General features: G+C 39.2%; 1 protein-coding gene and 3 long non-coding RNA genes across 11 annotated transcripts; 2 read left to right on the plus strand and 2 right to left on the minus strand.

Annotated features, from left to right (window-relative positions):
* Positions 1-42,235: 42,235 nt before the first annotated feature.
* On the minus strand, positions 42,236-43,079 carry LOC148855003 (uncharacterized). Its single transcript, XR_016112570.1, has 2 exons — positions 42,545-43,079; positions 42,236-42,452 (listed from the first exon to the last, which is right to left on the minus strand). It is a non-coding gene; the product is annotated as an uncharacterized LOC148855003 (long non-coding RNA).
* A 1,793-nt stretch (positions 43,080-44,872) lies between these two features.
* LOC148855004 (uncharacterized) lies at positions 44,873-45,845 on the plus strand. Its single transcript, XR_016112372.1, has 2 exons — positions 44,873-45,419; positions 45,514-45,845. It is a non-coding gene; the product is annotated as an uncharacterized LOC148855004 (long non-coding RNA).
* Positions 45,846-65,419: 19,574 nt separating this feature from the next.
* On the minus strand, positions 65,420-75,653 carry LOC148855005 (uncharacterized). 8 transcript variants are annotated; one of them, XM_088983020.1, is made up of 14 exons: positions 75,337-75,653; positions 75,042-75,251; positions 74,871-74,924; positions 74,675-74,776; positions 74,294-74,593; positions 74,097-74,202; positions 73,783-74,023; positions 73,647-73,701; positions 70,187-70,300; positions 69,754-69,967; positions 69,259-69,354; positions 69,062-69,129; positions 68,725-68,823; positions 65,420-65,762 (listed from the first exon to the last, which is right to left on the minus strand). In XM_088983020.1, the coding sequence occupies exons 1-5, from the start codon at positions 75,541-75,543 to the stop codon at positions 74,534-74,536; spliced, it is 633 nt and encodes a 210-aa protein (XP_088839146.1). In that variant the 5' UTR covers positions 75,544-75,653; the 3' UTR covers positions 65,420-65,762; positions 68,725-68,823; positions 69,062-69,129; positions 69,259-69,354; positions 69,754-69,967; positions 70,187-70,300; positions 73,647-73,701; positions 73,783-74,023; positions 74,097-74,202; positions 74,294-74,533. The 8 variants fall into 8 exon arrangements, with proteins under 8 accessions (XP_088839146.1, XP_088839147.1, XP_088839143.1 ...); XM_088983021.1 differs by having other exon boundaries at positions 73,634-73,701; XM_088983017.1 differs by having other exon boundaries at positions 74,106-74,202; positions 74,871-74,963.
* A 696-nt stretch (positions 75,654-76,349) lies between these two features.
* Positions 76,350-111,144, plus strand: LOC148855006 (uncharacterized). Its single transcript, XR_016095088.1, has 3 exons — positions 76,350-76,572; positions 77,011-77,121; positions 110,725-111,144. It is a non-coding gene; the product is annotated as an uncharacterized LOC148855006 (long non-coding RNA).
* Positions 111,145-133,268: the final 22,124 nt, after the last annotated feature.

Consider the following 133,268-nt stretch of genomic DNA (forward strand, 5'->3'; position numbering starts at 1 on the left):
GTGGGTCCCGGGTCTAAAAATGATATCACGTACGGATACACGTCATAAGTTAAATGATTAATTCATTAATAATGCACTACACAACAAAACCCCGTCATCACCGTCTTAATCTCTGATGCCGGCCTTGATTATTCACATTTCACAACCCCCGGTCCGAGGATGATTTTTAAATTTGATTAATATCATCATCACTTTTATGATACGGGTTGTCGGTTCGGTTGCTGATACATGTGTCCCGCACTTGACAGACCCGTACCCTGCAACGATGGCCCTGCGATAGCGGCGGTTATACTTGCCGTTAGAGGGCCTGAAGTAACGGAATTCAGTTATAAGGGATTTATTTTCAAGGAACAAGGTATCTTCGAATCATCTACGCAACATGCACTCTTAGTCTTCGTTTTTCTTTTGCTTCTTGGACACAATACTGACTTAAGCATCGGAGCGTTCCCACCGGAAAACCCCCCGGGAGTTCTTTCTCTTTCCTCTCGTCTCAGGTACCTCTCAGGAGCCACGCGAGCACCAGCTAAGAGTGGCCGGATTGCGCTACATCATTTGGCATCGTATGTGGGAAACGCTTCAAAAGGCCTTTCTCTCTAAACTCTTTTAGTTTTTTTCTTCCTTGAAACAATCCAACGCTCATGGCTTCCTCTAGCAACGTCGGATGAAGCATGAAAATGGATAACTCCAGGGAACAACCCCAGCTTCTTACTGTCTGTATACAGTTCACCGTCCCCCTCTCAGTGGACGAAATCCCTAGCTTGAATGTGCCTCTCACATTGGCACCTGTCATCGCCCCACTCCCTGCTACAGCCAGAGCGACGTTCACCGAACCTTTGGTCGTGCACCCAACGGCCAGCCCAAACCAACTAGAGGACTTAATGTAGTGCATGCGGGCCATGCAGGCCCAAATGCAACAGTTCCAGCAACTTTAGCTCTATCAACAACACATACTGCACCAGGTCTCCCAGTATCAATATCAGCAGCAATTCCCCCAACTACCTCAACCTCAACTTCAGTAGCCGCAGTTCCCGCCTTGGCACCCAGCCTCGCAGCAAGCTAAGTCTCGCCGCCAGGACAAGCGCCCCTTTGGCCAAGGAGAGGTCCCCCAAAATCTCCCAAAACACTAGACCTCCCTTGCGGCAAACGGGAGAGACTGACTACCCTGATCTCGCCGCGGGCGAATAGGTCAGGAGGACCCCAGCTTGCCAGGTCTACATCACCTCGGCAGTCAAAGTTTGGAACCCATATCCTTGAAAACCGGTTCGAGATCCTGGCAATAGACTCCAAGCAAGACCCCTCTGTCCACAGCCATCACCAGCAGACCGGGCTACTTCCTGTGCAAACCATTCCGAGCAACGCAAAGGTGAGTAGCACGAACGTCGAGCCCACCAAGAGGTAGAGACGCCGCCGCCGAACTCACCAATCTGTCACCCACGATTTTCCCGAGCTCATGGGCAAAGAAGAGGTAAGCTCGGCCGAGGTCAAAGCTCCCCTCCTCTCGGCTCCATCCCCCCTGTCTTACGAACTCCTGGCAGTCCCAATGCCTAAAGACTTCAAGCTCCCCCCTCTTGACAAGTATGACGGGTTGTTTGACCCGAATGATCATGTAGATGCCTTTCAGTCACAGATGCACCTGGCAAGAGCCAGTGAGTCGTGCATGTGCGTGACCTTTTCCACTACTTTTAGAGGAGCAACCCGCACGTGGTACTGGAATTTGACACCTGGGTCGATAAGAAGTTGGGCGCAGTTCGCACAAACCTTCACGTCCCACTTCGTCACCAGCAAACGGTGCCCGCGAACTAAAGAAAGCCTCTTAAACATAGTGTAGAGAGAGGGAGAGTCCATCCAGAGCTATATCAAGCGGTTCAACGATGCTTGTATGCAGATACCGCACCTGGACCCCGCCGTACGCCTTGCAGCAGCCAAGAAGGATGTGATACAAAGAATTGAAATGGCATATGGTTGTCAACCAACCAGCGACCATAACTGAGTTTCTGAAACTTGTAAACAGGTTCATAGCCACCGAAGAGGAGATCAACCAAAAGGGCTAGGGCGTGCCCGAAAAAAGAAAGAGGGAAGGAGAGATTTCCAGTCAAGGAGACAACCGAAAGAAAAAGGACATAGCTCAGGGGGCAAGGCCGGGTTAATTATTCCAACCTCCTGTAGCGGACCGAGCTTATTACACCCCACTGAATGCGAAGCGGACTGAAATCCTGATGCCGATCAAGGACGCCCCGTACGTGAAGTGGCCACCCCGTCTGAGGGGGAATCCCAATGAAAGAAATAAGAATCTGTGTTGTAGTTTTCACAAAGATCATGGTCACAGTACCGAGAGTTGTAAAAACCTCCGCGACGAGATAGAGGAGCTCATCCATTGCGGGTATCTAAGAAACTTTGTACCAAATAATAATAATAATAGTAATAAAACAGGTTGGCAAGGGAGTAGCAGGCCAGCCGAACAACCGCAGAGGCAGCCTCTGGAGGAGAGGCCAGTTCAGGGGACCATCCACATGATAATGGGAGATTCGATCGTTGCGGGTTGCACTTCAGTAGTAGCTTAGACGTTGGTTCGTGAGGCCACTCGGGAGGAGCAGAAACCCCAAAAGCGGCCAAGGACATAAGAGCCAATTTTCTTCACAGAAGATGATGCGTGAGGGATCCACTATCCCCACGACAACGCGATCGTAATAAAGCTAAGAATCAATGACTTCGAGGTCAGACGCGTATTCGTCGACTCAGGCAACTCAGTCGACATCCTCTTCAAAGCCGTGTTTGACCAGCTTTAGTTGCAGAGAGGCGACCTGAGACCTACAAACACTCCTTTGGTAGGATTCAATGGAGAAAAAGTCCGACCCCTTGGGAAAATAACAGTACCTGTGGAAGTCGACACATGGCCTTGCATGGTCAGGTTCAAGCACGACTTCCTGGTGGTCGCGACCCCCTCCCCCTACAATGCCATAATAGGTCGACCAATCACCCATGTCCTACGGGCGGTGGTCTCCACTTACCATTTGGCATGAAGTTTCCAGCAAACTTCGGTGTGGGGGTAGCGCGGGGCGACTAGCTCGAGTCCTGCAAGTGCTATGTCGCCGCCCTAAAGGGAAAGACCAAGGTAGTCGACGACCTTGAATTGGAGCGACCTACGAAGCAAGGCGAAGAACGGGCCGTGGCCATAGAAGAAACTATCGCAATCCCAACCTCAGTGGCAGACTTAGCTCGGATGCTTCAAATCGGTGCTTCCGTCCAAGAACCTTACGATCCGAACTGGTCAGCTTCTTACTTCAAAATTTAGATGTTTTTGCATGGTCCGCGGTAAAGATGCCCGGTATAGGCCCCGGACTCATAACTCACAATCTGAATACTGATCCTATAGTTAGACTCGTTAAACAGAAGAAACACAACCTAGCACCGGAGCGGTGGAAAGTGATCGACGAGGAGGTCGAAAAGCTCATCGCAGCTGACTTCATACGAGAAGTCCACTACCCGAGCTGGGTAGCCAACCCTGTCCTAGTAAAGAAGGCCAACAGCAAGTGGTGCATGTGCGTCGACTACACCGACCTGAACCGGGCTTGGCCAAAAGATTGCTTCCCGCTCCCCAGAATTGACCGCTTGGTGGATGCGACCTCAGGGCATGAGTTGCTAAGTTTCTTGGATGCCTATTTGGGCTACAACCAGATCAAGATAGACCCGGTGGACGAAGAAAAGACTGCCTTCATCACGGAATTTGGCCTATATTGTTACAAGGTTATGCCCTTCGGGTTGAAAAACGCAGGGACAACCTTTCAAAGGCTTGTAAATAAGTTGTTTGCGTCGTTAATCGGTAGAAAAGTAGAATGCTATGTAGACGACATGGTCGTCAAAACTCAATTCTCACATGAATTAATACAAGATTTGCATTTTGTTTTTGAAATTCTGCATAAGTTTAATATGAGACTGAACCCAAACAAGTGTGTTTTCAGCATGACCTCGGGCAAGTTCCTAGGATACATCATTAACCAGCGCGGCTTTGAGGCAACCCAAATAAGATTAAGGCCATCTTAGATATGAGACCACCCTGGAAGTTGAAGGAGGTTCAGAGGTTAAATGGCCGCATAGCCGTCCTGAGCCACTTCATGTCCAAATCGGTAGACCATTGTCTGCCGTTCTTTAAGGCAATCAAAAGCAAAGGATTCGAGTGGACCCAAGACTGTCAGCTTGCGTTTGACAAGCTCAAGAAATACCTCGCTAGTGTGCTACCCTTAACCCGGCCCGAGGAGGGCGATGTTTTAGGACTGTACCTCTCAGCGAGCGACAAAGTGGTCATTTCGGTACTAATAAAGGAAGTAGATCGGGTCCAACGACCCATTTATTATATTAGTAAAGTGTTGGAGGGAGCAGAAATGAGATACCCAGAGATGGAAAAGCTAGCATACGCACTGATAATCACAACTTGGAAGCTCTGCTCGTACTTCCAAGCTCATACTGTGATCATCCTCATCGACAAACCTCTGAGGCAAGTATTGCTTAAGCCCGAGGTCTCTGGTCGGTTGACGAAGTGGGTCATTGAGCTTAGCGAGTACGACCTCCAGTACAAGCTGCAAACTACCATTAAGGCCCAAACCTTAGCAGATCTCATAGCCAAATGCACATTCAACTCCGAAGTCCCCAGGCTGGTTGAGCACGAGGCTCCCAGCTCAGGTGAACCCGAAGCTCCCAGGCCGGTCGAGTCCGAACCCCGTGAAGTAGCAGCCAGTGTGGCATCTCTCCTAGCTCAGCCAACCGCGAGCTGGGATGAGGAGCCCTGGATCCTTCATGTAGATGGCTCATCGAACCAACATGGCAGTGGAGCCGAAATAGTTCTACATGGTCCAAGCGGCACGAAACTGGAATACGCGCTACGCTTTGAGTTCGCAACGTCTAACAATGAAGTAGAGTACGAGAAATTGATAGTTGGACTAGCCCTAGCTAGAGAAGTAAAAGCAAAGCACATTGTTATCTGTAGCGACTCCCAGCTCGTGGTTAACCAGGTCACCGGCGAGTATGAAGCTCACAAGCCAACCTTGAGCAAAGTTAGAGAGGCCCTGCTTGACTTCCAGTCACACTTCATTAGAAAGATCCCTAGGTCGGAGAAACGCTGAGGCTATCGCCCTGTCCAAGTTATCCACCACTAGCGACACCACCATGAGAACCGTGTACATAGAGGACCTGTCTCAGCCTAGCATTCTCAGGGGAGCAGAGGAGGCCGCTCTCATCATTCAAGCAGAGCCGAGTTGGATTGACCCGCTCTCGAGCTTCTTGCTACACGGGACTCTCCCTACAGATCACAATGCAGTCAGAAGGGTGCAGCGCTAGGCAGCCAAATACGTCATGATAAACGAGCGACTGTATAGGAGATCCTACACGCTCCCCTATCTGCGTTGCTTGTAGCCTACCGAAGCCGAGCTCGTACTCCGCGACACTCATGAGGGGTTGTGCGGCGGGCACTTCGGGGGCAGGGCCCTTGCCCAGAAAGCACTTCAACAAGGGTATTATTGGCCAACAATGAAGGCAGACGCCATTAAACTCATTAGAAAATGTGACAAATGCCAGAGACATGCCAATATTCACCACCAACCCACTGCCGACCTCAAGTATCTCACCAGCCCGTGGCCCTTTGCACAGTGGGGCATCAATCTACTCGGGCCATTCCTGCTAGCAACGGGTGGAAGGAAGTTCTTAGTGGTAGCAATGGACTATTTTACCAAGTGGGTAGAAGCCGAACCCCTCGTATCAATCACAACCCGAAATGTCCAAAACTTCTTTTGGAAAAACATCGTATGCCACTTCGGATTACCTCAGGTATTGATTTTCGACAATGACAAACAGTTCGAAGACATCAAATTCTAAGACTGGTGCTAAGACATGGGAATCCGATAGAACTTATTTCAATCGCACACCCTCAAGCAAACGGTCAGGTAGAAGTAACGAATAGAGCCATCCTCTGTGGATTAAGGCACAATTGGACCAAGCTAAAGGATTGTGGGTAGATGAACTACCCAGTGTTTTATGGGCATACCGGACCATGGAGAAGACCGCCACGGTAGAAACATCCTTCAATCTCACCTACGATACCGAAGTAGTAATCCTTATAGAGATCGAAGTGCCTACGCTGCGGCTAGAAGCATACAGTGATCAAACGAACGAAGATGAGCTACGCACCAACCTTGATCCACTCGACGAAGTAAGGGACCTCGCATACATCAGGACCGCAACCTACCAACAGAGAGTAGCTCGGTACTATAATGCCAGGGTCAAGAGGCGAAACCTCTGTGTTGGTGACCTGGTCCTTCGTAAAGTTATGGTACCTGAGCCCGGCACTGGCAAGCTCGGGTCCAATTAGGAAGGTCCCTACCGAGTGAAGCAAGTGCTCGGGGAATGAACGTACAAGCTCGAGACCCTCGAAGGGAAACAAGTACCTCGAGCATGGGATATTATCAACTTAAGACAATACTATCTGTAGCAACGGAGTAGGCAATGAGCCGCTCCCAAAGCCCAAGGGCAAAAATGTTGAGCTAACATGACCTCGGCACAATAAGACCCGGTCGCCTTTGAGGCATGAGTAAACCTCAAAAATAGACTATAAGTCACCCCCAGAGCCTAAGGGCAAAGGATGCCGAGCTGACATGACCTTGGCACAACAGGACCTAGCCGCCTCTATGGCATGGGTAGACTCCGAGAGTGGGCCACAAGCCACTCCTCTAGCCTAAGGGATAGAACGCCGAGATAATGAAAAGACCTCGACAACATACAATATCTAGTTTTCTCATCGGCATAGTCTAAATGCTTGCAATACCTGAGGCACAGACACTTCGGCCAGGAACCCTGCGATGGATAGCCCGCCTTGGCATGCAACAAGTTAAACCTGTAAGAGACAACCAATGCCAACTTAACCCGGGTGCAGACAGGTCGGGCATGTACCCTACTATGTCACTCACCTTGGTGTACACAAGGCTACCCCTACTAAGTGTCAAAATACAGTTCGGGACCACGATGGTTGAGGAACCCACACTCCGGGAATCAGCCTAGTAGCCTAACAGTTCAGAGTAAGACAACCACTTCAACAAGATGGAATGCACAAAATTCTTGGCAAAAAGAAAGAAAAAATCTCTTCATTACGGGAAGTTTGGTACACAAATTTCATTAAGAATGTCTTGATTACAAGGGATATTAAGTTTACGAATACAGGGAGTAAACTACTTCAGGAGCTCATTGCCTCTGTTAGGGACCTCCTTGGGGGCAGTAACTGGGCCAGCATCCTCTGCTTCATCTTCAGCACCCCCGTCTTTAGAATCTGGATCATCTCTCGACTGACGCACGATGTCGTCAGTGATCCATGAAGTGGTGATGGCGCTCGTATCCAGGTCGGGATAGAGGTGCCTGATCAGCCACCGACTGAGCTTGAAGCCCTTACGGTAGGCCTCCATCATCACGTCGTCGAACCTTGAAAAGTTGGCGTACTCAATGATGGCTTGAGTCTTGGCCTCCTCGAGAGCACCCTCGAAGATTGCAGTCTTCTCTCTTATGTCCTCCTGGAGGTACCCCACTTCATGCTCTAGCTTCCCCTTCGCCTCCTTGAAGCCTTGCACCTCGAGCTTCAAGGCATCTCCGCCTCCATGGGACCTGCGGTGAAACACAAAATCAGCAACCCGAAGCAAACATATAAACAAAAAGTCGAAGTGGGGAAAACCTACCCGGGCTCAAGCTCGCCTGGACGAGCTTCTCCTCAGAAGTGAAGTCTATATAATTCAACCCGAGCTGAGCCAGTGACTGGAGCACCTTCTTGGTCTTCACGTCTAGGATGACACCAGAGTCTTGAACGACTATCCTTCAATCGGTGGGGAAGGGCCACCCCGCACTGCTCCGGACTACGAAGTAGTCCCGCTTCCAAGCTGGGACTTTGCTTGGGAGCTTGTGCATGAGTTTGAAACCCGGGCGGGGGACAGGTAATAGGACCGTCTATGCCCGGGGAGAGCTCCCGAAGCACCCTTCTTTATAGCCAAAATTGTACTGAGAACATCTAAATCTATAGAGAGGGAGCGATCAAAGCAAAGAGAGATGGACCCCACCACATTCCGTATGGAGTTTGGGTGGAGTTGGTCCAGGGTGATGTTGAAGTGTACCAACACCTCAACGATCAGAGGGTGAAGAGGAATTCGAAGCCCGGCTATCAGTTGTTCCCTAAAGATCACGATCTTGTCGGGACCATGCTCCCATGGGAAGTTGCCGGTGGGAAGGCTATATGAGTATTCCTTAGGGAGGCGGAACCTCTGTATGAGGTACTGAAGCCTCTACAAAGTCATTATGGAAAGCCTGAACTGATCTGGTTCCTGACCTCGGTGGGAGATGGACGCCAGATGACCCGAAGCCACCTGTACTTCGGATGGTTGGGCAGCAGAGAAGACACCCCGAGCCGAGATACCTACCTCGGGCTCGTCGATAGGACTATCTACACTAGATGACATAGCGAACTAAAAGGAAGAAACAAATTGAAAAGGGGAAGGAAGCTCGGGGAGACTCACCAAAGGAAACGCGATCGAACTGGGAGAACAGGACGAAGTAGAAGACCCGAGCTAAGAGACCTCCGACGCGAGCTCAAACGATAATGACGAGAGCTTGGTGGCGAAGGAAAATGGCCAAGGGTCCCCCTATTTATAGCCAAGGCTGTGGGTTCCTCGAGGCAAAAATGGTTGAGCGTGTTTTTGACGTCCGCGAACTCCACGCGTAACCCAGACGCGGCTCGAGTCTTTTCTGATTAAACCAGGTGCTAGACCGGTCCAGCTGGACGGAGCACGCGACAAAGCGGCATGAATACCGATGCAAAATCCACCCGACGTGTCATGACCTCCCCACGCCGGGTCACCGCCGGTAGCGCAGGGAGTGGGGGGAAATTGATGGAGGGTGATTTGGCCCGACCTCGCAGCATGGGTACACGTGGGCGTGACCTTGCTCAAACAGTGACTCAGCATGATAGAGCAATGAGCGTGAGCACAACTCGGAGGGAAAGTCCCATAGAGTTCAGCTCGAAAACTCGGCAGGTAAACTACTCGCTGGAAGCTGCCTTCCCCGCACCTCCTCCCCGGGGTTAAGGCACTTCAGGAGGTCCTGAGTTCGGGGCGCCCTGACCCCTTTAAGACCCGAGCTCCTTCCAATGGACCTCGGGCCACTCCTAGGCAAGAACATACCGATCCTTCTTCGGACACCTCGAGGCACAGACACCTCGGGTCTGCTAGCTCGGCATAACTGGCTACAGGTAGCCTGTCACTCAAAGGGCAATCCGACTCAGGGTAATTCGTGGGAGGGTAGTTCGGTATACCACATGAGGGCTTCCTGCTTGACCGCCGTACCCGAAAAATCTGTGGACAGCAAGCATGTCCCTCGCGCTGCGCTTGCCACCTTTAGAAAGGTGTCCCACACACTGCAACGACGGCCCCGCGTGTGCCACCTCAGTCTTGCCTGTAACGGCTGTGGCAGACTGGCAGCGGTGGTTATACCTGCCCTGTCAAAAGTCAGAGGGCCTAAAGCAATGGAATTCAGTTATAAGGGGCTTATCCTCAAGCAACCTGCACTCTTAGCTTTCGTTTTCCTTTTGCTTCTTGCACACAATACTGACTTAAGCATCGGAGCATTCCCGCCAAACCCCCCCCGGGAGTTTTTCTTCTTTCCTCTCGTCTCAAATACTTCTCAGGAGCCACGCGAGCGCCAGTTAAGAATGACCGGATTGCACTGAGGATAAACATAAATTTTTTGATACCAAGCCAAAGCCCAAAGGGTATGTATTTTATGTTTAATTAGTCTTTGTAATATCATGATGCCAATACTTTCTTTGAATTGGTCTCACATCTTAAACAATTATCCCAAAATTTTAGTCCATTTGTCTTTGTCTTACCATTATCTTTTTCACATGCACATGCAGTGACAAATCCACATGCCATGTTCGGGATTAGATCCGGTCACATGAAACAAGGGCACTCCAGTAATGCAGATTTGATTTAATTCCGTCACTGACCTCGTTGTGCTTCATTTTAAGGGAGTTGGTGCAGATGTGCTTTGGAGACTGGAGAGCACATGAAATCGGATTTAACTCTACGGATTCATATCAACCGATCCAAGCAATGACAGATGAGGAACTTAAGGATCCTAAGGATTGGAAGAGTACTGTGTTAATTGTTTTTCGAGTCCTAACTCCTAACCGATAAAGACACAAGGGTAGTGAGCATGAAGGAATATAATTTAAAGAAAGCATGGAATCTCAAGAGTACTAGCTAGAAGTATTTATTAATTTCGGAGTTTGTTGGAGACAATATTGGCTAGATTTAAATCTTTGGCTCAAAAAGAAACGGTGATGAAGGTCCTTGGAGCTTCCATGATGATTTGATTATTTTGGAGCGTTTTGAAGCAAACAAATCACCAGAACTCTATCGCTTGGGTCACGTAGATCTTTGGTTTTGAATCTTTCGTATTCATTAGGAATACCCGAGGAAGTTGATCCTTATGAATTAGTAAGGGCTTGGCCGTTTTCTCTTAACTCTTATTTCTTAAGAAGATTTTTTTTTTTATTATTTTATAAGAGAATTGTTTGTTCTTTTCTTTTTATCTCTTAAACTGCAATCATTCGATATTTTGTTTTCCAGCGATACTCTCAAAAAGATTAACAAAACTTTCATATATGGGGTTAAAATAGATATTTTATAATTTTCAGGATTCAGAACAACATTCTCTGCATTTATTAATACCAATATTGTAATTATTACATTTTCGGATGTCAGATTTTAGACTTCAAATTTAACGATAAGGATTCACGGTACTAATATACCAATATACCTCTTAATGTAAACATACATAAATGTTCATCAACCTTTGGTATATATCTAAAGCCCCATACACCCATATGAATAACCAAGCCATATGGATTTCAATTCGTTTTGAACGTCTTCCTCGATTCTGCCATCTTTATAGACATATGGGGCATACAATTGAAGCGTGCTCACTTCGTTTCGACAATGAAGATCATATAAGCAGCAACTCTTACCCAGATTTCATCACTAAGATGAAAGTGTTCCTTCTTCCTCATCAGGCTAACCTGGCATTCCAGGAGATAACGATATTTTCTTTCTTTCAGAAACTCATTGTAAAGCTGATAAAGCTTCATCTATTTTAAATATATAAATTTCAAAATTACCATTATTTTGTTGTTGATAGTATGGGTAGAGTTGGTGGTTTATGGCTTGGTTGGGATCGATGCTTCAATTTCACTTCAAGTAGTGCATCACACTTGTAATATTATTATACATATGGCTGACATTCTGAACACTCCTCATTTTATTTGGACCTTAATTTGTGCTTATGGTCACCCAGTCACAAGCTTGAGACAACCAATCCTTGATGAGATCTCATCTTTGATTAAGAATAGGGGTGTCAATTGGACTGGATTTGGTCCAATCTGGTTCAGTTCAATGTGAGTCTATTACAAATGAATCTGGTCTAATTCAGTCTAATGAATATTTTGGACCATTTCGGATTGGTTCAGAGACTGTTCAATCTATTTAAATTTTTGTTAATTTTGATTGGTTTCAATTCAAACCTGATTCATTGATACCTATGTTCTTATCTTCTATGGACCAGATATTGGCTCAATCCAATATAAATTCATTATGAACGGATCAGGTCCAATCCAATATATCATATTGATCTGTCCAATCCATTCAAATTTAATATATCTTATTGGTCCATCCAATCGGTCCAAATGAATTTTGATTTATACCGAGTCGAACCCAAAACCGATTCATTGACACCCCTAATCAATAATGCCAATCACCTTGTTTTATTTGTTGGGGACTTTAATGCACTGTTGAATAATAATGAAATGGATGGAGGATGTTCTGTACGTGCTTCCCAGTCCCGAGGTCTCCATCTCCGAGACAGAGTGTTGACATCGTTGAGGGTGCTTGGATGGCCCATTTAGCAGTGAAATGTTCACAAATAAGATTAGAATTAAAGTTTCATTCACTTCTTTGTTGTTGTTGCCTTTTTTATTTTTATTTATTTTTTTTACTTTTTGTCATACATATGCTTGTTCCTGTAGAACCCCTAGGTTTTTTAAGAAGATTACCTCTCTATTCAAATCCACACTATCTATTCCTTCACCCTATCTACTCATTTTATCACTGTTTTCAAAATCGGACCTGAAAAACTGGGAATCGGTCATTTTTTCTCCAAAATTATTTTTTTTCTTAAAATCGTTGATTTTAGTCAGTAAATCGCTGAACTGGTTGGTTAATCATTCGAACCATTTAAACCATTTGAACCGTTCGAACGGTTTTGACCATTTTTTAATTTTTTAATTTTTTATTTTTTTGTCAAAACAAGCCGGCCATTCAGATTGAACAGTCAGACCGTTCGAACCAATAACCGGACCCTGACCAAATGGCATGAAAAACAATTCGTTTTCTTCCATGGATCGTCTTTGTTTTTATTAGTTTAACTTTGTATTCCAAATACATTACTCTAGTTGGCAACTTCCCTCCATGCAAGTTCTCTGTTTTTTTTGGCAACTTCCCTCTTAAATGAAGCAAGTCCCCAATTTTTTGGTAACTTCCTCTTATATCAGAATTTTTTGGCAACTTTTCTGTAATATTGTAACGTGATTTTTTGAGAGGGAGATGATGTGGTCCAATGGGAGAGGGAGGACATGAATGAAGTGGCAAGCTAATGGCATTTTGAGGAAATAGAAAGTGAATGAATTAGAAGCTAGGATTGGGGTAACGGTTAGGGGGAGAGAAAGAGATGCCTATAGCCAAGGGGATTAAATATGCTTTAAAAGAGGAAATTCTGCGGAGTGTTGAGAAAAGTAATGAATGATTTTGGGAGTGATAATTTTTGGACAAAAAAAAAAAGGGGAGATTGCCATGCTAGGTGGCAATTTCTAATGCTTCTATAGGGAATCTTGCACCCCCTCTAAAATTGTTCCCTTGGGGTAATGGAGCACAAAGAGGCTATTTGACATTGCATAACATTAATTTAGTATATATATAGATTAGTGTGCCACTTTGCAATGCACGGGAAAAAGATGTTTGGTTTTATTGTGTTTAAAACTTATTGCTCTATGGGGCTACACAAACTAAGGGTATGGATGCCAATTTTCCCCATCTTCGTCGAGTATCTGGCCTCCCTAACTAGGCAGGGATAGGGATGGAGACTACCTTAACGGGGACTAGACCTGTTCATGGGCCGGGCTTTTACTCTTCGCAAATAGGATTTTGTTAGGCTTGAGCCTGAGCTTGGCCCGACCAATGGGCCAAAAACTTAGGCCCAAGCCTGGCCCTAATAAAAAGCCCGAAGCCCTGGCTTGAGCCCGAGCCCGAACCCGACCTAACAAAAAGATAGGTCGGTGCTTGTGTTTGTGTTCGGCGCTGGTGCCTGTGTTCGCCGCCTGGCAAACAATAAGAGAGGAATAGAACAAAAGGGCAAAGAGAAAAGACTCACCACCGGTGCCTGAGAGAGAGAGAGAGAGAGGGCTCACCAGCCACCACCGGAGTTCACTGATTACGCCGATGAGAGTGTTCCCTGTCGGGCAAGACAATAGTTAAATAGTAGGGGTATAGTTAGTTAATTTGCTAAACCATAAGGGTAGTTTAAGAAATTTGCCCTTAGTTTAACTTATTAGTTTAACCACCTTTTTTGGTTTTTAAATGGTTTATATGTCTGGTAATATAGATTAAGAGGTGTTTTTATGAGGAATTTTAGGTGGGAGAGATAGTTTAGGAGAAATTTTAGGAGGGAATTGGCTAAGTGTTCGGAAACATGAGAGAGAAAGAGACAAGAGAGAGAGAGAGAGAGAGAGAGAGAGAGAGAGAGAGAGAGAGAGATTTTAAGAAAAGATTAGTGGGTTTTCTTCCTAAATTAATGGAGCTAAAAAGGGAGATTGCCATGCCATGTGGCAATTCCATGGGCTTCTACAGAAAATCTTACACCTCCTCTATATTTTCTTGGTTCGAGTAATGGGGCAAAGAGAAGTCATCTGACGTGGCAAGCTCTACTTTAGTGTGTGTGTGTGTGTGTGTGGCGTAGATTGATCTACAAGATTTAAACATGAATGAAAAAAAATGCAATATATCCCAGTTGAATCCACACCATAATATGGACTAAGGGTTGACATGAATCAAAATTTTCATGAGTTATTCAATCTTAGCTTATGAAAAGTTCGATTCTACTTTATCTAAACTGAGTTTCAAATTGAGCTCAAGCTATATAGACTCATTTGCTAATCTAGTGAAGCTCAAGCCCAATGAAACTTGACTTTTGAGGCTTGCTAGCTTAATCAAGTTTATATATATATATACACATACATGTATGTATATATTATCTTTTATATGTATAATAATAAATGATTTTTATAATTATTAATTAATTTTTATATGTATATTTTTTATTTTTATAGGGACCTTGACTCACAATCAAGCTTGAGCCAAATTGAGCACCAACATATGAGCTTTTTAAGTCAAGCCAAATTCGAGCTCAAGTCTCTAATTTGAACTCGAGTCTTTTTTTTTTTTTTTTTGGTATTTGTGAGCCAAGCATGAATAATCAAATATTCAGCTCGGTTTGGCTCTATGGACTGAATTGGTCTATACTCACGAACACAGTATTGAACAACCTCTTAATGTTTTGCAACTGGACTAAACTGGAGAGTTGATTGGGTCATCTATGACAAACTAGAACTGGACCCACACAGACTATAGATGGAAACTGTTGAGTTTAGTTAAAATATGATTGAATTGTAGTTTACCAGAAATGTTTCATTTGTAAAACTGACTGAATTGAACTAAGGGTGAGCAAATGGGTAGGTTCTACCTAGACCGAATGGAACCGACCTTGAACCAGCCTTGAACCATTTCTACCCAATCTATTACAGGGTCTGGTTTCAAATTCTTGGAATCAACCTCCACCTAGGCCGGTTCCAGGGTCTAGGGGTTTACCCTACCCAAACCAGCCTTGGTTGGCCTTGGTGGAACTGACCTTGTTGGAACTTGCCTTGGAATAGAACTTACCTTGAAATAAATCCAAGAATACTTTTGGGGATGTGAAGATTTGAACTCAAACATTTATGGTTAGAAAGGCCATGGTCTCACTTGACCATTGTGTTACTTAAGTGATTTGATCATTTGTTTTCATTTTAATATTTGAATGTGTATAATAAGTAGTCTAAAAGGTAATATTTACAAAACTTAAATTTAATTTATGAGTATTTACGTATTAAGTTATCCAATTAAATCAATAAAGATAATATAGGTTTTAAAGTATATATATTATATTTATTAAAAATCAAGTTTTTAAAGAACATGCTTTTTTTTTTGTGAATGGGGAAGAGTAAAGAAAGTACGGGTTCCATGGGTAGACCCTGAAACCACAAAGGCTAGAACCACTCCTGGAACCGACCTTCATAGGGTAGGTTCCGATTCCAAAAACATGAAACCAACCCCTACAAGGTAGGTTCCAAGTTCTGCCATGGAACCAAACCAAACCGGCCCATGCTCACCCCGAAACTGAACAATCTATAAAAATTCTACCAAAAAAAAAAAACATAAAAACCCTTTTCTGTTAAATATGTGGTCTAGGTTTTAAGAACATTGTTCAACATTCCAACTTGGTATTATCACTCACTGCAGTCTACAGAACCACACCATAGCCAAACGTGGTGGATGGGTGGTTTGCTACAATTGATTAATAAGCCTAGATTGAAATTTCAATGGGCGACCTGGACCAGTAACAGGCTTATAGCCATAAGCGTATTAATTAGGAACTAGCGGAGGGCCCCTGCTTCATAGTGCTGGAATGGAACAGTCGACCCGTTGACTTAGTACTTGGTCAAAAACCGTTAAATCGGTCAATGATCCATTGACTTGAGCAGTCAAACCATTGACCCGTTGATCCGTTCAATGATTTTTGGCTGTTTTTTTTTATTTATTTTTAATCGAGAACCATCCAAGTAATCGGTTTCATTTTATCCTAATCTCAGTCCCTAGCCAAAAATCATTGAATCGGTCAATGACCCATTGACCCGGGTGGTCGAACCGTTGATCCATTCAATGGTTTTTGATTGTTTTTTATTTTTTTTAATTTTTATTATCAAAATGGGCCATCCATTCGAAGTGAACAGTTGAACCATTGACCCGAAAACCGATGACCAGAACGGTTCCATTTTCAAGTTATATGAGTCACACGCTCGAATGACATAACACATATGGTATTGCTTAATGGACCTCACACTCTCAATTTTTTGCTTGTAATTTTTGTTGTAAGAATGAGTCATCCTTTTTTTAATTGGGAACTGTCCAAGCAACTAGTTCCATTTTACCTCAATCCCAGTCCCTGGCCAAAGACCATTGAATTGATCAACAACCCATTGATTTGAGTGGTCGAACCGTCAACCCGTTGACCCACTCAATGGTTTTTGGCTTTTTTTATATTTTTTTAATTTTTGTTGTCAGAACGGATCATCAGTTTGAACTCAACGGTCAAATCGTCAACCCAAAAACCGGTGGCCAAAACGATTCCATTTTTGGGTCATATGAGTCACACGCTTGAATGATATAACATGTATGATACTACTCAATGGACCTCACACACTCAATATTTTGTTTGTAATTTTTATTGTCAAAATGGGTCGTCCGTTCGAACCGGACGATCGAACCGTCGACCTAAAAACCAGTGACCAGAATGGTTCCATAAAATTTTGCTTATAATTTTTTGCTGTCAGAACAGGCCACCCATTCAAACCGAACGGTCAAACCGTCAATCCAAAAATCGGTGGGCAGAACGGTTTCATTTTCGGGTAATATGAGTCACATGCTCGAATGACTTAACACGTATGATACTACTTAATGGACCTCACAAACTCAATTTTTTGCCTATAATTTTTGTTGTCAGAACAGACTGTCTGTTCGAACCGGATGATCGAACCGTCCACCCAAAAACCGGTGGCCAGAATGGTTTCGTAATTTTTGCTTGTAATTTTTGTTGTCAGAACGGGTCATCCGTTCGAACCGGACGGTCGAACCGTATGTTGTCAAAACATTATTAACAACATTTATCAATAATAGTAAGTAATTATACTATTTAATTAAATAATCATTAATGATAGTTTTAATAATATCATTTAGTTATTTTTAATATAACAATAATTATTAAATTTATGAATATGATTTATTAACAATATTCATTAAATTAATAATTACCAAAATTAAATTAAATTAACGGTATTTATCAGTAATAGTCAATAATTATAATGTTTTATTAAATAATCAATAACAATACGTTTAATAACATTTTTAATTATTTTTAATATAACAATAATTACTAAATTTATTAACAGTATTTATAATTTTAATTTAAAGTAAAATTAAAGTAAATATCTTTTTATTAATAATATTTATAATAACAGTAATTATTAATTATAATCACTAATTATATATTTATTAAATTACTATAATAATCAGTAATTATTAAAACTGGGTTACTAAATTTATTAACAGTATTTTTTATTAATAATATTTATAATTTTAATTTAAAATAAAATTGAAGTAAATATCTAATTATTAACAATATATAACAGTATTTATTAATAATATTTATATTATTACAATAATTATAATTATTATTATCTATAAGAAAATGGGTGATCGTACGTAGAATCTATTCATACGAGTAAATGGGTGGTCGTACGCTTGTATGAGATGAACTCATGGTTGTAGACGGCCTACGGCTTGGATTAGATAAGATTGGATCAGTTCCATTGGCCCAATCCATATTGCATCCAAAGGCGCAGCATATCATTTTTCCCAATTATATTTATCTATTTATATATATTAAAATAAGGAAGTGTATGCTTTTTTTTTTTGAATTTTTAATTTTTTGATCCATATTATTTTTACAAATAATCAATAAATATTCTAATTCCTCTCTATTCTCTCATCCAACAGTATTTTCAAAAAATGAATTTATTATTTTTTGTTAAATTATCTCTAATTCCAATTTATCTTCTCTCTTCACTAGAGCCTCACTAACATGAGGATCAACCCAATTAATTATATAGTTCTATAGATTATTTCCATTACAGGTTAATATTTACCCATTTGAAGAAAAATGAGGATCAGCCCAATCACCCTTACAAGTAACTTTTTTTGAGTATTTGTAAAAATACTAATCTAATTAGTTAATTAATAATAGCATAATTAAGTCATTAATTACATAATCCTCAAATTAGTTAACTTCAAAAATAAATAAGTTTTAACTCATTTATTTCATTGACTTACTTAAAGTCGTTAGCTTAATTAATTAACTTCTTTATCTTAATTAAACTGAATTAATTAATTAGTTATTAGTTAACTTTGTATATGCCTAACCTATACAGGGTTGTTTAAAAAGTTTTAGTTAACTAACTTTTATTAATTAAAGTAGGAAATTATGAATTAAGGTTCTTATTTCCATTAATTAACTTAACAGAATTAGTTAACTTAGAAAACAATTATATAATCAAAAAGTTTCATTAAATAATAAGATACTTATATAATTAGTTGACCAATTAATTAATAACATAATAAATTAGTTAACTAATTAAGTTAATAATGTAATAAAAATTATAGATAAAATAATATGAATTAATAAAAATTAGTTTAATAATTTTTTATTTGAAAATAAATTTAATACAAATTAATACATGTTTACTGATAAAGTTAATACAAAATAATACATGTTTACTGATAAAATAACAAATAAGTAAGAAAATTTTAGTTGCAAAATTAAATCTTATAGTTTGATATCCATTTCAATTTCATTTAAAAAAAAAACAAAATGATACTACAAATTTCTTGATAAAATTAACATAATTATTAGTTTTGAACTTAGTTATTATTAATTTAAAATCTCCTAGTCCATTTTAAAATGCCAAAAATGAATACTAAATAAAAATTTCATAATAGTTAAAACAATTTAATAAAAAATAAAAACTAATACAATTAGGAATGTCACATGCTTCATTTTCAGGTGCAATTTGGGTGGATTCATTCGGGTTGAGGGTCAATTCATGCCCAACCCTAACTCTCAAATGTCAAGCTCATGTTTGGCCCAATTCAAGGTTAAGCTTGAGCTTACCAACCCAAGCCTGACCCGAGCTTAACTCAACATCTCTGGTTGGGCTTGGGCATGTTGAGTTTTTTTGCCCAATTTTTAAGTTTAGAATAGATTGATAATATATAGATATGTTTATCATAAAATGTTGGGTGGCCTCAAATCTGGCCAGGCTGAGCTCAGGCTACCCAAGGCTTCAACGGAAATCGAATTTGAATTTAGGTTAAGCCAAAGTTTTTTGGCCCAAGCCCAATTTAAAGTTCAAAAACTTAAGCCCAACCTATATAAAAACTTTGATTGAACCAGATTAGACTTAGGTTGAACCCACTCAAATTGTACCCCTATCTCCTTTTACCTCAAATTCTTTTAAGAAATCCAATGCAACATATACCAGACCATAAAAAGAATGGATCCAGTACCAACTATTACTGGAATTATGACACAAAATCCAGCACACTCCGTTAGAAATAGGTCCAACCAAGGATTATTCTTATGATAAAATCAGCCTAAATGGACTTTCTGATGCACAAAGCTATCAAGTATACAGACTCAAAGGCTTCACTTGTTTCTGGGGGTGCAAAAGTTTCTATACGTGTAAACAGTAAGCACCAGAAATCTCACTCTCTGTTGCACGACAAAATAATCAGTGGTTGGAAATATAAATAAAGATAGTCAAATGGAATGGAATTCAGTTAAACGGAGCTTTCAAGCGTCACCAAGAATTGAAATGTCTACAAACACAAAGAGAAAGCCGAGTCACACATTCTTCCAACTGAAAGGCCTTATCCATTCACTTTTGCCACTATGACACGTGGCAAATCTTTCTTCATAGTTAGCCTCTTATCCAAGCATCAAATCCAATATCAACTCATTCCCATCCACACCTTACGTTGCAAAAGTGTCCGGTCCAAGTCTGACAACACTGGGCCCAAAGCACTATTTGGGTATAAAGTGCTAAAGGAATACATGTCCACTCCCCAACCTGGGCAGTCAGTCCCATACCCATCTTTGTTTTGTAGTTTTCTCCAAAGGAGATTAGCAGTTCAAAGCACAATTTTTTACTCTAAAAAACCCCACTAGGGAGGAGGACTGGTTTTGGCCATGTGGCAAGTGCTTTTAGGCTGAAATTGAGCCCATGGACAAGGGATAATGAGAGGAATGTATTGTGGGCCCTCAAATATTATTCTCAGTTTGAAAATTCCTGTGTCAATTTGGGTCATTCATTGACTACAACGTCCCAATTAGTATATCCATTGCTGATTATTCTTAGAATGCCAATGCCAAGCAGATTTATTTTTTTTATCCTTCACTTTGTCATTGAAAAACTCATTCAAAATGGAGAAAAATGGAGAAATACTTTCCTGCAACAAGGACATTAACATATAGTAGATATGAGCTATATAGCCTAATGTCATTTTACTTTATAAGTCTAAAATTGAAAATCAATCATGATTTGCCATAGGAATTAACATGATGAGGTTGTACTTCTCCTTTCTTCTCATGCGTTTGTACTTAAGCCATAACCATACTATATATTACAAGGTAGCCAGGGGTGGGGCATGGCAGTAGGGTGTCAATGATATTCAAAAATATTTGAGATTTGTCGTAATTGAATTAAATTCGGATAATTCGAATATTATAATAGGCCAAGTTTAGATATAAAATCTGATTTGATCCAATAAATTGATTGACTATTTAATTCTTATATATAATATATAATATAGAAATTATAAGAATAATTTATATAATTTATATAAATAAAATAATCATTTTATATATTTATTAATTATCTAAAATTCTAAATTAATTAATGGATTGTGATGGAGCGCGATCCGGCTGGTCTTACCTGTCCGCTGCCTTGCTTCTAAACGGGGTAGCAGGGAACCTAAAACGGAAGAGATGGGAAAGCTCCAGGGGGAACCCGGTGTAGAGGCTCCGAAGCTCAAGTTAGAATCCTTCAAAAGCAAGGCAATACCAGATAGCGCAAAGTTTGCATACCTCCGTTGTCGGGGGGCAGGGGGCTCTTATAGTCACTTCGTGTACTTGTCCCGAGGCCCTTGTCAGATCGGGTATGATTACCCTTGTGCTTGTCAACTCGGCCGTCGTCCTTTCTGCTGAGACAGAACCGTCACTGCCTAACTGTCTAACTGGAGATGGCAGCGTCAGTGGCGGTGGCAGGTGGCCGTTTAGAGTGCTGCTGCCAAACGTCAGATCCCAAGTCAGTTAGGCGTGGCGCCCTCGGGCACGGACTTCCCTAAAGTCAGGCATGGTACGACTTGTTTGGCTTTGGTGCCCAGAAGATGATGCGAAGTGCTGAGCGAGGTGGTCTTGAGCTCGGAGGTATCCCGAACTGTTACAAGGTGGGTCAGTTCGGCGAAGTGTATCCCGAGCTGTTACAAGGTGGGTCAGTTCGGCGAAGTCTATCCCGAGCTGTTACAAGGTGGGTCAATTCGGCGAAGTCTATCCCGAGCTGTTACAAGGTAGCAGTTCGGCGAAGTCTATCCCGAGCTGTTACAAGGTGGGTCAGTTTGGTGAAGTGTTCTCCGGTCTTTTCGAAACCGGCGGTGTGTCCCCTTGTTCCCGCCTAGGCTTGGCCCCTTTTGTCGAGATGTCGTTTCTGCCACATGTCACATAATGAAGAGGTCGGGCCAAATCTTCCTTCATCAATTGCCCCCCACTCCTTGCGCCGATGGTCTTGCCATGGTGCGGGGAGTTTTCGCGAGGTAGCTGGTGGATTTGTCCCATCCTTCAAACCTTCACTGTACGAGACGCTTTTGCTAGGGTTCTTTCAGTTTCCGAGGAGGCTGGGAACGTGCTTGCTCAAGAACGCTGGTGGTTTGTGACCGCGCGTTTTAAATTTCAAACCAACTCGCGCCGCTAGGACGTGACAGCAGGTCATTTCAAAAAGGCACGCCACTGCTGTACGTGCGCGGTCGACTATCAGGGAGACGTGCGGCACGTCAGTTTCGAAAAGACACATGTCGAAGTGACGTCGGTTTCAGAAGACATGCTGACATTTCGCTTTTCTCGAAAAGACGTGCGCCCGTCACGTCTCGACCTTAAGGGTTGTGCGGTTGGTAAGAACGTGGGCCGTTGGATCGTCTCCGGTCTGCACGGTCGATTCTTGGTTACTGTAGATATAAATAGTGGGGGACCCTGGTTGTTTGTCACTTCTACGGTTTGTCTATTGAGTTCGCGTCCAACCCTTCAGCTCGCGTCCAAGTCTTTTCCAGCTCGCGTCAAGGCTGGTTATACAGTTCACAGTTCTTTGGTATTTCTTCAAACCTTCCGGTGAGTACTTTCTTGAATTCTTTTCCCTAATGTCTAGCTTTGATAGCTCAGACGATTCTTCGAGTAGGGCCGATGTAGGTTCCACCAACCGAGCCGTGTCCCCAGACTGCCTCAGTGATCCTGAGGTGGAGTTTGAGGACTACGAACCAGCAGGTCGAGTCGCTTCGGGCAATTTGGCGTCTACCTCCCGCTGAGGTCGGATGCTAGACCGGTTTGGCCCTTCGACCATGACGCCTGAAGGGCTTCAATCCATACTTCTGTTTTACAATCTTCCTGGGGGGTACACATACTTTATTCCTTCGGGTAGCTTTCCTTGGGAACACGGTCCCGACGAGATCGTGATTTTTTGAGAGCAGCTTGCTGCAGGGTTGCGACTTCCTTTCCATCCCCTTCTCGTCGAAGTCATAAACCACTTTGGTGTCACCATTGGCCAGCTTCATCCGAACTCTATTCGGAACCTGGTGGGGACAATTTCCCTTTTTTGCGAGCAGAACTTTCCCTTAGACTTAGAGATATTCTCCTCTATCTTGATGCTCAAGAGACAGGCGGGTTCTCTTCCTGGGGGGAGAAGGGCGTATTACCTTTCTCCTCGCCAGGGTTTCAAGCTTCTGCACGATCTTCCTAATAAGGTCCCGGCTTGGAAGCGGGACTACTTCGGCGTGCGAAGTGCACAAGGATGGCCCTTTCAGACCGGGTGGGGTGAGGCCGCTCCCGATTTAGGCGTAACTCTTGATAAAGAGACGGTGAAGGGTCTCCGGCAATGGGCACGGCAAGGCTTAAAGTGCCACCACTACTTAACGGAGGCTAAGCTTTTTGCAGCCGGCCTGAGTTCGGGTAGGTTTCTGGCTATGCGGCTTTTTTTTTTTTTTGATGTCGAACTCGTTTCTGTAGGTGTGATGGATGCGGAGAGAACTCGTGGGGGGCGTTTGTTCCAAGGTATGAAGAGGAGGAAGCGGGTCGCCAAGCGAACTCGTAACGAGCTGCCCCTGGATGAAGAGCCCCAAGCTCCAGACCATACGCCAGAGGATCTGCCCAGGGAGCCCGAAGTGACTCCACCGGTGCATGAGACTGCTGGGGCGCCTTACGCTGAAACCACTCATACGGGCGCTCCTGCGTACTCAAGTGCTCCTGCTCACTCTAGGTCTGCTCATATGCGGGCTGGGCCCTCAGGCTCGGGGGCTCAAGGGGAGTTTAGGAGTGTGTTGACGCCGAACTACGCTCTTCAGAAGAGTAGGGACGCTACTTTCCCCGAGGAGGTCGCAGCGTGGACCGATCTTCCCTTGAATCAGGTCGCTTGCCGCGCCGTAACACATGCCATGGTGGTAAGTTATTGTCTTCCTTTTTTATTCTGTTGCTTCTGCTGTCATTTTGCTCACTTGTTTCTTTTGGTAGGTGAATTCTTCGATTCATGCCTTGGCGGCCCAAGTGGAGAGGAGCTCGCGATAGGCGCGAGCTGCTGAGGCTGCAGCTCATGCAACTGAAGAAGCCTTCCGTGCTGCAGAGGCAAATACCCGGGCTGCTGAGGCGGCTGCTTATGCTGCTGAAAAGGCTGCTCGCGTCGCGGCGGCCAGACAGGCGAGGTCTCAGCGTGACGCCGAGGCCATGGGGGTAGTTGTCAAGCATATGGCGGACTTGAAGTTGGATTTGCAGCATCAAGTCGAGTATCTTCAGGAGGACATTAGGGAGAGAACACAGATTTTTTCCCAAGGCATTGAAGACGCCAAGAAGAAGGCAGTTGAAGACTACATTGCCTCCTCGCGTTTTGACGATCTGATGGTGGACTCTTACAGGAGGGGGTTCAAGTTGAGCCGGTGGATGATCCGGAATACATACCCCGACCTCGATGTAAGTGCCATAACCACTTCGCGTATAACTCAGGAGATGGCCAACGCTGCCGATGGCGAGCCGGACTCTGAAGGAGAGGCAGGGCCTTCGGGTGTTGTTGAAGTGCCTTCCAATGGCGAAGAAGTGGCTCCGGGCATGTAAATTTATTTATTTATTTATTTATTTATTTATTTTTTTGCCAGTGTACTGTTTCTTGCAATGGAGTGTCTTTTTCCCCTTGCTCATCTTCCCGAGCTGTTTCTTTGCCGGGTTTTTAAATTTCCGTGGCCTTTTATGCCGCGAACTGATTTTTGCCGAGCTGATAATGTGTTGAAGTTCCTCGGCTTGCCTTGTGGCACGGCCTGATTTCGTCCACTTCGCTAGGTGGTTTATAGGTAGTATCGCCTCAAGTTCACGATGTTCCACGTTCGGGGTACTCGTTTGCCTTCCAAGATTTCGAGTTCGTATGTAACTTGGTATCCTCGAACTGTTTGCCATTGTCGGAGATTAGAACCCGAGGTAATCCGAACCGACATACTATGTTCTTCCAAAAGAAGTTCTGTATGTTTCGGGCCGTAACAGTTGCCAGAGGTTCGGCTTCTATCCACTTCGTAAAGTAATCTACTGCAACAACTAAGAATTTTTTTCCGCCTGTTGCTGGCGGGAATGGCCCTAGGAGGTCGATGCCCCATTGTGCAAAGGGCCACGGGCTGGCGAGGTATTTGAGGTCGGAGGCAGGTTGATGGTGGATGTTAGCGTGCTTCTGACACTTGTCGCATTTTCTGACGAGCTCGACAGCTTCTGCCTTCATCGTTGGTAGTAGTATCCTTGTCGAAGTGCCTTTTGGGCGAGTGCTCTGCCCCCCAAGTGTCCGCCGCACAGGCCTTCATGAGTGTCGCGGAGTACAAGCTCGGCTTCGGTAGGTCGCAGGCACCGCAAATAGGGGAGCGTGTACGACCGTCGGTATAACCGTTCGTCTATTATGACATATTTGGCCGCCTGGCGCTGCACCCTCTTGGCCGCATTGCATTCTGCAGGGAGGGTTCTGTCTATCAGGAAGCTCGCGAGTGGATCGATCCAGCTCGGCTCTGCTTCCGAGATGGGAGCAACCTCCTCTGTCCCCTCGAGAATACTAGGCTGAGGTAAGTCCTCTATATACACAGTTCTCATATTGTTGTGACTCGTGCTGGCTAACCGAGACAGGGCGCGGCCTCAGTGTTTTCGGAGCTCGGGATTTTCCTGATGATGTGTGACCGGAAGTTGAGCAGGGCTTCTTTTACTTTGGCCAAATATGCGATCATGGAGAGATCGCGTGCTTCGTATTCGCCGGTAACTTGGTTTACCACGAGGTGAGAATCGCTGCAGATGACCAAGTGTTTTGCCTTAACCTTTCGCGCTAGGTCCAGCCCTGCGATCAGTGCTTCATACTCTGCCTCGTTGTTGGATGCCGCGAACTCAAAGCGTAGTGCGTACTCTACTTTTGTGTCGCTCAGGCCGCACAAGACTATTCCAGCTCCGTTGTCTTGCCGGTTCGAGGAACCATCCACGTTAAGGATCCAGGGCTCCTCATCCCAATTCGCTCCTCGCCTGATCAGGAGAGATGCCACACTGGGTGCTACTTCACGAGGTTCGAACTCTATGGGCTCAGGAGCTCTGGTTTCGCCGCAAATGGGGACCTCGGGCTCGACCTGTGGGGTTTCGTGGCTGAAAGTTCACTCGGCGATGAAATCTGCCAAAGCTTGGGCCTTGATAGCGGTTCTCGGTTTGTACTGGAGGTCGTACTCGCTGAGTTCGATGGCTCATTTCGTCAGTCGACCGGAGACTTCGGGTTTGAGTAAAACTTGTCTAAGAGGTTTGTCAGTTAGGACGATGACGGTGTGAGCCTGGAAGTACGGGCGGAGTTTCCGAGCTGCTATTACTAGGGCATATGCTAATTTTTCTATCTCCGGGTACCTTGCCTCTGCTCCCTGCAAAATTTTACTAACATAATATATGGGTCGTTGGACCCGGTCTGTTTCCTTTATTAGTACCGAACTGACCGCCTCGTCGCTTGCCGAGAGGTACAGTTGTAAGACCTCACCCACCTCGGGCCGGGCTAAGGTTGGCACACTAGCGAGGTAACCTTTTAGTTCGTCGAACGCGAACTGGCAGTCCTGGGTCCATTCGAACCCTTTGCCTTTGACTGCCTTGAAGAAGGGTAGGCAGTGGTCTGCTGACTTAGATAAGAAGCGACTTATAGCGGCTATGCGGCCGTTTAGCCACTGTGGGGTCCAACCGCGGTATTTGCAAGCATGCTTCGTTGAACCGCTTGATGTAGCCCCGAATAGATTCTCCTTCTCTTTGGACCACTCCGAAGATGCTTTCCTCTGTTCTGGGGCACCGTCGGCTGGTGACGAAGTGTGTGGTGAAGACTTGCACGAACTGGGCCCAGCACTTTATCGACCCGGGGGCCAGGTTCCTGTACCAAGTGTGGGCTACCCCCCTGAGGGTGGTGGTAAAGGCCACGCACATGCACGATTCGCTAGCCCTGGCGAGGTGCATTTGCGACTGAAAGGCGTCAACGTGATCGTTGGGGTCGAAGGACCCGTCGTACTTGTCTAGAGGTGGGAGCTTGAAGTCTCTGGGTAAGGGGACCGCCAGGAGTTCCGATGCGAGGGGGGAAGGAACGGAGAGAGCCGGGGTAGCCCCTACCTCGTCCGAGCTCGTGGCTTTGCCTCTGAATTCCGACAAGGCGCGGGTGGCGGTTTGGCGACTTCGCCGGCGCCTTCACCGTTGAGCGGGCCTTGTGCTGGCGCTGCTGGCCTCCGTGTTACTAAGCTCGATGGGCCCAGAGTGCTAGTAGTCTGCCACCAGGGCGCTGAATCGGTTTTCGGTGAGCGGGAGCTCGGGCTTGGAGCGCCGGGGTGCCGACCTCGCGGGCGAGGTTCTTGACCCACCCGCGGGTTGCGAGCCGGGGATGACATTTTTCTCTCTTCGGCCTGGGGACGAGGCCTGGCTGTTGGGGTGGTTCTGGGGCCGGGAGGCCTTCGCCTGGCGGGGGCGCCCATCCTGCGGGGAGGCCTTGACCGGCCTAGGAGCGGGGTGGCGAGGTGGAAGTAGTGGTTGGTTCAGTGGCAGTTGGGGGAACTACTGTTGATAGTGATAATGGGAGATGTTGTGCAGCACTTGGTGCTGGTGAAGCTGGTGTTGCTAGAACTGTTGCATTTGGGCTTGCATTGCCCGCATGCACTGCATCAGGTCCTCCAATCGGTCTTGGCTAGCTGCCAGGGGGACGGCAGTTGGTTCAGTGAAGGTTGTCTCAATGCGGAGAGGAAAGGGGACGTTTGTGGTAGGAGGGTTTACGGGTGCCACTGCTTGTGGCGTGTTTAGGATGGTGATCCCATCCGCCGAAAGGGGGATGGTGAACTGTCCAACTTACACTACGGGGACCTGAAGTTGCTCCCCGGTGGCGTTTGTCTCCGTGCCACGTCCGGTGTTGCTGGAGGAGGCCATGAGTGTTGGGTTTTTTGAAGAAAAAAGGGGGTATCGAAGTTTGGAGGGAGGCTTTTTGAAGCGTTTTCCCACAGACGGCGCCAATTGATGGAGCGCGATCCGGCTGGTCTTAGCTGTCCGCTGCCTTGCTTCTAAACGGGGTAGCAGGGAACCTGAAACGGAAGAGATGGGAAAGCTCCGGGGGGAACCCGGTGTAGAGGCTCCGAAGCTCAAGTTAGAATCCTTCAAAAGCAAGGTAATACCAGATAGCGCAAAGTTTGCATACCTCCGTTGTCGGGGGACAGGGGGCTCTTATAGTCACTTCGTGTACTCGTTCCGAGGCCCTTGTCAGATCGGGTATGATTACCCTTGTGCTTGTCAACTTGGCCGTCGTCCTTTCTGCTGAGACAGAACCGTCACTGCCTAACCGTCTAACTGGAGATGGCGGCATCAGTGGCGGTGGCAGGTGGCCGTTTAGAGTGCTGCTGCCAAATGTTAGATCCCAAGTCAGTTAGGCGTGGCGCCCTCGGGCACGGACTTCCCTAGTGTTAGGCATGGTACGACTTGTTTGGCTTTGGTGCCTAGAAGATGATGCGAAGTGCTGAGCGAGGCGGTCTTGAGCTCGGAGGTATCCCGAACTGTTACAAGGTGGGTCAGTTCGGCGAAGTGTATCCCGAGCTGTTACAAGGTGGGTCAGTTCGGCGAAGTTTATCCCGAGCTGTTACAAGGTGGGTCAGTTCGGCGAAGTCTATCCCGAGCTGTTACAAGGTGGCAGTTCGGCGAAATCTATCCCGAGCTGTTACAAGGTGGATCAGTTCAGCGAAGTGTTCTCCGGTCTTTTCAAAACCGACGATGTGTCCCCTTGTTTCCGCCTAGGCTTGGCCCCTTTTGCCGAACTGTCGTTTCTGCCACGTGTCACATAATGAAGAAGTCGGGCCAAATCTTCCTTCATCAGATCGAATGTAAATCAAATCCAATATTTAAATAATCAATCGAATTCAAATTCGAACATCAATTTTTAATATCATCGGATATTTTGAACTAGTGCAAGTGAAAGCTTCCCTAAACGCCTCGCCCCTTGCATTTCCTTGCAACCATAGCTGGTGTGAAAAACCAGCAAAGACAGGTAGGGACTTCACATTGATTCCTCATGATAGCAGTGTGGGTCCAGATGTGGTTTCCTTTTATTTCCTTTTAGCAAATCTGGTACACACATAATCTGGTGTACAATAATCGTCTAACATCCAAATCCACGTAGGGCAACATGGAAATCCAATTGACATATGGATCATCATTACGAGAGTGCCTTCATCATAACAGCAATGAAGTGCAATCCCAAGTTACCAAAGAAAATAGCTTCTGGTTTCTTGCATTTTGGAGAAGCCTTTTTTTTTTTTTTAAAGAAAAAACCCATGAAAGTGTTACACTTATCTAATAAACACTTATTTAAAAGACCATTTTGAAAGGAACCCTCCAGCACAGCCAAAAAAGTAATTTATTCCAATGATTCCATTTAATTTATATTTCGTAACATCTTACTATATCCAATTGTAAAAAAATATAAGGCAAATGACAAACAACAAATTAGATGGCTAGAAGTTTGCCCTAATAAATCCATAATTTCCTCTTAAATATTTTTTAACCCTTTTTGACCCTCTCTAATAAAATATATGTATAAATCAGATGCATGGGTTAAGGGCCAAATTGATGTCAAAACCCAAATTTGTCAACTCAAACCTAACCACATTTATATGCATTGAGTGAATTAAATCAAAGTCCCAGGACAAAAGTACTTTTCTGGTTAATCTATTATTTAGAAAATTAATATATGCACAACTAAATGATGCATACCTAGAAACTAGATATGTATCCAACTAAGCATATTATTGAATAACAATAAACATGTATGCGCATAATAATTGAATATTTTACACTTGTTTTAAATGTGTAAAAAGAACCTTCTAGAATGAGAGGGTAAAATGGAAAAATCACAACAACCTAGGAAACTTCGGGAATGTGCACCCTACTTTTTACCCATTTCAAGGGATTTTTGGAATCCATCATCCATCCCTGAATTGCCATTGCCATTCTCCATCTGCCACTCTTTCATCTCATTGTCGGAATTCCATCTCTGGTAAACCACATTAGTATGATCCCTCGCTAAAGGGTATTTAGGCAACCTCTCCGAGGGTCCAACTACTCTATTTTCCTCGCTTCCTTTTCCCTTTTAGTCTGCAAGTCGAACCAATCCCTTACACCTTAGAGTATTGACCACTACTAGTCCACCGCCTTACAGGTAAGTTCCATTCATTTAGATAAATATCTAAAGTAGATTACTTACGAATGCGGTTTACCGGTTTAGATAAATATCTAAAGTAGATATTTAGATAAATATATCCGAGGGTCCAACTACTCAAGTTATTTGACAATTGTCTAAAACTTTTTTGTTAGTGTTGGTGGAAAGGAAGAAAAAGAAAAAGGGAGAGGGAGAGGGTAAAATTGGATTTTAAAAAGTTATATGTTACATGTATATGAAATATCAATGAATACTATCATAAGAATAGAGCTAGTCAATTTATAAAAATAGTAGAGATAGTGTTAGATAATAGTCATATTTAGTTAATTAGCTAAACCGTAAGCGTAGTTTAAATAAACTAAACCGTAAGGGTAGTTTAAAAAATTACCATTGATTTATATGATTTCAACTGTTTTAAGGAGATAAATAGTTTTCACTTCACCTCAAAATTCCCTTGTTTTATAGGTTAATTGGTGATGTGACATGTCTACTTACAAATTATCATCCTAGAAAAGGTAAAAAGTGGTATTGAAATTCTTGATATGCAAATTTTAAGTAGCAAGAGTATTGATATACATTGAACTAAGGTTTTTAAAATAAGACCTGACAAGGAGCGGTTTTGGATCCGGTTCTCAGGTCTAACAGTATGACCATTTAGTACAAATGACTGGCCCACTCAAACAAAAAAATAAAAATTTAAAAAAATTAAAAACAAAAAAACGGCCAAAAACCATTCTCGGGTCAAACGGTTTGGTGGTTCAATCACTCAAGTTAGTAATTCGTTGACTAAATCAACGGTGTTTGGCCAAAAAATGATTTTGGGATTAAATGAAACTGATTCCCGATATTCCTAATCTGATCATCCGATCCGATTTGCTTTTTCTAACAATGGAAATAAATTGCATTTTTTCTAATCTGATCATCCGATCTGATCAATGCTTTTTCTAACAATTGCATTGAACCTTTATTCGGTAAGAATACATCATTGTACTAAAAATGGAAATAAATTTGCTTTTTCTAACAATTTTGAATTCAAAATTAGAGTAAAATTTACTTCCAAAAATACAAATAAACTTTGCACTCAAAATGTATAATACAAAACCGAACCAAATTTGCTTCTAAATTTCTTGATCAAATTAATTTACATGTACGTCGAGGGCGGAGCCAAGTTATTGGGTCGTGGGGTTCTTTGGCCTCCCACACTTTACTCATCTCTAGGCTGGGACTTGAGAGCTAGTTTTCTTGTTAAAGAATATATATATATATATATCCAGTTGCTTGGAAAACTTTATAAGATTAAGGCGTTGTTTGTTTTTTTGATAACTAATTCGTCAGTCGTCAGCACGAGAGTCTGAGTTCATTGTTTTGGTATTAGTCGTAACTTCATATCCGAGGAATCTTGCGGAGCTTCAGAGCCTTCAAACACTCGCAGCTACAATCAACTGAGAGGCCAGATTCCCCAAACAGTCGGAACTCTCCCTTCGTTATCCAATGTTTTTCTCTATCACAACCATCTGTCTGGTCCAGTTCCTCCGTTCTTATCACGAGCCTTAACCTACCTCGACCTCAAGCACAACGACCTCTCCGGCATTCTCTCACCTTCGTCCCTGCCTCCATCGCTCTATTACCTGGCAATGTCGTACAACCATCTCACAGGACCGGTCGACCGGCTACTGTTACGGCTCAATCGGTTGAATTACCTGAACCTAAGCATGAACCAGTTTACGAGCATTATCCCGGGCAATCTCTTCTCATTTCCCATCACAAACCTTCAGCTACAAACAAACCTTCAGGTCATAATACGGATGGCTAGCCAGAGCCTTGGCTACCCCCAATAGAAGTAGTAAAAGAATGAGAAATGAGAGAGGGCTATTTTAATAAAAACTGGAAAGGATTGAGGAAGAAGATGAATAATGTTCGAGCAGTTGCTATTAGTAAAAATAAATATATATTAATTCGTAAAAGGGTAAAATAGGTGTTTTGAAAAAAATATCTCTTTATCGTTTTCTGGCTTAGTTTTGACAAAAAAAAAAGGTATTTGTTAAAACTATAAAAAATAGAGGAGAGATTTTTGCTAAAATAAAATTATAAAAGAAATTTTTATGATTGTCAAAAACTTCAAAAGAGATATTTGTATTGTACCCTAAAAAAACATTTTTTAAAACAAGAAACGGGTTGATTAAACCTAAAATCTATAGTTAAAATTTTGCTAGAGAAATCAAGCGTATGAAACCCATGTAGAACCCACGTGATTGGATAGATAATGATTAATGAAGTATAAAAGGATTCCAATTTCAGGGTCTTATCATTTCAATGGTCAATTGCGTTCCCATTTTCTTCTTTTGGTAAAGTTTTTCTTTTCAATTCCATTAATATGTTTTGAACAAATATGAACTTCTTTAATTAAAATATCAATGCCCTAGTAGAAAGTGGAGATGGATAAGGATGCAAATGGATTTGATCAATGATTCGATCCAATCTTGTTTGATTGATTGAATATGAATCACTCTTGATCGGATCTTCAAATTGGATAATAGGATTTGATCGAAAATCGAATAGAATTTGGATCACCCTTACTCAATCTGAAAAGATCTGATCTTATATATTATATATTTATAAATATAAATATATTTGTATATAGTACATTATATGTTATTTATTTATTTATAAATATATTTTATGTATTATATTTTTAAAAATTTACTAAATTATATATATATTTTTTTATAAAAAACATGTATATATATGATGAAAATAATTAAAAATAATTATATTTTTTGTTTTTATTTTATTTAAATTAATATATTTTATTTTTTATAATTTATTAATATTTAAAGAATACAAGTTAAATCAGATAAGATCTCAAGATCCCATTTAACAATAGAATTCGAATTCAACATAAACAATGTCAAATTGAATACAAATATACCTGATTCGAATGGACCCGATCCATTTGCATCCACTGAGATGGAGCCATGGAGGCATCAACTTGACAAAGAAGATGCCCACAAATGCCGCTCATTCACTAATTTTAATGCTTCTTTTTATTATGGTTTGAGTGACTAATTGTTCCAGCCTCGTTGGATGTGCAAATTAGGAATAAATTGATCAATGCATCACAAAATCATTGTTGGTCCTGATGATATACTAACAAGGCAACTACTTTCTTAAAAAATAAAAAGTGGTATTTCTCTAAGTAAACTGACGGGTGATGAACAAATTCTTCTGAACATTGAAAATTTTATTTATTTATTTATTCCTGTAAACAGTGTTACAGCGCACTCCATGAAAATTAAAAGCAAGAAATATACTTCTTACCGACATTAAGATGCTATGATTCAGGGGAGAGGCTCACATTGCAGCACAACACTTGAAAAAGGACAATCACAAATGAAGTTGTTCCCTTGTCTTCATGTCTGTGCATTTCACTCTATTTCTCTTTCTTTCTCTTTTCTCTTGTACCTGCATGTTGTACATTTGCATGTGCCATTCAATTAGTATCAAACAAATGGAAGAGAAGATGCTTCATTAACAACTGTACTCACCAACCATTACAGAGGGACCACCAACCAAAATGATTCAAACCCAGAAAACAGAGTATCCACTAACCACCGGTAGTGGTGGTGGTGGTGGGGGGGGGGGGTTCTAAAATTTACATGTTTTTATTTATTTTTTAATTCAACAGGAGTGTCAATGGATCGGGTTTAGATTGGATCCATCCAAATCAAAATCAATTTGAAGGACCAATAAGACCATATTGAATTGGACCAGTCTAGACTTAATGGTCGAAATTGGATTAGATTGGATTTGGTCCATTGGTAATGTATTTGTATTTGACTAGGCTGTATTGAATCAATATTCAGTCCATTGACATAAGATAAGAGTATAGGTATCAATGAACCAAAATTGGGTTGGACCCAATCTAAATATATATTAGAAAGCCCTTGTCCTACCTATATGGGGTCAGCTACTTGAATAATGTTTCATCAATCTCTTTTTAAGTGTCACATCCATCTGCCCTTGCATTCCATTCTCCATTTGATATTACTAGTAATTTGGCATATGCGTTGCACATGAGAAATTTTTCTTCATATCAATTAATTGAATTTTAAATATATGATAGTTAAAGATAGAAACTGAAAATTAATAAAAATAACAATATGATTAAAAATAAACTTAAATGCTTGTAGCAAATGTTTACATGCATTGCACATGAAATTTTTAAATTACAAACAATTATTATTATTATTATTATTATTATTATTATTATTATTATTATTATTATTATTAAATTTGCTTTTCGTTGCTATCAAACTATCATAAATAAAAATAATTTTTATTTTAACAAGCATTTTATTTAATATGATGTAACATTAGAAATGTTCCAAAATGTTTTATTTCAATTATGATATCATGAGTTTCTTTAAAAAGTTTGATCGTTGACCCACCATCTAGATAAGAAAATAGATTAATTTGCTTTGGGTTTAGTTTTAAATTATATATTTCATCTACAATAGATAAATAATTTTTACTTCTTACACTTAATTTTTGTTTGAAATAATTAATTATTTTTTGTATCATATATTTTATTTATTTTAAATTTTTATTATTTAATTGTGGCATTATTTATTAACCAATTTGACCCTAAATGGTTAAATTGCTTACCCACCACTGAGAGGAAAGAAAATGGTTTTATTTTCAAACTATTTTTCAAAATATTTATATTTATACTATTAAAATTAATGTTGTGGATTTAATTAATAAAATTTAATGGTGAAAAAAGTATATCTTAAATACAGCATTTAATAAGAGAATATACCTTAGATATGAGATTTAATGAGAAAATAGAAAAATAGTTTTATTTCCAATTGGTCTTAAATCTTACATTCCATTTTCATCATTAATAAAAAAACATTTCTTATTGTCATACTTATTAGTGTTTAATATGTCGAATATATGATGTTAAAAATGATCCCTTTTTTAATATTTATATTTTTTTGCATTTTATCTATTTTTAAATTTTATTATTTAATTGTGTCAACATGAGTTGGCCCATTTGACCCAAAATGGTTTAATTTCTTACCACTACCTAGATGAAAACACTATTTTTTTCTAGATAGATTTTAAAAGTACAAGTTTGTATGTTATTGGAATTATTAATTTATTATATATAGATTTAATTAATAGAATTTAATGATGAGAATAAACAAAAATGCCTTAAATGTTGAGATTTAATGAGAAATAATTGAATGCATTGACTATCTTAAAATTACCAATTTTCAACTCATTTAATATCAGTAACCAATTACCCTATCAGTAACCAATTACCCTCCAAAAATTTTCTGGTTTATGTATAAATCATCACCCCTAGCTACCAACAGTGATGGTAGCTTGATATTATAAAACAATGCATCTATACTTTTGAGATAGGTTTACCAATCAATCAAGTAGAGAGATAACCCTATGTATTTGTACCACTTATAAGGAGGCATTCTATTTTTGGATTTTGAGAGGGGGAAAGCTGGTAAATGGGATTTTGATTTTCATTTACCAAGAAATCCATATTCTTTTTTTAGACTTATGTGGGGACTAGGGAAAGTTTATTTTCCTAGGCATCCCATCTACTAGGTGGGTAAATAGGCCTATCAATGATACCTATAGACCTGTGACCCGATACGATATCCAAGTCGATAATCCTAGATTCGAATGAGGTAAATGTCATCATGGTTTTCAAAACTGGGACTAGTTCCATATTTTCCCAAAACCAATTTTTTGCCAAAAATCGTTGATTTTGGCTAGCAAACTACTAACCCAGGCGATTAACCGTTCGAACGGTTTTGACCTTTTTATTTTTTTAATTTTTTTTGTATTTTTGTCAGGACTGGATGACCGTTCGGTTCGAACGGTTAGATCGTTTGACTTCAGAACTGGACCCCTGACTAATTCGTTCTTCGGGTTGATTTTTAAAACCTTGAGTGTCATATCAGATTGGATTTGAATGGCAAAAGTAGAATCCGATTAAAGATCGGGTTGAACTTGGACTCACTCCCATATGATTCGATAAAAGCCCAAGTCCGATATATTTATAAATATAAATAATTTTATATTATATACTTATATAAATTTATGGAATAGATAAAATTTCTTAGGGGTAAATGAGGAAATCTATTCCTTAAACCCCTAGTCAATGAACCCTAAAATCCTAAACCCTCAGTCGACATTTTCTTCTCACTTCTCCTCTCTTGTTGTTGCCTAATTCACCTTTCCATTTGCTAAGTTGTTGTCATTCTCTCCTTTTTCAACTCTCACTCTCTGCAACAACCAAGTCATCGTCGCTGTTTTTTTCTCACCTAGGTTTTCTTCTTGGCCATAGAGTTTTCATGCACCAATTTCTTCTTGACCATAGGTTTTCATTTGATCTGAATAAATTATAGATTATTTCCTTTTTTTTGAAATAAAAATTTAAATTTTACAAATTACATAATTGTTTCAAAACTTCTAATTAAAAAATATTGATTATAGATTTTGTTTTAATAATATTACATTCGGCAATTGTAACCATTCAACTACTAAAATATGTACCTTTAGTCAAAGTTGGATAAAAATATGAAATCTGAAAAATCCGATTGGATTCAAACTCGGCTTCCCTACACATAATCCGATTGGATTTCAAATCGAAGTCGAATGCAACCAACAACATGTTGAATTGAACTCTGATTTAGATGAATCCAATCCTAGTCCGATCCAATGATAGACCTATGGGTAAATAACTTTTCCACCTTGGGGAAAGTTGTCAACACTTGAATGGGACAAAAATGCCCCTTTTAATAATTGATTTTTGCAGCTGAAATAGTCATTGCCTTATGAACATGGGAAATAAAAGAACACGGGTAAATGCACTTACCCTGTGAAATACTTACCTAGATAAGTGCATTTATCCGAGTAAGTAACATACCAAAAATCAAATGGGACCTTAGAGAAATCATGTAGCTAATTTGGCAAATGATTTGTACACCATCCAGATAAGTTTTGTCTTGGGTTTTGACCAAAAAAAATCTATAAATAGAAGCTTCATTTTAACCCACCTTTTATTACACGCCTTCATCAGTGGGCCATAAAAATTTAATCAGAATATTTTTATAATGATAGTGCTTGTAAATAATTATTTAAATATTTTAATTTTTAACTTTAAAACAATGAATTAAGACATTTAAAGAAAAATAATAAAAGAATCTTTCAAAATCTAAATGTCTTTAAATTCATAGGATTTTATTGACTTCCTCAACTCCTGAATTTTTATTGATTTGTACATATATAACAGTTGAGGAAATCCATCAAAGTTCAAAGGGGAAAGGGTGGAAAAACCATAAATTTCCCTAAATTTTATTCCACGTACCTTTATATTACTTTTATTTTTACCCACTAGTACTAAAAAGATATTTATATCTGAAGTCAGCTTTCGTAATATTTGATCAAAACATTAGCCTCAGTGTAACAGATAATCTATTCTTGAAATTCCCCAATAATTCACATGGTTGATCCAAATCTCCTTAATGGAAAACTTATCTATCGTGGTGGTTGGAGGAAGAGCACCTCAATGGAAAGATATAAAGAAAGGGAATTATTAGCCAAGTTGCAATTTAGCGTCTATTAGGAACCGTTGCTATTGCTCCAGAAAATGGTGCCACAACAGTGCTATGTAGAAAAATACATTGATGCAAAAAATAGTCATTTATTTGGAACAGTTTTTCCATATAAAATTGTGATTTAAGCCACACTTTGAGAATCAGGAAGGCATGGCTTGAAACAACGCCAAATTTGGCATTTCCTAGAATTGCAGCTCATTGCTAGCAATAAGGCAGTGATGTGGCAGTGGATAATGAATAGAAGTGAAGAAAACATTTCCTGGAGCATTAGTACCAAATAGAAAATTGTGCTCTAAGCCACACATCAACAACACGGTTTTCTCAGAAAACAATGCTGCAACTGCAGCATTGATGCCAAACATATACTTAGTTTTGAGTTCAAATGGAGCACCCATATTCTTCTTCTAGTGGTTATCTCAACAATGCATTTTTGTTGGTCAACATTAGGATTTGCTTCTTGATTGGGATTCAATACCCAACAGGAATGCACCTTGGAGAGTAAATACAAAAGATATACTATATTCACTTCACAATTTGTACTTATACACCCCAAGGTCAATTTCCTTTGGGCCGGGATGAGTAACTAGGAGATCTAGAGTTTATTGATATATACTTAATCTTTAGCATTTGGATTTGAAAGAATTTTTTCTCTCAATTTGGAAGGAGCAATATGTAAAGTGAAAAACCTTATATTTTATATTATTTTTGTAATGTATATTTGTATTTGTACTCTTTCCAAATCTAAAGGGTGCAAATACAAATATATTCAATGCAAATAAAACATTTAAAAACACAAATATGGACTATAAACAATGTTTTGAACCGTAAGTATTTGTATTTGCATTCTTTCCAAATTGATCCATAAATTCACTTAATGCTTGCCACAATGACACACATATTATGTAGCAAAACCTTTAACTTGTTGAACAATTGACAAAAATACTTCAAACAAAGGTTGATATTAATATTCTGTAAAAATGCTGCAAACAAAACCATTAAGGCTTAGTTTGAAAGGAGTATAAATACAAATATGTAGAGTGTAAAACCTTGTACTTAGTATTATTTTGTATGCATTTGCACTGTACATATTTGTATTTGTACTCCTTCCAAACTAAGAATAAAGGTTTTGCTTATATCATTGTCAACATGTAAAAAATTGGATGGACTCTCGAGTCCAAAGGCATCGGATCCAGAGCGATTGATATACCCATTGTGTATTTGTCATTGGCAAGGATAATTAGGCAATTTTTTTTTTCAGAATTAAAGTTATATATGGCATGTTATGTTCATCAGTTCATAATCAATCTTTGGGTCTAAGAATTTAGACAAGAAAACATGTATTTTTTTTTTTATATTTTTCTTCAAATTCATACCATATAATATTGATACCTTCCTTGGTTCCATTTTGAAAACTTAACCCATCTATTTTCCTTACTTCCCACATTTAACTCATATATTTTCCTCATTTCCCACTCTCTTCTTCATTTATTTTTTATCCTCCATTTATTTTCATATTCTTGCAATGTACTCATCTCTCTTCCTCCACATCTTACAGTGGCATACAACTAGAAAGTGATAATAAATGATGTGTATATCAATGCACACTAGATCTACTAGTTTCCTCTTTCCAAGAGGTTCACATTAATTTTGGATTTTTGGTGTACCAACTACAAATTGTTAAGTAAATGTAGTACTCCCAGTACATTTCTATTTGAGCAACGAATCCCATTGATATATAATCAGGAAAAAGGTACCAATGATGTCCAATAAAAATGTATTGGTTGAGATTCTTTATTGGTATAAAAAGTCTACTACTGAAATAAATAATATTCTCTTGAAAGAAGTTTACTGGACTCAGAAATCTAGAATTGACTGGATCAATGTTGGTGACGAAAATAATAGATTCTTTTAGGTGATAACTACTATTAGAAGAGCTAGTAACAGAATCACCTATGTTTTTAACCAAGGAGAAAAAATTGAAAATCACTTGCAAGTTGCAAATTATTTTAGTTATGAGTTTGAAAATAGATTTAAAGGTGAGGGTACTCAAGGGGTTAATGATTTCATTAAGGAGATTTAAAGGAAACTTTCTGAAGAACAGAATAAATTTATTATTAAAGAGGTTTCAAATAGGGAAATCTTTGATGCCCTCCAAACTATTGGGGACCTTAAAGCTCCAGGTCGGGATGGACTTAATGCCCTATTTTTTAAGAAGTTTCGGAATATTATAAAGGAAGACTTTTGTGGGACTATTAAGTCCTTCCACACTGGGAAATTGTGTCCCCATTCTGAATAAAACTTCCATAACTCTTATCCCGAAAGTAGAGAATCCAAAGACTGTTAATAATTACAAACCTATTAGTTTATGTAATGTGATTTATAAGGTCATCTAAAATATTTTGATGAATAGGATAAAACCTGCCCTTGATAATTTAATTTTCCTTTAATGAAGTGTTATTATGCCTAATAGACAAATCAATGATGATATATATCTTAATTGCTCATGAAATATTCCATTCCATGAAAAAGAAAGAAAAAATGTAAGAAGTGAATTATGGTTTGTAAGGTTGACATGGAGAAAGTTGGAATGGGATTTTATTGAGAAAATACTAAAGAAATTCGGATTCCATCATAAATGGTTTGGTTGGGTGATGGAGTGTATTCTCCTTTCATATTATTATTAATGACACGCCTTTTAAACCTAGAGGTGAGGTATTAGACAGGGTGACCTACTCTCTCCGTACCTTTTTGTCCTCTGTCGAAAGGAATGCGTGTAGACCTACGAAAGGAATGCTCCAAAATCCCAATCCTGCAATTCGCAGATGATTGCATCATTTTTGCTGAACCCAACCTGCAACACCCCTAATAGGTTCTGGAAAATTATTGCTCAAATTTTAAAAATTCCTATTCATTCTGAATCTAAGAATTATTTGGGAGCCCATGTTATCAACTCAAGAGTCACAAAGTATACTTTTAAGGACTTAAATGAGAAAGTTAGCAAAAGACTTTCTGGCTGGAAAAAGAAAACATTATCGTTGGTTGGGAGATTGACTTTGTTGAATTCTATGACTTCCATGATGCTTTTATTCATCATGAGGTCTTTAAAAATTCTTCAAAATACTATTAAGGAAGTTAATAGAATGCAAAGGAATTTTCTCTAGGACAAAGACAATGGTAAATATCTTGTGCATCTCTTTAATTGTATGTACTCAAAAAAGTAGGGTGGATTAAGGATGAAGAATCTTAAGTGGATGAATGAAACTAGCTTGGCTAAGCTTGGGTGGAAAATCCTCTTTGAAGAAGAAAGCATATGGGTAAAGGTGGTAAAAGGTAAATATTTAAGGAAAGAAAGCCTATGGGAGAGTAAGAGAAGGAAGGAGATCTCGTGGGCCTGACGAGGAGTTTTAGGTGCTAAAGATCTCCCAAGAAGTGGTCTTAGACAGAAGCTTGGCAATAGTAACTCAATTAAATTCTAGATAGGTAATTGGGTTGATGGTGGTCCCCTTTTGGGATATTTCCCCAACTCCATGACTATCAACGAAGATGAGTTAGCAAGTGAATACATTGATAAAGAGAGAAGGGTTTGGATTGAGGAAAAAAATTCAATGTTCAGTCCCTCTTAACTTGTGGAACAAAATTAAAGCCATTTTCATTCCTATGGGTGGTGAACAAGATAGGTTAATATAGGGTTTAACTCCGAGAGGCTCTTTCACCATAAAATAAGCTTACGAACTGATTAGTAGTAATGAAGGTATTAGTGAATCCCCTTTAAATTGGTATTTGACTGTGTGGAATATTTGATGCTCCCCAAAGTTACAAGTTTTTTTGCATCTTGTGCTTAAATAACAATCTCCTCTAAGGCCAACCTTCGTAAGAAAGGTGTTAATATAGATGGGGATTATGATTGGTGTGGGGTTAGTGAGGATTTAAATCATATTTTCTTAGACTACACCATTTCTAAGCAAGTTTGGGCTTGCGTTGATCTTAATGTTGTTAGTTCTAATGGGAATATAAATCAGATGGTTGATTGGTGGTCTTCTATTCACAAGGACATAATGGAGAAAAATTTTATGAAGGAAAAATGTGTTTTCATTCTCTGGCAGATTTGGAAGAACATAACTAGGAAAATTTTTGAAAATAAAGAGGCGGCCCCCCAAACCATATTGGAGAGAGCGGGAAAGGCTTTCTTTGAATATCGGGAGCCTAATGATAATTCTGAACATAAAATAGTAAGGAAAAAATTGGAATCTCATTACTTGGATCCCCCAAGTATGATGAAATTAAAATCAATTTTAATGCTTCTTGTATGAGGGAGGGAATATGTTAAGTTGTGGCTATCGTTAAAGACCATTTGGGCAAAGTATTGCATTCTTGGCACTTCTTCTATTAATGCAGTCGAGGCTTTGGCTGCGTGGGCCAGACATTTACGATTCAGGGTGACTTGAAGATCGTTATTGGTTGTTTAAAAGGGCAGATATCTCCCCCTTGGAAGGAGGCATTGAAGGAAGGTGTATTATACACGCACATGTTTAGAGAGGAAAGAGAGCAAGAAGGTTTTCTTGGAAAGCAGAAAGTTGGGGTTCGTTATGGCTCTGTTCCGAGATGAAGACACACAGAATGAACCAACGTCTGATAAGGGTAGGAGAGATGTAAAAGACAGTGCTCGGCGATCTTGTCCGGTAACCCAGGAATCAGTGGCTCTGAGTTCTCCTGATTCTCTTCAGAATTATCAACCGTTGCAGTCATTGATGCTTCCAAAATCGCCATTTTCAAGCCCTTCTCTGCAAATCCAAAATTCCAGCGAATGAGAAGCGAGAAGTGGAAAGTATGAACAGAGTAAGAGACTAAGAAGTATAAAAAACAGTGGACTTACAGAGCTTGCTTGATTGCTCAATAGCTTGATGGATTGGTTTTGCGGATTCTTTTGCTTTTTTTTTTTTTTAATTTTAATTTCGGATTGGATTGAAAGGTGTAAGGTGGGGTTTTGTCTTTAAAGGGTTTATAGAACCAGATAATACAGGCAGCGAAAGCTGCAAATGAGAAGCTGACGAAACGAATTCCACCATATCCAAAGAACAAAGATGCACTCGATTAAAGAAATGCTAAATAAACAACGGAACCAGGGGGGCTTGACGTGAGCAAAATCGAGGACCAGTAATCCTCGAACGAAATGGACAGATCTGAGCTCCTTACGATTGCCGTGATCGTCATAGCAACAAATAAGTCGCCATTAAAGTACGGAAAAATAGAAAGCTTAGAAGATACTTTAATGGCTTCTTGCGTGGCTCCTTTTTCTGGCTTTATCTTAGGTTGGAAGGCTTCGTCATTAAAGTACCGAAGTGGGCAATGGCGAATAGGAAGCGAAGGACAGGTCATGTGAAAGGAGTTAGATCGGTTCCAGTGCCGGTCAGAGGAAGGGGACAAGGGAGGGGTAATATTGGGTTTTAAAAGAATTTTAATGTCACGTGATTTCACGTATATGCGAGTTTTGACGGAATACTAATGGAAATTAATTATAAGGATAGAGTTTGTCAATTGTTAAAAATAATAAGTAGCTTCAATCAATTTTCAATTAATTAATTAGTTAAACAATAAGAATAATTTAAAAAATTTATCATAATTTTATTTGTTTTAGTGATTTATAAGGTGGCGCTTCACCGTCTTGTGGAACACATATTGTTCAAAGAAAGGAGTCTTTCAAACGAAAAGTAGAAGAAAAATCAACTTTAACTAGATTGTAAGCAGCACCGTTCCCAAAGGTCCAAAATATTGTTGAGATTTAAGTACTAGAAGAAAAATTATTGGTTCTTTTTTAAACCTCAAATCAAATTGCCACGTGGTAACCATTCTAATTTTTTTTATATTTTTCTATTTTTCTGAAACTTTTGTATCTTTCCATCAAAGTGCTGTTCCCTAAGTTTAATAAATATCCATATAAAAGTTTCCCGCAATAACTCACCATTTATCACTCAGAGGCTCATTTAATGTTTTGATCAACAATTTTCTTTCGGTAAATGAAGGGCAAGGAGGTGCTTCTTGAAAGTCGGATTGGTCACAGTTTACATTTTAAACCGTCTTTAGCGCAGGTTTTCGGGACAAGCCCACTGAAATTTTGTGAAATCCAAACCCAACTTCTTGAAAGTGCTTATGTCATGCAGGTGCAAATAAAATGACAGAAAAATTGAAAATTTTAAAAACAATTAAAATTTGAAAGATGTTCTTATTATATTAATTTAATTCCACCAATATTATTAACTTGTCTTACATTATCCTCGTCCCGATCCCAAATAAAGAAGAGAACTATTGAACAATACAACTCGACATTTAAAGCTTTTGCCAAATTCAAATGGTCACAAATCCTTAATCATCTTTTCTTATTTTACTCTGCTTGATTGAACGGCTTAATTCATTAATAATTATTAACTGATTTAGCTCTATACATTCTAATAGAAATATATATTCTGATTTCTATATATATAGCTAAGATAGGGAGGCATATAACAGTAAGACATCCGTCATGGATTGCAGTTCAGCGCAGCGGGGTTTTCTTTTTTTAATTATATGTGCATTTTCTTTTATCGTGGACTTCTTTAACCGTTGGCTTAGGGTGATTTGAAACCCGTGGCGAGGATTTGCCCTAAAAGACGAAGAGCAGATGGGCGAGATATGGGCCGTACCACAAGATCTATCGTTGGATTTGGGTATCTTGACTGAAGCAACAGCCCACTCACTCATTGGCGCACGCTACCGGCCCACCCGGGATATAGGGCTTCCGTGCTCTCAATTGTCTGAAGAGGCTCTGGCCCCAATCCGTCATGTCTTGTCACATCAACGTCTCTTTTGTCTATTCAAACCTCTTATTCATTCATTTCCCGTTTTTCACGCTCCTCACCGCCACGTGTACGTCTCCTCCTTTTTCAAAATTTTCGCTTCGTATATACACGCATATCCCTCTCCCTCATCGTTCTGTATCTTCGACATAACTCGCTTGAACTAGATCACGCTCAGCGTGGCCCTACAGATTTAGCTATTATATAATGGTGGGGAGAGGTGTACCGGATCAAAATATCACGAGAAGATAAAATAGACTGGAAATTGAACGAAATCTCGCGGCCAGGACATGTGATGGGCTTCAGGCTTTCAGGGAATCTTACGAGCCGCTTCCCGAGATTTTTTATCGAGATAGAAAAACTGGTCTGCCGACCCCCCACCATTAATTCCTCACTCGGTCAGCTTCTCCTTATAAAAGATCACCCTTCTACCCTTCGATGCTTCCATGGTTGGTTTAGGGTTTCTCCGGCTGTGTGTACTGTTCTGTGGTTGGTGGTGAGTCTGGTAACTCAGTTCTGTAGGGTGTTTGCGACCTCGGTTACCCCTTTTGGGTTCTGGGCCGAGGGGTGTGGAATACTGTGGTTGTGTAGGGTCTTGAGGGGGTGAAGGAACTTAGATTTGGCATTTTGGGGTTATGGGGTGGAGCTCCTTCAAGTCCAATATTGGTTCTTTCTGGTTAGATAGAGCCGCTGAATTATGGATTCCACAGCCCTATATCAAGCTTGGAGGGATTTGGATAGGTTTGTGGTTTGCATATTTCAGGAGCTGCATTATCCAGATGAGAACCTTGTTTGGATTGAAGGGAGCTCTACATCATCATCTCTGATACCTCTTCTGTTTATCTATTTGATTGTTAACTTTTTTTCCTGCCTTTTTATCTATAAGCAGTTCTAGCGAAAACAAATTCTTTCATCACAGTAGGATTTTAATCTCATAATGTTTTTTTTTTCTTTCTTTTGTGTGCTTCATATTTTCCTGAAGTACTGATCTTCTTCTTTTAATGGAATTTAGCCTCATTAATCCATCTTTCGAGAAAGTCTTGACTAGCAGGATGTATCAAGAACTTGTATAACATGAAGCAAACGCCAACTGGTCGAAAAGAAACTTTTCAAGGAACTATGCTTTGAATCCAGGTAACGGGTGCTGTCCTGTTTTCTTCTTGTGAAAGTTAAGGTGCAATCCTGAATGATCTTGCACAAAATCGCAATCAAAATAATGTTCCAAAATCTTGGGGAAGTTTAGGCAATTAATTGTTCAATATATTCTTGTAGATGAGAAAAATATTCAAGGTTGCATAAAGTGTAGATATGATTCATGATTCATGATAGACTGCGTTTTCTTTCTCTGATTTTCTTCCATTTCGCTTTTGGATGTTCGTGGCCTTACGCTAGTCATTGTAATCTATGCTATAACCTCAATCGTCGAAAGATTTGTGGTGCAACTAGTGCTTGAAAGTTGTGTATACCCGATGTTCAACTTTTATCCTTGATTGTTCCGATTCTCTGGAAACCTCTTCTGGGTTTGGTGGTGTTTGAATTTCATATTTTGTGTTTTCTGTTGCTGAACCTGCCATCGAAACATTACAAATGTGAAAATGATCCTTTGGGTAAAAAAATCCATTCTTCGCAAGATTATTTAACTTCTACGCTGCTTTTAGGCACGGGCGTTGTGTAATACTTCTCCATTACTTCTTTAGGTCTGCAAATGTACTGCTTTTCTGTGTTTGGTGGTGTTTGGATTCCATATTTGGTGTTCTCTGTTGCTGAACCTGTCAACGAAACATTACAGTGTACAGATTTCGTTGGGTAAAAAAATCCATTCTTCGCAAGATTCTTGAACTTCTACGCTGCTTTTAGCCACGGGCGTTGTGTAATAATACTTCATTATTACTTCTTTAGGTTTGCAATTGTACTGCTTTTCTGGGTCTGTTGAAACGGTGAGTCGCAAATGGGTCTGGTCTGAATTGACCGAGTTTGACAGGGTTGAGTTATTTAACTGCACGGTTATGGCTTGGAAGGATTTGGAATTTTGTGCAGTCCATTAAAAGACTTGCTTCATAGTCTGTACATTCCGACAATTAAAGACTCCACCTTCTCAATACTACGGTCTAAGAGGGGGCCGATCAGACCGAGGCAGTTAAGAACTTGAACCAAAAGCTGTACCACCATTTTCCCAATTTCACTTGCTAAAGGCGTCCGACTCGCGAGTCGCAATTTCCTGTAGCTAGCTGAGAAAGCTCTTTTTGTTTAACATGGCGTCGAGGATCCTGAGTACCGATATCCTGGAGCGTAGTGTGATTTATAATGATAAGCTAGCCTCGTATCTGAGTTTTAGTTCTGTGCAACTAAAAGAAGCGGCGACAAGAAAGCTATTGATTATTGAATAATTGAACTAAAAACGATTATCCTGAGCTCAGTTTTTAACTCTTGATGATAGGCACGTGATGAAACTGATGCGTTGTGTATCCTCTTGCTTGAAGTTCTTACCAACCCTTTCAGCAGGATTCTGTGTTTTTCTTGTATCAAACGGTGTGTTGGGAAACCTGTGTGGCTCCACGTTTCGGTTCTCCATCTCCCCTTAACGGAGTAAAACCATCGACCACAAGTCTCGTCCGGCTTGGGGTAATCAAACAATAGGGACTCGTTCTATTTAAAAGTACGTTCTGTTGTGGATTACAACTAGTGCAACTACAAAAACTAGGAAGCGACTCCAGAGTCGAGATGTAATTGCTTCGTGCCGTGGGGATGAAATCGGATTTGGTGCTCACAAACGAGTATCGTATGTAGCTCGTTTTTGGCTTCTGATGAATAATGTGGATCCTGACATTTCCAATTTTTTAGACGAGAGGGTGAGGTTATAGCTCAAGGTTCTGGTCTTCTAGATGTGGTTTTGTTGAGTTTGGAATTTAGATGCAATTGCTAATGGACAGCCTTGGACTGTGTTTGTTTCGCGGTGTAAATACGCTTTTCTGGAGTTGAGTGACGATGGTAGGACTAGGGGAGGGAAAATTCGTGCGCAGTTAGGCTGTGTTTGTTCCTTTGTGGTGTAGAACGTTATTGGTATAAAACGTCACCATTGGTTCGGTTTTGTCAGTGATTGGATGGAGGTTTGGTTTATATTGTAAATCCATGTAAAATGTCATTTACAGTAAAGCTCCAATGAATATATTCACTTTTTTCATAAGCTTCCGTGTGAAGCTCCAATGGAGTTTTAGATGAGGTTTACATTCCAAATAAACGCAGGCTTGGAGGTTGTGAATCTTGCCGGAGTTTTATAAATGGAGGTTGTAGATCCGGTGGTGCGCCACGTTTACATTTGTTATTTTCAGATCCGAGGTTGTAAATCTGGTTTTACCTACCTGCATTACCTTGACACTAGCTAAGATCGGAGGGAAGTTTAATAGTTCTCAGTTCCCATCAGATCTGATATGAGATCAGTGAAATTCCGTTTTCTTAGATGTTCTAGGTTCATTTGCTTAGATCTAGATTGAAATGTTGGTTGGACTACTTTCGGTCGCCGACCGCATAGAAGGCCAACACTATGGCCGTTGTATTGCCTCTGGTCAGAATCAGAGAGGGTGGGAACGAGAGGGGAAAGTGTTGCCTCGAAAAAACTGAACCCGAGTTCAAGTTTACACTGATCCGGTCTTTACACCGTAAACAAGGGTGGTGGCATTATGGATGAAAATTTTGCACTCAGCGCATTGAGTTAAGTTGGATAGAGGGTGCTGATAATTGGAAGGAGTTGAATTCAGGAATTGTAGATGGCCCCAATTGTGTGACTCAACCATATCCCAACTTCCCAAGCAGTTGAATTGAGAGGGAGTGTAAGCAGATCTCTTGCATTTACAAGTTTCCGTAAAGCTGGGTTGGTAGGAATGCCAACAATAAATGCAATTCATTGAGTTGTTAGGCAGGGCCTGACTGTCTCGACAACTGTTTGGTTTGTACTTGTGTTTCATATTTGCTTTCTCAGATGTCAGAACCCGATAGTTAGTTATGCGAGCCCCATTTAAACGATCAAACAATTCAAGGTTTTGAGACTGTTATCAATTAAGTGATGGTGGGTCATGGGCGGAGTTGAGCTTTCCTACGTCTTCTTTCCTATGACATGAGTTCGTCGACAATAACATCCGACTAGCAAGAGAGAAAATTAAGAAAGCTTGCTTCTGCCAATGTCATTGCTTGTCGAGAATGGTGAGAAAAAACTATGTAGGTGAGGAGAAAAAAAACAAAAAGAATTTAGAATGGGTGAAGGGTTCTGTCCAACTCGTTCATATTACCCATCACATTGGACTCCTCTTCAGTTATGTTAAATTCATGGGTGAACCTGTTCATAGGTGGGCTTGGTCTCTATATTAACACTTTAACATAATACGGTCAGGCCTGAGCCCAAGCCTGCCCCAACTATCAAGCTAGGTATTCAGTCTGAGCCCAACCCTCATATAAAGTCCCAAACCCGGGCCTGAGCCTGAAGCCTGCAAATAAATTGAAAAAAAAATATTTTTTTCTTTTTTTTACTCGATAAGAAACTAATTTATTTATATTAAAGGACCTCAAAACCCAAAAATAAATAAAATATCTCATTATGGCTAGAAAAATGAGAAGATAAACAAAGAAAAAAAAATATTATATATATTTTTATTATATAAAATATATTTTTTTTCTATTATCAATTCAGGCATGGGATTGGACCGAGCTGTTTTGAGAAAACCTGAATCCTGGAGTCTAAATTCATATCTAAACCCAACTTATAATGGATCAGACTGAGCCGGCCCGTCAGACTACTCGACCCATGAATAGATCTAATTCACAGGAAATGTTTTCAATGTGTAATTGACTTGTTTCTCATGCAGGGTTTTTGGTTGCAGGAAATCTCACCATAATCCTCACGCAATTAATTTTGATCCAATACTGCTGATCTGCTATTATAAACCCTAGGCTTTCACATTGTGGCTAACTTAAAATGGAAAAGTTTTTGGTGCCATTTAATCTCAAATGAGAGAAGATGGTCCAATCATTTCCCACAATGTTAAGCTTGAAGCTACCATGTGTGGCCTAAATGCCTATGCTTCCGTTTCCATGTCTAGAATGTTGTTTGTTAATCGTCAAAAGGGTGAATGTCAGGTTTTTCAATTCCCTTGGGATATCTAAGAGAAGAGACTATTTACACCTTCAGGATTTCAAGTGACCCGTGCCCTCTGATTCCAGTATGTAACCTCTCGATCTATCCATTTCTCGAGTTCATTTCTGACTTTTAGCTCCGAAAGTGGGTGAATTCGGATTAGCAGTGTAACGGAACGTAGAACCAGTGATATCACTCCGCACCAGTGGGACGTACAGTTAATGGTTGTGGGTCTCATATATTTCATATATTTTAGGGAGAATGACGGAGGTTCAGAATTCTTATGCCCTAAGTACAGTTGGGGGTAGGTGTCAGTATGCCAATTCATGGGCGAGAATTGGTATATAGAGTGGGGTATTTGGCATTTTAAATGTTTATAAGTCTGTATTGGAATTCAGAAATCTGCAATGGGCCTGTTTGTACTTTTCTGTATGGCTGGTGTATGTGTAAAATATTATTATTGATTCCACAACCTATTGGAGTTCATAATTAAAATTATGGTTTTAAAAAATGACCCGGAAATGGAACCATTTTGGCCATTGGTTTTCGAGTCGATAATCCGACTGTCCAGTTTGAATAGACAACCCATTCTAACAAAAAATTAAATTATAAAAAATGGTCAAAACCCGTTTAGTGGGTCGATGAATCGATGGTTTGACCGCTCGAGTCAATAGGTCATTGACTTTTTTAACGATTTTTAGTTAGATATTGGGTTTAGAGTAAAACAGAACTGGTTGCCTGGACAATTCACAAGCCGAATGGTCCAACCATTCGAGTCAACGACGATTCGAGAATCATGATTAAAATTGAGATTCTGATGTTAAGACGTATTTGCCTGATGGTGATGCAGTTGAGATCACCCAAAAGGTACCACATATATCAATTAAAGAAAACTTTACTTCCCGCTTAGTTGAACATAGTAACAGATGAATTTCTTTTATACCTTATTTGCAATGAAAGAACTAGTAAATGGTTGGAAGTGCATCTTTTCGTGCATTTTTCTATATTAAGATGAGATGAAAATCTGACAATCAAAAGATATAGTGGGTTTTTACATAAAGATCTTGGCAGTCCATAAACTGTTTGGTTGGAGGCCCATCTTTCCATGTGTTTTTCTCCATTAAGACGGGAAGCTCCATTTCTAGCTTCCCAAAATAAGCTTGAATTGAGTTTCTTGCATCATTTTGGGGCACAATTTTTCAGCAGGTAGACTCCCCCCAACCAAACAGAAAAGAAAAAAACCTGAAAACACAAGCTGTTGGAGTTTGCTTTATATGCTTAGCCGTTGAAGCTATTGCATAACACCTCTTTGATCACAATCCCGCGAGACTCATGGGGAGTTACCAAAAGCACAAGGGTCCATTTGGTTTCGTCAATGGGTGCCTGGAATTGGATTTGAAATTACCATTTTGATTCTAATTGTTTATTTGGTAGGAATAGGATTTTTATTCCTATTCTTGGAGGAATGGGATTCCCATTCCAGAGTATGTCAAGAAATAAAGAATTCATGATAAAAACCCCCAAACCCTAATATCAATATAATAATAAAATATTATTAAATTAATAATAATAAATAATTCATGAAATAATAATAAAAAATTAATTGTTAAATAAGAAAATATTACAAAATTAATAATATGATACTAGTAATAAAAAAGAAGAATATATTAGTAAATTATTAATAAAATAATTGTATTACAATAAAATATTAATATAACATAATTAAAGTAATAATAAAATACTAACATATTAATTATGAAAGAATAACAAATTAATTTTAAAATAATAAATAAAAATAATGGAATACTAATAAACTAATAAGATAATAATAATATATTAATAAAATATGCATAAATTAATGATAAATTCTAAGATATTAATTATTAAATGCTAATAAAATAATAATAATAATAATAATAATAATAATAAAGTACTAATAAAATATTAGTTATATATTCCCAAAATATTATTAGAGTAATTATAAAATAATAAATAAACTAATATAAAATTGAAAATTTTCAATTGAATCTGATTCAAATTCCAAACGAACCAAACTACAACAATTGGAATCAGATTCTGATCTTGTCTGCAAACCAAACAAACCCTAAGAATTATGTGTGTAGACTAACGCCCCAAACCTTACAGTTAGACCACATCTGCACATGTGAGATGAGAATGCATGTGGAGTGAGACGTGGTTGAATCTCATTATAAGTGTATCAAGTCCCACACCATATCAAGTTCCGGAAATCCGGTGCCTCTATGAGAAGGGTAGCTTACGGTTATAATGAATGGAAAAATCAAAACTGCTGAATAATTGAAAAGTTAAATGAATAAGTTTTGTTTCTCTCTCTCTCTCCACAATAATAGTTGTTTGCAGTGTATCAATTTGGTAGGGCTGTTACCTGATATATGGACCTGAACCAATTATAACTGTTTTGATTTCATGGTTTTGTCACAAAAAATGATTGGGTTGGTTTCAGTTTTTATATGTTCCGAATCGATGCAGACCAAAAACCAATTATTATATTAAATATATAACATTTTTTATTTTTCTTATAATTTTTATCATATTTTATGATATGATAAAAATGTTTAATTTTTTTAAATATATAAATAATTAGTATTTCTTATCATTTTTGTTAATGCATGTCATGTTATCAAAACTTAAATTTTTAGTTATAACTGAATTAACTGACTATTTACTAGGACGGTTCTGGGTAATCGGTTTGAGACTGGTTCTGCCGACCCATTAACAGCCCCTACATTTTGAAGGGTTGAGATCATTTGATGGGCTAATTTTCATGAAAAAAACATATCAGTTTGGGTCGACCATATGGTGTTGGATACTTGGATGATGGGAGCCTAAGAGATGTCTAATTTGTCAAAACTACCACATTTTGAAAAGTAAGGTTTGAGGTGGTATGTTGTTAGTTCGGATTTCGATTCAATTGGAAAAGTGGTTCACAGATTCATGGGATATTTTTACTGCCTACTGGGTGGATTAAAATCCAACTCATCCAATTGCCATTGGGCTGGAGAGAGAATACAAAATCATGTCATTTTCAATTCCTAGCTAAAACTAGGTACTACGTTGAAAATTCATGGGATATTTTTGTTTTATGACCTGTAACATGATCCATTAACCAGATTCAATATATTGGTATCATGGATTTGATACAGTCGCACAATTAATATACCAATAACATATTCATTGGTAGAATAAACTATTCCATTGTCGTACCTTTTTGGCACCATAGCAATCAAATGAATCAATGGTGATAAGTAATTGGCTTAATTTAAAATACAATTATCATAATATAAAATTTATACATGATATAGAAAGATTTTCCCGTCATTCATAAATGTCGATAAAAACATAACTGTTTGGTTAGCTCTTTTTACGATGCCGATTGATTGATTTTAAGTTTGCCTGTTATCTGTCTTTTCCCATCATTGTCGAAGCCTTAGCACAATTAATGACATAATTAATAATAAGATTGGTAAACATTTTGAATTGCAGAAAAAAAGAAAAAAATAGAAACTTTGATTAGCTAATCAATATAGACCGATACATTGGTAAGAGGTATGTATCGGTCAAAACCAATCAATACCGACTGATATACGAACTATAGAAGGAACGGTTGTGAGCTCCGTTAAACTTATGGCCGCTCAAAGAAGAACGTTCTAAATATAGAAACTAATTTATCATTTCTGAACAATAATTATCACTCTAGATATGTTTTAACAATGCCTTGGGTCAAAACCGTATTCAAATGTACTGTTTTAATCTGTTGTCTGAAATTCGGGATTTTGGAAATCTATATTGACGTTACGGGTGAAGAAGATGATCAAAATGGGTCATGTACGAGTGAGATGACCCTTTTTCAAAACCTTCAATTTTTCTTCAGTTTTGTATAAAGATTTTGTAAGCTGGTGGACTCCAATGAGGTTGTGGTGGTGCTATGGGTCCAAAAGATCAATGGTGGTGGGAGAGATCAACGGTCGTTGTGTCAGTGATTTTCAAAGAAGGAAAGAGGGTGAAAGCGGAATGGAGGAGGAAACAGAAAATCTGGGTCTCACCCTTCATAATGGGTTTATGGACATGGTGTAAATGGATTTCGTGTTCTTAATGGCTCTCTAAATCATGGGTCCCATATGGGCATGGGTCGTATTTGTAGTGTTTTGGAGCTCTATTTTTTAGGATCTTCTTATTTTTCTTTTTACCTATTTTACCCTTATACTTAATTAATTCACACGCCTTTAGTTATTATTTTGAAATATCCCCAAGTGTTACCGTCTAAGGCGGCAGTTTAGAACCGCCGGTACAGAGAATATTAAGATACCAAAACATTTACGAATGCACATTGGGTGGCGGTCTTTCTGTCGTTTGCAACTTTGAACCGGATTTGAACCAATCCATCCCTATTTTATTCTTCGAATGGACATTTATAGCAGCAAAACACCAAGCCAAAGAGAGGAAGTCCCTTGCACCTTGCGTTCAAGTCCAATGAGAGGGAAACTAACTTCAATTCTGAAAATCTTTCTTCTCGGTTGCTCTTCGTAGAGTGATCAGAAACAGAGGAAAATTGATCAGAAGCAGAAGAAAATATTCAAGAACAAGATCAAAGCAAACACGGATGTAGAGGAGCACCAAAGAAGAAATGAAACTGCATCTGTGTGTGTTGATTAATTAGCTCCACAGTACAGCTATAAATAAATGCAGGATAACCGACTAACTAACAAGAAAGTGCTGACTAGGACTAACCACCATAACTACCTCTAATATCTGACTGGCACTGTACAAACTGAAACAACAACTAACTGACTATTATAACTGTACATAATATTCTTCATCCCCCCCTCAAGTTGGAGGCCAATGAGGATCAAAATGCCCCAACTTGGACAGTGAAAGAGAAAACTGTGGAGCTGCTAAACACTTCGTACAAAAGTCAGTAGGTTGCAACTTGGATGGAATATATGAAGGAAGCACAAAACCATCCTTATACTGCTCACAGACGAGGTGACAATCGATCTCCAAATGCTTCGTCCGTTCATGTAAAACAGGGTCCGCAACAATATGCAAGGTAGCCTGATTGTCACACCACAATCTAATAGGCAGCTGTGAACAGGTATACAAAGATCACAGAGGATGTAATGTATCCATTGAAGTTCACAAACGGTAGATGCTAAGCTGCGATATTCAGCCTCGGCGGAGGAACGGGACACCGTGGCTTGCTTCTTAGTCTTCCAAGATATGAAGGAAGGACCTAAGAAGATACAATATCCTGTTAAGGACCGGCGAGTATCAGCACAAGATGCCCAATCAGCATCACAATAGCCTTCAAACTTAAGTGTATTACAAGCGGGGAAAAAAAGACCCTTGGAAGGAGAACCTTTCAAATATTTGAGTATATGTAATGCAGCTTTCCAGTGAGAATCACACGGGTTCTGTACAAATTGACTAAGTTGTTGTGTTGCATAAGTGATATCCGATCGTGTTAAACCCAAATACAATAATCTCCCAATCAATCTGCGAAATTTATCAGGTTCTGGAAATGGAGTATCCTGCTGTTGTGTTATCTTCTGTGTTTTCGACAATGGAGTACTTGCAGGTTTAGCACCAATCATCCCTATATCAGCAAGCAAGTCAAGAGTATACTTGTGTTGATTTACATATGTTCCTCGTCGTGATCGACATATTTCAAGACCCAAAAAATATTTCGTAAGACCAATATCTTTAATTGTAAACTCATTGTGCAGAAATTGTTTCACAAAAGTAATACTGCTCTCAGAACTGCTAGTGACAAGAATATCATCCACGTAAACTAACAAAATAATGAACTCAGAATATGACTTCTTAACAAACAAGCAGTGGTCATGTGCGGATTGTCGAAAACCAACCTGTAGATACTTAGATGTTAGCTCAAAATTCCACTATCGAGAGGCTTGTTTCAAGCCATATAAAGATTGTTTTAATTTGCACACTTGACCTACTGCAGCCTTAAGATATCCAGGTGGGGAAGACATATACACATCTTCATTGAGATAACCATGTAAAAATGCATTATTGATATCCAATTGATGCAAAGGCCATTAATTAGCTGCAGCCAAAGCCAAAACAATTCGAACTGTGACAAGTTTCACAATAGGAGAAAAACTATCCACATAATCAATTCCAGCTACTTGATTATACCCCTTTGCCACTAAACGGGCCTTATATCGATCAATTGTGCCATCCGATTTAAGATTCAATTTGTACACCCAACGACAACCGATGGCCTTTTTACCATTAGGCAACTCAGTTAACTGCCATGTATTATTCCTAAGGCATCAAGCTCAACATTTATTGCTTTAACCCATTCTGGACTGAGTTTAGCCTCATCATAAGAACATGGCTCTCAAACAATGGAGACACTAGCTAAGTAAGTCAAATATGTGGGAGAAAAATTCACAGATTTAACAAAAGGATAAGCTGGTGGGATATGTGGGGATGACAAATGAACTGAATTGGAAACATAGTCCTGCAGCCAGTTAGGTGGTTTCTTAGGTCTAGAGTTGTGGTGGATAAGAGGTTGTGTAGAAGGAGATGGCTGCAGTATGGGAGCTGAAATATTAGAATCAGATAAAGGCTGATTGGTGGAAGATAAAGGTGCAGAGGGAATAAAACCAGTAGAGGAAGAATGCTCAGTAGAAACAGAAGAATCAAGTGAATCAGAAACCTGATAAATGGGATGTAGAATAATAGGAGTGGATGTGGAAATAGAAGAGGTGGCCTTATAAGGGAAGACACTTTCATGAAATACAACATCTCGAGATATGATAGTGTGATGCTCATCTAGATCATACAGTTTAAATGCTTTATAACCAGGAGCATAACCTACGAAGATGCATTTGTGAGATCTAGGAGAAAATTTAGATTTGTGAGGCTGAACATTAGTGGCATAGGCTAAGCAACCAAAGACTCCGAGATATGAGTAATCCGGAGACTTGTTAAACAATAGCTCACAAGGACTTTTCCAAGATAGAACAACTGAAGGCAATTTGTTTATCAGGTGTGTGGCTGTTAAAAGAGCATCACCCCAAAACTTTATAGGAAGAGCAGCTTGAAAAATAAGAGCTCGAGCTAATTGTAAAAGATGGCGATGTTTTCTCTCTACAACTCTATTCTGTTGTGGAGTGTAAACACAAGATTTCTGATGTAGGACACCAAGATTAGTGAAGAAAGAATGACATTCTTGGCTTAAGAATTCAGTACCATTATCGGACCTCACAGATTTGATAACGGTTGAGAATTGTGTTTTAACAAGCTTAAAAAAAGATTGCAGCTGATGTATAGTTTGTGATTTATGACGCATAAGATATGTCCAAGTAGTTCTTGTGAAATCATCTACAATAGTTGGTGTCTTATAAGGCCCCCATATATCCACATGTATTAATTCAAAAGGACTAGAAGTATGAATGCTGGACAAATCAAAGGGAATTCTGGTTTGTTTAGCCAAAGGACATATAGAACAAACTTCATTAGCTGCAGAATTTATTACAAAAGGAAGATGTTTCATAACAGTTGCAGAAGGACGGCCAAGTCTCTTGTGCCAATCCAAGTAATCAACAAACAACTATTTATTACTAGCAACAGTAGCATTACAATAAGCAGAAGGAATAGAACTGATACAAGAAGCAAATTTAGAGATAGTAGTTGGCAGGAAAGAAGTGTGATCAAGAATGTAGAGATTCCTCATCACTTTACCAACAGCAAGAACTTGATTACTCAACTGGTCCTGTAGAACACAATGAGTAGAGTAGAATGAGACACTAATATTTGAGCAAGAAGAGAGTGTATGGACAGATAACAGATTGAACTTGAAATCAGGTATTTATAGGACATTTCTTAGAATCAAGTTGGGATGTAAAACAACATCACCAATCTGTGTGACCTGCCTTACATTCCCATCAGGTAAGTGAACAATGTTGGTATGAGTAGGAGTATGGCTATGAGTTAAGAGAGTTAAATCTGTTCACATATGACTCGAAGCACCTGTATCTATTATCCAAGAACCATGAACTATATAATGTGACTTACTAGAACCAGAAGAATAAATTGTACCTGCAAAATCTTCAGTGAAATCTCCAAAATGTGCTGCATTAACTCTGCTCTCCTCCACCTGCTGTGTATTCTTCACAAGCTTCCTCAACTCTTGTTGTATGATTTCTGCTAAAAATGAACTCAGAGTATCCATGTTCAAAGAGTTAATTTGGTCTCTGCCTGCCTCAACTGGAGAATCATCCATATTGGCAAAAGTCTTCTCAGATTTCTACTGCTTCTGCTTCTTCAAATCTTTAAACCAGTATGGATAGCCATTTTTCTTGAAACAATTTTCCACAAGATGACCAGGAGTGTTACAATAAGTACAAAATATGTCTCCCTTGTTCTTTCCATCTTTCTTCTTGAAGTTGTCTGCTTGATTGTAAGTATTTGCAGATTATCCTGCAGATTTTGCTAATAAAGCACTACTTTCAACAGACTCACCAAAGTTAATATGAACTTGCCGTTGTTTTTCCACTCTCATTACCATAGCATACACCTTGTTTATACTCGGTAAAGGATCCATTACCAATATCTGATCCCTTACATTGTCAAACGAATCATTTAATCCCATTAAGAATTGCATAACCCTGTTGGAGGAGTTGATTTCTTCCATTTTCTTTGAGGCAGAACATGTACAATTTCAACTGCATTTCGGAATTGGTTCCAAACAATTGAGTTCATCCCATAGTTTTTTTAAATTGTTCGAATACACAGCAACAGTATTGTTACCTTGCTCTATTGAAGCTATTTGTCTCCTGAGTTGATACAATCGCAGTCCATTACTTTGTCCAAATTTCTCTTTTAATTCCAACCATAATGCCCTAGCAGTAGGAGTATACACAAATGCCTCTGTCATCTCCTTTGACATCAAGTTCAATATCCATGAAATCACTATACAATCTACATGACTCCATTCTTCATATTCAGCTGATGTAGGATCAGGTTCCTCGCAAGTACCATATATAAAGCCTAATTTGTTCTTGGCCTTTAAAGCAATTCTCATAGACCTATTCCAAATCATGTAATTGTTCATGTTAAGTAGATTAGTTACGAGAGTTATCCCAGGATGATCGGACGAGTGCAACTGCATTGACGTCTTCACCGAACGATTGCTCGAAGCCTGGTTTCCATCTCCTGTACTCGCGCTTCCGTCAGTCATCTTCGCAGAGATAATACTCTCGAAGCAAGAAGAAAAAAAACTTCAAATACAGACTACTCCAGCGTAGCGCACAAGATTCAGAACCGCAACTCTGATACCATGATCAGAAACAGAAGAAAATTGATCAGAAATAGAAGAAAATATTCAAGAACAATATCAAAGCAAACACAGATGCAGAGGAGCACCAAAGAAGAAAAGAAACTGCATTTGTGTGCGTTGATTAATTAGCTCCACTGTACAGCTATAAATAGATGCAGGATAACCGACTAACTAACAAGAAAATGCTGACTAGGACTAACCACCGTAACTACCTCTAATATCTGATTGGCACTGTAACAACTAACTGACTATTACAACTGTACATAATATTCTTCACAGAGGAAGCCATTGATTCCAAACAATCTTTCTTCGAGTCATTGGAGGAGAAATGTTTCATCTGTGTTGGGCTTGTACAAGGGAAGACAGTTGTCTCTTTCAAAACCCATTTCGAGTTTCTTTAAGAATAGCCCATTTCATCGGTCATTGCCTTCCAAATGATTAAGATTCCACTTGCTCAAGACCCAGAAACCATGCCTTACTGGGAGATTCTGAAAAGGGTCAAGCCACTGATGGGGATTCCTGGTTTTTTTTTTTTTTTTTTGTTATAGCCTTGTGCTTTATGTATTGCTTCTTTTACTTGGACTACATGGTTGTCACTAGAGGGCTTCGCATTCGTGGACAGTCGAAGTTTAGGTGGTTAGGTTTTGCTGTTACTGCTTGGGATAAAAGGGCAGGATTCCTAGGAGAGGATGATGAAGGGCATGATTTGTTTAAAGGAGAGTGGGTCTAGGATGAACAATACCCCTGCACCAGTAAGGCGGTGGCAACCTAAAGATTGTATTTTACCCAGCTGCTGCTTCTTTTTCTCCCTTATCCTTTTTCTTTTTCTTGATCTGCGAACTCTTAATGGGTAAATTCATTCTAATTTCCCTTGCCATTTTTTTTATAATTTCCTACAAATTTGTAAGGGATTTGGGGATCAGACGTTGTTGTTTTGATTTGAACATTTTGCCACATTAGAGTGATTGGTTGGTGTATGACCATTTGACTCAATGTATTTCAAAGGTACCTGTAAGTCTTTATATAAAATCCAAAAGTAGCCCAGGCTATTGGATGTTTGCTTTTTAATTGGCTACAATATTTAGGTGTGCAATATAGAATATATCATATATATGAGTTTCTAATATCAACTACAGACTCTTTCCTAAAAGTAATCAGTAAAAATTGCATATATCATATATATGAGTTTCTAATATTAACCTCATGCAGGAAATTCAACTTTGAAGTTCAAGGGGTTGCAGCTTTGGAGTTGGGGTTCATTTAATTTTGTTGTGATTTCCTTTCTGGATTTCTGAATTTTGGTCACTGAGGGATTACTCTAACAGTAGATTAATTTTTGTTGGTTATCCTAATTAATTTGCATTTTATTAATGAGGAATGCAGTCAGTGCAAATGGTTGCAGGATTGCTCAAGTGGCTATTAAAGTGAAGAACATTCACTTTAAAGGTTCATGCTTTCATACTTTCTATTTTTTTTTTCATATTTTCAATATATAGATGATTATTTGACGCCATTTAATTTTCTATGTTTTCAAATACTTTGGTTAAAAGAAAGAAAGGATTTTGATAATTGGTTTTCTTGTTATATTCATCATCTAAATTATATTATCAAACATTGTGATTAGGGAAAAAAAGAAGCTTATCTATCATTCTGGATAGAGGGAGCTACGCTATGTTATAGTTATTTGAACCATGCATGCACCCTCTTCTCATTTATTTATAGTTCTTTGTACTAGTAACCACTTGTGCAGAGGTTATTCATCCAAGAAATCATGCCTTTTATTTTTCAAGGGGTTCTTTCTTCCTTTCAACTCACAAATTTGACATCTATAACAAAAACTTCAACCAAACTTGTTTGTATGTATAACCTTACATAGAAACTATTCTTACACACACATGTTATAGCAAGACTATGAAGAAAATTGAATTAGGGTTGAAGGGAGTGAAGCTTGGGTTGACTACTTTGGGTATCACTCATACTAGAAATTTTGTTTTTTTTTCCCACCAAATGAATATTATACATGTTGGAGAGCAATCCAAATACTCATACATTCTCAACACACCACAATAACAACGAGCTTAAAATTTTCTTTCTAGGAATGTTTATTATTGGACAAAATGCCATTAGCTCTGCAGGTACACATGGGATTACTAATTTTGATATTGTAGGCCATATTAGTTGAATAATGGACCAAAAGCTAGAAGTCAAAATATATCTTAGAGGCCTTACTCTGGTCCAATGCATTACCACTATGGGTTTGGTTTGGGTTAGGTGTTGGGTCTGGTTCGGAACAAGGTGGGCCATTTTAGTCATTTTATTCTTTGGTTCTTCTATAGTTTTGCTTAGCATTAGCAATTTAACATAGATCATCTTGTTAATTAGTTAATGACATCAACTTTTTACATATTACAACCTTTGTCAATCAGTATTGAAGGGAGAACCAAATGGATGGTTAAATTTACACCTCTGGAAACCTTCACCTTGTGAATACAGAACAAGGGAATTTCACTGGAGAATTTTCAATTTGCATGGAAGTAAACAAGGCCAACAAGGGAATTTCACTAAAGAATTTTTAATGTGATCTTTGTTGACCGGATGGTTACAGTCCTGCTCATTATCCTTTTCATATTCATAGTTAACGGTTGTTCCAGTGGCATTTCTCCAATTCTACATATTTGAATTCGAATGAATTCTTGATTGATTATGGTGTTTCGATTCTTGATTTGTCAATGTGGGCTGCAGGCACTTCTACTAAGACAGTTTTTAGAGGTGTTGAAACATGGAAAAAGGAAACCATAATAAAAAAGGTAATCCATAAATCACTAATTTTCTATGGCAGTGTTTTTATACCATCTAATTGAACTTGATCTTAATCATTTGTTCTTCCCTCCTCATAAATAAAAGATTCTAGACAAGAATATTGGGTTTCTCATATGAAGCAGACGTTCTTGAATGGCTCATGTGTGGTTATTACTTTTTCTTTTATGGTAAGACTTTGAGCTATTTATGTTTGATGTGTATGTTCTGTTTATACTAGGACCATCCTGTTGAGCATGCTATAAATTCATCTTTTGATTTCATTAGGGTTTGATTGATTTGTTACTTCGTTGATGGTTATACACGGGAACTAAGCAAAGTTGGGGACTCTTTTACACCATCTGATGTTGAAAAAGCTCTATGGAACTCCTCTGTAAGTGTTAAATTGCTTATTTATACCATATGAATAAGGTTAATATTTTATCAAAAACAAAGAATAAGTTAATGTTATTTATTTGCTTTAGGTTGGTTAAACCCATACTAAATGGAGAAGTTTAATTACAATTAATGGTTTGTAAATAGTCATCTAGTCTTTTTTTATTTTATTTTAAAGAGTCATTCATCTAATTTGTTTCCATCACCTTTCTTGTTCAGGTAGTCTTTCAGCTATTAACATTGATGATTGATATATGCAAACTGACATCTTCCAAGAAAAAAAAATATAATAGAACTATAAGTTATGATTATGAGCTTTTCAAGGTCAGCGAAAGGATATATCTGGCACAACTTGTGAATGGGTAGAATGGATTCATTATTTGGAATATTTTACATTTTTTATCTATTAAATCCAAACCAGTCATCCTAATGTGCTTTTATGTGTTCCAATCTAATTACATTAACTCTGTCATGCCATAGAGGTTTCAATTTGGTTTGGTTAATGTACTAGTTGCATAATTCATTTATTGATATGCGAATGTTAAATTATGATGCCTCCTTGAATGTCTTGTTTTTTATACATTTTTTATGGTTATTTCATTTACTTTACATTCTTTAACAATTTATATGTTTTTGATTTACAGGTTCAACAATTATGCCAAGTGGATTTGCATTGGAAGTTGTGCTACCTTATTCCATAAATTGAATTTTTTAAAGTCCTTGTATTTTATTTAAGTTGCTTAACTTTTCATGTATCAATTGTCATGAATTATTTATTAAGTAGGTATTAAAGTGATGAATCAATAAAAAGTGGAGGTCCCAATAAATATCGGAATTATATATATATATATATATAAACTGACGGTCATGTACCGCCAGATTAGCCATAAACAAGACCAAAGGTGGCGGTCATCTGAATCTAAGCCAGTGGTTCAGACCAGCACATAAGGGTTCGACTAAAACGTAAGGTGGCGGTCAACTAGGAACAAAGCCGGCAGTTCAAACCGCCACCTAAAGAACCAAACATTTTTTGACAAAATCTAAGCCAGCAGTTGAAAACGCCACCTTTAATAACACTAAGCCGACGGTTTTGATAGACCGTCACATTAAAGAAATTTGGACTACCTCAAACCAACCACCAAAGGCGGCGGACTCTTTTATGTAAGACGACGGTCTTGATCTAGGCCAGCTGCTACTTAAACGGCAGGCCAATGAGTGCCGCCTTAGATCTAAGCCAGCGGTTATACAGCTGCCGCTTTAGACTGTTTTCCTTGTAGTGAAAGTTGTAACTCTTGAATTGTTTGTAAATAACTTTGCTTAAGTGAATAATTGGCCTTAACAACAAGTCCAGTCTCACTTAGGTTTATGCCGGGTCATCCGGGTTAATGTATTTATATAAATCCCGCTGTCTTACATTTTCTCCCTTCTCTATCTAATATCCTTCTACTCTTCTTGTTACCAAAATCGTAACTCAGCATCACCGGCATCTAGTTTGACCTTCTCCCTTAGTCTTGAAACAACTTTGCTAACCTATATAATCAATACCCCCAAAAGGGCTTCACTTGTGCTACATCACATACCCCAAATTAGTAGTCAAAAACTACATTATTGTTTAAAGGTAGAAAGTACCCTATGGATTAAATTTCATAATTACATATGGGGGTATATTTTGTTTCTTCATTCAAGATGTGCCCAAACCAATAGGGAAAGAATAATAATCCAATAGAAAATTAATCGAAAGTATAAAAACACCTTGAATATTAGATTAAATAAAAGCTAACATGATCCGTTTTCACTACAAGAAAAAAGCTCAAAGGCGGTGGTCGCAAGACCGCCGGCATAGCCCTTTAGACTGCCGCCTCAGAGGTAAGGTGGCAGCCCTGAGTTTGCCCCCTAAACCATTGCCGGTCAAGGTCAAGACTGCCGCCTTTGAGAACTGGGCCAATGAAGTTCAATCATTCCTAAGCCAGTGGTATGTCATAACCGCTAGCTTAGAGCTTCTTGGACCCAAGGTTCAAAATTTCGCAACGTATCAGACCGTAGCATTCCTTTTTGTATGTATCTGTATCAGACCATTTTGTTTGTACAAGTCCCCTTCTCTCTCATTGATTTCATTAAATTATATTTAAGGCCGAATTACCTCTCATTAATTATATATTTACTCCTATATTTAGATGAATTTCTCCCTCATTAATTAGTTAATTATTCCTATAATTAGTGCATAATTTTAAATTTGAATTTCAGTTTTAGCACGTAATTGGAATTCTCTTCTCATTAGTTTCATTAATTAATAACCCTCTTTCTCATTAAATTTGTTTTGTTAGTATAAAACTACAAATTAACAATAGCAAGATCCAAACCCTAAACATTAGGCTTTAAGAACTAGAGGTTCACCACTAAGCCACACCCATTTGCTTGTTATTTGTTTATGCATTTTTTTTAAATAATTTTTCTCTTTTTCTTAGTGTATGCTTATCAGTAAATGTTAGAATTAATTATTAAAATTCATGTATTAATAAATATTAAGATAAATTATATTGATTATTTTAAAACTAATGTATATAAATATACATTTTACTATTTTAGTTTTTTTTTTGTTTTTTCACGTTTTAGTTATTTTGTCATTTGGAAATAGTTACTAAGTGTGTCTCGATATCTCAAAATTTATATAGACCATTAAATTGCAGTTTTTTACCCTTAAATAGCTTATTTACAATCATCTAAAACTTGTAACTATCATTATTAATACATTTTTTAGAATTTATTTAAGCTTTTTAGCATATTTATGCATATCTTGATTTTTTGACCGTATCCAAAGCGTATCCCAATACGTCTCTTCAAATTATCTTTCCGATAACCTTACGTTTCTGATACTTTGAACCTTGCTTGAACCACCATCTTAGATTCGTCAAAATGCTACTTCCCTTTTTAAGGTGTCGATCAAGACCGCCGCCTTAGAGCTCTTTGGACTGCAACCTTTAGGTCCGTTGATATGTTATTACCATTTTTAGGTGGCAGTCAGGACCACTGCCTTAAAGCTCTTTGGACCGCCGCCTTAGGTCTATTGATATATTGCTTGGGTTTTTAGGTGGCAAGCATGACCGCCGCCTTAGAGCTCTTTTATGTCCAAGGTGGCATTTGTATGACTGCCGGCTTTGATTTTTTTATTTTTTATTATTTATATCAATTTGATTTCAACATTTTTTTGGCACCTGTTTAATACAAATCTCATGATAGATAATGCATACAAATCAATTTAAATAAAAAACTTTTAACTAAATTATTAATTATTATAATATCCAAAACAAATTGCTTAAATACAATATCCAATTAACATAAAAACAATACAAAAAATAATACAAATGCAACTTATTTCCATTCAAATATTTTCTTACCAAAAAAATCAATACATTCGAATCAGAAATTAATACTTGTTAAGTTTCAAATGAATACAAATTAATAAATGAGAAACATCATGGCATTGTGCCTGTGTGGGCTCAAGAACAATAGTCAACGGAACACCAGCAACCAAAGAGCTCTGAAATTCCTTTCTGAGATGTCAACTCTAACAGTGCCCAAACTTGTAGGATCTGTTGACCTACAAGAACGGGACAGAACATGTATTTTAAGCCATTTTGAATGATAGCAAGTACATTCTTTATGACTAGATTATATTTCCTGGATGCATGAAGTATAGAAAGAACACGATGAAATGGTAGGAAAAAAGTCCTTTCTAACAGAGAGAAAGCAATAGATAAACTTTAAATGGTTTAGAAGAGTTAAATGTTTTACATTATTATATTAAAACTTGTCAACTTCAAGCATAAGAAAATTTAACAGAAAAGAGGGGAATATTGTTGCCGACAAAAATTGCTAATAAAATCAATACTTCCTAATATAGCCCAAGTTAGATGCCAAATGTCCTTCAACAATAAATGTGTGCATTTATTGGGAAAAGTCAAATCTGACCACTACAGTTCCTTGGGAAAACTTTATAAAAGAATGTTGTGTATAAAAGCCAATGAATGAAAATTTCTCGACACAAGTTTGAAAATTGTATTTTGATTTCATTTTTAAGTTCCCATCATACAAAAAAGTGTTTTAACAGTTGCCCAATTTGAAGACTGACCGGTCATCTCTATAAATTAGGCATTTGATGCAACTTATAAATTTTTAAGTTCCCGTGTATTAATGATGTACACAATCTGGATCCAACCTAAGTGTGATCTAAATAGTATAAAAAAAGATCCAATTCAACTCCAAATATAAATAGATGAAATTTGCATCTAGGTATATCATATTCAAATCAGATTCCTTTGCAGTCTGCTAACTTCAAATCATTTGGTGCCAGCTAGAGTTGCCAAGCAATTTCAATAAAGAGAGATATCATAACTATATTTCATTTCCTTTTTGTATCTTAACTATCTAAAGCCCATTTTAACCCAACCTTTCCTAATTAGACCCAAGCTCAACCAACATAGCTGAACCTAGTCCAACTTAACCCAACCATAGCGGATCCCAACCTAACCTAGCTGAACCCAATCCAGCCTATTTAAACTTGCCTGAACCCAGTCCAACTTAACCCAACCATAGCTAAACCTAGTTGAACCCAACCCAATCTAGTTAAACTTACTGAACCTAGTCCCAAGTCCCAACCTTAGCTGATCCTAGTCCAAACCATAGGTGGACCCAATCCAACTTGTTGAACCTACAACACTTGCTCAAACTTAATCCCAAGCACAGCTGAACCTACACCTTTACATGTCTATAAATCAGTAGTTTTGGTTACTGACCCTTATATCTGCTGCAAACTACAACAGTAGTTCAGCCTTGAACCCACTACCCACCTTCTCACTACTGTAATTTATATTAGTTAACCAGCCTTGAGCCTACCTCCTTAGACTCCCCCTCCAATTGCTGCAATTTACAGTAGTGAATCAATCCCAAAACCACCTCCCTTAAACCTTCCAACTGCTATAATTTACAGCAGGAAACCAACCGTGGACCCACTACTAAGAGACATCCCAGCAATTGCAAGTTGCAGCAGTGAACACATCTCCCACTTCCGTAAGGACCATCCAACTACTACAATTTGCAGCAGAAAACTAGCACCAAGCCAACCCAAAGCCACCCCCTCTAACCTCTCTATCTACTATAATTTACAACATATAAGCCAGCCTTAAACCCACTCCCTTTACCCCAGCCAACTGCTGTAATTTGCAGCAGAAAACCAGCAGTAAAACAGTCCCAAAACCACTTCCTTTAACCCTCCATCTGCTGTGATTTTATAGCTGAAAGCCGGCCTTCAACCCACTCCCTTTACCCCATCCAGCTGCTGTGGTTTGAAGTAGAAGCCCAGCAGCAAACCAGTCCCAAAACCACCACCTCAGACCCCCTCTCACTGTTGTAATTTACAGCAGTGACCTACAATAGAAATCACCACCTTAGATCCCTTCTCACTGCTGTAATTATAGCAGTAATTTACCCCAAACCCATTTCCTCTAACCCCTCTATCTAGTGTAATTTACAACAGTAAACCAAATCCGAACCCACTCCCTTTACCCATCCATTTGTTATAACTTGCAGCAGAAAACCAAAGACCCAAGCAGCCCCAAAACCACTTCCTTTAACCCCTCTGTCTACTGTAATATACAGCAGTAAGCCAAACCTGAACCCACTCCCTTTTCCTCATCCAACAGCTACAATTTGCAATAGGAAACCAAACCCAATCTGTCCAAACTTAGTCCCAACCTAGGCTGAACCTAGCCAAACTCAATCCAACCCAACTTAGCTGAACCTGGATGAATCTAGCAATCCAACCAGTGTAAACTTGCCTAAATCCGGTCCAACTTGTTTAAATCCAGTCCAACACGTTACATATGCCTATAGTGGTGGTCACAAGGACTGCCGACTTTAACCGTTTTTCTTGTATTGGCCCTCCCAAACGGATCTCAATTGTTGACAAACTGAGGTATCCTGTTAAGGGGACCCAACAGAGATTAGCAGTTCAAGTAGACTTTTATTGTTGGGTGGTTATTGCAATTTTACTATGACTTAATTTAAGAATAGGACACAAGATTTGAAGATAAGTGACTGCCAATAAATAAGAATAGGGTATTTTTGCCCACATGTAATTTCCTGTGAGGCTAAATGAGGTCATTTCTGGTTTTTTGAAAATTTTCTAAGGACACATGTGATGATATTCTACTGGTAACAGGTGTTAGCCTTGTCCTGCCACATTAGCAGACAAGGGAGGCTACAGTCAAGCAAGAAAGGCGAGGAGAGGTTCAAGTATTTCTCACAAACCTCAGGGGAGGTTTTAAGTATTTACCCCCAAGATAATTTGATTACTGATCATTTTTGTAGTACGCAAAAAGCATCGTATCTTTACACATTCAATATACTGGAGATTAAATGGTGGTCATGGGGCTTTAAAGGTTTAATGTTCTCTAACAAGCCTAAAGTAGGAATGCAACCAACAAGACTTTAATTCAGCTAAGGCAGCAGTCTCATAACGATTCACAGTAATGCAGTCATAAATAATTAGGCTGGCCACATACCTCAAAGGCACCAGTAAAACTCCATTTAAGTTGATTTGTTTGAGGCAAGGGATGACAACTGATATAACAGGCATTGTTAGCCTATACCTTGCAATCAATCTGCATGAACAAGTACATTTAGATTGTCAGGTGAGCGTACAAATAAAACACACAACTGCATATGTTGATTAATTTCTCTAGTACAAGACCCAGATAAAACTAGCTACCCAAAGATCTTGTTGAAAACAAAGAGGAAAAAGGTTTTTTTAATAGCGAGGGCAGCCAAACATAATCATCAAATTTCCTTTAAATAGCCAAACATTTACATTCTAACGTTCATCAGGATTCAGGAGATTACCTAGCAGCCCTTCCAGATGAAGCAAAACAAATAATAACAGAAGCCTTCACCTTAATTGCCGCACGTACCTAGATAAAGAGCATCAAACATTAGCATACCTCTCAACAGAGCAACTTTTAATGCAGTGATCAATGATTAATGATTAATATTATACTGCATCAAAAAAAAGGTTAAAAGTGAAATTCCAAATGAAATACCGCAGAAGAAGCAATGGATTCCAAGTGGGTCATTGGTTCTCTAACATATTTGACAGACTTCTTGAAATATAGATCTTGGTTGAAAACCTTCTCTGCCTGCACGTTTAGCAATTTAACTATATAAGCAAGGGTACATGAACCTCGATAAAAGCCAGCTATAAAAGCTCAATGGATATTGCCAATAGATGATATATAAATAATAGAAATCAAAAAGAGCGGGAAAACTTGTGACTAAAAGTTGGAGGCCAATCTCCGTTACACAAAATCTATAGATGTCTCAATTCCATGCACAGGCACATGGAATCAAATACAACCCCTGCTAAAACTAAAGAAACCAACAATGAAACACATTTAAATGAGAAAAACGCAACCAAGATTTTTCAGGCAAGATAGAAATACAGCTTTCCATCATTTCTGAAAGCCACTTTCTTATTCATCTATGTAACTTATTAACGAATAGAATGGCACTATATATATTCATGCAGGACATCTTACCCTTATGATCGCTTTTTTATCAGTGTAATCCTTATGATCTTTGAGTTGCTTAGTTGGGGAAAGATGGTTTAGGGACTACCCTTCATGTTTTATTGTTCTTGGGGGGTGCAGGTGCACCATTTTTCCTTCTCCTATCTCTTTTCTTTCTCTTTAATAAAGTTGCTAAATCAGTTAATAAGTTGCAGGCTGCACCAGCTTGAGGCATGCATTTCACCTGCAGGAAACAGTCTGCATGAGTCATGTTTAATGGAGAATTGCAAAGCAACAGATGGGCATTAAAGAAACAACCAAGGAGACACCTTTCACCACTAGGTTCTCAGAGCCAATAACATTGATAAACCAAGTCCCTGACTAATACAGATCTTCACTATAATAGTATTTCCAACACCTAAAGGCCCCAAGAAACAAGAATAAAAACAGTTAAAGTTGTTACATGATACTTATGCCCCAATAAATAGCCATCAAAGTTGAGCGAGACAGCATTGAAGGTGGGTTGAGGGGGTACAATGAACTTCCACAGGAAAAGGAGGAGAATTTTATTGGACACCTGGGCAAAACATAGAGAGAAGATTCAATTGATATGTTTCAAAGCATGCATATTCTTTGATGCACAATATAGGTGCTTGCCTTTAACAGAGATAGGATTAGCTGAACGCCTTAGCTGTTCAGCAGGCTGTGGGACCAATAATAACACTCCACATTAATCATAAAATGCATGGGGCCCACAATCATTCAACCTCTTAGTGTGGGTCCAATGTATTTTATCACTGCTGTGGAGGGCCATCATTGGTTCTACAGCCTGCCTCACAGATAAAGTGCTCGGCTAATATGAATTCCCTTTAACACTACTAGCAATTATCATGCCAGTCTAAGGCCCTACAGCATAAAACACCCTCCGCAAACGCATATAAAAATATACAAATAATCTTTACATGCTGATGTAAATGCGGGAAAAGGAAAAGAGACCATGGAAGAAGAAATCAAGTTAACTGATGTAGGATATATAAGGGGGTCCTACAAATTTCTGATCTGTTGACAAGCCTTGAAGGGTGAAGGAAGATAATTTGAGGGATTAATGATTAAGAATGGATACAGAGAAACAATTGGAAAGATTGCTATCCACCAAAGAATGAATAGCAGATTAAGAAGAAAGAGATGAACTCTTGCTTCTGCTGCTGCTTTTAGAGTAGACAACAAGAGATAGTTCAATCATAAAAAGAAATAAGATCGCATGGGAAATTTTAAAGCTTACTGCTTTTCAGTATATATACACACACACACACACAAAAAGACACTAAGCTTATATTTTCTGAGTTTCATAAAATATTGAAGATCAAGTCTTTCATTTTCATTCCAAAAAGCAATATCTTGAAGAGTAATTGTGATGCTCAATGAGAATGGAGTGATACGATGCTTATGCAAGATGTGATTTCTTCATATTTGATTAGTAACCAACTTTTTTTATTGGTAAGTAGTATCCATTTTATTAGTTATGAAAAACAATGACTGAATGAGATATGTATATCAGGTTGCAAGAAATTCCTTTTTTTGCTGGGCTAAACTACCATCTAACCCCATCTTATCACTTTTCCAATAAAATGTTACAAATCCACCCCTTGTTTAGCCTCTGAAGTCTGAACCCATTTGAAGTTAGTACCAACTTTTTTTTTTGATGAATGAAGCTAGTACCAACTTCTCTCATCAGTCGCTTTTCTTCCATGTTCCCTCATAACATATTTATATTGCCACAGAACTTGGCTATTATTTACAATTACCTAGGAGCCCCCTTCAATATATTTCTGAAACCCATGTCTCTACTCAATCATAGGCCTTGTATGACTGCCATAAGCTCAGATTAGTTGCATTGGCAGATTACAGGGTCCACAGAATAGAGTGTTCAGCCTAAACATCGAGGATTTGACCTGACAAATATAATAACCCAGTCTCAAAGGACCCAAGGAGGGGTATCTCATTCAGTCAATACCCTCAATACAGGTTACCTCAAATCCCATGGAGAATTAAAATCCATGACCTTAAGAAGGGGAATAAAGCTTTACATCTAGTAAACCATAATCTCCCACAAGCCATGACTATGCCAGAATCACTTTTCTTCTATCTCCAAAGACACCACCGACCCAATGCCCCAGAATTGACAGGGCTAGTCAGTCAAAGGCAAGTTAAAAGACACCCTCACTAGGAAGGAAAGAAAAAAGAAAGATCCAACCCCACAGGCTGGCAGAAAGCAATAAAATGCCACCACCCGGTCAAAGAATCAACTAAGATACTTTAGAGGTTTTCACCTGTTTCAACAAGCAATCAGTATGACAAAAACCAAATCAGCATAGAAAATATCCTCTTCTATTAAAGAAGACTGAGTATTCCTTCCTTCCCAAATCCCTTAGACAATAGCATATATCATCCATCTTAGAGAAAGTTCCATAATCAAAGAAAAAAACCAAGTTTCTCCCAACATCTATTCCAATGACAGTTCCATAATCTACAGGTATTTCATTTTTGGGTCAATTTCAGCTTTGCAGAGTAGTTATCTATTTTGCACATGTCACAGGAATAGATTTAATGAGTCCAAGAATCAGGATAGCTCAAAGGTGTTAATGAAGTATTAGAATTTCATAAGTTCAAATTGTAGCCACATCAATTTTCTTGCATCCTAAGCTTTAGAATCAAACTTTGGTTTTTCTTTTTTCTGACTTAATTTTGGCCTCATTAGATAGGCTTTTCAGTTGCCTACCCTATGAGACCAAGATATTGTAGATAAAAGGTGTTTTTGGAATGCTATGACCATCTTACTAATAGAGTCAGCTTGTGACAGGATTTCAGTCTTAAATTGTAATTATATTACTATAGTCTATAGATCAAATTTAGGGGAACCTAAGGCTTAGAGTGCTCTATACATGGTTAGTAGTCAGAACCATATATATTCATATACAAGTTTGCATTTGGTATTTATACATCAAAAGACAAATTACAAATCAAAAACGATGTTCTTACACTTATCTCTAAAATGATTGTGGGAGAAATATTCAATGTCCTAGAGTATAACCAGTAACTTTCAAAATTATGGTCTATTTGAAAGTTGTTTTAGTTAATTTAGTGTTAATAGGATTAGTAGTGAGTATTCATAACTGCTTAAGTGTCTAAGTCAGTACAGGTTTGAATGAATAGAATTACATTTACAGTTTTACCATTTCACTACTTAATTTCCAAAAAGCTTAACAAGCTTTCCCATTGGTATGTCCAAAATTCTTCCATATAAGAATTTGAGAATAGAAGAATTTGAGCTGAAAATTCTTCCATATAAGCTGGGGAGAGGAATATGGGGACTCTATTTGAGCCCAGAACAAATTTTCCAAGTTACAGAGATGAAACTCCAATATATCCCTTAATATGATATCCAAATCCTCTCTTAAAACTAGGATAAAAATTGGAGAGATTAGAACCCAAACTGCAATCAGAAATAACCCTCAATCCTGAATGATCAATAGCAAGGGTTGAAACAACCTGTCAAAGGCTTCACCATCAAAATCAATGTTGGGGAAAGAAAATGATTCAGAAAATAGCCTAAGCTAGTTTAAATCTGAACAACAAATGTTAAGACATGCCATAAATAATTCTTCTGTTTCAGAAGGAATCATTTTTATGTTTGTAAACAAAAGGATATTCTCATGAGACTGCAAATCCTTTGATTCTACTTAGGATCTATGGGGAGACATCAGAAATTGTTTCCCATTAAAATGCAAACTTGTAGTTTAGCCAAGTGCCATGCCACCCCTATCCAACAATCTTAACTACACATTGTACTCCCATAAAAATGGATATCAAATATAAATGAAATTGTTTCCAAGGGAAAACTTTGGCTTACAATCATTCCATACTTTTCTAAAGAGACACCGGGAATGGATGCAAATCCGCTTAGCATAAGGAATGAACCTACAAATCATATCTTATAAATTTTAAAATTATATTCAAATGTTTTAACTATAAAAGATAGACAGGGTAAATAAAACTTACATGGATTGAACTCCAAGCAATTGGAACACCAACAATGGTTCCAACTGTTCTAATAGCATCCGTATGGACGCATTAATGGTGCATCACTTATAATTGGAACATTGATCACGACCTCTGTTCATCCATAACCAAGTTGCACACCACCCACAATCTTCTGAGGATCTAAACTTGTAATGGTTGCTTTGGCAACGGATACAAATCCTCCTTGCATGAAAGTCAACAAATTACATTCTGCATTTTCCTGCAAATGCAATTGTCCTTGTCAACAAACACCTTACACTTTCTCATTTGTGTTTAAATCAAATGACACTTACTAAAAACACCTGTGATTCAATGTTGGAGCTAAATTGATGATAAAAGGGACTTTGAAAAGCATGTGTGGAGGAGTGTCTTCACAATTGGGATGATTTACCTCGATCCCTGCATAGAATTAATGAAACATAAATTTCAAATAAATATTTATGCAATCAAGTATAAATTGTTTAGATATAAATATAAACAAGGATGATACCTATCTATTAAGTAATTGAGCTTCCATCGCATCCATCTGTTCTCGCACTAATGTAATTTGTTCTTCCAGCTTCTATGAATGCTCTTCAACTGCTCTTTTACCTTCATTAGCAGCCCTCAAGGCATCTTCATGGCTTTGTCGTAGGCCCCTGAACCTGGACAGAGTTGGGCCTAAACCTATACCACGCACTCGGCCACAACAATCTTGGCCCATCACGCGAGCATAAACATCATCATGTCCTTATTCACTGCCCTCATTTTGAGTGTCTTCCTCTTGAGACATGCAATTTTGCATTTCCTCCTTGGATATTATACAAAACTATTAATAATTCAAAGCAACTTGTTAATTAATACCATTTAATACACACTTGAATAAATATACCATTAAAGAACCCGATCTTGGATCTACAAGTGTCCCATCCTTTTTCCTGTGTGTTGCATAAAATACATCCGTACGTGATACATCAGCTTCCCTCTCTATTTTCTGTTACCATGAAGACAATATGTAATTATTTTTAACACATACAAAATGAATGAAAGCAGAAAGTATAATGAACAAATCAAATCTGCATATTTACCAATTCCTCGTGTACTTGTGCGAAGCTCTTTGCTCCTGCTGTGTGGTTGATTGTCTGTTTGGAGTGGTTAGCTTTGTTGGTTATGGATCTTGTCTATATTAAAGTACAACTAATTTACTTTTCACTCATTCAAATAAAAAACAAAACTATTTAAATGTTTAAGATACTTACAGTCCCTTTTTCAGATCTCCAAAACTGTACCAAATTTCTCCATTGGTGTGCATCAACCCGATTTTCAAGCTGCTCAATTGGTAGTGCATCTACACTATCCGGATCAGGGTCATAATACTTTTTCTTCAAATTGGACTTCCAATCCCTCCACTTTTTACCCAATGACTTCATTGTGTAGTCTTTCATGTCATCTTTCACCTTGAATTTTTTCTATAACCAAAATAATAAACCAATCATCATGTTTGCATAAGAAAAACATCTAAAAAATAAACCAAGAAAACAATGCATTTAATACCTTGATAAGTTTCCATATGTCTTTCTTTGTTTCTGTAGGAATTTCTCTCCAATCATCTATGGCTATGGGCAACTGGTTTGGAATTCGTGCAAGGCTACCCAAAAATCTAACTAAATCCTTTGTTTTTCCATCATTGGGTTGGTCGTATTCATTGAACCCAACTTCAATTTGTTCCCCTTCAGGCATGTTCCATATATCTAGGGCCATGGTGGGGCCTCTTAACCGACGTATTGTATGAGAAGACCCCTCTCCAACATGCCCACTAGAGGACTCATGCCTTCCCAAGTCTGGTGACTGGGTTGGTGATGTAGTATCATCTACACTAGGTGTTAACCTAGTATGAGCCATCGCTTGACTTGCATGTGCCCATATATCTTCTATATTGGGTGTGTTACTAGGGTCAGGCGGGACCCTGATTTACTTGCTCGTGATCGTGTCCCCTTTTCTTTAAGTTTCTTCAATATGTTCATTTTAACCTGTTATAAACCAATAGGGTATAGAGCTTCAAAACCCATAAATTCCTCTTAACTCAAGATACAAGGTTGGAAGAGGTCAAAAATCCAACCACACCTAGCTAAACTTGTATTACTTGCACCATAACGCATTTATAAGATCCATCAATAGTTCAGAACTCAAAACAGAAAATAAAAAATTAATAGTATTTATTCATACACATAAATTGGATGCAGCTAAAGACAATTCAGAAAAGACGATTCATACATTTTTCTTACTATAATATGATGCAGCTAACTACAAAATTTGACATTACTGTGAACATCAAGACCATACAGAAATTAATGGTACTTGTGCATACACAGAAATAAGTAAATTTTGAATTAATACACTCAGGAAAACATTTCTTTTATTCCTTTTGTTTGTTCAACTTTTTCAAGTGCACCACTTATCTAAACAGTTTGATGTGGGGTTACAACAAATAAATGGTGTGGGCTTTTTCAATGAAATTGAATTGGTGCTGCTGGTTACAAATACTGCATATACATGCACGTTCATCTAGGCTTACTGAAAAAATTTGGGCACCCATTTTCTCTTTTCTAAGTGATGAATACTCCTTTAATTTTTTGCTGATAAAAATGCCCTAATTGTTATGCTTGTAATCTTATTCCTAAGATTCTGCCCCCTTTCTTTTTTCCCTCTTCTCATAGGGATCTTTTGAAGAGTTTGAAGCATCATAAGGATGAAGATCTTCTAAAAGGTCAAGCTGTGAAGAACCAACAGGTATGGTGCATTGACCTATTTTTTGTTTTATTTTACTCTCACTTTCTCTAGCACCCGAGCTAGCTAACCATTGATTGTAAATGCAGAACATCTTTTCTTTCTGAGTTTTCTTTTTTGGACAATGGTCAATTTTGTTATATTTTTGTTTCAATATATATTATCTTCTTTCTTTTGGCACTTACTGAAGGATATATATTATGTATCTTTTTGTGATTGGTTGTATTACTTCTCTGAATCTTTTTTTTTTTTTTTTGTTCCTTTTCTGGTGAAAGTTCTGTGGGACAAATCTCTTGAGTTCAGATTTCTTCTGTAGAAAGCATTTTCAAGTTCAAATAAGCTACCACAAGTTTTGCTTTGGTTTTGTCCCGGAGAATAAAGAAAATGTAAAAACTGGTTTCTTGCTACATATCTAGTGAATGGATCACAAATTGTTTGCAGGAACCCATGAGATCCTCATTCTGTGATTCTGATGAAGCAGTCAAGAAAGCATATTCAGACCTCATAACTTCATCTAATGAGGTTTTGGATTCCTTGTTGGAATTGCAGGAGGTAAATCTTCGTACTCAATTATGTTGATCTGCACCTCATACATTTTTGCTTCTTTCCAGGAATTTTTTTGAGTGCTTATATTATGACACTATACCATTTCTTTGGTTGTTTTGGTGGGATTTTCAATATTTCAAGCTGTGTTTGGATTGTAACAGTAGAATGGATTTGAACTTCAATTCTGTGTCAATTTCATGGAAATGAATGGCCATCCTCCTGGAAGAATTCTGCTAAAACATTGGATTCAACAGTCTTTTTCTTTGTTTCTCTGGATTTGATGCCTCTGAAAGAAACCCAAATGATGGAATCTGGAGATTTACAGAATTTAAAAATCCAAATCTACTTCCAATTTCCAGTTTTCCACATCTGCCCTAACCCAAATGCATCGTGAGTTTTATTCAATTTTTTTTTTTTTGAGGGGGTTCAAGAAACGTGTGGTTCCTTTTGAGAAGGTGGTGTTTTCAGCTTATGAGTTTGTATGGAAATGATATGCTATTATATTTAGATGAAAAAGTTGGATATCAGGTTACTGTCTAGTCCTAACTTCTTGAAAAAGAATTATTACACCATATGAGAAAAGTCTGAGAATTTTGTGTCTCCTACATTTTTATCCAATAACAAAACAAGGTCAGCTCATGATCTTGGTTTAAAGGTGTATTTTGTTATTTATAATGATCTGTCTGCCCCAGTCATTATGAACTGAGAACAAGAGATGGAGAGAAGCCAATAATGATCTGTCTACCCCAGTCATTATCTTACATACTCGTAAAAAAGATTGATTACAAAGACTAAAAACACCCTTAATGGGGCGGCTACTGTTCATAACATAAAAATAGCTCCAAAAAAACAACATAAACTAATAGGCCTTGGGTCCAATTACACTAAGGATCCAATAACACTGACTAATGATTATAAAGAAAGAAGATTATAAGAAACTGCTGTATCTCAGCAATATCAACAATAGATCTGGACAGAACATACAAACTGGCACTCCTTCAAGTTTCTCTTCTTCTTTTCTATATTCTTCAATGACTGATTTGACTTAGAAGGCATCCTGATGAGCTGGACAAATTCTCTAAATGTATTGGTATTATTTGGGATCAGTTCAAGGATCAATGTGATTGTGTAATTTTTTAATCTCCCTCAGGAGCCTACAAGTTGTTATTACCATGTGTTATTCTGTAGAACACAGGAACCCAGCCCATAAGAGAGCTACTGTCTCCACATTTTTGTGAACCACCAGCTTTTCCGATCTATCAAAAGTTTTCCAAAGCTCCTTCCAAATAGCCCAACAGTTTTCAAAGGGAATCAAAGATCACAAAACATCTCATTTGTAGGAATTTGGGACAGGCCATCCTTTGTTTCAGTGTTTTGGTGTCTCTATCATTGCACTTGGGGCTTTTGGTTAGGTAAGGGTGGAAAATGAAGAAGGGAGGGATGGAAGGTTGGAGAGAATTGGGGGGTGGGTGTGGGGGTCGTTAATCTGTTTATTGGTAGGGTTATTATTTAAAACTACCCTTCCCTTTTTGGTCAATTCTCATAGTCACCCTTACTTTTTTAAACCTCCAAAGAACCCCCTGTCAGATATTGCTGCTAGGACACATAAATGGTTTCGGTGGTCTTTATAAAATCCCAGTTACTACATTCAAAAGTAAGACTAAAGTTGGGTGGTTTCGGTTTATGGTAAGTAAACTTGCTTTCTAACACCCATGATCTTGTATATACGGCCCAGTTCTACACTTCCTTCAGATTTCAAGCTTCCTAACTAAAACCTAGTTTTGTTAATCTTTGTAGCTCTCTCTCTCCTAAAGCCGATGGTAGAGAATTTTTTAATTGAGCTCACATCTTCTGTGACTACAGTCAAACCCTTTTTTAACTCTGTCTACAATACCTGTCAGTTGCAGCCCATCTCCTAGTCTAGAAATGCTAATACCAAGCTATCTTGGGCCAATATTTGTTGAACCAAGAAACAATGGGAATTGACATGCTGTATCCAAGTGATTTGGCACCTAGAAGAGCATGTTCTCATGGAGATGCATAGTTAATCTCTTGACTAGTCTCCTCTTCTTTTTTCTTCCCCTTTTTTTTCTTTTTTTTTTTTTACTTGTTATGCACAGTTGAATCTTTTACAGTCGTGATTAGTCTCTTCATCTTGGAGATCTCTTCTGAATTTGGATCTTATGACAGGCAACTTGAGGATAGAGAATAAAAGCTCCAGCCCTTTTATTTCTCTTTTCTGTTATAATCCTTTTTTTCCTCTTCTTTACTAATTAGATGACAACCTTTGCACTTACAATAGATTTTGGCTTGTACTCCTCTCATTTTATCAAGTGGCTTAGAACTGTGAGAGAAAATTAATTAGAGAAGCAAAGTCTACAGTTTTAGTAGCATTATGAAGGCATCAATGGGTGGTTCTTTTTTTATCAAGATTGGATCCAATCCATTGTCTTCTCCGTTCATGTTATTGGGTTGGAAAGACATCCTTTAATCTGCTAGTAAAATAGTTCAAAAAGATTAGTGCTGAGATAACATAGAGGTTATGTGTCCCACTCTCAACAATTGGTTGGATGAATTGGCCCGAGAGGGATCCAAGACTCTTGGTGATCCATTAGCTTCCGTGATTGCCCGATCTAGTGAAGTGGAATACACTCTGCTGTTAGTCTTTTTCTGGTGATCTGATCCAGTTGTGTTTCAGATTATTTTTTCTTTTTTTTTATTGTTCTGTTTCAGAATTTTAATAATGTTAACCTTAACACTTAGTGTATGATATTGTGACAAAAACGAAAAGCTTTAAGTAACTGCATATGCATCCATAAAAGAAAAAGAAACTGCATGTATATGCAACAGTTTGCATCAGATATCTGTCAAGAAGAAGATATAGAAAGTGAATGCAACAATCCATACAGAAAAGCTTTCAGTAAATGCCTAATGGGCAGTTGGACTTGAAACTCCAGAATAGTATCTAACTCTGATTTCCAAACTGCTCTGAGAAAAATGAAACTGCTGAATGACAGAAAAAAAAAATACTCTCATTTGGCTAGATCTGTGTGTATAATAGAATTCATAACTGATGAAAAATTACAATTGTACTCCTTTAAGTAAAAAACTAAAAGATTTAAAAAAAAAATCAAGATCATCAGTTCCGAAACTAGAGATAGAATAAGGGAAAACAAAAATTGCTAGAGAAAGAAACTATTGTCTAGAGAATAAGGGAAATCAAGATAAGTTCTGAAACTAAAAGATTTAAACTAAAAACAAAAATTGCTAGAATGAACATCTTTTGATGAAGAAATTATTGTCCGTAGATGATTGTAATGGATACTTAAAAGATGAGAAAGAAACTAGCGATAGAATAAGGGAAAATAGTAGTAAACCCACCTTGAGAATGGCAGAGGAGGAAGATGGTCGGCTGGTTCTCACTTCTCACTGTTCACTGCCGCTGAAATTTCTGTTTTCTCTGGAAAGAGAACCCTCCTATCTTGTCGAACAGGAAAGACTTCGCGCGGGAGAGAAAATTTTTTACTCTCCCGCATTAGACCAGTTTGTTGTAAAATCCACCGGTTCATTAAACGATTAGATCGGTTCATTATAAAATCCGTCGAGTTTATTAATAAAAACTGCCACGGCAGCATTTAAAACCGCCGCCTTAGATATCCTTATAGTGGCGGTCAAAAAGAATGCCTCCAACTGTGGGTTGTAAAGTTTCCATACATAGCACCGTGTGCTTTGACATCAATTTCAAATTTTCAAATATGCAAGAATAATTGACTCAGATAAGAAATTGTTATCAATATTTTATGCATGTAAGTGCACATTTTAAACAAGGTATAAGTGTGTTTCCAAGTTGTTGTGCCAATCAAGAAATAGAGAGTATGGATTCTATGCACTTATAGATAGACCTAAAATCTACATGACTCATTTTTGTTTTTATAGTTAACCCATAAGTTAATTTCATAGTTACAAGGGTGACAAAGCAAGGCCAAGGAATAGAGTACCACTTTGTTGCCTAAGCACTTATTAGGTCACCTGGCTCCAGATAGGAAGTAGCTTTTAGACAAAATGACCCTTGAGCTTTGGTTAGCTAGGCCAAGTCCTTTGATGAGCTATAACCATAGAAAACACTTCAGTAAGAGCAGTGCATTGTGCTTGAAGAAAAAAAAGGTTAAACAAGTGATGATGAAGAATAAGTTAGTTCGTGGATGTTGGACGATAGAGGAGAGCTTTGAAAGTTGAAGCGCTAAGGAATTCTTGTTTGAAGAAATAAGAATCAGGGGTGTGCTGAGCTTGAAGATTGGGGAAGTAAAGAAGGCAACCATGTTGTTAAAGGGCATTGAAGTGATTGACTGGTTTAAGGAGTTTATTAGTGAAGCAAGTGCTAAAGGGAAACAACCAAACTAGGAGTATGGCACTGAAGAAGGTAAAAGATACGTGTTAGAATGAAAGAGGAATACCAAAGGCTTATATTTGTCTCTTCTTGAATATTTTGGGAAGGGCAGGAAGCAATTGGTTTGCTTCCTTGAAGGAAGACGAGCAAGGTTGGAAGGATGTAAGTGCATTGCTATTAATGGAGTTTGTTTCACACTTGGGGGCATTCCTTTTTTGGATATTAAGAATGAGGAAATTAAAGTTGGTCAATGGGATTTTGGTTCCCATTAACCAAGAATCCCATGTTCTTTTCTCATATTAATGTGGGGATCAGGGAAAGTTTATTTTCCTGGGTAAGTCATGATACAAATCTCCTATACCAAAGGGAAAAGTTTCCAACACTTGAATGGGATAAAAATGCCCCTTTTAATAATGGATTTTTATGGATAAAATTATCATTTTCTTTTTTTTTTTACCTGGAAAATAAAAGAACATGGATAAATACACTTACCTGAATAAGTGTTTCCTAGGAAAAACTTACCTAGGTAATTGCATTTACCTGAATAATTAAATAATTTACTAAAAAGTGAACAAGAACTGACAACATCAAAAATGGAGGGTTAGAGAAAAAAAGAAAAAATACAAGAAACAAGAGTTTGTGGCCTTGACAAAGAGCAATGGATAGAATAGGTTGATAGCATATACTAGAAGGGAAGAGTGGGAAAACAAATAGACTGAAAAAGGATTGTCGACCTACTACTAATACTTCATTTGAAGTTAAAAGGATTGTTCATTATAACCCCCTTTGAGAGTTGTAAAGCTGTGTTAGATATGGTTAAAGATAAATTGGACTTATGAATAGTTTTCAATCTGTCTTTTGGGCAGTTACAATTGCAAAATGGAGCTTATTATCCAACTCGAAATATCTCCTTTTTGAAGATGAAGTATTGGTAAATGTGTTAGGCCTTCCTTTCCACCTATGGAAGCAGGAAATAGCTGAATCAATCGCCCAACTGTGTGGAGGGACTCTTGCTGGTGCTTACTGTGGGGGACCTTCACTCTACAATTGTCTTATAAAGTGTAGTCATCAGAACAGAAAAAATTAATACCAAGGAGAATGGAACTAAAAGCGGAGGGATGTTTTTACTTAAATTTGGAGGAAAGCTCAAAAGGAAGAGGATGAAGGGTTGAAGAAGCATTACGTGGTGCAAAGGGATCAGTAAATTCAAACACTGATAAAACTTTCGCCAAAATTGGTAAACAATCTCTGGAGAACCCAGAAGGCGTTGGGTAGGTGGATGGTTAAAACTTAAAAACACGGGGAAGAAGGCATTTGTATGGATGGTAGAAAAGGCAGCAAGAACTACTTTCAGAAAGGAGGGGAGATGAAAGGTCTGAACCGGTTTGAACCAAAGAAGATGGGGCCTAAACCGGGGTGTGATATATTGAGTAATCATGTGCCAATACAAGCCTAGGCGAATGGGTCGACAAAAGACCACAAGCCCATTTGTCAAGATTTCTCAGCTGGGTTGCAGGTAGAAGACTTTAAGGAGGCCCACCACAGTAGCAGCTCATTTAAAATGTCTTTAGGTGAGTGAGTCACTTAAAACTTACATTCTCGGAAAGGGGAAAACTTTGCTAGTGGGAAAGGATCATCCATATTCGTCCTTGAGCACTTCCGCTGGTTGTTGCAACTCAAGAGCGGGACCTCTCCAATAGCTACTTACACTGGGTGTTTACAAAGAAGTTGAAGCAGATCTCGCCTGATAGACGAAATCCTGGTTGAGTCAAAAGAAGTAGTGATCTTGAGCTTCTAGAAGAGGGGTGTGGATACCTAATTCGAAGGGAAGACGGAATATGGAAGGGAGTCACCACCTAAATTTTTGGGAATTAGTAATTTAGGAAAATCTAGGATTTTTCAAAACCCAATGGGAATAGACATTTGATGGGTTCAAGGATGTGCGAGAAGATGTTAGGCACCCTACATGCGTCCGATTAAACTGGCCTTTACTTCACTAATGTTCTATGGATGATTTTTAATAATTTTGGGCTTTAAAAATTAACACACATTTTAATGGTAATGGACAAATAATGTTTGAACTATTAAAAATAAATAAACTAAAGAAATGACAATATCAAATGAAAAGAGAATGTTAAAATAGCTAGTTACAACATGCAAGTCATAACCTATCATTGAAACAAGTGAGTGGAGGATACATGAATTAAAAACTAATTATTTGCTAAGGAAATCCTAAGTGATGGATTATGCAATGTATTCTATTAAATTTTAAAGCCACAAGAAATTAAATAATTTGTAAATAAGATAATTAATTCTAAGAAGATAATGAATGCTGAAAAAATTAGGAAATATTCTATATATATCCTAAATTTTGGGTATAGTGTCAAGTTAGTACCCAAACTTTCAAATGTGTCACTGTAGTACTTAAACTTTCAAAAATTATTAAATTGGTTCTTGTTATTAAATGAGCGTCAGTTATCTATTAAAATTGTCAAAACTACCCTTCAAAATGAGCAAATAGAATGAGAGTGCATGTCGATCAAAATACGATTACAAAGCTACTTTCAAATCCAGTAAGCGGATCTACTAATACATGCAAGATAATTCACTAGTAATCAACATTTTACATTACGAGAAGATGACGTACCTGCTGGTATTCTGTTTGTGATTGCTCGAGTGCAAATTCAGTTATTCAAGTAAATCCATAGCAAAACCCAACAATGAGAGAAAACCATTGTAACTTTATACTGCCAGTTTTCTGATTAACTGACCCGGTGCATGACCCTTCGGCATCATTCATACATTCCAAAGCCTCTCTCCATTCTAACAGAAATATTCAGATGTTTTGGTAGGATAGAACTATTGCTTGTGTGGCCCAAATGGTATAGAAAGACTGCCGTAAGAGTTGTCATATTGCATGCATTGTTTGATCTTCAAGCATGCTCGTTGCTTTGCTTCATAGCTTTCAAGGGGTGTTTTTCGTGCTTCTAAGAAGTGTTGGGGTTGAAGAAAAGAGTTTTTACAAAGTGTAGAATGTGGATGGGAGAGAGTGGGAGCTCAAGGATGTGGCTAATGGCTGTGGGAGTGTGCTTGCATGGGTTTCTCCCTAGGATAGTATGTGTCCCTATGTGTGAGAAAAGGGGGGTGGGGGATTTATAGATTTTTGGGGAGGATTCTAGAAGGGAATGGAGGACTGAGATTTGAGATTTAGAAGAACAATGGCTAAGGTTTAGAGGGATTTTGGAGGGAGATTGATTGATTGAGGGAAATGGCTATTAGGACAGCTTTGGGAGAGATCATCTCAATCAATCAAGATAATAAGTGAAATTTTTCACCATTTTACCAAAATTAATTGAACATTCCAAGTTTAGGTGATTGGCTTGATTGATTGGAAGCTCCTTTGCTGGTTAAATTTTAAATTTTAAGATGATTCTAGAGGCTGAGAGAAAGATCTTGTTGTGTGGTTCCCAAGGTTCAAAGTTGTATTGAATAAGATTTCAAATGAAGGGTTTGGGTCGAGTCTAACTTTAGGTCTCAAGATGGAGGGGTTAACAGTGTCGGAATTGGATGATCTTAGTATCGTTAGACTCATAATTTTGAGCTTTATTCATCTACAATGTTGGATTTTTTTATTTCCTATGGCATTGGTTCAAGATAAAAAATGATCCCGATCAAACGATTAGAATTGGTTCTAGCTTTGGGTGTCAAGATGAAGTGGTAAACAGTGTTGGATCCAAATGATCTTGGTTTCATTGGGCTTGGATTTTTTGTCTCTATTTACGTAACGTATGGTATTGGATTTCTGATTGGACATGAGATAAGGTTCAGGATCAAAATGACCTTGATTAGATGATCAAAATCAATTCTAACTTTGGGTGTTAGGATGAGGAGGTAAACAATGTCGGATTTGGGTGATCTTGGTATTGTTGGATCTGGAATTTTAGGCTCTATATGCCTATAGTCTCGGATCCTTTAGGACCAATTTTTTTTTTTAATCCAAGAATGCCCCCGAATCGGCTGAAAGGTAGTTGAATCATGCTTGAAGCTTAAAGTGCTACAAATAGACTGAACAACACAAAAATGGGGTGTCTACAAGGGGATTGATTTGATGAAGAGGTGAAAGAAGATTTAGAAATGGCTTGAAGTAATGCCTATTTGCAAACAAAGGTGGACATGTTGGAAGAAGAAAGTTTTAATACAGAATTGTTGTTCATAGAAGAAGAAAAGGGAGATGTCGGGAGATTCAAGGAGGGTACGAAGGTTGAAACAATTGTTTCAATTATTGTGCAAGATGCATCCCCCATCATTGAGAGTGATATTCCAATAGAGTAGTGCCATATGGGGATTGGTACAAAGAGGCAAGATTCTCATATGGTGTGCAAACATAGGCTAGAAAGTAGGGGTGCTCACGGTTCAGTTCCGAACCGTGAGGTGATTTTCTGGATCGAACTGATTTGTTCAGTTTTTACATTTAATTGAATCGATGCAACCGGTTAACCGATCGACCGGTTAACCAGTGAACCGGTTAATCGTGGTTCTGTTTTTTGATTTTTTTTATGCCCTCAAAATAAAAAAAGGGAATTGTGAGATAGGGAGAGTGAGAGTCTAAGCAGGAGGGATCGTGACGTAGCGTGACGCACTTGATCGGGCGGATTATACCAGCACCGGACGATCGAGCGGCTTCGTTCGTGAAGCCTTACGTAAAGACTAAGCGTAGCCTTAGTAGAGAAAAAAGATGGCGAATGAATTCTTGTGTGTAATTAAAGCTCATAAACAGAAGTATTTATAATAGACATTGGTAGACTCGTAGAGTAAAATAACTAAGTAAATCAGACTTGTAAAACAAGTAGGAAACGTGACTTGTCGTCCAATGTCAATAACTTCGACGCCCACCGTTCGATGTCCACCATCATCCAAGGTCGGTTGGCATAAGGAGTCCTTCTAATCTTGAGCTGGCGCCAGTTGGTTCGGTGGGTCCTGCGCTGGCCCTCCATCATTCTCCCTCACTTGGAAAGAACTCGACATCGAGTCATGATCAGGATAGGCAAGCGTTGCTTCCGGCAAATAACGATGAAGATCAGTAACATTAAATGTTTTAGAAATACCCATGTGATCCGGCTAGTCCACTACGTAAGCGTTGTCATTGATCTTCCTAATAATCTTGTATGGGCTGTACTTCTGAGGCTGTAGCTTGCTATGTTTCCCAATGGGTATGTGTCCCTTCCTTAAGAACACCGTGACTTCATCACCGACGTCAAACACCCGGTACCTGCGATGCCTGTCAACCGCAAGCTTATACTTTGCATTGGTCCTTTGAAGTTTTTGCTATATTGTCTCCTGTACTAACTGGATCTGTCCGGCTAACTGCTCTACTAAAGTACTAAGGCCTGCTACCCTGGGTAGCTCCACCAAGTCCAACGCATGGTTAGGTATTTTCATATACACAATAGAAAATGGGGATCTACCTGTAGAGCTATGGACTGTGTTGTTGTAGGAAAACTCTGCTTGCACTATGGCAAAGTCCCACTGCTTCGACCTTTCTCTACAAATGCTCCAGATCAGCTTACCCAGAGTTCGATTTACCACTTTTGTCTATCCATCAGTTTGCGGATGAGATGTACTGCTAAAATTCAATAATGAGTCAAATAGCCTCTACAAGGTCATCCAGAAGTGACTTAAGAACCTCGTATCTCGATCCGAGTGATGGTCTTAGGCACCCCATGTAAACAAACAATCTCCCTAAAGAATAGTTTGGTTGTCGCTGTTGCATTTGCGGTCTTCTTGCATGGGAGGAAATGTGCCATCTTGGAAAACCAGTCAACAACCACAAAGACGGAGTCCATGCTTCTTGGAGTCTTCGGTAAGCCTAGCACGAAATCCATAGACAAGTCTTCCCAAATCGCAGTAGGAACATGTAAAGGCATGTAAAGGCCAGTATTCTGGGTCTGTTGCTTAGTCGTCTAACATATGTAGCACCTATTCATGATAATGGTCACATCTCTTCTCAATTTAGGCCAGTAGTAACGCCCCTTGACAGCCTCAATCGTCTTGTCCCTCCCAAGGTGTCCTGCTAAGCCGCCTCCATGCAAATCCCTGATGATTTTCTCACGGAGGGAGATGCAAGGAATGCACAGTTGGTCCCCCTTCATAAGAAATCCATCATGTACGTAGAAATCACTCATTGTTGCCGATTCATGCACTTTTCCCAAACCTGCTTAAAGTCTTCATCTTGGGCGTACAGATCTTTCAAACATTCAAAGCCCACAATTTCGATACTAAGAGTCTTGATGAGGGCAACATGCCTGCTCAAAGCATCGGTCACTATGTTATGTTGCCTAACCTTATACACAAATTTGTATGGGAATTTATCAATAAAGGCAAACCACCTTGCATGCAGATCACTCCCCAACTGTTTTTGCTTACTTAAATACTTAAGAGCTTGATGGTCGGTGTAGAGGAAAAATTCTTTAGCAATCAAATAGCGTTCCCAGGTCTTTAATGCTCTTACAACAGCATAAAATTCTTTATAATAAGTGGACCATTTCTTCCTAGCTTCGCATAGCTTTTCACTAAAGAAGGCAATTGGTCTCTTTTCTTGTGATAACACAGCCCCTATGCCGACTCCACTAGCATCACACTCAACCTCAAATAATTTGTCAAAGCTTGGCAGTGCTAAGATAGGAGTGGTGCATAACTTCTCTTTTATGAGGGCAAAACTTTTCTCTTATTCCTCTCCCCATTGAAACTTACCCATTTTCAAACACTCAGTGATAGGAGCTACAATACTACTAAAGTGTTTGATAAACCGCCTATAGAAAGTTGCTAACCCATGAAAACGCCTTATGTCTATGACGTTCATTGGGGTTGGCCATTCCCTAATGGCTCGCACTTTCTCCTCATCCACTTTAATTTCGTCCTTACTTATTATGAAACCCAAGAACAACAAACTATCGCTCATAAAAGTACACTTCTTTAGATTAGCATATAGTTTGTTTTCCCTTAATGCACTCAATACTTCTCAGATATGTCCTATGTGCTCATTGACAGATTTATTGTAAATCAAGATATCATCAAAATATACCACAACAAATTTACCAATGAAAGGGAGTAGTACCTGATTCATCAGTCTCATGAAAGTGTTGGGTGCGTTAGTTAGTCCAAAAGGCATGACTAACCATTCGAACAATCCATCTCTTTGAAAACTATCTTTCATTCATCTCCAGGACGGATTCTGATATGATGATAACCACTCCTAAGATCGATCTTGGAAAAGACACAGCCCCATCAAGTTGATCAAGCATGTCATCCAGCCTAGGAATGGGAAACTTATAGCCAACAGTGATTTTGTTGATTGCTCTGTTGTCGACACACACCCTCCAACTCCCATCTTTCTTCGGTGTTAATAATGTCGGTATTGCGCATGGACTCATGCTGACTTGGATGTGCCCCTTTCTCATCAGTTCTTCTACCTTCTCCCATAAAATCTCATTTTCTTTAAGACTCATTTTGTAGTGTGGCAGGTTAGGTAAGCTAGCACCAGGAACAAAATCAATGTGGTGATGGATCTCTCGCATGGGTGGGAGCTCATTAGGTAACTCGTCAGGAACTACGTCATGAAACTCGTCGAGTAGTCTCTGCACTTTCACTGGAATTTTGTTCTCCCTTAGTGGTTCACTCATACTTTCCTCCTTTATCACCAATAAGTGGACATCGCAGGTATCCTTACATTCTCTTACAAATTCAGTGTGGCGATGTGTTATGGTAAGAAAATTCCTCTCTTCTGCCTTTGAAGCCTTGCTTGGGTTCTTTTCTACCATGGGTAATAGTGTATAGCGCACACCCCCTTTCTCGACCTGGTATGTGTTCTTTCTACCCAGGTGTTTGACATCTACATCAAATTGCCAAGGCCTACCAAGCAAAATATGGCAAGCATCCGTATCCACAATATCACAATAAACCTCATCAGTATCCTTACCAATAGAGAATGGAACCTTACAGCGTTCCTCCATGCGTACGCCCCCGACTTCCTTGATCCAACCAATCACGTAAGGGTCCGAGTGTCTCTCAGGAATTAGTTGCAGTTTTTGTACCACATCCCTGTCGATAATATTTTCCTGACTGCCGCTATCAATAATTAATTCAAATAACTGATCTTGTACCATACACCTAGTGCAAAACAGTCGGTGTCATTGTGTTGTATCTTTGCTTCTTCGAGATAACATTAGCTTCCTCACAATGCATGTGTACTCTTCATGATCATAGGTACCTTGTTCGTCCTCTCCATCGAGTCTACAATATACTTCATCCTTACCAACTTCTTCATCATCCCTCTCCACCATGTTAACTACCTTTCTTCTAGGACAATCACTAGACATATGCCCAACTTCATTGCACTTGAAGCACTTAAAAGGAGTAGGTTTTGCATAGGGATTAACAGCTTTAGGAGGTTTGAAGTATTACCTCGAGTGTTTCCTCCCGTGGCAGTCTTACTAGCGTTAGCTACCCTCGGTGGGTGGGAGGGTTGTACTCCTTGGGTTGGCTTGCCCTTGTCGACTACTGCCAGCCTATTGTCGCTCCCACTATACCGTCGATAGTTATTGGCTCGGGTCCTCTCTTGGAACATTAACTCAGCCTTTAGAGCCAAGTTCCTTGCTTCCTACACGCTCAGAACCATCTGGATGCCAATCTTGTCTCGAATAGCAGGTTTCAAACCACTCAAATAACAGGCTACCTGTTGATTGTCACTTTCTAATAACTGGTTCCGCTTAGCCAATCTCAAAAATTATGTGGTGTACTCGTTCACGCTTCTTGTTCCCTGCGCACACCGTTGATATGACTCAAACATATACTACTCATAGTCAGGAGGTAAAAACCTACCTCATATTAATTGCTTCATACGCCTCCATGTCCGAACTGGACCTCTTCCTTCTCTGATCCGAGTCTCCCTCATTCTTTCCCACCAGACAGATGCTCCTCCCTTCAATCGAAAAGCTACTAATTTCACCCTTCTTTCTTTCGGGATCTCCATGTACTCAAAGAAACGGTCAACCTCGGTGATCTAATCTAGAAGGCCCTCTATATCCAGATCTCCACTAAAAGTAGGAATATCAACATTGAGTTTAAATTCATCATTATTCCGACGGTGATTAAAATTGTCGGGATTTCGTCAATTCCTACCGGTTCTGCCATCACTAGGAATAATTGGAGCAACGCCGAATTCTAGCTCATCGTCGCTACCATCATCAAGAATAGGGTTCCTAGGTATGGGATTGATGATTGGTTACCATGGTCGTCTCCTCCGGCTTGGTGCAATGCGTGATCCCTATTCCTTGGAACATCCTCTCATAACAAAGTCCGTAGTTGTCCAGCAATCTCTGCCAACTGTTGCTCAATGTTACGAGTGGCTGTACACTGCTCTTCGATTGCTCTCCAAACAGCTTTTAACCCCTGATCTCCGTCACAAGGTTGGTTGCGACTGCTACCGTCTTGATTGGCCATCTGACTGGGCGAACTCCCACTCTGATACCACCTGACACAGTGTGATGCACTTGACTGGGCGAATTATACCAGCACCAGACGATCAAGCGGCTTCATTCGTGAAGCCTTACGTAAAGACTAAGCGTAGCCTTAGTAGAGAGAAAAGATGGCGAAGGAATTCTTGTGTGTTATTAAAGCTCATAAATAGAAGTATTTATAATAGACATTGGTAGACTCGTAGAGTAAAATAACTAAGTAATTCAGACTTGTAAAACAAGTAGGAAACGTGACTTATCGTCCAATGTCAATGCCTTCGACGCCCACCGTTCGATGTCCACCATCATCCAAGGTCGGTTGGCATAAGGAGTCCTTCTAATCTTGAGCTGGCGTCGATTGGTTCGGTGGATCCCATGCTGGCCCTCCATCAGATTGCCTCTGACGTCGAAAGGTGGAGCATTGAAGGCCATCAGCGTCAGCCCGTTGGGGAAGAACGAAGAGAACTAGGAGAGTGGGAGTTTGAGAGAGAGAGAGAGGGAAAAGTGTCAGGTTGTTGTGGAAGCAGGAAGGATCGCCATTCACCAGTGTCACCGAAGTAGGAGGGATCACCGGAGGCCATCGATGATTCGATCGGAGGGTGGAGTGCCGAAGGCCGTCTCCCATCAGTCCATTAGGGAAGAACTAGGACTGGGAGAGTGGGAGTCTGAGACAGAGAGAGAGAGAGAGAGGGAAATAAAGGGAAAAGCCAAAAATGGTTGTTCGGCTTCGCTAGTCTAGCTGCTAGTCTACCATTGCCAGACTGGCGAACTAAAAAGTCTCAGTTCGCATTTATTAGATTTTCAAAAAACAAAATAAAATAATATATATATATATATATATATATATATATATTACTATATAAATACATATTATTGTATATATATTGGTCGGTTTGGTTAACCGTCAATTTTTTAAATGATTAACCAAAACCGAACCAACCGATTCAGTTAATAGATTTTCGGTTCGGTTTTTCAATTTTTTTTGCTCAACCCCTACTGGAAAGGAAGTTATGAGGACAAGATCCTTTTCAGGACAAGATTAGATGGGGATGTTAATCTAATCGAAAGTACCCCACTACAATGTTTGATTAGGGGGAAGCTTATGGCCTCAAACGTATAGTCTTAACCAAAAGTCGCATCCAATCCTAGCTTTCTTGTCTTCTTCTTGCCCAAGTATGAATGCCCTTTCGGTTTTTGGTATTGACTTGTTTGTTGAGACTTCTGCAAATACCCCAAAATTTCATCTCAAAGGAGGTAGTAATAATTATAAGGATGGAGATGAAAGCTCCAATAAGGAGTTAAAAGAAAATGCTAGATCTAAATTTAGAAAATGATTAAAAGAGGAGGTGCAAAGAATTCAGAGGTTGATTTAGATGTGTTGGTTCGACTGTCTTAATTTGTATGTTTATCTTTGTTGGGTCTTAAGTCAATAGTTATTGGGCCTTAGTTACTGGGCCTAATCTTATTTAGTGTTTATTTTGACTAGGTGTCCCATCACTAATCAGGGGCATTCTTGTCTATTTATGTAACATTATGTAATGTTCTTATATATAATAGATTAGGGCTGGCTGAGGACTATTCTACCGCCCATCTCATATCTTCTTATTCTTCTTCCTCTTCTTCTCTCATTCGACAACCCTATTTCAGCAAACATGGTATCAAAGCACTAATCTTTCGACTGGTTACAGTAGCCGCCTCTTCTTCTACTCGCAATTAACTCTCTCATCTTTTTTTTTTTTGGTTGCTGCAAAGAAACCCTAGGGTTGGTCGTAGAACACAGCTAGACCTACATCTAGGGTTTCCCTTGGTTGTAGGGCCCAAGGGGAGTTAGACCCAGAGGTTGATGCCCTAATAGATGCAGTACAGCAGACTGTAGTCATTTGGCTAAGATAGATCTGTGTAGAACAGATCTAGGTAGAAGGACTAATCTCAGCAGTCCTAGAACTGTTCGTGGGTGAGGTTATAACCTGCGATAACAGTGCTTAGCACACAGTAGAAGCCAACACAGCAAGTTGCAGGCTGCGACAGCAGTGATTAGAACACAGCAGAAGGTAGCACAACAGAGTATAATCTATGACAACAGTAATTAGGGCACAGTGTGCAGTGTAGTACTCGGTGTTTCAGCTTTGTGTCGGGTTCTCTGGATTGAGTTTACAGTGCAGCAAGTTCCATAAGTGTGAAACAGTTCACTATATATTGTGTTTACAGTCTTGACATTTACGAGTAAGTGAAGATGTCTTCCATATCCGGGGAAGTGTCTTCTAGAGATGTTAGGGCTTGTGGGAGGTCTCCTAATCTAGAGAATCCAAATCTACACAGCCTACAGATCACAAGTGTGTTGTTGGATGAGTACAACTTCAGAGAATGGTCTGTCTCAGTCATGCTTTTCATCACATCCCGGGAACTCACTGGTTACTTGGACGGGCAGAAGAAGGAACCAGAAGTGGGGAGTGCTGAATATGCAGCTTGGCACAAGGAGAATGCTACAGCTATGTCCTGGCTACTTGCCTCAATGACTCCAAGAGTAGCTAGGGCTGTTCAACATTTCTCCACGGCTGCCAAGATATGGGAAAAAGTTTCTAAAACCTATGGGCAGAAAAAGAATAATGCAAGAATTTATAGACTGAATCAAGACATTGCTGCCTTGAAGCAAGGAGATATGAGTGTTGCAACATATTTTGCTACACTAGAAGGACTATGGGAAGAGTTAGATCACCACCTTATTATTGATTAGGAGAGTGCCGAAGACAAGGAAAAGCATGACAAACAAGTTGAAGAGGGTAGAGCATTTAAGTTTCTATCTGGCCTAGATCCTATATATGAGAGCATAAGGTCCCAAATTCTGGGAAGGGATGAAATGCCAGACTTACATCATGTTTACTACATTGTGAGGAATGAAGAGGTGAGAAGAAAAGAGATGCAAGTTGATCTCAAACAAAACTATCTGAACAGTCTGTGGAACATTCGGTCATAATCTCTACAAATCAAAGGGGAAACAAGCACTCTGACAAGAGACATATAAAGTGCACCCAGTGTGGAGGGGAAAGGCATGTGAAAGAGACCTATTGGGTTCTCCATCCGCATCTGAAGCCAACTGCATTGAGGAAAGATAAGAAGCATCTGAAGGGTCAATCTGCAAGTGTGAATCTGGCTATGGGTCAAAGTGATGATGGTTCAAAACACTCATCTACAGTTACTTCCTCTTCCATGGGACAGACTACTAATTCCCCTTGAACCGGGTCCTTGGGTTTTACTGCCGATGAGGTAAAGGTACTTAGCCGGGCCCTAGCCCGACTAAGGACCAATTCTCTTCCATCCTCCTCCCTTGGTAGATCAGGTATTGTCTCTTCCTTTAGTGCAACTAATACTATTGATCCTGCCTCTTGGATTATTGGTTCTGGTGCAACTGACCACATGACACACATGTCTTCTCTATTTTCTTCCTATCATTTAATGTCTGGCCAAGATAAAATGAGGGCTGCTGATGGTTCTCTCTCTACCATCTCTGGGAAAGGAGTGGTTGGCCTAAGCAATGACCTCTCACTCAAATTTGTCTTGCATGTTCCCAATCTTTCTTCAAATCTCTTATCTGTTTCAAAGCTTACCAAAAATTTGAATTGTAGCATAACCTTTTTTCCTACTCATTGTGTCTTTCAGGACAGATTGACGAAGATAACGATTGGGAGCTGTCATGAGTGTGGAGGTCTCTACTACCTTGATGCAGACATCAGTTCGGCCTTGCAAACATCTGCTACTTGTAGTCAGTCCAATGTGGAGTCAATAGCTAGGTTACATCTGTGGCATGCTAGGCTAGGTCATCTACCTTTTTCATCATTGGAAGTGTTGTTTCCAGAATTATTCAAAGGTGTTTCAAGTCAAGAGTTAGTTTGTGAATTCTGTCAACTATCAAAGCAATGTAGAACTGTTTATTCAACTTCGAGTAATGAAATTCGAGCTTCTTTTGACTTAGTCCATTCTGATGTTTGGGGCCCCTCTCCCATTAATTCTGTTGATGGCTTTTGATACTTTATTAGTTTTATTGATCACTATTCTCGATGCACATGGATCTACTTATTAAAAGCACGAGAAGAAGTGTCGCGGGTAACCATGACATTTTGTAAAATGATTGAAACACAATTTGGTACGAAGGTCAAACAATTCAGGTCAGATAATGCTGCAGAATACTTTGAAAGGTCCTTGAATCTGTTTATGGAGGATGCTGGAATGATTCATCAGTCATCTTGTGCTAGTACCCCCCAACAGAATGGGGTTGCTAAGCGCAAGAATAGGCACCTATTGGAGACTGCTCGAGCCTTACTATTTCAGCACAAAGTTCCAAACAACTATTGGTCTCAAGCAATCCTTACTACATCATATCTGATAAATCGAATGCCATCCAAGGTATTGGGGATGAAAACTCCTTTCTCTGTTCTTTGCCCTCATCTTCCTGACTTTTCTCTTCCACCGAGAGTCTTTGGTTGTGTATGCTTTATACATGTCAATGATCCGAAGAAGACCAAATTGGATCCTAGGGTTACAAAGGGAATCTTTTTGGGGTACTCCCCTACTCAGAAGGGATACAAGTGTTATGATCCAGTCACCAAGAAAAAATATGTCACAAAAGGATGTGGTATTCTTTGAGTCTCAATCCTATTTTCATTCTTTCTAGAATCCTCTTCAGGGGGAGACTAGTGGAATGGAAGAGGATTCTTCTGTTCCCCCATTCTTTGTACCTCTCTCTACCTCAGGCCTTCCATCTTCTCCTCTTGATCCACTTAGTTGTGGTATCCTGGGTGAATCTAATGAGGCTCCCATTGTACCAGCTACTACTAGTGATGTTGCAAATATTACTGAAGACTCCAGCAGGTTGCAAAGTGATATCAGAATCACCTACAACAGAAGGAAGAAGGGTCCTCTAACTCATGATAGCAACCAATTGAACTCGGATCAACCTGTCTCAGAAACTAAAGGTAATCCTATCAATTCCTCTGACTTGGATCTTCCAATTTCCCTCCGTAAGTCTACTCGTTCGTGTACTATCAGACACCCCATTGCTAATTTTGTGTCTTAGTCACATTTGTCTCCTCGTTATTATTCTTTTATGTCTGCTCTCTCTTCTGTGCATGTTCCTACCAGGTATTCTGAGGCAGTATCTGACCCAAAATGGAAAGAGGCTATGGACGAAGAAATGAAAGCTTTAATGAAAGCAAGGACATGGGAATTAGTGGATCTACCAGAAGGGAAAGGCACTGTTGGATGCAATTAGGTGTTCACTATGAAGCATAGGGAGGACGGGTCCATTGAGAGGTACAAGGCTAGACTGGTAGCAAAAGGGTTTACTCAAAATGAAGGGATTGACTACAAATAAACCTTTGCTCCGGTGACAAAACTCAACACAATCCAAGTTCTATTATCATTAGCTGCAAATTTCTCATGGGAGCTACATCAGTTGGACGTGAAGAATGCTTTCTTGAATGGCGACCTGCATGAAGAGGTATTCATGGATCCTCCACTAGGTTATGGTTTTGGCAAGAAGGTATGTAGACTGAGAAAAGCCCTATACGGCCTTAAACAGTCCCCTCGAGCTTGGTTTAAGAAGCTATGTGGGGTCATGAAGAAAAGGGGATTACACTCAAAGTGGGGCAGATCATACCCTATTCATAAGGAAGAGAAATGGCAAACTTACGGCACTTATTGTCTATGTGGATGATATGGTAATTATAGGGAATGATCAGGAAGAGATTAAAAGACTAAAGGAGGTTTTGGTTGCTGAATTTGAGATCAAAGACCTGGGCCAACTGAGATACTTTCTTGGGATTGAAGTTGCAAGGTCCAAAGAGGGCATCTATATATGTTAGCGGAAATACATCATTGATCTTCTTCAAGAGACAGGCATGATGGGGGATAGGCCAGCAAATACTCCAATAGAACAGAATCATGGTCTATAGGAGTCAGTAGGAGAAGACCACCTTGATAAGGAAAGATACCAAAAGCGGGTGGGGAAGTTGATTTACCTCTCCCTCATTCGCCCTGACATTGCTTATGCTGTACATGTTATTAGTCAATTCATGCACATTCCTAAAATCCCTCACATGAAAGTTGTGGAAAGGATCCTTAGATATTTGAAGTCTTGCCCGGGGAAAGGGATTCTGTTTAGGAAAAACAGTAAAATTGAAGTTGAAGGATATACTAATGCAGATTAGGTTGGCTCTGTTGGGGACAGGAAGTCTACTTCTGGGTACTGCACCTTTGTTGGAGGAAATTTAGTTACATGGAGGAGTAAAAAACAGAATGTGGTTGCTAGATTTAGTGCAGAGGCCGAATACCGAGCTATGGCTCATGGTGTTGCTGAACTTTTATGGCTTAAGATCCTGCTTGGTGAACTTGGAATAAAGATTGAGTGTCCTCTCAGGTTGTACTGTGACAACAAGGCTGCCATCAACATTGTAAATAACCTAATACAACATGATAGAACAAAACATATTGAGATAGACCGTCAATTTGTTAGAGAAAGAATTATTTCAGGAGAACTTTGTATTCCTTATACTCCCTCTGAGATGCAGATTGCAGATGTTCTGACTAAAGCGCTAGCTACAGTGAAATTCGTGGACTTACTTGGCAAGCTAGACATGATTGATATCCATGCTTAGCTTGAGGGGGAGTGTTGGTTCGACTGTCTTAATTTGTATGCTTATCTTTGTTAGGTCTTAAGTCATTAGTTATTGGGCTTTAGTTACTGAGCCTAATCTTATTTAGTGTTTATTTTGACTAGGTGTCCCATCACTAATCAGGGGCATTCTTGTCTATTTATGTAACATTATGTAATGTTCTTATATATAATAGATTAGGGCTGGCTGAGGACTATTCTGCCGCCCATCTCATATCTTCTTCTTCTTCTTCCTCTTCTTCTCTCATTCGACAGCCCTATTTCAGCAAACAATATGGACTTTGAGGAGCTCAAGTAGAGGGATGGTTATAGAGAAGAAAATTCTGGGAAGGCAAGGAAGTAGCTAAAAGATGATGTAGAAAATGAGGGTAAAGTGATAGTATTGACTCCAATATGTAACAAGAATATTAAAAAGGCTGATCATGATGAAAGAAAAAGAGAATTAAAGTTATATCATAAGAAAATGAAAAAGAAAAAGAAAAAGAAAAAACAGTTAAGGTGGGAAGATTAATTTCTGACATTGAGGGGGACCTAGAGTTTAGTGAAAGGGGAGATAAGAGGAAGAGTTCTAGGTAAAAAGAGGAGATTGGTGAGAAAAGGGTCTTGAGAAGAAAAGTAATGATGAAAATTATCAACTTGAATATGTGAGGTCTAGGGAGTGCAAGAAAGAGAAGAGTGACAAAGGACTTGGGAGGGAAAAACTTGACATTGTGACAAGAGACAAAATTGTTTAAGCTAGATGGAAGGTGGTTCAAAAGTTTTTGGAGATCCCAAGGGGTAAGTTGGTGCTTGACTTCGTCCTAGGGAGCTTTACAGGGAATTGGAACGGTGTGGAAGGATGAGGTACTAGAATTGTGGAGGAGCTGGGAGCTGATAGGAAGATTTATTGGTTTTATTAAATTTAGTAATGTGAAAAAGGGTTTCATTTGAGTGTTAGCTATTGTGCATGGCCCTAATTCCTACAGAGAGAATAATGAAATGAAATGTGGGAGGAGTTGTTTACAATTAAAAATTTATGGGATAGCCTTTGGTGGTTAGGAGGAGACTTTAATGTAATAAGATTTTCAAATGAAATTAGCAACTCCCAATAGTCACTTACAATAAAGATGGGGAAATTTAACAACTCCATAGATGTTTGTGAGTTGAAGGAAATCTCACTTTTGCAAACTTGGCCCACATGGTCTAACCTTCAGGAAAATCCTTAGTGATTAAAGTTGGATAGGTTCCTCTTCAACTTAGCTTGGGAGAATCATTGAGGTAATTTGGTTTCGAGAGTTTTGCCTAAGGTTACATATAATCATCGCCAAATTAAGATAGGTCTGGAATACTTTGTCAATGGTCCTAAACCTTTTATATTTGAAAATATGTGGTGAATACATCCAAAATTTGAACCTAATAATTCATATTAAATAGCTAAATGAGAACAAATTTTGAGTGTTGTCGATTGAACAGAGAGCAAAGGAGGTGACTAAAAAAGGACCTAGAAGATGTGCTACTAAGAGAGAAAAATTGTTGGAGGTAAAAATCAAGGCACTAGTGGATTAAGGAAGATAATGGGAATAAGAGGTTACCTTTGTCAATCATTTCAAATCCTTTTATGGAAGACCTTTGAATAAGAGGTTACCTTTGGAAGGATTGAACTGACCAAGTTAGGGAGAGGAAAATGCTTGTTGGGTTGAAAGAAGCTATGAAGAAGAAGAGATTAAAAGGGCAATGTTTTCTATGGATAGATCTAAAGCATCAAGCCCAAATGGTTTTATAATGGCCTTCCATCTAGATTGTTGGAAGATCTTAAAAGATTATCTTTGTGAGGTGTTTAGAAAATTTGTTGGCAATGATATAGTAAGCCCAGGAATCAATGTTTTTTTATGCTTTAATTCCTAAGATGATTGATGGTATTCACCCTAAGGATTTTATTCCAATTAGCTTGGTGACAAATATCTATAAAATTTTAACTAACATAGTATCTTTGAGGATTAAAGAAAGTGCTCCCTTCCTAAATCAACAAAGCCTAAGGGGCCTTTGTACAAAGAAGATAAATTACATACTGGATCTTGGTAAGTAATGTGTGTCCGGAGAAGATTAAAAGATCTGGAAAGAAAGGTTTTATTTGTAAACTGAATTTGAAAAAGTCCTATGGTTTGGGTGGATTTGTAATTCCTATCACAAATTTTAAGAAATTGTGGGTTTGAATAAAGGTGGTGATGGAGGAAGATTTGACCCGACCCCTTGGTCGTACGACACGTGGAAGCAACCAAGAGTGACCTAGCAGAAGTGCTATCTCGACACAACAACGGGCCCACAGCTCAAGCTCCGAGAGGAGAAGCCCCAAGCTCCTCCAAAGGGGGAACCTACAACCCGAGCTCCGAGTTGAAGATTCCCAAGCTCCCCAAGGAGGAACCCAAGCTCTCCCTTCGAGGTCCTGAGCCTTGAAAAAAGCACAAAAGGCAAAGACCCGAACTGCCCACCCAGAGGCAGTTCGGGCCACACTTCTATCCGAGCTCAAGACTTCACCTCATACGCTACTTCGGCTCCAAGTATCCTTACTAAACAACCGTACCTAACGCTCAGGAGACCCATACACGGAGGTGGCGTGCATGACTGATTAGGGGTCTGACACATGACAACCGCCATCCAATGGCCACCTGCCACCGCCATCTCAGATGGACAGAGGCGGCCCTGGCAACTGGCAGTGGAGGTTATGACACCCGAACTGGCAATTGGCAGAAGAAATGGCACCCAATCTGACAGAGGAAATGACACCTGATCTGGCAGAGGTAATGATGCCCGAACTGGCAGAGGCATGGAAGTAAGTGTACAGGGTGATTATAAAAGGCCCCCATCTCACAAAGAAGGGGGTATGTGATTCTTGCGCTTTCTGGTCTTAGAATTCCTCATTTCCCTTGCCTTCTGAAGAGCACCAACTTGAGCTTCAGAGTGTTCTAATCGGGTTCCTCCCCAGAAGTCTCCATTTTCTTCCTTGTTTCAAGCACCTCCAATCTCGTTAGAAGTGAGGTAACCGGCAGCTAGGACCGACCGGATTGTGCATCATCATTTGGCGTCGTCTATGGGAAAGACTTCAAAAAGCCTCCCCTAACATTTAACTCTCTCTCTCTCTCTCAAAGAAACCTTAGCTTACATGGCTTCTCCCAGTAGCAACAAGCACAACGCCGACTTGAGTGCTATAGGGGAACACCCCCAGTCCACCACTGTATGCATAGGACAGTTCACCGTTCCCCTATCAACGGACGGAATCCCTAGCCTCAACGCACCAAGCATGGTGGCACCTATGAACATTCCCCTTCCCCTCCCTATCAGGACAACTTTCGCTGAACCTACTGTTGTCCCTCTAGCGACTAGCCAAAACCAATTCAATGACTTGATGCAGTGCATGTGGGCAATGCAAGCCCAAATGCAGCAATTCCAGCAACATCAGCTCCATCAGCAGCAAGTATTGTACCACATTTCTCAGTATCACTATCAACAGCAGTTCCCCCAACCGCCTCTGAACCAACCACAGCTCCCACCTCGGCACCCTGCTTTGAAACTAGCCAAGCCCTCCCCCCAGGGTGGGCGCCTTCACCGAGGAGGAGCCTCCCAACTCCAAGACCCCTCCAAGAGCCTGGCCTCATCCCCGAGCAGGAGGGAAAGACTAATCACTGCCGCCTCACAGCTTGTGGACGGATCGGGAACCTCCTTGCTAGTCAAGTCAACACCTCAGCACTCTAAGTTCGAGCTCCCACTCATAGAGAACCAGTTCGGCATCCTGGCAGAGGACTACCAACAGTTCGGGCTGATCAACCTCGGCAACATCGAGGCAAGTAGTGCCAACACTAGGCCCTCTAAGCAGCAGCGAAGACGCCGGCGAAGTCGTCGAACTACCACCCGCATCTTGCCCGAGCTCTGAGGTAAAGAAGAAATAATCTCGGACGAGGTAAAAGTTGCCCCTATTCTTTCAGTCCCTTCCCCCCTGTCATCAGAACTCCTTGCAGTCCCCATGCCCAAGGATTTTAAACTCCCTCCTCTAGACAAGTATGACGGGTCTTTTGACCCCAATGACCATGTCGATGCTTTCCAGTCCCAAATGCACCTAGCAAGGGCCAGTGAGTCTTGTATGTGTGTGGCGTTCAGTACAACCTTAAGGGGAGTAGCCTGCACTTGGTACAGGAACCTGGCCCCCGGGTCGATAAGAAGCTGGACCCAGTTCGTACAGGTCTTCACCACGCACTTTGTTACCAGCAAGCGGTGCCCCCTCACCGAGGAGAGCCTCCTCGAAATAGTCCAGAGGGAAGGAGAGTCCATCCGAGGCTATATCAAAAGGTTCAATGACGCATGCTTGCAGATACCACGCCTAGACCCTGCGGTACAGCTCACGGCAGCCATAGCTGAGTTCAGGTGGCACATGGTAGTCAACTAGCCTGCGACCATAGCTGAGTTACTCAAGCTCGTTGACAAATTCATAAGAACAGAGGAGGAAATCGACCAAAGGACTGAAGGCGGGATTGAAAAAAGGAAGAGGGAAGGCGAGCCCTCCAACTCAGATGACAAGAGAAAAAGAGACCCAGCTCGGGGGTCGAAGCCAAGCCAGCAATTCCGAGCTCCCTTAGCAGGTCGGGTAGACTACATGCCCTTAAACGCGAAGCGAGTGGAGATCTTAATGATGATCAAAGATGCCCCATATGTGAAGTGGCTACCTCGTCTAAAGGGAAACCCAAACGAGAGGAATAAAAACTTGTACTGCATCTTCCATAGGGACCATGGTCATAGCACCGAGCATTGTAATAATCTTCACGACGAGATAGAGGAGCTTATCCGTCGCGGGTACCTACAAAATTTTGTACAGCATAATAATAATAATAATGATAGTAATAAGGCAGGTCGGCAGGGAGAACACAGAAGAGATGCTCCCGAGTCCAACAGCCGACCAGCCAAACCACAGAAGCAACCCCTGGAGGAAAGACCGGTTCGGGGAACAATCCATGTGATTGTTGGAGGATCAATCGTATCAGGATGCACCTCAACAGCAGCTCGGGCATCAATCTGGGAGGCCGCTAGAGAAGACCAAAATTCCCCAAAGCGGCCTAGGACGGAAGGCCCCATATTCTTCACCGAAGACGAAGCACATAGGGTCCACTACCCCCCACGATCATGCACTTATCATAAAGATGAAGACCAACGACTTCGAAGTCCGGTGGGTACTCATTGACTCCGGCAGTTCGGCAGACATCCTCTTTAAAGCGGCCTTCAACAAGCTCTAGTTTCGAGAGAGTGATTTAAAGCCCGTGAACACCCCGCTGGTCGGCTTCAGCGGAGAAGAGGTTAGACCCCTGAGAAAGGTCACAGTACCTGTGGAACTCGGCACTTGGCCTAGCATAGTAAGACTCAGTCACGATTTCTTGGTGGTCGCGACCTCCTCCCCCTACAATGCCATAGTAGGATGGCCGATCACCCATGCTTTAAAAGCAGTGGTGTCCACTTACTATTTGGCCATGAAGTTCCCAATAGACTTCGGCATCGGGGTAGTGTGGGGTGACCAGCTCGAGTCCCATAAATGCTACGTTGTCACCCTCAAGGGAAAGGCCAAAGTAACCAGCGACCTCGAACTGGAGCAACCTACGGAATAGAACGAGGAGCGAGCTACACCAATAGGGGAAACTGTTCCCATCTCTGTCTCGGCAGAGGATCCCGCCATATTACTTCAGGTCAGAGCATCCCTTGAAGAACCCCTGCGATTCGAACTGGTACACTTCTTACTCAGTAACTTAGATGTTTTCGCTTGGCCCGCAGCAGAAATGCCCGTCATAGACCCTATGCTCATTACTCACAAGCTCAATACTGACCCTGTAGTCATACCCATTAGACAGAAGAAACGCAACTTAGCCCCAGAATGCTGGAGGGCGATTGATGAGGAGGTCAAGAAGCTCCTCGCAGTAGACTTCATAAGGGAAGTTCATTACCCGAGCTGGGTAGCCAACCTAGTTCTGGTAAAAAAGGCAAACGGCAAGTGGTGCATGTGCGCCGACTACACCGACCTGAACCGAGCTTGCCCAAAAGATTGCTTCCCCCTCCCCAGGATCGACCGCCTAGTGGACGCGACCTCGGGACACGAGTTGCTAAGCTTCCTGGATGCTTACTCGGGCTACAACCAAATCAAGATGGACCCGTCCGACGAGGAAAAAACCACCTTCATAACTGAGTTCGGCCTATACTACTACAAGGTTATGCCCTTCGGACTAAAAAATGCTGGGGCGACCTTTTAAAGGCTCGTGAATAAGCTATTCCAACCCTTAATTAGCACAAAGATAGAATGTTATGTAGACGACATGGTCATCAAGACATAGTTTTCGCATGAATTAATACAAGACTTGCATTCTGTCTTTCAAATTCTACGTCAATTTAGCATGAAACTAAACCCAAACAAGTGTCTTCGATGTCACCTCCGATAAGTTCCTAGGGTACATCGTCAACCGGCACGGTATTGAGGCCAAGCCGGACAAAATAAAGGCCATCCTAGATATGAGACCACCTGGAAAAGTAAAAGAGCTTCAGAGGCTAAACAGCAAGATAGCCGCTCTGACTCATTTCATGTCTAAATCAACTGACCATTGCTTTCCCTTCTTCAAGGTAAGAAAAGGCAAAAGGTTCGAGTGGAACCCAAACAACCAGCTCACATTTGACGAGCTCAAGAAATATCTCGCTAGTACCCCAGTGATGACCCAACCCGAAGTGGGCGATGCTTTAGAACTGTACCTCTCGACAAGCAACTAAGTGGCCAGTTTGGTACTGATAAAGGAAGCAGATCGGGTCCAACGACCCATCTACCATGTTAGTAAGATATTGCAGGGAACAGAAACAAGATATCCAGAGATAGAAAAGCTAGCCTATGCGCTAGTCATTGCAGCCCGCAAACTTTGCCCGTATTTCCAAGCTCATACCATCATCGTCCTCACCGACAAACCCTTGAGGCAAGTATTACTCAGGCCTGAGGTCTCTAGACGATTGACGAAGTGGGCCATCGAACTCAGTGAGTACGATCTCTAGTACAAGCCCCAAACCGCTATCAAAGCTCAAGCCTTGACGGATTTTGTTGCAGAATGCACGTTCAGCTCCGAAGTCCTCAGCCTGATTGAGCACGAGGCTCCCAGTTCGAGTGAGCTCAGTGCTCCCAGGCGGGTTGAGTCTGAGCCCCGTGAGATCGCACCCAGTTCGGTATCTCTCCTGGTTTGGCGGAGCGCGAACTGGGATGAACAACCCTGGATCCTTCACGCAGATGGCTCCTCAAATCAATAGGGCAGTGGAGCCAGTGTAGTTCTTCGCGGACCAAGTGGCACGAAACTGGAGTACGTGCTACGCTTTGAGTTTGTGGCATCAAACAATGAGGAAAAATACGAGGCGTTGATAGCAGGGCTAGATCTGGCGCAAGAGGTAAAGGCAAAACACATAGTTATCTGCAGCGATTCCTAGCTCATGGTCAACCAAGTTACAGGGGAATACGAAGACCGCGAGCCAGCTATGATCGCCTACTTGGCAAAGGTAAAAGAGGCACTGCTTAGCTTCCAGTCACACTTCATCAAGCAAATCCTTAGGTCAGAGAACATCGAGGTCGATGCCCTGTCCCGACTAGCCAGCACTAGTGACAACACCATGAGAACTGTGTACATAGAGGAGTTACCTTGGCCTAGCATTCTTCGGGGGGCAGAGGAGGTCGCTCCTATCGTCCAAGTAGAACCGAGTTGGATTGATCCACTCGCGAGCTTCCTACTACATGGAACCCTCCCCACGGAACGCAACGCCGCTAGGAGGGTAGAGCGTCAGGCAGCCAAGTATGTCATGATAGACGGACGACTGTACCGAAAATCCTACACGCTCCCCTACCTGCACTGCTTGCGACCTCCCGGCGCCGAGCTCGTACTCCATGACATTCATGAAGGCCTATGTGGCGGTCACTTGGGGGGCAGGGCCATCGCTCAGAAGGCACTACGACAGGGGTTCTATTGGCCAACAATGAAAGCAAACGCCGTCGGGCTAATAAGGAAATGCGAGAAGTGCCAAAAGTAGACCAATATTCACCATCAGCTTGTCGCCGACCTTAAGTACCTCACCAGCCCATGGCCCTTCACACAATGGGGTATTGACCTACTCGGGCCATTCCAGCCAGCAACAAGAGGGAGGAAGTTCCTAGTAGTGGCAATAGACTACTTCACCAAGTGGGTTGAAGCTAAAACTCTTGTAACCATCACAACTCGGAATGTCCATAACTTCTTCTGGAAGAACATAGTGTGCCGCTTCGGGCTACCTCGGGTGTTGATCTCTGATAACGGTAAGCAATTCGAAGACATCAAATTCCAAGAGTAGTGCCAAGGCATGGGGATCCGAAAAAACTTCACGTCGGTTGCACACTCACAAGCAAACGGTCAGACAGAAGTCACGAACAAAGTTATCCTTCACAGGCTAAAAGCCAAGTTAGACCGAGCTAAAGGACTATGGGCGGACAAGCTACCTAGTGTCCTATGGGCCTACCGAACTACAGAGAAGACCGCCACTGGAGAAACTCCCTTCAACCTCACTTACGGCACAAAGGCAGTCATCCCAGTTGAAATCGAGATCCTCTCACTTCGGTCGGAAGCATACAGCGACAATACCAATAATGACGAGCTACGTACCAACCTCGACCTACTTGACGAAGTGAGGGACCTCGCATACATCAGAACCACAACATACTAGCAAAGGGTAGCTCGGTACTACAATGCCAGAGTTGGAAACGAAACTTTCGCATCGGTGACCTAGTCCTCCGCAAAATCATGGTACTTGAGCCCATCGTTGGCAAACTCGGGCCGAACTGGGAAGGACCCTACCGAGTAAAGAGAGTACTCAGGGGAGCATACGAGCTCGAGACCCTGGAAGATAAATAGATACCCCAGGCATGGAACATCGTCAACTTAAAACGATTTTACCTATAAATTATCAAACTAAGCAGGCCATGAGCCGCTACCAGAGAAGAAGGGACAGAATGTCGAGATAGCAAAGACCTCGACACCCTAAGGGCCAGAATGCCGAACTAGCAAAGACCTCGGCACCCTAAAAGCCCAAAATGTCGAGCTAGCAAAGACCTCGGCACCCTAAGGCCCAGAATGCTGAGCTAACAAGGACCTCAACACCTCATCAACGAAAGCAATATGCACAAGTATGGATCCCGAGGTGCATAGCCCAGGGCCCAATTCAGCCTAATAACTAACCCGGGCGGAGAACAGATCGGACACATAGCCTTACTATGTTAACTTGCCTCGGGGCTTAAGTCTAGCAGCTTGGGTATATAGTCACTTCGGTAAAAGGAGAATATTTGCACAACAATTTTGAACAGAAAAAGTACTTCATTGCTAAAAGTTTGTTTTATAGTATTTAGAAAGAAAAAGCAAAAACAAACAAAAAACACAAACGAGCTCACAAGCCCAGAGGTCAATCTTCCTCGCCTTCAGAAGGGACTTCGACAACACCCGAAGGACCCGCTTCGTCTTTGGAATCTGCATCTTCATCAGCTGTGGTAGCCATCTCTTGAGTGATGAGCGAAGTGGTTATGGCACTAATATCGAGCTCGGGGTACGTGTTCCTTATCATCCATTGGGTCAACTTGAAACCCTGTCTGTACGAGCCCACCATCATATCGTCGAAACACGGCGAAGCGATGTAATCCTTGACGGCTTTCACCTTCGCCTCCTCGACGGCCTGAGAAAAGATCAGAGTCTTCACCCTAATATCTTCCTGAAGGTATTCGACCTGATGCTCTAGGTCCAACTTCAAGTCGGCCATGTGCCTCACCACCATTCCTAAGGCCTCTATGTCCCTCCGAGACCTCGACAGCTCAGCTCGCGCATCATGGGAAGCCACTTCGGTAGCTTGTGCTCGCTTCAAGCCCCTCTCCGCCTAGATTGCCAAAGCGTGGATAGAAGAGTTCATCTGCCAAAACGAGGACAAATCAGCACGATAAAAAAAAAAAACTACTCTGACTTACCACCATGGCGTGAGTTGCAGCTCAAGCACCTATGAGACTTGTAGGGAGGTCGGCCCACTGCATGACCTCCTCAGGGCAAATGACCTTCTTGCTTTTTCAAAGAGCATAGCTTGGCGTCAGCACGCTCCCAACCTCCCGTGACTTCCCGAGCCTGAAGGCACAGCCCGGGTATAGGCAGTGTCGGCATAGGGAACCCCTGCCGCTTCCTGAACTAAAGGGGCCACCTCGGGCTCCCCAGGAGGCTCCATTCTCGGTGCCTCGGGCTCCGCAACCTAGGAAGGATCGGCACGGACCCGCTTAGCAACTCGCTTCCTCCTTTTCATGCCAGCGAACAAGTTTGCACCTCGAGTCTTCTTTGCCTCCATAACACCTAAAAAAAGGAGCTCGGCGCCAGAAGACGGGAATAAAAGCAAAAACATAAGTACCTTTATCTGAGCAAGAAACCTACCCGAACTCAGACCGGCCTGAATGAGTTTATCCTCTGTCAGATAGGCTTCGCATTTTAGCCCAAGTCGGGCCCAGTCCCGGAGGCCCTTCACTGTATCTTCATCTAAAGTGACACCAGAGTCAGGTGCGGCCAAACCCCACTCAATAGGAAACGGCCACCCTGTAGCACTTCGAACCATGAAGTAGTCCCGCTTCCATGTCGGGACCTTGTTTGGAAGGTTGTGTAAGAGCTTGAAGCTTGGGCGAGGTGACAAGTAGTGCGCCCTCCTACACTCGGGCAGGGGACCCCTCTGTTTTTTGAGCATGAGGATAGCTTAAAAGACTTCCAGGTCTAAAGGAAGGTAGTGTTCGCAGCACAGGGAGGTAGTCCCAACAAGGTTATGAACAGAGTTCGAGTGAAGCTGACCTATAGTAATGCTGAAGTGGTTCATGATTTCGATGATAAGAGGATGAAAGGGAAGGCGCAGCCCGACAACAAGCTGCTCCCGGAATATCACGATCTCATCCAGACCGTGCTCCCAAGGAAAGTTGCCCGAGGGTACAAAGTAAGTGTACTCTCCAGGCAGGTTGTACTGGACGATAAGGGACCAAAGCCTTTCGGACGCCATAGTGGAAGGTCCAAACTTGTCGGGAGGTGGACGCCAAGCTACTCGAGGTGACCCGACCTATGGGCTCGAACTCGAGCTCTTCCTCAAGTTCAACCTCGTGCCCCGCCTTAGACTCACTAAGGCTATCAAGGGCAGCGGCTCGGTTCATGGAACCGGCGTCTGACCCCCCAGAGGACTATCCGTGCTACTAAAACTAGACATCGAAACAAAGAGGGCTAAGGACTCACCAAGAAAAGTTATCGGACTACGAACGAGTGACGCGAGCTGACAGGTTTGGACGCGAGCTCAAGGAACAAACGCTGAAGGATGACAGAGGAAAGTGATCGGGGGTCCCCCCACTATTTAAAGCCACTGTACCCATGCATCAGCAGCCAAGATCGAAACCATCCAACGGCTCCCGGCAAAGTTAGTTGCACACTCCCCGAAGAAAAGACACTTTGGCGCGCACGTTCAAAAATTTGAAATTGTTTGCGCGGAAGTTCAAAAATTTGAAATTGTTTGCGCGCGTGAGCCACACACAGTCTGGGACTGACCCCTAGTCGAGCTAAGCCAACCCCGGTTTAGCCAAGGAAAATCCACCTGTCATCCCGTGAACTCCACACGCCGGGTCAAGATCCCGAGTATGGGGAGTGCGGGGCAATTGATGGAGGAAGATTTGACCCGACCCCTTGGCCGTACGACACGTGGAAGCAACCAAGAGTGACCTGGCAGAAGCGCCAGCTCGACACGACAGCAGACCCACAGCCCGAGCTCCGAGAAGAGAAGCCCCGAGCTCCCCCAAAGGGGGAACCTACAACCCGAGCTCCTGAGCCTTGCAAAAAGCACAAAAGGTAAAGACCCGAGCTGCCCACCCAGAGGCAGTTCGGGCCACACTACTATCCGAACTCAAGACTTCACCTCACACGCCACTTCGGCTCCAAGTGTCCTAACTGAACAACCGTACCTGACACTTAGGAGACCTGTACATGGAGGCAGTGCGCTTGACTGATTAGGGGTCTGACATATGACAGTCGCCATCCAACGGCCACTTGCTACCGCCATCTCAGACGGACAGAGGTGGCCCTAGCAACTGACAGTGGAGGTTATGATACCCGAACTAGCAATTGGTAGAAGAAATGACACCCGATCTGGCAGAGAAAATGACACCTGACCTGGTAGAGGTAATGATGCCCGAACTGGGAGAGGCATGGAAGTAAGTGTACAAGGTGATTATAAAAGGCCCCCATCTCGCAAAGAAGAGGGTATGTGATTCTTGCGCTTTCTAGTCTTAGAATTCCTCATTTCCCTTGCCTCCTGAAGAGCACTAACTTAAGCTTCGGAGTGTTCTAACCGGGTTTCTCCCCAGAAGTCTCCATTTTCTTCCTTGTTTCAGGCACCTCCAATCTCGTCAAAAGCGAGATAACCGGCAGTTAGGACCGACTGGATTGCGCATCATCAGGTGGTGTAAATGAATTCGTGATTGTGTTAGATCTAATTACTTTTCTATCTTGATCAATGGCATGGTAGTCAAATAAAATCTAGTTAAGCAAAAAAAAAAAAAAAGAAAGAAAGAAAAAAAAAAACAATTCGACACTGCTCCATGTCCAATTTGCAATGGTGATAACGAAGTTGTAATGCATGCTCTACTTTTTTGTTCTCATGTTAAAGCTACTTGGTTTGCAAGCCCTCTCAATATATATTAGAATTTTTGTGTTTAAATCTATAAATAAAATTTGTCTTTGGCTAAGTTGCTGGTTTGATGAGTGTAACAAATAAGTTTATCTTTGAACTTTGTTTTTTGTTGTGGATGATCTGGAAAAATATAAATAAGTTTATATTTTAACCTTGATCAAGGTTTGGTTACTGTGTTGATTAGCAGGAAGATTATGGAAATGAAAATGATTTTCCTAAGGTTGGCAACCTTATTCCCAGGCCAATAGTTGAAAGGAATGATTTACTTTTTTTTTTTGGTCTCCTATTTTTTTTTTATGTTTTAAAAGTTAATTCAGATAGAAGCTTTTTGGATGTTGGCGATGTTGTTTTTGGAGTGATTGTTGGAGAGTTCATAGTCGAGCCAATTGTTGCGGTGACATCTCCAATCCAAGCAAAAGCTGTCTTTGGAGTGATTGTTGCGGTCATGAAGAGGTTAGAGCGTTTATGGTCCATGCAAATTTCTAATGCTGTCTTGGAAAGTGACTATTAATTCAAATGTGATTATGGCTCTTCAGTGCGGTGAGAGTGGTCTTACCAATGATGCCTTAGTTTTTGTCTTAGAATATTCTGGAGTCATCTAAATCATTAGGATGGTGTTTGGAAGAATGGGCGTTTTTTGGAACTGATTTTTAAGAAAAAATGTTCATATTTTCAAGACCCATTTTTTACAAAAAAATGCTAGTGAGTATCACTATTCTGTTTGGTAAGATGATTTTCATCACTGTTTTTTATGTATTTACTTACAAGTATCACTATTCTGTTTGGTAAGATGATTTTCATCACTGTTTTTTATGTATTTACTTACAAGTAAGCACCATATAAGATACACATCAGTCAACCGTTGGGGGCAACGGTTTACCGATGCATGAATTGCCAATCGGTGGGGTCCCAATTTACGAGGCATAGCCAATTTTTCAATAAACACCTGAACCAAACATTCATATATATGAGTGTTTGTTAAAACGCCTTTGTGGATCCGGCGTGACACCATTTTTTTGAAAACGGCTGCAGTCATCCCCTAGATGTGTCTTTCTCTTTCAGTTTCGTGAATAGGGTTTGTAACTTGGTGACCAATGACCTAGAAAAAAAAAATTGGTTTAAAGGAGTTCGTTTATTATTAAGCGACCTCAAGGATCTTGCTAGGCAATATTATCTTGATCCGGTGGAAGTTGTTTAATTTGTTAATATATCCTTTTCTTTACCCAAAAAAAAAATAGAAACAAATGGAAATTGAAAAAAAAAAAACTAAATTGGGCCTCCAACATTTGTTTTTGGAAATAATTAGAAAAAAAAATGTAGTTTAAAGATTTAGAAAAATTCAAACAACCACACAAGAATCTTTTCTAAAATTAACTAACAGATACGGAAGGGGGTCTTCGCCAAAATATGAAAGTTCATGACAATCTTTATTGTAAATAAAAGTTTAGGGGTAATTTTTCAAAATTAACTAACAAAATGCTAATGAAGGGGATCTTTATCAAATCTAAAAGTTCATGGAGATTTTTGTCACAAATGAAAGTTTAGGGAGAAATTTCCACTACCCAAAGTATAGGGTATTAACCTATAATTTCCCCTATTTTAGAATTCACATATGCACTCCACAGCATATCCCAACGTGTATTGGGAATATCTCCCACTGACAACTTCGGGAGATATTCCCAATGCAAGCTGAGATGTTCATGCGGGGCACAAATGTGATCTCCCTTTTTTAAGACTTAGGTGTTATCCCTTTGCTCTTAAAAAAATCACTTACCTCTTAGGTGCCTTCTTTTAATACCTTGAAAACCGAACCTTCATCCATAAATCAAATGAGTAAGGGAGTGTTCTATAGTGTGGATGAGAAATTAGGTGGACGTGTGGACAAGAACAATCCACACCCACAGTGGCATTCTAGTCCACACCATACCTTTTGATTCCATATATCTCATATACAATTTATGAAATGATCTATATAGAGTTTATCATAAATGTCTATTTTTTGTATTTTATAAGATAAATAAACTGAAAAAGGCATTAATAAATTCATATTAATTTTAATAAAAAATATATAGTAAAATAATTAAAAATAAAATTATTACTTTATTGATAAAAACATTAAAATGTTAATATTTAAATAAATGAAACAAAGTGAAAAAGGAGCATCATCGGGCTTGTGCTATAATTAACATTAAAAAATATTATTTTAAAATTAAAAATTAAAAACAATGAAAAGTATGTAAAGAATATGTATTGTATCAAAATAGTGTGAAAATGTTGTACACCAACTACTTCCACAAGACATATGCATTGTTGAGATTTTGGGTTGTGGAAGAAGACGGTCTATAATATACCGTGGACTAGTCCTATCCGCAGCCAACTGAATACTATGACCATCCCGTAGTGTGGACCAAAACAGGCCATCCACAAGATGATCACGATTTGAACACCACCTAAATTGAGCATATTACTCCTTATTTTTTTCCAAACTTATGAAATATACCAACATAACAACCGCTAATTGTATGTAAAAATTATGAAGAATGCCACCATATTACCCCCACCCGTTTTATACAAAGAATTTATAGAATATGCCACTATCGAGTGTTAGACTCCATTATCCTTGCACATCTTCGACCATGAGGTCGATACTTTCATCAAATGTCATTTGTTGTCGAGTCAGTTCAGTCTTACCATTTAACTCACATTTAAATATTTAATTAGGTATTAACTCGTTCAAACCATATGTTATAACTTATGAGAATTAGATACTATTTATTTGATTAATATTAATTAATTATGTAATTAAATAACTATTCAATTATTTAAGTAATAATTGAATTATTTTTATTTAAATATTAAATATTTATTTAACATTATTTAATTAATATTATTTATTTATTATTATTTAATATGTTATAAATTATTTAATATTAATTAATTAAAAAGCATGTATGTAATAATACTTTTGTTTCTCAAATAATTACATTTATATTAACTATATATTATTATTGATTAGCTATTGGTGGTTTGAACATTTTGGTATTCAATCAATTCACATTTTCTTCTACAAATTAATTCATTTTTTTATTCATTCCTAATCACTTCACCTTTTCAAAACAATTAGACCTCATTTGCTTTTTGGTAAGTTATCTATCCGGGTAAACGCAATTACTTGGGTAAGGTTTTCCTAGGAAACACTTACCCGAGTAAGTGAATTTGCTCATATTCTTTTGTTTCCCAAGTAAATAAGGCATTGACCATTTTAGCCATAAAAATCCATTATTAAAAGGAATATTTTTGTCCCATTCAAGTGTTGGCAACTTTTCCCAAGGTGGAAAAGTTATTTACCCACGTAGAAGATGTACCCAAGAAAATAAACTTTCCCTGTCCCCATATAAATCTGAGAAAAGAACATGGGATTCTTGATCAATCCTATTAACCAACTTTCCCACAAATCCAAAAAAAAAGAATGCCCCTTATTATCCATAATATAAAGGGTAAAATCGTTAATTATCATTTTTTAAGGGATAATAGCATATAAGGGCAACTTTTGGGCTTTAATATCCATAAAAATAATATTTAAAACTTTTTTAAAAATAGGTTAATTTTTTAAAAATAATATCAATAAAGGGCAAAAACATTGTTCATCACCTTCTTCTTGCCATTTGTTCACCAACGCTACCGTCCACCGCCACCCGCCACCGCCTCTGCCCATCTCCGCCTCTAGCAATGTTACCGGAGGTGGGTGGAGACAGAGGTGGCGATGGCGATGCTGGGTAGATGAATGACCACCAGCGCCGCCACCGCCACCTCTGGCAGCGTTGTTGGAGGCAGAGGTGGAAATGGGCAGAGGCAACAGCAGGTAGTGGTGGACGACGACGACGCTGATGAACAAGTGGCAAGAAAAAGATGATTAAGAGTGTTTTTACTCTTTATTGATATTATTTTTAAAAAGTTAACCTATTTTTGATTTTTTTAAAATATTACTTTTATTGATATTAAACCCCAAAAGTTGCCCTTATATGCTATTACTTAATCATTAGATCAATATTAAGGAAATTTAAAAATATCACAACTTTTATGCAGAGGTGAATTACCCTCTATGCTTACAGATTAGTGCTAATAACGAACAGATCAGGTGTTTAATTTGGTGCACTTTCAATCAGCCACGCCATCATCCTACGTGGCAGAATTGTTGCAGGTTGTATAAGAAAATTCCCCGATTGACCCGAATATATATTTTTCATAGAATAAGTAAGTAAAAAAGAGAAATAAATTGGTAATATTGAATTGACATGAAATGACTAGACGAGCAATTTGGTTTGATGCTTTGATATTTCCGAAGGACAAAACAAGTCGCCTTAAAACCAGTGACCCTTTAATTGACAGCCCTGACGTAATGAGGAAGCAATGAAACATTTTTGCTCCCAAAATTCAACGTCTAGCTGGGTATAGGTTAGGCGAAACGCAACTTTCTCCGATGTATTCCGGGTCGGGTCCCAATTATCCATCAGGTCAATTGGGAGAGGTAGGTGATTTGGTGTAGGGATTGAATCGCGTATCTGAGTAATGAATTTTCGGAAGAATGATGGTTGAGCTCATCGTTAGAATTTTTAAGTCCAAAGTACAGTTGGGATAGGTGCCAATTCGGAATTGATAGTTAATGTTGGTGTATAAAGTAAGAGTTTTTGACATTTTAAATATTTATAGGTCTAGAGTTAAATTCAAAAATCTGCATTAAGCCTATTCATACTTTTTTTATGAATTTTCACTGCATCAAGTTCATCTTACCCACTCAAAAATTTGTGCTTCAATATAAATGATACCGTTAAATACTCAACATTGATTTTTTTTTATATTTTGATAAATGTTTTTTATTTTTTATTTTTGTATTTTAACTCCTATAAATAAGAATATACCAACTTTGGGGGAGATCGGATCTACTCCTCATTGAGCATGTCTCACACCATGTCCTAATCGTATCCCAAGAACATGGGGAGATATTCCCAATACATGGTAGGATGTGGTTGTGAGGTCTAAGTGAGGCACACTCTGAAGAGCAGATCCCAATTCACCTTGGGGAAAGGGTTATTAATGCGGTGTTAACTGTACTCTAATATTTAACGACCCTAACACCAAAAAATAGACCATGTTGCGATAATATAAATATTAGGGAAAATCTATGATGTGGAAAAGATATGGTATGGGAAAAGTTTTAACCAATCAAAACACCCATGAATTTTGATAAATAACACCCGACTGGCTACCATGTTTATGATTTTAGTTGATTGGTCAGAAAACATTTAGATATCATATCTTTTCCATATCATAGTTGAACCCTAAATATTATATTATTCAAATGTGTGATGAATTTGACAACCTACCATTTCAAATACATTACCTATTTATCATGGTTTTTGAACCCCCTCAACTCAGATTGTTAGATCGTTTGGCTCGAGAATCTTTCAAGCAACCAGTTCTGTTTTACCCTAAATTCGGTCCCTAGCAAAAAACTATTGAATCAATCAATGGCTCGTTAATTTGAGCACTCGAACTATTGACTTGTTTGACTCGTTCAACAGTTTTCGATCATTTTTTTTATTTTAATTATTTTGTCAAAACAGGACACCCATTCAAATTAGACGGTTGAACCATCGACTCAGAAACCAGTGTTAGAATAATTCGAGTTCTGGGTTGTTTTTTAAAACATTGATTTACATTAAAACCTAATAACATAAACTTTGGTTGGCCCGTAATAGTCAACATAAACTTATTTCAATTTAAGTGATATGCTACACGCAATGCCTAAAATAAATTTGGTTAAAATTAGGGGTACAAATGGATTGGATCATGATCCGATCCAATCTAAGATCTTATTTGGTTGAATTCAGATCACCCCTATTTGATTCGATATATATTATATATTTACAAATACAAATATATGTTATTTATTTATTTACAAATATATTTTTTTATATTATATTTTTATAAATTTGCTATTTTATTTATTTTTTATGAACAACATGTATATATATGACGAAAATAATTAAAAAATACTTATATTTGTTATTTTTACTTTATTTAAAATAACATATTTTATTTATTTTTTAATAAATTTATTAATTTTTGAAGAAAACAAGTTAGATAAGATCAGATCTAAAAATCCAACTTATCGATAGGATTCAAATTCAAATCTAATTCTATCAGATCTGATCGAATCTTCAAATTGAATAAGATCCAACATAAACAAGTTGAATTATGTTAGAATATACTTTGATTCGAATCCAATCCAATCCGTTTTGCATACCTGATTATAATCCATGAATGAATGTTTTAATGTAAGTTTTTTTTTCTTCAATCTATTGTTATTTTTTCTTTGGTAACTGACTAGTTCTTTTGCCCATCTAGTAGTGGGTCTGAATCCTTAAATCATATGGCTCATGGCAAGTAATGTCAAATCACTCAAATATTTGTGATTTTGAGGGCCCAAATTCTTCACATGCCCACGGTATTATGGAACTTTTTATTTAAATTGCATGATTTGGCTGCATAACTTGTGTTAAATAATTTAAACATATAAAGATTTATAGACATTTAGACAATTATGGTCCAAAAATTCTAGCAACATCAGACGTTTGAACTACAAAATGGACAGAACTCCAACAAATAGTTGGTTAGGTTTTGTCCTTCTGTGGTTAAACTAGGGTTCTTGTTAAGCAAAGACATACAGACTAGCATTCTGGTAAAGCACTAGTTAATCTGGTATGAAAACTAATTTAATAAAATACATTTAATTGCGATGTTTACACCTTGGCTGTTATTTAACATGATTTAATAAAACTTAATTTATCCTCTTATTCAATTACTACAACAACAGAAGTGACTGAATTGAATGACTTGTTGTTTTGTATTCTACTCAATAAGTCAATAATATTGGTTTCAATGGTTGTTACCCATTTATCATTTGAAGGGCTTGGGCTTTGAAGCCCAATTAGCTTAACTATAAATTTATAATTATAACTTAAGCACGAGAAAGACAGCCACACCACACACCCACAAATTGGGTTCGGGTGCTCGGGTCAATATGGGTTGTCATTATGAGTTCAAAAATAAGAAACCCATTAATTGAACAATATGTTCCAAATTTCCAATCCAACAGTTTCCATGATTAATATTGAGCTTATCGGGTGGGTTGGGTCCAGAATTTCAGCCATAATCAAGAAAAAGGGTAAATTGCACAGATCCTCTGTATTATCGGGTCAGTGACGAAGACCCTGCACTTTTTTTGCGATAAAGACCTTTGAACTTTGGCCGTTAGACAAAAGCCCTCTCGGCCATTATGTGAGATGACGGAAGGCAGTAAAATACCAAAATACCCCATCTAATCGACACAAAATTCCAAAAATACCTTCAATCAGAAAGACCAGAGAAATACAAGAACAAGCATCTGGTTATTCAATGAAATGCGAGAATAAGCATGACTCTTCCATGGGGTAATTTTCCTCCGATTGCAGATGGGCAACCTTGACTTTGATCTTTGGAAGTGTTAGTGATGGCTTTTGTTGAAGCACAACAGGAGCCTTGACCATGTAATAATGGAGGAACAGAACCAACATTCCTCTAATCTCATTGTGTGCCAGGATCAGGATCAAGTAGCTCTCTGGGCCAACAACGTCTTGGGCTATTGGCTCTGGTTGGCGGAGAAAACCCCAGATCCGCTCTTTTTTCAAAGGAGCTATAGTTATTGGTGCTGGTGGCGGTGCCGCAGCAGTAGACAACATCTCACCTCCGATGACCAATATTTTTCTAGGTTAAAATTCCGACATGCGGCTGATGTCATGGCTAAAACGACTGGACTTTGCATGAACAAAATGACGCTGGGGATAGCGGTGGCAATGTAGACGTGGAGGGCTCAGACTTCACATTGAAACTATTCCCAACCGAAGTAAAACCAGAATAGCGGGATGAAGGAGATATAGTAAACCACCTCCATGAACAAAACCCCTCAAACTATAGGAATCTCCAAAAAGAACAGTAGATAACCAAACAGAACAAGAGATGATAAGTCTCGGAAAAATGAACGCCGCTTCTTCCACAGTAACCTAAACCCTAGACATTGAGAATCCAAGTTTTTCTCCTTATATAACCAGAACAACCCGAGCGAGCCTAGTGAAGAAGACCAGTATTCCCCTAACCCCTTATATACATATATACTGGAGATCAGATCTACATGCAACTTGCATGAAAATGCCAGTTTCAGATAAAACACCACTTACAAGTTGCGGCGACGATTCCCCTATTCCGTCACCGATATGCTGACGGAGGGTAATTTGGGTATTAAAAAAATTCAAATATCTGAATGAATTTTTTTTTTAAAAACCTAACCGACGAAATGCTGACGGAGGAAAATCTTTGTTTAACAGTCAAAGTTCGGGGGTCTATTTCAAAAAAAAAAAGTACAAAAGGGACTTTGTCACAGACCCTATAGTACTGTGGGTCCGTGTCGTCACTTACCCAGGAAAAAATTTTCAACTGGTAGACAAATTTGATGATCCATGGTTGACCACTGACTAGCGTTAAGATTCGTGCCACACAGTGAGGGACTGAAACAAAGAAGTGAAGAACCCTCTTAACCAGTTACACTGTTCGAAACTTCAGGTATGTGCCTTGTTTCCAGGGCTGCATGTGGGGCCGGGGGCGTGTCTCAGACTCAGAGAGAGAGAGAGATGGAGAGAGAGAATTTTTAGTTGGAAAAATCCAGCTGGATGATTAGATATTAGCAGAGTACGAGCTTTGAGAGTGATGATGTGCTGGAATGTTGATTTGATAACTCCAACTCCAGTTTCCAATATTCAAATAATATTTGATGTCTGCTCTAAATCTTGTTTTCAGGTTGCTTTGGATTTCCATGTCGGTGCTCCCATTTATTTAAATGTCCATCGCCTCTAACCCTCTCCCTCATCTCTCTCTTTCAAGGTTGCATTCATGATCTTTGCTTGGGTCTGATTTCCAAGCTCCACGCACGAAAGTTCTTCGCTTCGATCAAAATGCAAGTTTCTGTTTGATCAACTGGTCTATTCGTGATGTTCAAGCGTTTTCTGATGGCTTTATGATAAAAAAGATGGTTGTTTATTATTAATAAAGACTTTGTCTTTAGGGTTTCAAAGGAAACAGATGACGCACGGGTGCATCCAACCAGTAGATTTCAGCATATAATATTTTTGTTTTTTCATTCTATTTCAGTTTTTTGTTTAGGCGTCAAGACAAGCATGGTCATATATATGCACAAATTGAGGTTTACGATAGAAGTAATTGTTTATAATAAAATTATAGTCGTTCGGGTTAGGGTTTCATACAAAATAGGTGAGACGGAGATTCATCCAACCAGTTGATTTCATTATATAATATTTTGTTTTTCGTTTGTTTCAGTTGTCGTTACTGATTCTAGGCATTAAGACAAGCTTTCTCATATGTACAAATTCACGTTGATGTGTTGGTAACTAGGTCTTGGAGGAAGGAGCTCTCTTCAGTCCAGTCCGAGATGGATTTTAGCTGATCTCTGCTGCTGACTCGCTGGTTCATGAACCCATCAAGCGACGGGATGAGATGTGTTTTTGATCCATCGATGCAGGAGCTGGGCTTGGCTGAGACTGTCTCGTCTTGGACTGAAGGGAGCTCCCTTCTATTCTACGGCCCCTTGCCCCTTCTCTCTCTCTCTCTCTCTCTCTCTCTCTCTCGTCCTTAATTTCTGTCCTTTTCTTTAGTTCTTTCTTCTTTGACAGGTCTCATCGACGAAATGGGTGGCTTCGTTTGAACATATTTCGGATGATGCAAGAGCAAGAGGACCTAAAGGGGTGAACGTATTTGAGATTTAGATATCTGTTCCTGCTGGTTTCAAGTTCATTCCACTGTTGATAATAACTATTACGAGTGCTGTTACTGATACTGATGAACCATTTTGGATTGCAACTTTGAAAGTTCTCTGCTACGAGAATCCAAAGAAAAGAGAGTTTGGCTGGCGTGTCTGTCTGTACTTGCAATATTCCAATATTTTCCGAGATGTGAGAGAATTATCTTGTTTCCATGTATATCAAGTGCTGTTGCTACATACTTACATGTGACTGAGCCTTGACCCTGAATCCCTTACAAGGTTCCATGATTATGGTCTCCTGGTCTACAAGCAAGAACATTTTAATGAAAATTATTTTGCCGGAGCATGTTGTAGTTGTGTTCATCCATACAGATACAGTCCGGCCAGTAGGTCGACATATTCTTTTACTTTTTATCTTTTGGAGAGATACAGTAGGTCATACATTCGAGGCGCGCGGCCTCAGGTCTTTACTGTGGGATTTCTGATTGTTATGCGAGGTTTGCACTTTGCAGTGTGTAATATATCAATTCATCTCTCTCGTGTAGAACTATAGTTAACTTGTCTCACCATTTCTTTTAACATAAACAGGTATGATTACCAGAACACTTTTGTAGAAAAACGAAGAAACACGTGGGCTTAATGCTCGCTGCATTCATGGTGGAGAACACAAATTTACTGGGTATTGGGAATTTCAGAAGCTCGAAAATTCCTGCACTAGGGAAAGTTTATTTTTCTGTGTATCACCGATTAGTGATACCCATCTCATCTGTTATGTGGGTAGGGGAAAATTGCCAACACTTGAAACAAAATGTTATTGCCTTATTTACATGACAAATAAAAGAAGCCTGGTAATCATAGAGCAGACCCATCTAAATCTTCGACTCAAGAAACTCGAAAGTTCCAGATTGTACCATGCATGTTTGCAAAGAAAACCTCTAATTAAAATGCGTCTGTAACCACCTTGATGGAGAGATGATGCATAGTCAACCATGGTAACAGTATCAAATTTGAATATATGCAGCCCATGGCAACAGTATCAAACTTGGTCTCAACAAACCAAAACTCTAAAAGGGAGGACATACATAATTAGATGATTACCTCCCTCATTAGTTAGGTGGTAAGTGGTATAGAGATAGTGCTTTCTAGCTGATGGTTCTGTCTTCAAAAGATGCATGCGCCGGAGAGAACCTCGAGACGAGAGTGAACATTTATGTGAATGTGCTCCACATTTGAGAGGAACGTCAAATTGTGCGGCTGAGTTAGGGCTACATAATGCCTTTGTCTGGCAATAAAGTAGAAGGAATCAGTTTCTTTGTCATCCATTAGAGAGTTACTATGTAGCTGACTGGTTAGCTAGCAAAAAATGTCTCCTTTTCTGTTGTGCTATAAAGTTTACTTATCCCTTTTTTAATAGGATATCGAGTGTACTGAAGTATGTGATCATCATCATGATCTCCCCTCTCGAATTCTACCTAATTAAGTAGTCTGATATATAGATCCAGAACGTATGTGATATGCTCTAGCTCACGAAAAAGAAGAATGAAAATCAAAGCTTTTAAAAGAATTTGGAAAACAATTTCCAGAGATCAACAAAGCTCAAAATATTCAATCCGAGATTAAAAGTTGCAATTACTTTATATGGGATTTTTAAGAGAATTAATGCTCCTTTTCACGGGTGGATGAAAGAGCCAAAGTCGTCCTGCAGAACCTTTGAACAACTTCTCAGGATGTTAAGTTAAACCATTGAAAGGGGCATCTCTCTCTCTATACCTTCTGCCAGCATAAGTGAACTCTAAATTACTTCTTATGATTACATGGGTAACCTGGCTTTGTAATCCACCAATCGAAACAAGGAGAATTCCCTGGACCTGGAGTAAAGTGTAAAAGTTGAACTCAAATAAGCTGGTACACAGAAGTTACTCTATATGGAAAGACTCCATTCTCTCTTGTCATGTGGCAAAAGTAGATTTCTTCCGGGCTTTGTTTTGATGTTTTATTAGGATGTGGAGTGGGCACTTACTGAATTACTGGCCACTCAATGTCCTGAATGGACCTTGCTGCCATCTTTCCATGCGATGTTAAATCAGTAGTAATTGCTCATTATCAAATTAATTAAAGAGATATTGTTGCACCAAAAAAACATGAGGAGGTCTTCGTTATCAGTATGCAAACTTGTTTTCCCATATGACAAGTTTAATAAGTTCCATTCTCTCTTGCAAGAGTAGGATACTTAAAAAGATATTTGGTTGAGCCATTTTCTCGAAAACCGTGTAAACTGATTATAAAAAAAAACACAAATTTTGACATTTTTTCATTTTCAAGACCAATTTTTCGCTATTTGGCTTATATGGCGCCTAATGACATCTAGTGGTATCAAATGGCACTGAGATATAAAAAAATAGTACAAAATGTTTAAAGAAGATTTTGTCTCGTTTTTTAAGACAAAATCATACAAAACGTTTATCTTATAAATGCCATTGATACCAAACAACCTCTTTATTAACCTTTTTTTAAGAGGAAGGTTGATCAGGCACTTAACATATGTCAATGGATCAAGTCTGGTTTGAGACATGGTGGACCAGTCCTAAACTGATTCTTAATTGGCTTCATAAAATAGACCCACTAATTATTAATCTGGATAATTGGGTCTGACCCAACTTAGATCTGGCATCTATAATTACCTATGAAATAACAACTTGAAACTTCATTTTTAATGACATAGCCCAGTCAATATGCTTTATTTACCAAAAAAAGCCTTAATAAAAATAACAGTAAATGACAAATTACTGTTTATATGTTTATAAAAATAAGTGTTTTTAACTAAAATTATCTTATATGCTGTCTATAAAATTTACCCTTCTAGTCATAATATATATTAAAAATTACAAAAGAAATATATATTATTAATTACAGAATGGGTTTGGATCTTAATCAGATAACAACAAATTAATTGGTTTAGTTATATTGGTTAGGTCCAACTCATTGACAATTCTGTGTGTGCAATAAAAAAGGAGAGTAATATTTAATCAGTTAGAACCAATAATGTTTTTTCCAACATAATATATCTTTGGTCTTTGGAACCCCGAGTTCAACCATCTATGTATCAATCCAATAAAATGGACAAAGAAAAGTGAAAGAAGAGTTATTATTAACGCTATTCTTCAGGCAGTGTTCTATAGGGGTGAATCCCTGCGGGTTGTACTTTAGGTAGACAAATCTCTTACCTACCACCTACACCACTCTTCTGTCACTGCCACTCCCCAAGGCACTATGTAACAAAAAAGTAACATCTTTTCACACTCCTTTAATGTAATATATATCCAAATTAAACTCCACATGTTCCATACTTCTCCCATATTAATTCTGAATCTCTGTAATTTGTGTAATTGAAAGCATTAAATTCCCATTCTAGTCGTTTATCTTATTTTTCACTTGTCACCTTTGCCCTAGCTAGGAGAGTTGCTATTCATCTTTAGGGAGAGATATAGGTGATATAATACCTCCCCAAGAGGTAGAGGCCCCTCTTATGGAGAATTTATTGTCTCCTCCACCATCCCTAAAGCACCCAGTTCCAAAGAAATGCTTTCTTTTTCTTCCCTTTATGCCCCCTTTTTTACTATTAAAAGCTCAGTTTGGAAAGAGTACAAATACAAATATATAAAGTGCAAATTAAAATCTTCTATTTTGTATTATTTTGTATTAAAATATCGCCAACTTATATAAAAGAGAATTGAGGCTGGAGGAAGGTTATTTGTTTGGGAGGAACAAAAAAGTAGAAAGCAAATTAATGCGATCCACACTTTATATAAGAGAGAATTAAGGTAGGAGGAAAGTGGTGTAAATTTTACATCAATTTTTTGGATGCAAAATTTGCACTTCCAATACGTGTTAATGAGACAAAAAGTATAAAATTTGCATAAGATAGAAATGCAAGTCATAGTGACAAGCAAACAGATGCAAAACTGAACTGGGTGCAAAGCTTATAACCTGTTCAGGTTTGTGTTGCAAACAGAGCAGATTTTTCAGACTCAGTTTGGTAAGAGTACAAACACAAATATGCACAGTGCAACTACATACAAAATAATACAAAAGACAAGATTTTTCACTTACAAATTAGTATTTGTACTCCAATTAAACTTATCCTTCTTAAGTTCAACCCTAATAATTTGCATTCAAATGGAAGTGCTTAAGGGGGATTTTAATCTTTCAAGGATGAGGCTGATCACTATGCTAATAATTGACTTTTGCTTTATGAACTCATCTATTTTTTTTCGTAAAAATGTCATGTTACATGATTTTTTTTTTTTGTGAAAATCTTAGTACAGAGAATTACAAAATACAATAAAAATATATGGAATTAAAAGTAATATAGAAAATGTTTATGCAAAAATCAAGTAGGTGGAGATTCTTATTAGTATGGAATAAAATTATAATTTCTTAAAACTTATATATAAAGTACAAAATATAGGACATTCTCTAAGTTGGCCATATCACAAGTTAGATGCAAATATTCAAAACCTACAAGTTAGATGCTGATTCTAATATGAAGAAAAAGTGAAGCTTGGTAATTTTAAAATTTTAATAGAAAATAAAAGGTATTAGCTTATGTTTTTGAAAATTTTCATGGCGTGACAATGATAATTTTAAGTCTAATATCACAGGTGATCTTAACTTAGCAATAGGGTGGTAATGAGTCGAGCTTTTCACGAGATGTTCAAGCTTGGCTCGGTTTCAACCAAGCTCAAGCTCGAGCCTAATTCAGTGGCTCGACTGTTAAACGAGCCGAACTCGAACCTACTAGAGCTTGGCTCGTGAGGCTCGCAAGCTGGCTCGAATATATATATATATATAATATAATATAATTATAAAAAAATAATATATATATATATATATAATAAAAATATTACAATTATTAATTATTATATTTTTTTATTTTTTTAAATATAAAATAAATTTTTTATATATAATTTTTATTTTTATAAAATATTTTTTCTCAAAATCGAGCTCGAGCTCGAGTTCGAACCTTGTAGAACAGTCTTGAGCCAAGCTCGAGCCTGGTACTATTTGGCTTAGCTCGGCTCAAATCCATCCCTACTTAGCAATCTAGATAAGGAACAATAAATAGTTATTGACCATATTTTCACCTACTTTTGATATCCCTCCTTATCTCATCCAACATTTTCACCTTATTTAAGGAAAAGCCAAATAAATATAACTTCAAACACCATTCCTGTCATCTATTAATTTTATGCATTATTTTTAGATCTTTCTAAAATAGTTGGGCCTTTTATAATTAATATTTTATAAATAATTAATAACATCAATGGCCAAAAATATTTTATAAACCAATAACTTTGTTCAACTATTTATAACTAATACTTTAATAACTACATTAACCTTAGCGTGTGGTATGACTGTATATTCTTTACCCCCCTTTTTTTATTAAAAAAAAGTTGATATTAAAAGCGAATTAAAAGATGTTGAAGAAATAGAGAAATCTTTCCTATACACTTTTCTCTTTTGAAAATAATTAGAATGAGAAAAATCATGGTTTTTAAAAACGAACCAGTGATCAAATCGGTCGGGGTCCGGTTATCGGTTCAAACGGTCCGATCGTTCGACTCGAACGGCCGGCCCGTTCTGACAAAAAAATAAAAAAAATAGGAAAATAGTCAAAACCGTTTGAACGGTTAACCAGCCGGTTCAGCAGTTTACTGACCAAAATCAACCGTTTTGAGGGGAAAAACGGTTTTAGAGGAAAACGGAACTATCAAATGACTGGTTCCCAGTTTTTCTGGTCCGACCATCTGGTCCGATTCGGTTTTAAAAACAGTGAGAAAATTTATCTTCTACCCTCTATCTACTAGTATATCCCAAGCACCCATCCCATCCCTTCCCATCCTTGATCCCCTGTTGGAATTGATTTATTTTTTCTCTCTCGATCCGCTCCCAATCCACAGATACAGACACAATTTTCAGATTTTATTGTCTTTGAGTAAGCTACAGTAGTCGAGAGAAAACTTTTCAATTTTTTTTAAATTTTATTCTAGTTGCTGAATCCTCCACTTTAAACTTGACATTATTGTCGTGAAGAGAGAAAGGAATCTGTTTTCTTATTCTTCTTTTATTTTAATACAAAGCTAACCTTACTTTTTGAGGTTAGCCCAACATATGTATCTACACCTATATATACATGAAAATTATAAAGAAAAATGGTGCAATATTTGCGAAAATAATAATAACAAAAGCCTTTGTGGAAATTATCTATAACGAAAAAACATTGTAATAACTCCTTGTTAATTATATGATATTATCTCATTCCTACTTCATTAAGTAGGAGAAGCAAATGATACGCATTCAAATCATTCACCCAGACATAGATGAGGGTTATCAAAACAAACAATAATGCGTGGTTAATAGAGGAATCACCTAGTACAATTATAATTAATTATTTGCCGACCTTAAGTTTAAACCAAACTAAACAATATTGGGTCCTAATAAGTTCCTAATCCTATATATATAGCTAGGGCACCTGGCAAATTCTTGGCCCAAAACCCAACAGCCCAAGCATTTGTAATGTTGGATTCATGTCTGAGTGTGGTCTAGTTAGGCACGAAAGCACAATATATAGTTTTTATTTTGGTAGAAAACCTTGTACCATGCAAGGCACCTGCAACCCACCAATGTTGTGCAGTTACGTTAATTAATTTTGTAAGTAGGGTAGGGCGCCTGTTTGATTCTGTGGATGGAAAGTGAAGATGGTCGCTCTTGGCCCCCACACTACTTTTTCGATTCCGAGGGATTATTATTTCCAGAAAGTAACCAAAGCACAGAGACCAACTGCTGTGTTCTTACTTCTTAGGGGTCAAGGAGGCGGTTTTCCCTATCCCTGCAATGTGAGAATGATGGGGCGCTTACTGGCGTTCTACGTCTATAAATTTCAGACACCAATCTCTATTCCAAGCATTCAATTAATTCTCTCTCTCTCTCTCTCTCCACCCTACTGTTTGTGTAATTGTGTGTGAAACTGAGCGTGTCTTTTCTGTTGGATTTTGAGAAAAGAGTCTCTTCAGTCCAACCAGGACGGTCTCTTGAGCTGATCTCTGCTGCTGACTCGCTGGTTAATGAACACATGAATATCTGAAAATGCATGTGTTTTTAATCGAACCATGCAGGAGGGGAGACTGTCATGGCTGTCTTGTACTGTAAGGGCAAGAGCAAGGGCCTTTTCTCGAGGCCTTTCAATTTTCAACTCTGTCCTTTTCACCGTCTCCCTCATGAGTCTCATCTTTCTTCCTTTGACAACGTATTCTGGACTTATTGTTTTTCCTTCCATCACTTGAATTTGGCTGAGCATTGAGCAAACCACCCACCCACTAACCTTATTTGCTTTGCTTTGTCCATTCGTGATTACGATGACTACAGTTCTCTCAGTGAAGCTACAGTCATTCCTTTTCTTTGTTGATGGCTGATAGGTTCCGGTGGTTGGAGTCTCTTCAGCCCAAACAAGACCGTATTGGCCTGTCTCAGCTGCTGACTCGTTCATTCATGAAAACATCCAACTGATACGTACTATGGGATGAGTTTTTGATTGAACGATGCAGGAGCCGAGTTTGGCTATCGCTGTCTCGTCTTGGACTTAAGGGTCTCCTACTCTAAGGCCCCTTACCATCCTAGCCCTCAGGTCACTGTAACATAAGAAGAGCAATCTCTCACTCTCAGTCACCATTACCATTGGTCCATTTGAACTACTTGTTTTTTTCCGAGTTCACTCACTCTACCTTTTTATCTGCAAGAACCCCATATTAGCTAGAGCTAGATGCATCCAATAGACCTATATTGCTCAGCATTAACCTAAAAAAAATGGAAAAACATGTTTGTGCAGCTAACCCTCGAAAAAGCAAAAGCAGAACTTTGTTGAGTTTCTTTTGGTGATTTGTGTATATATTAAGTTATTGATTTGTGCAAAAAGACTTTTCTTGCTGTTCTTACTTATTGTTCATGGCTATATATCTCGAAATCATCCTGAAGTAGATAGGATTTTGTTGAGTAGTTGAATCAAACAAACAACATGCTGCTTTATCAGTTGATCCAGTTCATCAAATATATATATATATATATGTCATAAGCAATATTGCACAATCCGATATTATGATATGATGAGTATATAGATATACTTTCCGTTCTATCAAAGAAGAAGCTGTAAGGCTTCCCTTACTTTTTTTTTTTTCATTTGGAATTAATTTACATATTAGGAGTTCTGGTAAATAGGTTTGGATAAAGAGTGCAGAGCAACAGATCAATTTGTTCATGTCACACAGTTTCATTTGCACCACTATGACAAGCTGATGACTCTCTGACAATGATAGTATATATGGAACAGCTTTCTAGTAATCTTGCGTAAATTATTTTGTTGAAATTAACATCTCTCTCTCCACAGAGTCACAGATACACGTTTATTTTGCTTTGCCTTTGTGTTTATGTGTGCCTACAGAATTTTCTCTGTCTGGTGGATGGTTAGTGGTTAGGGTTTTGCAGAATCCCTCTCCACTTGCGTGTGTGTTGGTTTATCACAGTCCTGTTTTGATTTTCTAACCAAGTTCTATTGAAAACCAGGAAAGAAATTAAAAAAAAAAAAAGGCGTAAACGAGAGCTTCTTTGGAAGAATCCAAGGAAATGCTATCATTTAGGTGAAGAATAGAATCTTATTTGCATTTGTTTAAACTGGCAATAGCAATATCGTGCCGTGCACAGAGAGGACATACATAGAAACTAGGAAAATTTACACGTTTAGGAACTTGGAAGAATTGCAACCTGACGACAGTCAACTTTTTTCTATTTTTGAGCCAACGAATGTGAACATGATAGCTAGGGATAACCCATGAAGGCATCCTCATCTGATCACCATTCATTAGAGCTGTTCATAAGAATGTCCAACCCGATCAAACTGACCAATCCGGACAGACCCAACTCGAGTTGGCCGGGTTTTCATTCATACTGGTCGGTTTTGGGTTGGGCACATACAAAACCGATATTTCAGGTCGGTTTTGGTTTTTACATAAGAAAATCGAAACCGACCTGACCCGAACCGAATTAGTCTTTCTTCTACTAGTTTGGTAGTTCCTACTTTCTAGTTTGAGTAGTTTCCTAATTCCTACTAGTCTTCTAGACTTCTACTAGAAATAGAAGGCCTATTATGCAATTACAATTAGAATTCAATTAATTATGTGTCATTTTTTAGTTTGTTACTTAGATTAGGCAATTACAATTAGAATTCAATTAATTAGGTGCCATTTTTTAGTTTTTTACCTAGATTAGGCAATTACAATTAGAATTCCTACTAGAACTAGAAGGCCCATTAGGCAATTACCATTAGAATTCCTAGTTTCCTACTAGTCTTCTAATTCCACTTTTGTCTTCTCTTAAAATCTTCTATTCTCTAACTTAACTTGGTTGGTCCGCCCCCCTCAACCCAAATCCTCAACTCAAGTCCTCAACTAATTCAGAGTTTATTCGGCTTTGTACAGAAGCAAAACCGAAACCGACCGAAACCGACCAGGTCGGTTTGGCCTATTAGTGGGTCGGTTTCGGTTCCCACCTCTGGTAACCCGACTAGGTCGAGTCGGTTGGAAAAATCCCATGAAACCAACCCAACCCGACCCGTGAACACCCCTATCATTCATAAAGAATCATTGAGAAATAGGATTGAGATATGGCTTTAAACTGGTAGCATAGTTATTTTGAAAATTACATAATGGGCTAAGACGCTCTAAGAAACACAACAAGCACTTATTGAAAAAGGGCTAAAAAATAAGTCAAATTTTGTCTTCTTCTAAAATAAGTACTTAATTACTCCCATAAGACCATGTTAGGTTTGCTGCTTTGGGTGTCATTCTTTTAACGACTTCTCATTCTAGGTAATAATGGATAAGAATGAATAACAGTAGAGTGTTTGATAATAAAATTCTTGCCATAGATCTCATTCTTTTTGGAATGAAAAATCAGTCCATAGCACTAAAATTGAGGTTGACTGCAACATGAAAAATAATTATTTTCCATCTTGCTCATTTTCATTCTTTATAGAACTCTATGACAGTGGTCATAAACCACTCACCTAGGTCTACAAAACCACCACCATAGATGCTTAATGGCAGACTACCGTGGAACGGTGGAAACTTATGTAGATGGACAAGTCATCCACCGATAAACATCTATAATGGTTTTCGAGACCTAGTCCAATGTTTTATGATCATTGAAACAGGTTTTTTTTTGAAGGATGAAAATGAGCAATATAGGGCATTTGTCAGTTTGAAAGTATTTCATTTTTTAAGAAAAAAAAACATTTGTTTCATAGCAATATTTTCTCATTCTACCCATTTTTTTTCCTTTCTTGTTCATTTTAGAATTTCATCTTGGGTAATAATGAAAATTGAACCAAACATGACCTAATCTCCTTGTAAAAATTTGGATATACATTAAGCGTTCAATTGGTTCATGGGAATAGGGGTCTAGAATTGGAATTGGAATCCCTATTACCATGGCATTCTCTCATCCCTCTCCCCCACCCTTGGGAATGAAATTCCAATCCAACTTATTTCAATTCACATTTTAATTCCTATTTGTCAAACAAACTATGAGAATAGATCATTCAATTTGGATTTTCATTTCCAATTCTGATTCCAACCGCAAACCAAACGGACCTATGTCTTGTATTATAAATAATAATAGGGTTGTTTTCTAATGAATTAAAAATATTATTTTGAGTCTTAGTTAATGAAAAAAAACCATCTTAATTGTTTCCAATAAAATCTCTATCTCCATGTGTTTCCAACAACAGCTGACAAGGCAAATCTTGTTTGTCTGGTCCTTTAAGAACCGGCTATGCCGTTATCCTTGACTCTGCTTTTTCTATGTCTATGGGCATTACCATTTAATCCTTTTCCGTACAATAAAGATCAAAGAAAAGGTGCAACTTCAAAAGCACTAGGTGCAACTAGTCAACACGAGCTGCTGCATACAATGTATTTTATTTTCTTCTTCCTTCTTTAATGCCGTGAGCCCGTGACAAAAAGTGGTTTAGGCAATTTATTTGGTTTTGCCTCGAGATGTATAGAAAGATTCCATAATTTACCCTTTATGGGGACAAGTTTGGTAGACGAATCCTGTACCATAAGCGTAGCCAGAAGCTAGCTTAGAAACAGCTAAAAAGGCTTCACAAGTTCACATGTTGTGAAAACGTAGTCATTTTAAGGGTTGTTCGTCAATTTGAATTGCTTTTGTTGCTGTGAGTTCCACAAATAAAACAAAATCAGCTGGTTTGAAAATAAATTGGCTAGATCTTAAAAGAAAATTACATTAAACAAAAAGAATTGTGTTCTGTTCTTGGGTACTATTTTTTATTTTTTATTTTTCACAACTGAAACTAAGAATATGTTCTTGAATTTCTGGTTTAATGGACATGTTTTCATTTTGTTATTTAAGTAGCATTTTATTATATGATTTTTTTTTCTTGTTACCGGTTCCAAAACAAATCAAAACCATCTAGTTTGAAAATAAAATGTATCTCAAAATAAGAATACACATGTATACATGCATATATACATACATACATATATACATACATACAACATATTCGCTCTTACCACCTCTTGATATTTTTAAATGGGTTGAAATATGATACCGAAAAGACATCATATATATCTGAAAAACTTATGACCAATTAATAATTGGTATCATAATACATTAACCAATCAGATGGAATTTATCAAAATTCATGGGTGGATTTTGATTGGTGAAAGCTCTAGGATACCACGTTTTTTTTACATCATAGATTTTTCCTTTATAAATATAAAGTTCTTAAATTTTAAACCCTAAATCCCCTATATCTTAAACACTAAATTTTAGCTGAAAATTGCATTTGGTCGGACACAATTCCTCCGACCAGGTAGGAGCCAATAATTCTTGTAATAAAACGATCTTTGGATTCCGGAGACTGCGAACTCTTTGACTTGAATCCAAATTGCAAGTTAGACAGTTTAGACTGTAGTGTTCTTTCTGTAAATAACATAAAAATATAGGTCACTTCCCAAGTGGGACTCACTTTAGGTTGGTGGGTTCTATACTCCGAGATCTTGCTAGTTATGGGGGCCCTGGCAGAATCCACTGTCCAGACCCAAGATGCTTCCTGCGTTGGGCCAATTTTAAGAGATAGGAGCTATCTTTCTCTTTGTGTTCTTCTTTATAGCCTAGTCCAAGGTATGTTTAATGGGCCAATTTTAAGAGATAGGAGCTATCTTTCTCTTTGTGTTTTTCTTTATAGCCTAGTCCAAGGTATGTTTAATGGGCCAATTTTAAGAGATAGGAGCTATCTTTCTCTTTGTGTTTTTCTTTATAGCCTAGTCCAAGGTATGTTTAATGGGCCTGTCAGGCTCTCCATTTGTTCTAGGCATAGTTTTTAATTTCGGTTTCGGATTTGATAGGTGAAACAAAATTAAGGAAAATTTAGGTAGTTCAGAATCTTTTCCAAAATTTCGGGATTTTGTTACATATTTTGCCCCAAACTTTGGTTTCTTGTCAAATTTGATAAAATAAATCGTATAAATCACTATCATCATCATCTAAGCCTTGTCAGTTGTCCCAATCATCTGGATTGGCTACATGAATCCTGTTTCTCCATTCCATTCGGTTCAGTACCAAAATAAATAAATAGGGAAAACCTACGATACTGAAAAAACATGATACCAGAAAAGCTTTGACCAATCAAAACATCCCTTTAAATTTTGATGAATATCACCTGATTAATAACCTCTTTTATGATACAGGTTGATTGGATGTAAGTTTTTTGCGGTATCATATCTGCCCTGTATTATAGTCCAATGCAAATAAATATTATAAATATAACATAAAAGAATATAAAAAAATTAATAAAATAATAATAAACTATAAAAAATCTCAGTTTTCATCTTTGCATCCTCTGAATGT

The sequence above is a fragment of the Nelumbo lutea genome, chromosome 4, assembly GCF_056320005.1.
Source record: "Nelumbo lutea isolate HS-2025 chromosome 4, American lotus-T2T, whole genome shotgun sequence".
In the NCBI taxonomy this organism is placed as follows: Eukaryota; Viridiplantae; Streptophyta; class Magnoliopsida; order Proteales; family Nelumbonaceae; genus Nelumbo; species Nelumbo lutea.

Coding starts and splice junctions, on each gene's coding strand:
- LOC148855005 (XM_088983018.1), bottom strand. CDS start 75,543: ATGGCCCTAGATATATGGAACATGCCTGAAGGGGAACAAATTGAAGTT. Junction 75,252..75,336: donor ACATATGGAAACTTATCAAG/GTATTAAATGCA, acceptor TTTTGGTTATAG/AAAAAATTCAAGGTGAAAGA. Junction 74,777..74,870: donor CACAAGTACACGAGGAATTG/GTAAATATGCAG, acceptor TCATGGTAACAG/AAAATAGAGAGGGAAGCTGA.